This window comes from Cibotium barometz, chromosome 48 (genome assembly GCF_041138505.1).
Source record: "Cibotium barometz isolate CiBa-2024 chromosome 48, ASM4113850v1, whole genome shotgun sequence".
NCBI lineage: Eukaryota > Viridiplantae > Streptophyta > Polypodiopsida > Cyatheales > Cibotiaceae > Cibotium > Cibotium barometz.
In genome coordinates this window covers 38,584,286-38,711,785 of record NC_141093.1, presented here as the reverse complement: position 1 = coordinate 38,711,785, position 127,500 = coordinate 38,584,286, and the positions used below count along the sequence as shown (strand labels likewise).

Below are 127,500 nucleotides of genomic sequence, written 5' to 3'. Positions count from 1 at the left end.
ATCTTCACTGAGATTCTATGATATAATTTCAAGAGATAAAAATGCGTTTATTATACTAGAAAAGACCAACAAAAAGCATCCAAGTAAAAGAAGAAAACTTAGGCAATGAGAAGGCACCACATCAGTTTTTTTATTTAAAAACAATTGGACCTAATAGCTTTCTCTTGCAATAACATGGGGGGGGGGGATAGTTGTTAACCACTCCAGTTCTTACTCCCTTACTTGTTTGATTTAATGCATGCATGTTTGAGATGGAAAGTGTGCATGTAACAGTGTGTTGTACCTCACGCTTGTGCTTGACATTCTTCTTCACTCTTGAGTAGTAAGATTAACAATAGGTTAGGTTCACCTTCTCTTGCTCCATTTAAGCAGTAAGAGCTATCTCTATCCACCCCAATGGTGAAGAGCTTCTCGTTTGTGACAATGAGGAGAAGGCATCAGCTTGGAGCTAGTGCACTGATATTTAGAAGTTGAGTCCCCCACGACATATGACATATCTTTGGCACCATTATCGTTACGCAGGGCTTGGTTCCACTTCCTTATCTATTCTTAGCTATTGGGAATGCTCAAATCTTTCCGATGTTGATTAGTGTGACACCAAAAAAAAACATATGATTTTTCGATTCTTAGTTAATAGGAATGCTCAAATATTTATAGTGTTGATTAGTGTCACACCACAAAAAAACATATGATTTTTCGATTCTTAGTTAATAGGAATGCTCAAATATTTATAGTGTTGATTAGTGTCACACCACAAAAAAACATATGGTCTTTTTAGTGCCATGGTGTGTTTGGAGTGATTTGTTTGTTTTTCATGAGTTTGTGAGTCCATTTCTATTTTCTTGAGTCAAGGAAGAGTTATTCTTGTTTTTCTTGAGTTTTTTTATTGTAAGAATGGTGCAGTAGCTTATAATGAAAAGCTTATTTCGTGTCCCCACGTGCTTTCATAGAAAGAAGTTCAATGCTATGATTTGATAGGTTTTTGCAAGGGACCTTTTTTCAGCGAGCATCTGGCAGGAAGCTTTTGTGTAGGTTTGGTTGTATGTTGTCTTCTTGCATTAGCTTCCTATCATTCCCTGCCTTTTATGAGAGAGAAACATCACAAAGGACCATATCTTGTTGCCTCCATCTAGGCATTCCCTACACGAGTGTGATTTTTTAGGGAGCTTTTCTTGGGTGGCATCTCTCTCTAACTATTGCCACCACCATCTCCGCCCAACCTATCCCACATCCCCCTCTCTGTCCTTCCGCTCTCTCTTTTCCCTCCCTTTCACTCTCCCACCCTCCCTTTCTCACTCTCTCTATCCTTGTCTCTCTTTGCTAACTCTCTATTCTCCCCCCGTCACTCTCTCTATCCTTCTCTTTTCTCACTCTCTGTATCATCCCTATCTCACTCTCTCTATCCTTCTCTTTCCTAACTCTCTCTATCCTTCACTCTCTTTGGTAGCTTTCTCTATCCTCCCCCTCTCTCTCTCTCCTTCATTTCCTTCTCCCTCCCTCCCTTAACTCTCCCACCCTCCTTCTCTCTCCTTCTCCCTCTCTCTCCTTCTCCCACCCTCCCTCTCTCTCCTCTCCCTCCCCCCCAATCTCCCACCCTCCCTCTCTCGTCTCCCACCCTCTTCCCTCTCTCTCTCCTTGTCCCACCACTGCCCAACCCAAAACCCTACCCAATCCACATCACCCTCTCTCTCCTTCTCCCACCCTTTTCCCTCCCCCTCTCTCTCTTGCCTCCCTTTCACTCTCCCACCCTCCTTCTCTCACTGTCTCTATCCTTGTCTCTCTTTGCTACCTCTCTCTATCCTCCCCCCGTCACTCTCTCTTTCCTTCTCTTTTCTCATTCTTTGTATCCTCCCTATCTCACTCTCTCTTTCCTTCTCTTTCCTAACTCTCTCTATCCTTCGCTCTCTTTGGTAACTCTCTCTATCCTACCCCGCCCCTCTCTCTCCTTCTTTTCCCTTTCCATCCCTCCCTTTCACTCTCCCACCCTCCCTCTCTCCTTCTCTCCCACCCTCCCTCTCTCTCCTCTCCATCCCTCCCTCTCTCCTTCTCTCCCACCCTCCCTCTCTCTCCTCTCCATCCCTCCCTTTCTCTCTCCCACCCTCCCTTTCTCTCTCCTTGTCCAACCCTCCCTATGCATAATCTCTTCTTCCCTCTCCCACCCTCCCTATCTCCTTCTCTCCCACCCTCCCTCTCTCTCCTCTCCATCCCTCCCTTTCTCTCTCCTTGTCTAACCCTCCCTATGCATAATCTCTTCTTCCCTCCCTTTGGCCCTTGTCTCTCTTTCACCTCGTTTCTCTCTCTCTCTCCCCCCCCTCATCTTTACATGCATTTTCATAGCATTGCATGTGAGTTTATTTTCTACATTTGTATTTTTGCATTTGCATAACAATGCCTGCTCTTTCACTTCGTTTCTCTCTCTCTCTCTCTCCCCCCTCATCTTTACATGCATTTTCATAGCATTGCATGTGAGTTTATTTTCTACATTTGTATTTTTGCATTTGCATAACAATGCCTGCTCTTTATTATCCAATTGCATGTCAATGCATGTATGTGCCATTACAATACATTGCATGGCAATGCCTGCTCTTTATTATCTTGCATGTCAATGCATGTATGTGCCATTACAATACATTGCATGGCATTGCATCTAGATGTTATTACATGTGCATGTCATTGCATGGTACTCCATGCCCTTTGCATAGTGTTGCATGTCATTGCATGCCTTTGTTATCCAATTGTATGTCAATGCATGTATGTGCCATTACAATACATTGCATGGCATGGCATTGTATTTGGATGTTATTATATGTACATGTCATTGCATGGTACTCCATGTCCTTTGCATAGTGTTGTATGTCATGGCATGCCTTTGCATGTGTTTGTATGTCATTTAAAGCCTTCGCATATGTGACGGCATATCATTGCATATGAGTACAATCAACAAGGTAAATAATGTAAATAATTATGCATACAAGATAATTTCATTCTGGGCAAGAAATCTACTATGCATTGCGTACTAGATATTAAGAAGCAGTGAAGAATGTAAATTTATTAAGGCCAATAATTTTTCAATTATGATTGAAACCATGGCCTAATTAGAGAGGAAGAGGGAGAGAGAGAAAGAGAAAGAGAGTAAGAGGGAGTGAGAGAGAGAAGAACATGATGAAATTACATCCTTAGGGTCAAAAATACCGCTTTCAATTACAAATAAAACCAAGTTCATTCACGTACACCTTCCAAATACAACTCTTCTATCATAACTGTTATTCAAAATATGCAACAAACCGAGAATTTGACATAATTAATTAAAACAACAACAAACCAAAAATTTGCCAAGGTAATTAATACAAAAGACAAGGCGATCTATAGTTGAGACCACTTTATTCCAAAAAAAGATTACATCTGCAACTACGTACTTATAAGGGCTACTGCAATCAAACATTGTTTAAAATTGATAACATAACATAACTACTTGCGGTTCCTACACCTATATACTTTTTTGGGCTACTCTTTTCTCTAGGGGCTCCTCCATCTCTTTGGCAATATTCTCGTAGGGGCTCCTCCATCTCTTAGGCAATATAGCCGTAACTTTGCCAAGTACTAATTGCGCTTCCAATCTTCATGTTCCACACACACAAATCTCCAGAATCAATAGGCTCATCCGCTAGCATCTTCGTCCAAGGATTGCGGGCCTCTGTCATGATTCTGAGATATTCTGTCACATCTCCACACATTTTGTTGCATAAAACCTTGCAAACCCTATCGAGAGTTTCCTTCATAGTAACATGCCCATCTTCAATAATAATATATGTCCATAAATTTATGGTCTTTTTTGTGGTGTAAAAATCAAAAGTTTTAATAAATGAGCTGTTTCCACTTAGAATCTTAGAATTTTGAGTCCAAATTCGGAATCTGCATGCGATTTTATCCTAATATAGGATTTTACAGCATCTAATAGACACCTCATCGAAACTATATGTAAATTTTTAATTATTTTCAATTAAAATACGGTAAACTTAAACCTTAGTAAATGCACAACCGAGTGTCCGATTGCCAAACGGTCAGCACCCCTACGACCAAGGAGACACCCTAGACATTTTTGCCCAAAAAAAATACTCGCACCGCCTAGCGCTCTGACACGCATATCGAGGCGGCCAACGCCCCAAATTAGGGATCCTCGCCCCAAAAAGATACCATATACACTCGGGTGCCCGTACATTGCCCACGCAACGACCAAAGGCCGAGCCCTAGTGTGTATAGTCCACACAGACCGCCACGTGGATGCCCATGCTACCTCTAACGCGGAAGGTATATACGTACCATAGCTTTTGCCCACGCACAGGTACCATTCCTTTCCTTAGGCCCATGCAAACCACAGGTCTGTGTACTTTCACCGTACACCGTCCTTTGCACCCTCGCTTTGCTCTCTCTTTTCCTGCACCCGTACCCGTTGAGACACCCTAGCACCCTACTCTACCCATACCCGACACTTTGTGCAGTACTGTACCCGATAGCCTACTGCACCCCTCCTCCAGCAAGCCATTTTTTGCCCATCTCCAAGTAAGCCCTCTGCATAATATTTTGCAGCAGAATGGCTCCTTCATGAAAGTGCCAAAATATCGCCTTGAGAGACGCACACAATAATGAGTCTAGAGAGGTTTCTCCAGATGCCGCCCCATCTCTCCCCTTGGGAGCACCACAAAGAATTAATAACCACGTTAGCTTGGTCATCGTTTAAAAGGAGATTTTTTTTAAAGGTTAACTTTAAAGAAATTAAGAAAGAAGATGCCACTTTTTTTATACCAAAATTTTTGTGAAATTGTTGTTTTCTCAAGAAAAGTAATGAAATCTATCATATTCTATAGTTTAGTTTGTAAATTGTTATATTGATTGAGTTAAGAAGTACAGGTATATCTTCTCCCCACCTTGACGCTAACCCCTTTAGTGCTTGTGTAGCGGGGCGGTAACGTTAGCGAGGCCTGGAGTTGACCCAAGGTATCTCTCATACCATTGGGAGAATAAGATTTCGCCAATATTATTATGTTGCCTAGTTCTGCAAGCCCATGCTAGTGCTGTGAATAAGCCCTCCTTAGTGTGTAGACATCCCTTTGAGGGGCAAGAGTTGAGGGGCAAGAGGATCAAGTGATGGAGCCTGAGAGGGCGACAGGCCGTGGCTTTGAGTCCTCGCCAACTGCCGATAATGAGGTGTATGGTCCCGTAGGGATTGCCCAGTCTATAGAGATTGGAAGGCCGAGTTCTAGATCATCGATAGAATAAAGTAAAGAGCCTGGATTTGGCTATAAATAATTTTGACCATTGTATCTATTTTTTTAAATCCTTTGTTTGTAAACATTATGTATCATTGATAAAGATTGTTTAAATAAACCACGTATAAGGCCTTTAATTAAGGAACTTGTTTATTTATGTCAATAGTGTGGTAGGATTAATTAGAAAATAAATTAACACGTGAGTTGGGTGGAAAGTGGGAGGATGGAATGCTCTGACGGCGGTGGAAACATCCTATGGACGGGTGGACCCAATTAGTTGGGTAGCTTTCCCCAATAAATTAATTAAAGCTCTACGTTAGATAAATAAATCCCTAGGCAACCCTACTCTAGAGGACTAGGTCAGCGGCTGTGCCTTGCATAGATGAGGAAAAAAGCATTGTTTCTAGAAGTCAAGAATAGAGGTTGCCTGAATTAAAGTCGATCACTCTATGAGTGGTTTGATTTTAAAAATCCTTAAAAAGATCATGCTCCCCCTGCGAGATTAATTTAGGTCATACCTATTAATCGTATCCTTGTATCTTACATGGTCAAGGTGTCGACGAGTAGGAAATTATCCCAAGTTAGACTTAGTAGACTATCTTAAAGATTTCCCCTATTTAGGAAGGGGGGACCTTACAATTGTCTAGATGCCCTGCAGAGCGGGGCTATCATGAGCTTCATGGAGGATTAGCTTCTTTAGAGCTAGATCCTTACGAATACATAGCTTCTTTAGAGCTAGATCCTTACGAATACATAGCTTGTGATTGAAGTAAAGATTCCCATCATGGATGAAGTACCCCTTGATTAGATTTTTCTCTTTCTCTGAAGTTCCCCCTTCTTCTACTAACTTCACCATCCTGTGGTAATCAGGATCATGAGATGAGACTTCTTTGACCTTATCCAGTATGGGATCATTGGGCAATTGAAATTGCACTCAAGAAAGATTTGCGGTTGAGTGCATCCACTATCACATTATCCTTCCCAGGGCAAAATTTGATGTCGAAGTCATATTCTTGTAGGATTTCAATCCATCTTCTCTGTCGCATGTTGAGGTTAGGTTGGGTGAAGATCCACTTCATACTCTTGTGGTCAGGGTACGAGTTGAAATTTGCTCCCCAATAGATAATGTCTCCATAATTTGAGGCAATGAACAATTGCTAAGAGCTCTAAATCATGGGTGGCATAATTTGCTTCAACTTGCAAGAAGTATAAGCCATTGGTCTCCCTTCTTGTCCTAAGACACCACCAAGAGCTAGACTACTGGCATCAGTACCACCTCAAATTCCCAAGTGAAATTAGGAAGTTTTAGGGCTGGCGCTAAGGTAATGATGGCTTTAAGTTGATCAAAGCTGACTTGATGGATTGGCAACCACACTATTTTGCAATCCTTCTTAAGAAGATCTGTCAAGGGTGCAGCTACTAGGGCATAATCTTTGATGAAAATCTTGTACCATCCTATGATTCTCAAAAATCCACGAACTTCACGAACTGATTTAGGGGGTGGCCATTCCAGTATATCCTTGACCTTGGCGGGATCTACCGAGATACCATCTTGGGAGACAATGAATCCAAGATACTTAATCTGATGAGTAAAGAAGGTACATTTCCTCTTCTTGGCATAGAGTTTATGTTTGCAGGGGCAGCAATTGAAGAACTCTACACACAGGCCTCATGCTCTTCCACTGACTTGGAGTACACTAAGATGCCATCAAAGAAGACAAGTACAAATTTATCCAAGTAGTGATGTAATATATCTTACATTAGTCGCAGGAGCATTGGTTAACCCGAATGACATTACAGTAAACTCATGGTGGCTAGAACAGGTATTTAAAGCTATTTTGGGTATATCTGCTTCCTTTGACTTTGATTTGGTAGTAGTATAACCATATCTTAACCTGAATGACATTACAGTAAACTCATAGTGGCCATAACAGGTATTTAAAGCTATTTTGGGTATATCTGCTTCCTTTGACTCTGATCTGGTAGAAACCAAATCTTAAGTCTATTTTTGAGAAAACTTTGGCCCCATGAAGCCTTTCAAGAAGCTCGTCGACGAGGGATAGGATACTTATTCTTGACAGTGACTTGATTTCACCCTCGATAATCTATGTAGAGATGAAGAATACTATCCTTTTTTTGGAAAAGAACGGGTGGTCCCCAAGGAGAGCTGATGGGATGTACAAATCCTTGCTCAATGAATTGGGAAAGTTGCTCCTTAAGCTCAATGGCTTCAAGAAGAGACATTTTATAGGGTGTTTTTGAGATAGGTTGAGCACCAGGGATCACCTCAATTTCATGATCGACTTCTCGAGGAGGCGGTAGCCCTATGAGCTTGTCAGGAAAGATGTCAGAGAATTCTTGGAGCCAAGAGGGTTTTGTCTCTTTACTAGGTTCAGTAGCTTTGTTGAGCTTAACTAGGAAAACTTGTTGTCCCCTACGTGCTCCCTTGAGAAGATGCTTTGCCTTGACTACCCTAGACTTAGGTTTACCTGTCTTTCCTTGAACTGATACTACTTGGCCATGCTCATTTTTAAAAGTGATACTCCCCTGGCAGTGTGAATACTAGCATTATTTGCAATTAACTAGTCCATTCTAAAGATCCCATCATAAATTCCTAATGGTAGGACTCTAAAATGACCATGAGTTTGCTCACTACCCAAATCAAAATCAAGGTTTCCTACAAAATGTTGAGACACTACTTCCTTCCCACTAGCTAGTACAACAACCATTCTTCTAGCTGGTTTTTGACCCAAGTTTAATTTTTGTAAACACCTTGGAGAAAGAAACGAATGGGTACTACCACAATTAATCAAAAGCTGGAATGGCTTACCGTCGGATGGGGTTTGAATAACACCAAATTGTTGATTTGGACCTTAATGTTCTACCGTTGCATGGACGGTGGCACGTTCTTCTTCAGTTATCTCCAAAGTTAGTTCTTCGCTCATCACACAGGCGGTGCCACGTCCACCACCTCTTACACCTTGGTGGATGGGGGTTCCACGGCCTTGATTTAATCTACCACTTTGAGGTAAAGATGATGCTAGCTTGGGACAGTTGGCCCTAAAGTGTCCCGGCTCATTGCATTCGAACAGAGAGGGGCCTCTCTAGAAGAAGTAGCATACGAGCATAGATTAAAAGACTTGGTTTGCCGCCCTCGATTGTAGTAGTAGGGAGCATTTTGTTGGGGCTTCTTGTATGATTGATCTTTAAGGTTTGCTTCAAGGTAAGATCTCTTTTGAGGCTTAGCTTTACTAGACTTTAGCTCTTTCACAAGAGGCTTTGCTTGTATAAGAGCATCTTGCAATGTGCTTGGCCTCGTTGCTTCGATGCGGGAATTTAAGGTTCCATTCAAGCCTTGGCAGAAACGAGCCACTTGTTGGGAAGTTGTCATGGCCGAGGCATACTTTTGGAGAGTGATGAATTTAGAATAGTATTCTTCCAAGGTTAAACTATGCTGTTTGAGACTAAAAAATTCATTCATCTTGATGGATTCATGAGATGGCGGGAGATATCGTTCCTTCACAGTTTGCTTGATATCCTCCCATATTTGGGAGTATTCAGTGATTCCCTTGTCATGGCACCATTGCTTTGACCACCAAGCTTAGCATCCCCGGGCGGTGAGTTGAAATCGTGCAAGCATGGACTGGTTTGCCGCTCCAGTACCGGCAACTGAGAAATAATCATCAATTGCTTCGATCCAAACCTTAGCATCCTTCTCAATCTTTGAACCTTCCCCCTTAAAGGAGGGAGGTTGCATTTGCTTGAGTAGGAGCTTCTTCTCCTGGACATCTGTATATAGTGTAGTGGGGAGTGGAGGCTGATCGTCCTCCTCATGCTTTTAAATTTTAGGATTACAAGACTCATACTTTACATTACACTCATGCTTTTAAAAGTAAAACTTTGAAATCAATTTATTTCTCAAATATTTACAAGAACAAGTTTTATTATTACAAAGGTTTGAGACTAATATGATTAGTCTTATTCATTATAAAAGAAAAATCCTAGTGGGGAGTGGAGGCTGATCGTCCTGCTCATGCTTTTAAATTTTAGGATTACAAGACTCATACTTTACATTACACGCATGCTTTTAAAAGTAAAACTTTGAAATCAATTTATTTCTCAAATATTTACAAGAACAAGTTTTATTATTACAAAGGTTTGAGACTAATATAATTAGTCTTATTCATTATAAAAGAAAAATCCTAGGCTCAACTAGACATGAGACTAGAGCGGTCCACATAGGTGAAATATGGGGGTTCCTCCGTAGTTTCTAAGACACAATGCAAAAAGAAAAAAGGTACTTTGCATGGCTATCCAATAAATTTAGAAAAGTAAATGCATGGATTTTTCCTAAATTTAAAAAACTACATACATGGCTTTTCCCTAAATTTTGAAAAGTAGAGGCATGGCTATCCCCTTTATTTAGAAAAGCAGATGAATGGAATGAACATATTCAAGCCATTGACATATAGCCATATTGATTGTCCTACCAAAACATTAAAAAAACAAAAAGTAAATAATCCTTTTGCTAGAGAATTGAGACAAAGGACATTTTATTATTGTAACATGAAGGATCTTTTCAAAACTATAGTACAATGTCATCAACAGTACTAGGTTCTTTTCACATTGTTCTCCTGGTGTGTGCTGAACATTCTCATTAGGTCCTCCTTTTTTAGAGTGGGTTGATGTAGAAACATTTTATGGTTTGCATCTAACCCAAAGATATGCAAATATATAAAATAAAGGTGCTTGCATGCATAATATGATCGTCTAGCACCTACCCTAATTTGAAAATTGGAACATGTGCATGATGGATTCTTTCCCATAGTTACCCGGTATTTTTCATTGCATACTAGTGTTTCCTCAGTCGTCTCAACTACAAACACTTCCATCTACCCGGCCTTAATGACTAAATGCTCAAAGACCGTAGCTGTGCTTGAAATTGTCAAATCTATTCTCGGCTGGCATATCCGATATGCCACTTCTGTACCTTGCTGAACATTGGCCTACATCATTTGCTTCGTGACATTGTCCCTTTTGCAACACAAACCCACTAGCCTCCAATGCTCGAATCTCTTTCACAGTCAGGTTTGTCCTTTTTTCACTGGCCAAACAACTGGGGCTCTAGCACGTGATTGATAGATGGTGTTACATACTCACCAAGTATGATCCATACTGCTATTAGAAAACCACATGAACTGACGCCTTTGCCTCCCAGACCATTCTCTCATACCATAGAAAGAAGGAGCGGAACACCTGCCCCATAGTTCTTGCCATCTTGGCCACCTAACCATCCTTGGCAAGTTACCTTGCTGTGTGTAGAGATGTCCGACGTAACTGATGCCTTTGCCTCCCAGACCATTCTCTCATACCATAGAAAGAAGGAGCTAGAACACCTTGCCTGTAGTTCTTGATGCTCTTTTTGCACTTGCCATCTTGGCCACCTAACCATCCTTGGCAAGTTACCTTGCTATGTAGAGATGTTTGACGTAACTAACGCATTTGTCTCCCAAACCATTCTCTCATACCATAGAAAGAAGGAGCTAGAACACCTTGCCTGAAGTTCTTGATGCTCTTTTTGCACTTGCCATCTTTCATACCTGGGCTATGCATAAATCTACTCAAATGTAAGATCGCATACTGTATATCTAGCCTCGTGTTGCACACATAAAGAAGGGATCCAACAGCCAAACTAGCATCAAAAGAGTCTCTTGCATCTTGAAGACTAAGTTGAGTACTTGTCTCCATAGGTGTAGCCAACAGGTTTACAGTCTTCAAGATTAAACCTCTTCAATAGCTTCTGTATATATTTAAACTGCAGCATAACGATGCCATCATTGCACTGCATAAACTAAATCCCCAAATAGTAATGCAAGGGTCCCAAATCTGACATCTCAAATGATGACTGTAAATCATACTTAAAGGTTGAAATCTAATCTATATCGGGTCCTGTGAGCAGCATGTTATAAACGTATAGAAACGATGACAAAAAATGTCTCCTTACTCTTCTTCACATAAAGGGTAGTCTTTGTTGGACTATTTTGCAAATATCATTTGCAACCAAGTATGCATGAATCTTCTCATACCATGCTTTAGGAGCCTGCTTAAGGCCATAAAGAGCCTTTTTGAACCTGCATACTTTAGACTCTTCTCCTTTCATAACAAAACTAGGAGGCTGCAAATACATACACCTCCTCATGTGAATTACCATTCAAGAATGCAGTCTTAATGCCCAACTGATGTACATTCCACCCATGATGTGCTACCAAATCAATGACACCTAATGGTAGTCATACGAGATGTGGGTGCAAAGGTCTCATCATAATCAATGCCCTTTTGCTGGGCATACCCCTTTGCAACAAGTCTGGCCTTAGCAATCAATGCTACCATCTGCTTTGCATTTTAACTTGTAAACCCACTTATTACCAATGACCTTCTTACCATGAGGTAGATCTGCAAATACCAGGTGTCATTCTTGAGTATAGAGTTATACTCATCCTGAATAGCATGCATCCAATGATCATCATCTTGTGCTTCCTCAAAGGAAACAAGTTCCTCCTCATTACATAAAGTAGAAATGAGAACATGATCAACATGAGAATAATCTGCATGATGAGAACCTACACGAGTTTTGCTAGGTAAAGGAGGTGTCAACTTGCTATCCCTCAATGTCTGCACAAGCCATTTTGGCATACGCCTAGATTCTTCTATGGCTGCTCTCTCCTCATCCACTACATCCTCCAATAGTTGCCTCATCAAAAGGCTGATTTGTAGACTGATTTTGCACCTGTAAAAAGGCTAAATTTCAACACTTGGTTGAGCATTCAATTGCTTTACATATGGCTGCCCTCCATTAAACAAAGGTAGGAGCGAATCAAACATGTCCAGTTAGCATACATTGTGCTGTTTTTTGCATGAAAGCATGGGCTGAATTGAGTTTTCGACAAAAACAACATCTCTACTTACCAAAATCTACTTTGCGGCGTCGGTGGTAGCGTCGGATGGTAGAGTCTATATCCTTTGCTTTCTGAATTGTATCCCACAAATATGCATTTAACTGTCTTATCATCAAGCTTATTGCATTGTTGCTCAGGCCACAAGAGCATAAGCAAGACAACCAAAAACATGCAAATGAGCCACAAAAGGCTTCCTGCCATGCCAAGCTTCATAAGGAGTTTTAGACTGCAAGGCCTTGGTAGGGCATTTGTTTAGCATATAGTTTGTGCACATAGTTGCTTCTAACCAAAAACCATAAGCTAAATCTTGGAATTTCACCATACATCATGCCATCTCCATGAGAGACCTATTCTTCCTCTCAGCCATACCATTTTGCTAAGGTGTGTATGGCACTGTACATTGATGCCTTATGCCTTTTTCAGCCATATATGCATGAAATTCCTTGGACATATACTTCCCCCCTCAATCTAAATAAAGGGTGCCAACTTTACATTCACATGCATTTTAAGCCATGGATACAAAGTGCCTAAAGCACATAAAAACCTCTGACTTCTGCTTTAATGGATACACCTATGTCTGTGGCTACAATTTGCAGCATTCTCTGTGTTCCCCTGGTTTAAAGGCCTTTTTGCTCTCATCATCTTCTTCTCTCCTTTGAACTTCATTTGATCAACAAACATGGGTGTTCCCATAATAGCGTCACCCATAATAGCATCACCCACCAACCGGGAGGTTGCACCAAGGGAAGGTGTTTTTTTACGTGACATGGTCCTATCCATGAGCACTTGTAAATCGCGGCCACTTCCAATGTACCTGCCCTCCATGAATGCAATTTGTCGAGCACTTTGTAGGATTGCATTTATTAGGTCAGTGATGCATGCATCATATAAGGATATATCTCGTGCTTATATCCCTCTCCAGCAAGCCAGCTCCCATGTTTGGATTCAACCATGTTTGGATTCAACCAAGTTTGTCCATGGCACCATCGCATTTGCCTTCGGGTCCCCACTCTGAACGATAAAGTGTCCCCAGTGCCCTACATAATAGTGCCACCAGCTTAGCCAACTATCAAGCTTGGGAAGGCTGCAATCTGCTGCCTTACCTAGTGGCCCACCAAGCACAGATTTTTCTAAATTGAACCAATGCATCTTCGACAATAGCACATGTTCTCCATTCTTCACACATTTTGATCACACATTTTGATGTGGCTTTCATGATGACGTGAGAAAATATACTTCTCTGTGTGACTTTTGAGGCTGTCTCACCAATGAAAAAGGCACAACCTCTCCCTATCTGGCATTGTCTCTCCATTGTTGAGCACCCATCATATGGCATTCCAACTGGTAATTGCCTCGTCAGCCCCCATAAAACCACAAAAATTAGCTTGGTTGCTTGTGTGCTCAACCATTATAGCATTTAGATTACCCCAAAACATTGCTTGGGCAACCTCGTTCTTCTGCTGAAACTCTGCCCATGCTATTGTCAGTAATTGTTACAAATTGCCCACAAAGAACAACAATTTTAGTGGGTAGACAAGTTAGAGAGCTAATCCGTCTCTCTAGGAAAGGTGATGGATACTTACTGCAGGTCATACACATGTGCAGCCACCATCGTGTGCCATCCATCTATTTGATGAACGTCATCAAAACACACCCATGCATCCTTGAGGTCTCCATTCTTATTAGCGTTTATGAGTTGAACAATATCAAATTCTGAACTAGGCCCTATGGTGGACATTTTAAAAATGTAGCTACGTTCTGACTTGAACTACGCTTGGAGAGGAAATCGGCTCCCATGGAAGAACTCGAAATGGCACTTCCACTTTAATTCTAAGATAGCTTCAAGCCCACTCCCGGCAAGTCGGCGAAGAACTCGAAATGGCACTTCCACTTTAATTCTAAGAAGCCCACTCCCGGCAAGTCGGCTGCCCTTCTAAGATAGCTTCAAGCCCACTCCCGGCAAGTCGGCTGCCCTTCCTACTATTCATTACCATTTTCTTCAACATGAAACACAGTTTTACATCAAATCAAAAGTGAATGTAGCAGGGTCATTTATAATAGCATGGTATGAATCCGTGCTTGTTTAGTCAGAGCAAGCCTCCCATTTCATCTGCCATCTCTACAAGTGCCAGCTCGGACATATATGCTCTCGTTGTAATCTGTCTTCACTCATCAGTGAATGTTTATAATGAGCTCCCTTTCAAACAATCATTTATACTTTTCGGGGGCCTGCATTAGTACAACTTTTTGCACAAGGATCTTGGTGTTGCAGAGGGCTACTCTGCACATGCCCTGTCAAGAACACACACGTCTCGTTCATGCATTGAAAAGTGCCACCACAGACTGACTTTCTCAATACAAAGGACTTGTTTGACATGATCTGTGTTTGAGGCTTTGTCCAAACAATTCCTTTATATTTTTATTCATCCCCATATACTTTACTCCATTCATAAGCTCAAAAATACAATTTCCATTGTATTCTTTAGGAAGGAACTCTAGCTTGCCCTTGTATTCATAGTCTCTCCCCAGGAAAGTGTGTAGCACGTCGTTGGTGGGTGGAAGGACCCTTATGATTTGGAATGCAGACACCAGTTCTGGAAAGGACATATCCATGCCAATATCAATGGCATCTTGGTCAAAGAACTTGCAAGTTGTATGCATCTCTTCATTTTCTACTACACTATTTAGTACCCCATCCATAGCATGGGACCATGGGTTAGCAATAGCACAGACTTGTAATAATAGCATGGTTAGCAATAGCACAGACTTGTAATTATAACATAATTTAAAAAACATACACAGGTGATGTCACACTCCTCGAAGCCTTTGACGTTGCAAAAATTAAATATAGAATAAATTAAACTAACATAAGAGCTGACAACTCTTACAATGCAATGTAGCGTACTCTTAATGAAAGCTAAAAGCAAATGTCAAATTTACTCTTTTTAAATCTATATCACTCATTCTCATTGGGAATATAAAGAAAAAATATATGATATCATTTGTATAATATGCACAAATTCAATGTTCAAGGACTCGTCACTCGTCCTAAATATCAAAGCTAGAAAGGACAACTTATGTTCCCATCCATTTTCAAGGACTCATTAATACACTCTTACCCACTCCTGCAAAATCTTATTAAAATCTAGATGAATATTTAAAAAGCAACCCGTTAATAAAGTCTTTAATATTCTTACTTCTGGGTATCCTAAAATTTTCACAAGAAGGTGGACTCATTTCTACATAAAGCACCTATTATCTTAAACATTGTCATTCCTCCTTCCTTTTATGCATTTCGACTCTTGTTCATGTCATCTTCATCTTCTTCTTCATCGTCAGACCTCAACTCTAATGATGATTGAAGGAGAACAAAAAGAGAGAAGCAACGCCTTGCCAAAGCTCTCTCACCAAGCAACCTCTTGGATGAGACTCCACCAACTTCTTAGAGCCTACACAAGAGGAGAATGAGTTTAAAGATGAAGAGGAGGAGGAGGAAGAACAGCTGCTCACATGGCTGATGATGACCTCACCTCCGGTGATGATCCCAACAACCCTGGCACTCTCAATGACTCCACATCACCATCAAACGACGATGGGGTGGAGGCAGATGCTGAGGAAGATGAAGATCTAGATGACATTGATGATGATGATAATAGTGATTAGGAGTGTGTAATAGCTACTCTACGTGCAACTTCTTTTCTGCTATGTTATCCAAGCAATACAAAGGGGCTTATGTTTCTCAAATTTTTAGTATTTTTACGTGATTTGGAAATATAAATATAAATAAGGTTTAGTGTTCACATATTTTAAAATTTAGTAAGATAATAACATTCATTCATAAATGGATAAAATAAACACAACAGAGTATTCCCTCACTGACACGTCGAGGCCAGCAGCTACTACCAACTGCCAAATTTTTTGGAAAAAGAACATCCCCAAATGCACAAATTTAATATCGGTCACCTCCCCAAATGAATGAAGTCGGTCAGCCACCAAGTGGGTGCCACTTGGTGGTCGACTTCATTCATTTGGGGAGGTGAATTTAATCCGTTGTTCAATCCCCAAATGCACAAATTTAATATCGGTCACCTCCCCAAATGAATGAAGTCAAACAGCCACCAAGTGGCACCCACCGAATTCAATCCGTTGTTCAATCCTATTGAACAACAGATCATCTACATCTCTTCCATCATTTTTCAAAACAATGGATCTCATAGAGTGCAAGGGTATTTCAATCATCTACATTGTGTACATTTAAATGTAAGTATCAAACTCAAAAATTGTCTTCTTTACTGTGCATGCTAGAAGCTCATTTTTTTATTCCTGTTTTTTGGTGGGTTTTCAACGAGTTTAGATCTCTTGATTTTCTGGTGGGTTTTTTCTTCTAGATTTTATGGCCAAGGAAAAGCCCATATTGCTGATCCACAAGCCAATCCACAGGCCAATCTAGATCTCCTCACATGCCGACTACTACAGGTCGGCATCTTTATTTACGCTGAGCGTGAATGAAAGATGTCGACCTTTGTTTCTCCTCAGAGGCCGATTATAGGTTGGCATTTTTCTTTCATGCTGAGCATGAATGAAAGATGCTGACCTTTATTTCTCCTCATAGGCCGACTATAGGCATCTTTCTTTCACGCTCAGCGTGAAAGAAAGATGCCGACCTTTATTTCTCCTCACAGGCTGACTTTGGAAATGCCAGGGGCTACGACCAATGATTTGGGGACGTCAGGAGCTGCGACCAGCGATTTGGGGATGGCAGGGGCTGTGACCCGCGATTTGGGGTAGATATTTTTCTTTCACGCTTAGCATGAAAGAAAGCTGCCTCCTGAATCAACCCCTTCCAATAAGTTTTAGAGGCCTGCCCATTTTTCTTTACGTTTTTCAGAGGTGTATGCTTCCTACACATCAAGACCTTACTGTATCAAAAAAACATAAACTATCCACAGCATTCTTTGGAGCCAAAAATTTATGTTTGCAAACTATCCACCACGGAATTTGAGAGACTTCATTTGCATGGAGTCAGTTGCTTTGCGGAACAGAGACCACTTCCCTATGGGGGACTTTATCGATCAGCTCGCGTTCAGGAATCGGGAATCAGTACAAGTCACCCTAAAAAGCAAAAGTCGCTTTCAAAAACCAGGAACTAGGACAATACACCTATCAAAGCAATTGAGGAGGTAAATAAGTAGACGTGGAAAATTCCTAAACAGGAAAAACGGAATAATAAGTTGACCCTTTAAAATATAAGTCGACTCTTGATTTAAAGTGGGGATGCAATGTGATAACCATGATTCACACAAGATTTTGTATAAATCGCTAGGATTTATAGCTAAACTATCCCATTTTCAACCTTGAAAATTAATAGCCATATATAACGATAATTGGGATTTCCAAATCTTAGCAGAGAAATTTACATAAACCATTGTGGAAGTATACTGTTTGTCGAAAATAAGCCCTGCATTTGGAAGCAATATTGACAACAAATCCTCTAAATATCCACTCCACAATCTCTACTCCCAGTCTTCAAGTGTGTGTGAAATGGAGGGATAATCTCAGCTTCTTCCAGGATGTAAAACACAAAACTGTTGTGCAGGTTGAAAATTGTGGAACCGAAGTAAGGAGAGACCCGGAACATCGGCTCCAGCTAAGAGGGGTCTTTTTGAAGAGCCTGGAAATGTGATTTTAGAAAGAGATGAAGAAGACACCGATCATGCTGAGACTACCTATGTTGTAGCCCATGGAATGGGACCTCTAGAGAAACAAGTGGAGGGAGACATTGACGTTAGCCTTTATGAGGCTAATAGCGGCCATGGGACCACTCATGAGGAGGAGATTGAAGGGGGCAAGAGTTGGAGGATGTTGTGCAGAGGGAGGAGGGTCTTGAAAGGGAAGGCATAGATGAGAGACAAAGCAGCCAAAGAGAAGGCACAAAGGACACTTCCAAACAGGTTAGAAAAACATAGATTTTTGGGAAGATGATGAGAACTAGAAGCCCACAAGGATTCCTTTCAAGGATCAAAGTTAATTTCACCATCGATCCCCCGTTGATACCACTATGCAGGATGGTGCCCACAAAGCAGTAAGAAAGCTCAGCTAGAACACCGAGAGAACAATTTATCGGTCATTCAAGAAGATGGGTGCGTACATGCCTAGTAGAGGATCCTTTATTGTGTCCATGATTGACCCAGAAGGGGAGGAATCACCTATCACACACAGAGACTCATATTCAGTCTTGGACAAATGCTTGGAGGGTAATGAATGACCAGTTTGAGGCACTCCTATGGCACTCCTACATATTGACAATGAATGGGGCCCATTCTTTAGTGGAAAGATGGTGCATATCTTGGATGGCAACAATAGATGGAAGGCCTTTATGGAGTGCATCAAGCAAAGTATTATTCAGTGCTATAATTTCAAAGTTTTGGAATTCTTTTGTAACAATGCTTGGTCTTTTGTGTTTTGGTACATGTTGAAGATCATCCTACGGACATATCTTGGCACTGCTCTATGAAATGTGAGTTTGTCGATTTTAACAAAGGTGATGTCGGGGAGTTGCTATTTTCTATGACAAGATTGAACAAGTAAGAATGTGTGCTTGTCCATGATATTTGTAATTTCTTTTTCTTTGTTCATTGCTTTATACATGCTAACTATTCCATATGAATATTCATGGTCAATGAGTTTGGCTACGTACCAAGCACATTCAGAGATAGGGTGTTTCAATTAAGGCAGCTTGGTGAGTCACACTTAACCACTTTGTTGGTGCAGGAGGTTGATGACAAGGACCATGTATTTATTAAGGAGGAACTCACTTGCAACATTGATATGTGTGGGAAAAAGGGGTGGTACAAAATCCCAATTCAAATCTTGACGCAGCTTGTTTTCAAAGATGAGATGGAGCAGCGCATTGATGTGAGGAGAAAGCAAAGGACATGGATGATGCCGGTCATCGAAAGGCTATAGAACAGGTGGAGGTTTTGCACCGAAACAAGGCACACAAAATGACGCGCCTAGCTGACCCACACAACGGAGAGGCTTACTGGCACGCTTTGCTCTTCCTACCATGGCATGAACCGGCCAAGCATATAGCCACAGAGGAGAAGCTATACCTTATTGGCATGGCATGTGTGAAGGATGCTGCAAAATCATATTTGGTTGGGTTGCTAAACATTGAGCAGTCCAATGTTCGCGCCTTAGAGTATCTCCCAAATTGATAAGAGGAAGATGAGAGATTGGCTTCATGTGTTTGTTTTCTGGCTGCTGCAAATTGTAGAATTCGATCAGGCTTTGCTAGTTGAAATCAAAATGGCTGACCAGGTCTGCCTCCCCTCTAAAAAGGAGTTTAAGGAATATGTAGTGACATGCAAGAGAGTTATTTTCAAGAAGGCATTCAAGACACACCATGGAGGGTTCTGTCACAATCTGCCTATTGACGAGCAACCTACCTTGAAGTCTACTACACACCGTGTGGTCTATTGATGGCTACAACAGCAGTTCATCTCTGGTGGCCTTGAGTCAATGCCTCCCCTAGCAGCGGTTTGGACATCAGCTAATACTCCAACTTACATGTACGAAGATCGGGCCGAGTAAGTTTTGACATTTCTTGTTTTAAGTTGGGACATTTAAGTGTTTGTGTGTGTGCACTTATTATTAGTGACATGCTTTCAGGCATTGTCTGCTAGAGAGGGAACATTGCCCATGGTGGCTAGACCTTGATTGCAATGAGACTCCTGAGCAATAAATTCACTTATACAGGAGACATATGACTTTTAGTGGTGATTTGGCAAGACCGTGAGACCACTGTTGAGGTATGTTTTAAACCTTCACACAAGCAAGTGTTTATTTTTAAAGGTGTTGGTGAGGCTTTTAATGATGTGCCTTTTATTCTGGCAAAACTAGCCTTCCACCTCACATGCATAGACCAGCCACTCAAGTAGTACATTTGTCACACCACCTGTGAACCTGGGTAGAGATATAGTTCAAAAGCCACTCGAGGCAATGAAGCAAGCCCATTCTACACAAAGGGGTGTCAGTAGACTAGCAGCTCCACTACTGGTTGTGATGAAGCCAGGGTAGATATAACACTCAAGAGCTGCTAGTCTACTCGAGGCAATGAAGCAAGCCCATTCTACACAAAGGGGTGTCAGTAGACTAGTAGCTCCACTACTGGTTGTGATGAAGCCAGGGTAGATACAACACTCAAGACCCACCTAGTACCTTTTGGTAAGATCTTAGAGACTGCATTGTTGGTTAATTAACTTTGATTCCTAAATAGACTACATCGTTGGTTGATTGTATGATGCTATTGTGTGCACACAGTGTTGGCATACTGTATAAATGTTATTGACCTTGCTCGTGACATACAGAGCCTTGAGGTGCCATAAAATATGATGGAATATTTTTTGGAAGGATTGAATATCATTTGTACCATGGGGAAGGTAAGGGAAAAGATGGTAGACTACTGTGTGGACATGGTGTTTGTTGATTTTCCTTCAAACACCATGGTGGAGGGCTGCTCTCAAACAAAAGTGCCCAAGGGGAATCGAGTTGATGTGGACTTGCATCATGCAGCAGCATTCAATTTAGCAAACTTTTGCATGTATGATATTGGATTCTTTGTGTGCTTGTACGCAATGAAAGAGGCATATAAGGTTGAGTCTTGTGCTGGGATAGAAGGGATTTGTGTTCTTCCATCAGCAAGTGGTTCAATGCACACCTGCCATTGGATGGAAGAAAGGACAAATGGCAACAAAGGTAATTAATGTGTATAATTCTCCTTTCCTCACTATGAACAAAGAGTAGACCTCAAAAGTTTGGTATATTGATTGGGGTAGGTGACATGTCTCTTCTCAAAACCACATTTCTACGTTCTTTTGCTCCTAAGAGAGACCTTGAGCTTCATTCTGATCAAGTGAGACAAATGGAACTTGGGGATGAGTTTGACGTAGAGCTTTTGACATTGAGCTTGATCTCAATCATGACAAGTGAGTATATTGGTAATCTCATAAAGAATATGAACATTAAACCTTCATAACTAGTAACATGTGTGTTGATTGTTGTGTGTGTAGTGTGCCATCTAAGAATTGGGTTAAAAAAAAGATCATCCATGGAGGGGGGGTTGTAAAAGAGTTCAAAGCTTTGCAAGTACATTGTGTCCCTCTTCACCCGGGAGGACCGGCACACTAGGGCTAGTTGCTACATACATGGATCGACATGTGATCTCAATAGAGAATGATGAAGTAATCTATGAGCACCTTCTACATCCATATACGGCAAAGGTATATATTGTCCTTGATGTATCCTGGTTTTTAGCATTATGGAAAGAAAATTCACTTGTATGGATGTTGTCCTTGCAGATTTGATACCATCATGTGTTGCAGTGCACCAAGTTCCTTTTTTCCTCCTATGATCCATTATGTCCGCATTATATTTATGTCCATTATATTTACATTTGTTGTCCTCATAGAGAGCCTTCTGTGTTAGTACTTCACAACTTGGTTACTCTTTTTTTTTGCCTACCTTCTTTAGGAGTTCAATTGCTTGGAAAGAAGATTGTACTTCCCATTTTCTTGGTCTATTTTGGATAGTCTTTAGGATGCCTTAGTGATTAATTTGGCTTTTTAACTTTTTGAGAGAAAAAGAGCGATGGGAATTCATTTATTGGTTAATTTGTAAAGAAGATTGTTTCTCTAAAGCTTCATTCAAGTTCACATTTAAATATATCATAATTCTCTTCTCATGTATTCCTTTGTGTCATGATTGCATTCTTTTGTGTAAGTTCATAATGGATTCTCTCCCTCCTCCCCCCCCCCCTCTCTCTCTCTCTCTCTCTCTCTCTCTCTCTCTCTCTCTCTCTCTCATTTGCTTGCGATTACCATTAAAAAACTAGCACATGCTCCCTATTTGCTATTGGATATGATAATTCAACTATGAAGAACATACTCAAGGTGGATCAAAGCTTGTACAAAACATCATGAATATGAGAGACAAAAACTAGTATATGCACAAAATTACTTTGAGATTAACACAAGAAGACACTAATTATGATTAGACATGAACCAAACGTACATAATCACTTGATCACGACTTGTATCTTATTTAGAGACTCCTCTACCCTATTTTTAGTTGCATGAGTTGCATGAACCATATGCACCAACCATTTGTAGGCTTTACACACCAACCACTGACCACTAGCCTAACCACCACATATTAAATTGGACTAAGGAGTTGGGATTACATTTATCCAACAATCCCCCCTTAAGACCAACTTCTTACAAGAACATGAACCAAGTCTAACATACCTCCTTGACACAATGAGTAAGAGTCCCCCCTTAACAACAACATAGGGTGGTGTACTCTCCTCTATAACTCGTCAAGTTGGAACAACATAAGTCTTGACTCAACCACATACATGACATAATTCAAGGTGGTGTACTCTCCTCTATAACTTGTCAAGTTGGAATAACATAAGTCTTGACTCAACCACAGACACTAATTATGATTAGACATGAACCAAACTTACATAATCACTTGATCACAACTTGTATCTTATTTAGAGACTCCTCTACCCTATTTTTAGTTGCATGAGTTGCATGAGGGGCACTTTTTCCCTCTCTAGGAGGATTTTTACCCCACAAAAATACATTTAACAGTCTTATCATCTACAAATTTGTTTAGGCACAAGTATATAAGCAAGACAACCAAAAATGCATAAGTAAGCCATAAAGGGCTTTCTACCATTCCAAGCTTCAAAAGGTGTAATTGTATGAAAAGTCTTTGTAGGATGCGTGTTTAAAACATATGTTACACGCATGACTACTACTAGCCAAAAACCATGAGGTAACTCTTGGCTTTTGGCCAAACAACATGCCATCTCCATGAGAGACCTATTTTTGGGTTCAGCTTTACTATTTTGCTAAGGTGTGTAGGGCACAATACATTGTGTTTTATCCCATAATCAGCCATGTATGCATGAAACTCAGACATATACTCCCCCTTGATCAGTACGCAAGGTACCAATCTTACATGTAGAAACATTTTCAACCATAGCAAAACAAAGTGTTTAAAGCACATAAAAACCTATGATTTCTCTTTCAATGGATATACCCAGGTATGTCTAGAATAATCATCAACAGTGAATGTGACAAAATAGAGGTAGACCCTAATAGATGGTGTCCTCATAGGACTGCATACATCATTATGTATAAGCTACAATTTTTTGATAGCTCTAACTGAACCATCTTTGGGAAATAATGCCCATTGTATTTTTCCAAGAATACAGCCCTCACAAACATGTTTGATAAGGGCTCCAAGATGTGCCAGCTCAGAAACCATGTCATCCTTATGTAAACGTAGCAAACTGCCAAATTCCAAGTGACCAAAGCATGCATGCCATAGCTTAGCATCACCCATTCCTTTATGGTAGAAACTATACATACAACATGCTTTTGTCTTTCATTTGCATCTAGCATGTAAAGGCCATGAGACGAAGTACCAGAAGCAACAATTGTATTCCCATCACAGTGATCATGAACAATACATCTGTCATCCATAAACAGAACCACTAAGCCAGCCTTAGTAATGGCAGACATATAATAAGTTCTTCTTGATCCCTAGTACATATATTACATTTGAGAGCATGATTGTTCCACCATTTGTAGAGCAAAGGTAAATCCTTTCCTCGAGTTAGTTTTACAAGCCAAAATCCTTTCCTCGAGTTAGTTTTACAAGCCAAAATCAAAGTCATCGGGCAAGCCTACTACAAACAAGAAAGGTGGCAAGCCAAAGAAAAAGGTAAATCCTTTCCTCGAGTTAGTTTTACAAGACAAAATCAAAGTCATCGGGCAAGCCTACTACAAACAAGAAAGGTGGCAAGCCAAAGAAAAAGGGAAAATGAAACCTAGTCACTACATTAATGAGTGCGGGAATCGGCTGGAGAAGAAGAAAAATAAAGACTCGGGTATGGCTGTAGGTGATGTGTCAACATCTAATGCAAAAGACAAAGAAGTTGCAAACTATGTACATGATAATTATACTTTCATTATGCAATGCAATTTTGACCCTTTACATAAGGATGTATGGATGGCTATTACAGATGTGCATGCCTGGTATTTTGTGATCGTGGTGCTAGTAAGCAAATTACTTGTCATTCATAGTTTATTCTCATCACTTGACTTTGCTCCACAAGGAAACACTATTATAGGTGCAAATAACTCCTCATATCATGTTGATTGCTGGTAGCAAAAGCTTGATCTCCTATAGGTATAACAAATCTATTTTACTTGGATTTCTCTTCTTACAAGAGCACAGGAACCAACTCCTCAAACTTCAAGGCATTTGGATTACCTTTCATTGTGAGTCTAATGGTAGAAGCAAAACTTAGATACGAGTCGAGAAATGCATTTAAGACCGTAGGGCACCAATAAATTGTCAGGAAATATTTCATCAACACTGGCCAAGTACTCCTTAAAATCCTTGATTTTTATAATGAAACTATCCACTGAGTCTCCCTCATTCATATGCTCTGACTCTAATTGCTTGCGTAGATAAGCAACACATGCTTCATTATATACCTAGTACAATGATGCAAGTGCATCCCAAGCATGTTTAACAATCTTGCATAACTGAATGTGAGGAATGATACTCCTCTCGACTAACAAAGCAAGAAACACATGTGCAAGCATGTTTAACAATGTTGCATAACTGAATGTGAGGAATAGGAAGGAAAAGGATCAAGGACAACATGGACAAGAGGAGCCAAAGAGCCCAGAGAGATCAACACCATTGAAGTATTTTGATATAGCATTCAAGTCAACTACTCCAGATGCTGGTGGGTGAAGAGGTGCAAGTTGAACATGGCTGAACAGGTAAGAAGGCAAGTGAGAAGGGTAAGGTGGAGGGTATGGTGAGGAGTTTATCCCTGACTCGAGGAGACATTCTTGCGTCTGTGAGACTGTCAAAACAAAGATATGGTACCTCCACGTATTCCTTTATGTAGATGCCTAGTTAATCCAAAGGTAAGGCAACTCATGGAAGATATTTCTGTTCTAACAAGAGCATTTGAGACTAAGGGATGTCTCCCTTTATCTCTCAGTTGGGTTACCTGATGGGACAACCAATGATGAAATGAGAAATTCATGGGGGATAAGGCTGCTTGTGAATGAAGAGTTTAAAAATGAGCTTTCGAGAAAATCATGCTTATTGGCAATATCTTTCCTAATAAGATGTTGTTTGTGTGAGGGGGGAACCACTGGATTGCCTCTTGGATGGAGGATGGAGAGCATTAGAGAGATTTACATAAATAATAAGGCAAGACACAAGGGTTCATGCACATATTATAGCTCCAAAGGCTAAGGATGAGTTGAGATTGATTACTATTTTACAAAGATTTAATATGTAAGTTTTTTTAATTACTACTTTTTCATTGTGTATATAACCTATTACCTCATTTCTCTTTTTGGTGTTAACTATTTATTATCTATTCAAGGTTGGATGAGAAAGCAATAGTGGTGATAAATCTTAAAGTGTGATGCACACTTGTTCCTCGAGGGTTTATATAAGAAGAGAAGAAGCACATTCAAGTTATTGGACAGAAAAAGATTAGTCAAGGGAAGAGGGTTTGGTATCCCTTCACTCAAGCCATCCTTGGTCGCATGGTTTATGCAGCAAAATGTTTGGACCATTTACCTTTTCTTATTTGCATTTCACCGTACTATGCCTCTAAATTTTGATTGTGTTACCTTTGAACCCTCTTCATTAAAGGGTAAGTGGAAAGTTGATTTTAAACAATGTGTAAGAAGTTTCCAACCAATATGGATAAGGATGAGAGAGCAATCAAAATAAATGGGATAAGAAAGGCTATTACTCAGACATACATGCAAAAGGTACATAGGATGAGTTTGGACTTTCATTATCCCATTTTACTTGTTTGGTTTTATGGCATCCTAAGTTGCCTTGCTTGGTTGACATAGATTTTGTTAATAATAAATCTTGCAAATGGCAAAGAATGGTTTAAATTATGCTCTTTGCCATATGAAGAGCTAGCTTCTACAAATGGCAGAGAATGGTTTAAATTATGGTCTTTGCCATATGAATGGTTTAAATTATGGTCTTTGCCATATGAAGAGCCAGTTGCTAAAACTAATGTTGAGAAGCTTTATCAAGTTTCCATTGTTGCGTGCATCAAGCATGTAGGTTTCTTTTTTATCATTGCTATGGGGGCTGACCAAAACTTGAAGAGACCACTTATGGAATGCCACCTAGTGACCATGCCTAGCAAAGGAGATGTTTATGGACCAGGTTTTCTTAGAGTGCCATAGGTTGTTGACATAGGTTCGGGCTTCAATTGTTGGTGTGGCCCCTCTTTAGCTGCTAGAGCATCCTATACTTGCAGAATTTTTAAAGGATATTGTTGCAAGGCATAGGGGGGATTTATATGAGCCCTTTGTCTCTTTCTTGTATGTGGCTACACTACCTTCAAAGCAGGTTGACCTTGTGAACCTAAGATGATGTGCAAATTTCTACCCTTGTTTGTCATAGTGGTGTTGTGATCTTCAATGTCATAGTGTTGTAACATTAGGTTATTGCGTGGGTGTTGGATAGGCTCCTTGGCCATTTGGTGGAAACTAAAAAAGTAAAGCATTGACAATTCTTACTCCTCCGACATATTTCATGTGTACATGCAAAGTCTTTCATGAGGATAAAAGAGTCCATAAGGGAAGATCAAGTTGACAGAGTGGGAGAGGAAGCATTGTCCATGGTGGCTAGATATGAGAAGTGGGATGTGTTTGGAGGAGGAGGAGACTGTGATGTTTGAGAGGTACACTTATCATGCAAGTTGCCTTCCCAATCATCTTCTTGAATTGTCATGTGTCATTTAACCTTTCTTATATGTCCCATGGATTTTTCATTCAAGCATTCAAGCATTCAAAGGGTGAATGTAAATTAAATTCGGGATCCTATGGGAACATGGATGAGGAGAAACATAAAAAGCTAGAGGTGCAGTAAAGGCAGTTTTAGTGCAGTAACAACAAGGCAATATTGGGGTGCCTAATCCATGGCGGTATGGGAGACCTAAGAACCAAGACTTGGGTGGACACCGTGAGTTATATTATCTAATGTAACCTTATCTTCATAGATTATCTATTGTGATATTGGTATTTCATGTGCTTTTGTGCCCACAGATCCTCCACCAACTCATGATGACTCTAGGATAGTAAGAAAGTCCCATACCATTGAGTTTGTTTAGGTCCCATTGTCTTCTTTGTCAGCTTGGAAGAAACGACCTCTATCTCCTAGGACTTGCATAAATGTATGGGAGTTTGACTACACCAAGTTAGGCAAGGAGATAATCCATGCACACCTTGGGGATGGGTACCAAAACCTACACCTTTTCTTTACACTCCTTAAGCAGTCAGGGAGGCAACGTAACTCACAACTGACTACTTGGAGTGCATACCTTTGCATAGTGGATCTCCTATAGGCGTTCCAAATTGGAATGTTTTGATAGAGGGTCATATCTCCTCTTCCTTGGGCATTGTTGCATCAATGATGGTGGTGGATGATAATGGATGGACATTGGTTATTTGTCCACCACCTGTGCTGGTTGCACGAATGAAATTGGAAGTGGCCTATAGGTAAGTTATTTTCCTTCAATGCTTGATCAATACTTATGGCTTCTATCTTTGATTCTTATGTCATTCAAAATTTGTGATTTGCTTTAGATGGATAGCTCAAAGCATGGACCCTCTTGGCATAGAAGATACACACTAGGATTGTTGTGAAGGTAAGTCTTTACATGTTCGTTTTCAACTCGTTGAGTTGAGCATCTTAAAAACTTGGAATCTAACTCAAAATTTGTGATTTGCTTTAGATGGATAGCTCAAAGCATGGACCCTCTTGGCATAGAAGATACACACTAGGATTGTTGTGAAGGTAAGTCTTTACATGTTCGTTTTCAACTCGTTGAGTTGAGCATCTTAAAAACTTGGAATCTAACTCTTATTTTGTGGAGCAGTCTTATTTTATTCATGTTTTGGCTATTTGGAGGATGGGACAAAGAGCCACTTTTTTCATGCATCCATTCAAGGGTGCGGCCTCCATGATGAGAATCCACTTGGATAACAACATGCTACCACATTACTTGCATAGTGCAAGGGAGGGCATGGTGTGGCTCTCTTGAGAGGAGCCCTTCATTTTTGTTGATGTTCACGGAGATGTTTTGCTCTCCATGTGGCTTCATTCTAGAGTTGGGGGGGCAAGGACAGGGCCAACTCTGAAAGCAACAATTCACTCCAGTCGCTTGTTGCCTAGAAGTAGAGATGGATAGGGAGATATGTATTGGACCCCTAGCGGGTATGGTGGATGCTATTTATACAGGTGAGGGATCTTCTACACAATAGCAGCCGTTTATAGAAATAGTAGCTTTTTTTGAATGAATGGCTTTGATATGGGCATTTAAGTGAGTTTCTATGTTTCATGTTCAAGTGCCTTGCCTTGCTATGCAGAGGAAGAAATCAATGTCAGCCTACCATTGGATTGGTGAGTATAGAAATGGTAGCTTTTTTTGAATGAATGGCATTGATATGGGCATTTAAGTGAGTTTCCATGTTTTGTGTTCAAGTGCCTTGCCTTGCTATGCAAAGACTATGGCTAGATACATGAAGATGAAGAGATTTGCCTTGCTATGGGCATTTAAGTGAGTTTCTATGTTTCATGTTCAAGTGCCTTGCCCGCTATGCAAAGACTATGGCTAGATACATGTTCAAGTGCATAGCCTTGCTATGTAGAGACGATTTGGCTAGATACACGAAGATGAAGCACACCTCAGAAGAAGGAGAACTTAGAAGAGGAAAGGCTGTCTTCTATACTAGTTTTGTTAGTGGATATATTGATCTTTAATAGATGTGAGCTAAATATTTTGGCTTGTTGGTGCTATCTTGGATATGGGCCAGACATTTTGGATTTCATAGTCTTGTTTGTGGATATTGGTGTTATTCTGGATACGGGCCAAGCATTTTGAATTTCATACTCTTATTTGTTAGATTTTGGTACTATCTTGGATATGAGCTAGGTATTGGATGTTAGTTATTTCTTGGGATATGAGGCATGCATTTTGAATTTCACACTCTTGTTACGATTAGCTTCAATTGCCTTTTGGAACTCATCTATGTTGGATTTCATACTTTTAGATATGTGGGTGTTGGCTTTCTTTTTGAATGTTGGTACTATTATGAATATGAGCATGACATTTTGGATTTCATGACTCTTGTTATCAATAGCTTTAAATGTTCTTTACAATTTATTCCATTTGTTCGTGGATGTTAGAACTATACTGGATATGAGCTACACATTTTGTGTTTCATACTCCTTGTTAGCAAATGTCATTTTGAGCTCCCTCCTTTTTGAGGTGACTTTCTAATAGATGCCCTCACATGACCTAGTATCCTTGATGTGTCAATGATATGGCTTCTATGAACTAGTTAAACATAAGCACTCAACATAAGCACATGTACAAGCAAAAGGATGGCAAATGGGTTTCTTCGACGTGTCATTGGCTCTTATTTCTAGCATCCTAATTCATTGAGATAATATATTCGTAAAGACGGTACAAAAATATTTGCTTGGACTTTTTTACTTGTGGATTTTTGCTCGGTAATCATGCATACCCGACCGACATTTTGAAAGGGTGCAAGGAGAAAATTTTGATGATTGTTGATATTTTTCAGTTCTTTTCAAAGAATTTGATATCATTTGTTAAAATGAAATATTCCGAATAATATATTTAGTGGAAATGCCAGAAACATTTTGGTGCCATATTTTAAGGTTTTTTTTTAATACTAGATTTTTTAATTTGTACCAAGCAGTGAAGACTCGATCTGGAGACCTTACCCCACGCACACGCTTCACCAATTCCTCAAGAGTTGCAATGTAATTAGAGAGGTTGTAATTAGAGAGTAAGCATCTCTTCACAACAGCTGCGATGTGATTAGAGCTTGTAATTAGAGAGTAAACATCTCTTCTTCCACAGCTGCAATGGAGGAGGTGGGTGTCTCGCCGGACAACAAGAACGGAAATGTAAGCCCAACAAAGAGGACGCGAAGTTTCGACGAGAAAGCGAGGAGCCTGTGCTGGCAGAAGGCTGATGTGGTGTCCGGGCGGCATCCTGAGCGCTGGCGGAAGGACTCCGCTGGAAACATCGTGTGCCGCAAGTTCACCCGCTGCGATGGCTGCCTTTGCCACGAATACGATCACATCCTTCCCTACTCTAAAGGTCCCCCTACGACACACCATTTTACTACCTGCAGCTGGGAAAACCCTATACAAATGTGTGCATGATATATGAAATTGAAAAACCAAAATTGGGGGTTTTCTGGCTTCACCAAACGGCTTCATGTGTGTGTGTGTGTGTGTGTGTGTGTGTGTGTATACTTTATGCATCAATATGCAAGTATACATACTACTTACACACACACACATGTAAGCATATCTGTACTTGAGTGTGTATGGTACATATATATGTAGGTATACTGACACTCACATGCAAGCATGCGGTTACTTGTGTGTGCATGTGTGTGTGTGTGTGTGGCATGCATCTATGTGTGTTGTGAATGTAAATTTTGGGCTCTTGTTATGTATAGGTGGAGAGTCAGATGCAAAGAATTGTCAAATTCTTCAGTCTCGAGTAAACCGTTACAAGAGCAACAAGGAAGATTTGCGCAAGGAAGAACTTGAACAGTATTCTTGCCATCTCAAGTTCACAGGTTAGTGCATACCTCTCAAAAACATATATGCAGCTCCATTACTATGGTTTTCCAGTTGCAAACAAGGGTGTATTAAAGGTCAGATCTAGTAGGTTTACAAGGAGATTGAGTTTATAGGCCAATCAATGTGAACTGAGGATAGGGTGGAGGTGATTGTATTTAATGATGTAGCTGCATCAACACACTGATTTAACTATATAAAAGGGTTATGTGTTAAACATTTGAAGGGAAAATAGGGGCATCTTTAGGGTCGGGGTGATTTGTTGGGGCTAGAATGCTTCAAGAGTAAAATGAATTTAATTCTACTCATATGATGGACATGCTGCATTTTGTTCCTCGTCTCTACGGGAGGTCCTTGGGATTGAGGTGGGCGAACTAGCTTCTGTGTGAGACATGAAGTGAGAGGTTTGGAGCATGCCGTAAATGTTGGGAGATGATGCATGCAAAATAGATTGTCACCCATATATGAAAGAATAAAGCCCTTCATTATTCCTGGGGAGAAGTTGGGATGCCATCTGGCATGGTAGACTAGATGATTGCAGGGCTCTTTTTAAGGTAGTATTCTTATTTATGAATATGAGGCAAAGATACACATGGACTAATAGTTGGATATAAACCCACTTGTTGCTAGGAAGAGAAGCTTGCATGATTTTTTGTGTAATGGCCAGGAGCAAAGCAAGGAATGCGCCCAACAACGGTATACGGTTATAGCTTAGGCACCTCCAAGTAGAGGTATTGAAGCTGTTTTTGCGAAAAAGCAATTCAATTTTTTTTTTGGTATGAGAAATTCTGTGGGGCTCCTATTGGAGTTATCTTGGTAAAAATTAACCAACGAAGTTAATGAGTGAAGTAACACGAAGGTTGAGCTACTATCTATTGGGGATAATGATTACGAGGGAGAGAGAAATGAATTATTTGTGTGTGTGTGTGTGTGTGTGTGATATCTTGAATATTATCAACCAAGGGTTCCTAGGAAAAGGGTTAACTCAAGATCAGCTAAGGTTGAGGGTTAGGTTTAGATATGGGGATGAAGTGCAAAGGAGAGGTGTGGCACGGACTCATACCTAGGCAAACTTAGTAATGCACTCACGCAACGGATAGGCACGTTAGGCCTCCTGGGGTGTGACTCACGAGTGGTGGGGGTTACAAGGTGCAACATGCGTCGGGTCAAACCCCACAAGGTGCGTTCTTGGCAGCATCGCCTACGGGCAGATAAAAAGTGGATGCCATCATACCTTAGATAGAAATCCCAACTTTCCCAAGCCTCACAACCAGACACAGAAATAGGTCTCTCGAAAACCTCACACTGCAAGTAGTTTTTTTTTTGGTTTCAACTGGCCATAGGTCCAAGATCCTCTTGTAGTTATCATTTTTTGTCACCCATGGGCCCTTTTTATCCGCCCGTAGGCGTTGCCACAGAGGAAGCACCTTGTGCGGTTTTCAACCCAAGAGCTCTTGGTCCTAGACAAGCATCTTTACCACTTGAGCTATCACCTCATTGGCACTTAATAGTTCGGAACAGGATCCCATCATAAACCAAAGTTTAAGTTTGGGAAGACTTCACAAAATCAAAACCAAACCCAAGTTTTGGGTGATTCCAATCTGAAGAAAGAGAAGAAAACCCTCTAGAGTCTTTGGACTTTCCGAGATGGTGTGTGTTTCATTTAGGGCCATACGAAGGCGAGTTGTTCGTAGGTGAAGAAAGCAAGGTAGCTCACGAGACTGAAGTAAAAGGTAACCCTAAAATTATTCCGTTGATACTAGAGTTCTAGATCATAGTGCGTGCATGGTATGTAACTTCAACATGTCGATCTTCGGTCCCAATGATCATATAGAGATGTATGGATCGGTATTGGGGAAGACTGCGCACATCCTTTTTGACCTTGGTAGTACGCACAACTTCGTGAATGCAAAACTTGTGCAAAAGTTGGGAGTGGAGATGCAACCAAGTGATCATGTGTATCGTGCGAACCTGGTGGCTGTAATTCACACGATTAGACATGCGTGCTATTTGGGCACTGTCTTGTAAATATTTAACATTTAAACACTTATGATATGGAAACATGCCAAATGGAAATACTTATGAGATGGAAACATGCCAAGACAAAGACAAAGGCACCGTCTCATAAATATTTAACATTTAAACACTTATGAAATGGAAACATGCCAAGACAATGACATTTTTGAAAATGACAATTGCACAGTGACACCACACTGAGGCTGGACCGGACTGACCCCTTTCCCCCTTCAATACGAAGTATATTATTGCAGTGTTTAATTTTGTACAATGTTCCATGGGCTCTTTAAGCCAGATTTTCCATGAACAAAAGAGATGAAACCAAACAAGATTATTTGTTGAAGAAGGATTCCGTCAGTCTAGAGGCTTTCCAGCAATCCCCATCTCTCGTTGGAGCAAAGCAACCACGAAACTAGTGTTCCAGGTCCACACACGACATTGATGTGTTCGTACTAGTGCCTGAGTTGCATCCTCACGATGGAGAAATGGAAAACTGGCACTAGAGGACACTCCTGCGCACAAATCCAAGTAGCAACAAAGTATGTGGGTGAAGTAGAGTGCGTAGGATGCAACCAATGGGTCACGGGTGCCGCTTGCAAGTACGAACAAGCTTGTAGAAGACCTGGAACAGCTCCAAACAGCAACGCAGCCGAGGGGGTTCTCCAAGAACAGTCGCCTATCAACACAGGCTTCTCAAGAGTTAGCCGTACAACATCACATTGGTGACCTAATGATGTGGTGCCCATACTGGTGGTTTAGCTGGGCAGCAGAACGGACAACAACCAACACATAGTGAGGGGTACCCTTTAGATAAGGATGAGAGAAATGCAAGCGGGTGAGTAGTCCCCTTGTGTGAGCAAAAAATGATGGAGAGCGTGTGTAGGAAAAAATGACAATGAAGTTTGCGGGGAGGGGAGTCGTTGTCTTGCATGGGGCTTTAGGTGCCCACACCTACTCTTTGCCACATGGGTGGTAAACACTCACTTAACGGTTGTCAGCTTGGCCAATCATTTTTGGTGCAAAGGATGGGTGGCAAGATCACTTTGCCATAGACAATCTTAGATGGGGCCTCTCTCCTGGATACATGTACCGTGTTGTTGTAGGCAAACTCTACAAGGGGTAGATACTTTTCCCGCAGGGTCTATTGGTATGTAGCATAGAACTTGAGAAGATCTAACACGGCTGAATTTGCAGCCCCACTTTGGCCATTTGTTTGTGGGTGATAAGTATTCGCTTTGCAGGGTGGTCACAAGTCGTGCTGTTATAGACAGTGAGGCAGAACAGATATGAGAGAGAGAGAGAGAGAGAGAGAGAGAGAGAGAGTTGAGCTATGGTGACTGTAATTCACATACACTAACACACTTAGCCCCTTTTAGGGGCTGTTCACACATGAAGCTCCGAATTCCAACAAACCCCCCTTTGGAATGAAGGTGGAGATGACCCGAGATAGACCTTCAATAGGCATGGCGATTTGGGCCCTAGAGTGTGTCATGTGATGCAACAGAACACAATGACACCAACACTCGTACTCTCAGGACAGGTTTGATATAAGAGCTTGACCACTAATGCGTGTGCCTTCATCAATCTACTCAAAAACACCCCCCCTTGATCTAAACAGGGGTAGAGAATAAAGGGCTTACAATTATTATACACATGATGGAGAACACATAGATGAATAAACACACAAATAGGTACAATCAAGTTTTGGGAGACAACCTGGGCAAAGAACTCTTATTGACACTTAGGGAGAAAGGGTTTAGAAGGCCTAGTCATAATCTTCCTCATTGAGAGAAAGATTACTTATCACCGTAAGATTCAGTTGCTGAAGTTTCTCGCGCATCTTCTGTCACGTGCATGCCCGTGCCATGGCTAATCTTCGGCATGAACAGCATTAATCCCTCATTAAGTTAGTATTTAGCAGGTGGCCAAGTGGCAGGTAGTGGGCAGCAGTGTGGGCAGTGCAGAACATTGAGCGCATCTATTTACAAGGGAATTTATCCACAAATGATGTCCAATACTGGCCGACAGCTCCTGAAGCTGGCTGACCAGCTTCCTAGCATAGTATATAAGCATAAAGTCATTCTTCAGCAAATCAATTCAGATCATTTAAGTCAATCATCAGTTTAGAAGTAGAAAAGTCATGTAGAAGAGGCCAGAGGTCACCCCTCTGGGGGGGCTGACCAAGGGCCTAATCATGCATATCCGGATATTCACTAAACCATGTACATTCATAAGCAACCATTTTGTACCATATAAATACAAGAAAACCCCTGACACCAATCTCTCTCTTCTTCTCTCTCCTCTATCTTAATCATGTTTATTTAGCATCTTGTTCTTAATCAAGCTTAGGGTTGTGGATCAGTACAACAAGGCTTCCGCGCATGCAACATCTTCAAAATCTTCTTCGTCTTCTTGTGCAACAAGATTGGCGTGGTCCTTGGACTACTCCTTGGTCATCTTCTTGAAGCGTTTGTCCTCGGTGTGACCGAGCTTTTTGGAGTAGCACTTCTAGAACCAACTCGAGCTCCAGTGGAATATACTTAGTCATGTCCTTGAGAATAGGGATCTCCTACACTGACACAATTTCATCACCTTCACTAGACGTTTCTTTAAATGATTGATGTGGAACATAGGAACAACAAACCGCCACCCTGTATGTCATCGCAAGAGAGAAGGAGAGCCTGGAAAGCACGTACTCATGCTAGTTATACACATATATGCAAGTCGGCTAGCTGAAAATAACTCCCTTTGCCTTCTTTTGCAAGTCCACTAGTTCATAATACCTACAATGTCCTTCTTAGCAACTCGTGGAGCTCATTCTAGCTATGTGGCCCCAAACTTGTGTTTTGTCCATGGTTCATTAAAAGTCCACCTTTGGTGTGTATTCACTTCTAAATTATTAGTTGTTGTGGGCACCCAACTTCAGCGAGTGTGTACACATACACTTATAAACCTTATAAACCCTATAAATGAGTAAAATCCCATAAAACTTATGTTTTGTGGCCATCTTTCAGGCATAACCATGCCAGTTAAACCTCTTTAAAGGTTCCATATCAAATTCTGACCTCTACAGTTGTCGTCTACTATGTGAAATGTCCATATCTCATAAATACGAGTTTGTACTTGAGCACATCATACCATGTATGTGTGAAACCATAGTCCACAAGTTCCAGATTGCCTGGCAACTCATCATACCTTAAAAAAATTCTCCGTTCACATCCTTTGTAAAATAAGTCCGGGCTCGCCGGACACTGTCCAAATAATAAGGGTGGACCAAATGGTGACATACCCCCCTTCTCATAAGCAATTGTTTTGTAAACTAAGTCCGGGCTCGCCGGACACTGTCCAAATCATAAGGGTGGACCAAATGGTGACATTCCCCCCCTTCTCATAAGCAATTGTTTACAAGTGTAAGATAACGATAGTTCATAGAGAATTTCAGTATTGAATAGCATATCTCATTAGGGCAAATCCATCTAAATCCAAATTCTTGTCAAGCACAGACATAAGAGTCAATTGTGATGTTCCATCATAGAATAAGGACTTCCAGTTCTGAGACTGAGTCTAGGGCAGCATTCACAACTATTGTGGAGTGTGTATGGCTTTGCCATCTATTGGCAGATCTTGGTATTAGACAACCGTCCTCTACCACCATTTTCATTGATAGCCAGAGTGCATTGGCAGTGGCGCGGAATCCGGTTCTTCATTCGCAGACAAAGCACATTGAAGTGCATTATCATTATGTCATGGAGAGGCTCCATGCAAAAGAGATAGCCTTGACTTTCGTGCCTACACAAGGCAATGTGGCAGATGGGTTTACCAAGTCTCTTTCGAGAGAGGAGTTTGAAGCTTTCTGCAAAGCTTTAAACTTATTACCTCTACCAGAGTAGTTTGCTACACCCTGTACACATTCACACCATTCACTGTAGAGGGTTTGTTAGCCTTTGGCCTCTAGGAAGTCCTGGTGTGAACAATCTTACACACGGGCACTTTTTTCCCTATGTGAACACACTCTAGTGTGTTGGGCACTTTAGCCCTAGGACTATTAGTACTTTGTACTCTACACATTATTATTATCATAGAGTACTTCCAGCTATCACATCACATCTCTCTCTCTCTCTCTCTCTCTCTCTCTCTCTCTCTCAGCTTGATATGACTGTGTATGCGTGCGCGCATATAGCATCTCCTCCCCCATCCAACAATTGTAACCAATAGCCGAATGCTTAGCACATTTGTAGGCAAACTCGACCATTGGGATGTACCTCTCCCAATCAGATGGTTGCCTAGAGACATATGCACAAAGCATATCCTCCAGATTCACCCTCTCAGCCTGTCCATCGCATAGAGGATGATCAGAGAATGTCACGTGCATGCGGCACATTTGGTAGCAGTATTAGGCATTCATTTAGGGCATTACCACCTGGTCGGCAATCATTTATAGCAATTTATCCAATCAGCCAGCATCCAAGGGTGCCACGTCAACAACCCGACAACCACATGTGAATGTTTGTGGCCACGTGTCATGATGACACAAGAAACGGTCGTTCCTCATCATGAGAGATGTTTCTCACAAGCGAGAAATGCCAAAGATGAGCCGTTTCCATTTCCTTGAAACGTTTCAGCTCCAGAAACACGTTTCCTATACGTGGCATGCCCGAAACGGCGTTTCAGTCCTGGCACAGTGCTGTTTCCAGCGTCTCTCGTAATTGTTGTTGAAATACCTCCTATATCTAAGGGAAATAGTTTTTATTTGAAAATTGGGTCATTCCATATCGACAAATATTGGATTGCTTCGGACTTTATGTCATCTGAATTTCTTTGATATCTATCTTGATGAATCCTCATGACTTAGATCGAACCCTATGTGGTGCACAGGCGAAATTCAAACATGAAGCATGGCTGGTCATGCTGAAAACCAGCATGGACAGCACATAGAGGGTGGTCCTGCAGGATTGAGTGCTCTCATTCATGGCTATAGATAGGAGTGGCACTCTTGATTGGATGAGCGAGGCTCGTATGACTGGTATCTATCTAGCACTTGTACAGGACATGTGAACCTACAAAGAGATTTATGCCATATGGTAGTCTACAAATGTATATGGATCATATGGGTGGTGCCCATATGGAGTCCAAGAATATACTAGAATGGTTTGTGCATGCGTATGGATCATATGGGTGGTGCTTATATGGAGTTCAATGGCATGGCACGAGAGTTGACAGACTCATGAACAGGGTGGTACCCTAACGAACAACTGTTGGAACTTGGAATGACTGGTGGCATCGTTGTGAGGATTTCTTAGTCTATTAGTGATTTAAGACATGATTAAAATACTTAACACTGAAAAGAACGATGCTTAGAGTGGAAAAGAACGATGCTTAGAGTGGAAAGCCGTGTGTTGTTGCATTGAGACACAAGGCCTTGTTAGAGTTGAAAGCCGTGTGTTGTTGCATTGAGACACAAGGCCTTGTTTTTTTTTTTTTCCGAGGCACAAGGCCTTGTTAAATAGAGCTTGAAGAGGTACAAATGAAGAGGCACATTCCTGATGAAAGCGTGTGACTCTTGAATGAATAGCTATGTCCTTTGGACGTAGAGATGTGTCCTTTAATCAATAGATGTGTCCCTTTGAAGAGACGTGTCCTTTGGTGATGACCCATGTGACAAGGTGTGACCCTTCACTCGTGTCCTTTCAATGACTAAGAGTAATGAAGGGTAATTCAGAGAGATTAAGTCACAATCGTGACATTCCCTTCCACTTAAAAATAAGATCCACGGTTATATAAGTGACTGTTTTTGACGAAAGAACTCTTGAAGTAATTCTGGGTACTGTGGTAGATCATCATCACTTTGCCAAGTTGAATTTGAATCATCCAAATCTTTCCATTGTACCAAGAATTCCTAAGTAATCTTTTGTTGAGTTTCTTTCTATCGTACATCAAGAATCTTCTTTGGAATCAAGATCATATGCTCATCTTCAATGTTTGGAACATAATCGGAAATGTCTAGAATAGGAGAATTTCCTTGTACAAACTTCTTGATCCATGATATGTGAAAAGTCGGATGAATCTTTTCCCATGAAGGTGGTAACTCCAACTTATAACTCAAAGGAGAATTCTTCTTAACAATCCGAAAAGGACCATAGTAACGTGGTCGTGGAAAAACTGATTTCACTGTTTTATACCGATGAGGAGCCACGAACAAAAGAACCATATCACCTTCTTTGAATTCATCATGTCGGCGACGTCGGTTAGTGGCTTGTTGATATTGTTCTTGAACTCGAATCATCTCATCTCGAACTTGAAGAAAAACATCTTGTATTTCTTGAACTAATTGATCCGCTAATGCCACCTTGTGTTGAAGAACAAAGTTCGATGGCACAACTGGTGTATGATCATAAGCGGCTTGAAAAGGACTCATGCCTATTGCTGTGTGATGAGAATTATTGTAAGCAAATTCCATCAGTGGTAGATAATCTTCCCAAGATGCTAGGCGAGATTGAATATAATGTGTGAGCATCTCCTTAAGAATTTGATTAACTCTTTCAATTTGGCCATCTGTCTTCGGATATGCTGGACTGAATAATAAATTTGTGCCAAGTGACTTGAAAAGTGAAGTCATGAAATATCCTGTAAACTTAGGATCTCGATCTGAAATAATGGACTTTGGCAACCCATGTATCTTGAAAGCATACTGAAGAAATAGTGAAGCAATATCCGGAGCTTGAGTTGTCTTCTCGCATGGTATAAAATGTGCCATTTTGGACAATCTGTCAACCACCACCAGTATCTGTGTTTTATCTTTTGAAGAACGAGGTAAAGATGTAATGAAATCCATATTGATACTTTCCCAACGTTCATTTGGTACTAGAAGTGGTTGAAGAAGACCGGCTAGAGCTTGTCTATTGGCTTTCATTTGTTGACAAGAGAAACATGTTGTAACAAACTCTATAACATCTTGCTTCATTTGAGGCCAATAATAAGAAACTGTCAGCAACCGATAAGTCTTGTTGATACCAGGAGGAGCTGCATAAGGAACCTCATGATGTTCCTTCACCAAGAGTTCATGCATACTTGTGTTATGAGGAACACAAATGCGATCCTGATAATATAATAATCCATTGACAAGAGAATAAGCTGCATAAATCTTCAAATCATAAAGGAGTAGACTTAGGAGTCATAATCACTCGAAAGTGTTTGCAAAATCTCAATCATCTGCATAATGATCCACAAAAGTTGTTGGAATGTTGATTTGAATTATAGAAATCACCATTGCTAAGGCCTAAGGCATTGTGCTAAGAGCATCGATAGAAAGACCAGGAACATATTCAATAGTCATGTGGAAGTCTGCCAAATACTCCACCCATCTGCCTTGTCGTGCATTCATAACTGGTTGAGTGAAAATATACTTCAAGGAATGATGATCTGTCTTCACAACAGAATCTGCTCCTAAAAGATAATGTTTCCAAGCTTGATAAGCATGAACAATTGCCAATAATTTCTTATTGTATACTGGATAACATGTTTGAATTGTTGAATGCTTATGACTATCAAAGGCGATGGCACGGCCTTGTTGCATGAGAACTGCGCTAGTTGCAATATCATAAGCATGTGTCATGACTTCAAAAGGAAGATTGGGGTGTACAATTGCCATTACTGGGGTTGTTGTCAAAGCAACCTTTAGCTCATCAAAGGCGTGAGAAGCATCATCTGTCCATCGAAATGCAAGGGCTGACTTTAAAACTTCTGTCAAAGGTGTTGCAATTTCCGAAAACTTAATTTTATCTTCTTAGGATCAACGGAAATGCCATCAGCTTAAATGATGTGTCCAAGGTACTCCATTCAGGTCTTGAAAAATTCACTTTTCTTTGGATTGACAAAAAGTGCATTATCTCGAAACCTAGCAAATGTAACATGTGGAAGCTTCGGGGGAGATTGGTAACTTCAATGCTCAGAAATTAGCACACTTTTCGCGACGGAATTAACGTACAAAACTGAATGAAGATGTGCAAAAAATAGAGAGAGAGAGGGAGAGAGGAGAGGACACAGTATTGGGTCCCAAATACCCTCTATACGGCCTCCACCACTGATGGTGTATTTGCTTTATTAGAATGATGTAAATTTGAAAAGAAAGTACATAAATCTTGACCTTTCTTGGCTGAGAAATCTCAGCCCTTGACCTGCAATCCTCCACCCCTTTGCTTTAGCAACTTCTTGGCTGTCCTAGCCCTGTTTTGCTTGAGCACTTGGTGCATTGTGAGATAACACAAATGAATTGTGGCTCTCCTATTTATACTACTCCAGGATGACGAGTCGGCCAGCTACACTGCAGTTGGCTTGTCTTTAATTCTGCCCACAACTGAATATTCAGTATTAATGCTGAATAAAATACTATAAATGCTGCGCATCTCTTCTTGGCTAGCTGGGTATTAGGCGCATGATTCAATAAAGGGCTGGGCACAGTTTGTAGACTGTTTGGGGACTGGGCAGCCTGTATGGGCTGCCCCATACATGCCCTTACAACCATAACTAGGCTATACAGCCTGTAGGCTTCCCCTAGCCTGCCCTTAGGGCTGTCCTACAGCCCCTCCATGGCTGGTGGGTTCAGCGAGGGCCTTCCTGGCCCTCATGGGGGTGGTTTCACACCATCCCCATGCCCACACTAAGAATTGGGGTAGCCCTATGGGCTGGCCCCTTGTTCTAAAAGCAAACCCTAACTAACTATGCAGTGATCTGGCATCCGGTATCATACCAGATACACAGAAGCACTAACATCATTCCAGAGGGAGACTCACAGTGCGGACTAGCACTGTTTCATGTGCAGGACAGTGCACACCTGACCTTGGACTCCTGTGCAGGACAATGCACACCTGACCTTGGACAACTGAGACGGATCCTTGGCTGACTCGTCCCGGACTGGGCTCACAGGGGACCAGTTTAGCATCCCAGGTCCTGCACCTTCTGTACGGATATGTCTACGTGGCATCCAACTGCGGGATGCACGTGACATCCTCTTCTGCTTAACTTGACGGAAGCTGCATAGCCTCCAAATAATCCGTCAATAACGTCGGATAGTCTTCGAAAAACTCTCTGTGGAGCCATACTGCTTCGTGGGTCCCTCGGTCTTGAAACTTCGTGAGAACTGTCTTAGTCTCGGCCTGAGCCATGCTTGAAACGGTGTAGAAGGATTTGTTCTGGAACCATAACTTCTGCTTCATCAACAATATCTGGTTCCGCTTCGTCTTTGACTTCTGAAGGGATAGGACCTACATATGGCTTTAACCAACTGACGTGAAACACATCGTGCATAGTCCAACTCAGAGGTAGGTTTAACTGCATAGACACCTCATTAATCTTTTTCCTGATGGGAAAAGGTCCGAAGCTCCTGAAAGACAACTTTGGGCATCGCTTGCCCACCTGTTTCAACCTTTGCTTCATAATCCGAAGATAAACCCAATCCCCTTTCGAAAACTTCATATCCCTTCGGTCTTTATTGGCCTGTCGAGTGTAGGCCTCTTGAGCTTTAGCCAACCTGTCTTTAACTGACTCTAAAATCTCCTGGTAAGACTCCGTCACTCTGTTCGCTTCAGGTACTGAAGACGAGGTCCTGGTCAACAACGACTGGAAAGGTCTTCCAATTGTTGCCTCATATAGAGTCCTACCAATAGCTGAAGAAAAAGAATCATTCAAAATAGCTTGAACTAAAGGCAAATATGATTCCCACTTACCTTGGTGATCGTGGACATAACACTTCAGCTGTCATGTGCATCACAGATGCCATGGACATTCTCAGGGCTAGATCCAGAAGAGGCAAACAGATAAAGACCATGAACCAGTAGAAGATGGACATGGAGCAGGACTTGGAGCAAAGCATGGATCAGAGGGCTGTCGGCTGCAGGACAGAGGATGCTGGCTGCTAGAAGAGCTGTCGACTGACGTCAGCAGAGTGTGGGCAGCAGGCGCATCAAGAACATGAAGCAGATCTAGTCGGGCTGCATTAAATGGATTTTTATGAACTTGTAACTGGCCGACCAGCAGTCGGCCAGTTCCCCATGTAGTCCAAGGGCTATAAATAGCCCCCCTTGCTCTATGTTGTAGTCATTCAGCCCACTAGGGGTTTGGATCAGCAGGGTCCTAGTCTAGGGCAGAATTTTGGGTGTTTTACCACCTTTTCAGGAAGGCAGCCAAGGGCTGCAGACATGTACCTTTTTGTACCATAGTATATACTGAATTTCCAGCACTTTTCTCTCTCTCTCTCTCTCTCTCTCTCTCTCTCTCTCTCTCTACCTGCGTTTTTGCATCAGAAGGTTTCCAAGAGTGTTTAGGGCTGAAAGAAGACTACCCAGAGCTTCCGCGTGTTACATTGGTATCAGAGCATCGGGCTCAGCCAGGCTAAACGCTGATTCAGTCCCATATGATGGTGTACAGGTCCAAGGTACAGGAAAGTACACGGATTCGAAGCCCAAGGCAAGAACACAGATCGGGAAGAACTCCCGGGAGGTTTGTTGGTGGTGTTCCACAGTGCCAGATGGGGATGGCAGTTCCGTGAGGCAGATAGGTTCTCAGGTAACGGTCCCAAGGGAGGTTGATCCTCCAAGGGTGATGTGAGAGTGCCAGACTCAGTTCCAGGAATGAAGACCAAGACGGTGTTTCAGAGCCAGGGCAGGAATGGATTGTGGAGGAAGACCAGATGCATAGATCTTCATCAGAGACAGAGTGGTTTGGAGAACAGACCGGATTTTTAGAGAAAAAGGTTTGCCAGGGATGGAAGATGACAGAGGGACTTCGGGATAGGATTGGGATGATGACAGTCATCCAAGAGCAGGTTGGATTCCCGTCATCAAGTTTAGCAGAGGGGGATGTCATGTGCATCACAGATGCCATGGACATTCTGAGGGCTAGATCCAAAAGAGGCAAACAGATAAAGACCATGAACTAGTAGAAGATGGACATAGAGCAGGACTTGGAGCAAAGCATGGATCAGAGGGCTGTCGGCTGCAGGACAGAGGATGCTGGCTGCCAGAAGAGCTGTCGGTTGACGTCAGCAGAGTGTGGGCAGCAGGCGCATCAAGAACATGAAGCAGATCTAGTCGGGCTCCATTAAATGAATTTTTATGAACTTGTAACTGGCCGACCAGCAGTCGGCCAGTTCCCCATGTAGTCCAAGGGCTATAAATAGCCCCCCTTGCTCTATGTTGTAGTCATTCAGCCCACTAGGGGTTTGGATCCGTAGGGTCCTAGTCTAGGGCAGAATTTTGGGTGTTTTACCACCTTTTCAGGAAGGCAGCCAAGGGCTGCAGACATGTACCTTTTTGTACCATAGTATATACTGAATTTCCAGCACTTCTCTCTCTCTCTCTCTCTCTCTCTCTCTCTCTACTCTCTCTCTACCTGCGTTTTTGCATCAGATGGTGCGTTTTTACATCAGAAGGTTTCCAAGAGTGTTTAGGGCTGAAAGAAGACTACCCAGAGCTTCCGCGTGTTACATCAGCACATCAAAGGCCAACTGGTTGTATATCTCTGTTTGGTCGTGCGTCTGTGGGTGGAATGCACTGGAAAAATTCAACTTAGTACCAAAGTTATCAAACAATGCCCTCCAAAAATGGCGTCATGGGCATCATGGAGAAGAGCTGCCTTGAACAACTTCACGACACATAGTTGGCCTTTGTAGAAAAGCCAACCATCGCGTATCAGAAAATGGCATGGTCCTGTGGCATCCAATGCCTGTTCCCAGTGTACCGAATTCCTCAGAATCCGCGTACGTGTGCTTCATGTCTTCCAGTCCTGTATCAACAAGATCGAGTCTAGTGGTCTGAATCGAAGTCACTTGTCCCTTCCTGCTCAAAGCATTGGTCACTAGATCGGCCTTTCCTAGAAGGTACTCAATCATACCACCAAATTGCTGGAATATCTGACTCCAGCAGTGTTGTCGATCACTCCACTGTGCACTTGGCATTGTCTGAATCCAGCGTAATGTCTGATGGTCAGTGCGAACCTCAAACTCACGGCCATAAAGAAAATGTTTCCAATGTTTCAAGAGCTGTATAACTGCCAGGAGTTCACGATCGTAGACTGAGTAATTTTTCTCTGCGGGCAGTAACTTACGAGACATGTAAGCTACTGGATGACCATTCTGTTGTAACACACCTCCAATGGCGATGTTACTCGCATCGGTGATCACCTGAAATGGCTCGTCCCACGAGGCAAGTGCTAAACAAGGCACTTCTGACAAAGCCACCTTGAGGTTCTTGAATGCCTCCAATGCTCGTAGAGTCGTTCGAATCTTTTGCCTTCTTGTCTTCACACCCTTTAGCAGATCGATGAGATCCGCCGAGAGATCAGAAAACTTGTCTATGTGGGTGGAGTATGCCTGGCATATACCCACAAAGGATCTGATGTCATAGGCTGTCTAAGGTATTTTCCAATTGACAATCTCGGCCACTTTAGCCGGATCAAGTCGAATGCCTTCGGCACTAATTATGTATCCCAAGTAATGCACGTGTAACAGTTAAAATTCCGACTAGTTCTCATTGACGTAGAGCTCGTTGCTTTCCAGCAACTTAGGGACTTTCTCCACATCAATGTCATGCTAATCAACCGTAGCTGAAAATACCAGTATGTTGTCCAGAAATATGAACACACTTTCCAATCAAATCCTGAAAAACACGCACCATCATGCAGTTGAAAGTAGCTAGGGCGTTCGTCAAGCCAAATGGCATGACCACAAATTCATAGTGGGCCCGTTCCGTACGGAAGGTTGTCTTGGGAATGTCCCCCTCCACAATCCGCACCTGGTGGTACCCACTCTTTAAATAAGGTTTTGAGAACACTTTTGCTCCATTCAGCCTCTCAAGAATATAATCAATTCGAGGCATTGAGAATCTACTTTTGATAGTCAGCTTATTGAGTGCACGATAATTGACACACAATCGAGCAGACCCATCTTTCTTCTTGACAAATAAGATCGGTGCTGCAAATGGCGACACGCTGGGGCGGATGAAGCCAGATTGCAACAATTCTTGGAGTTGGCGGTCCAACTCTGATGCCATTGCCTTGGAAAGGCGATACGGAAACTTGCTCGGGGGTTCCGAGCCTGGGAGGAGGTCAATCTTGTGATCCTCTGGTCTGGACGGGTGGAGCTGGGGAGGGAGGTTGTCCCGAAGAAAAATCTTCTGGAACTTTTCATGGAGAGCCGAGTACTTCTCGAAAGCACTGGCCACCGTCTGGGCTGTCTGGATGTATATCATTGCACACTGTGCGCCTTTCCTGACTGCTCGCTTAGCTTGCAAGTGGCTTATGAGCGGAAAATGGTCACTGGGGCGTTTGACACATTCCGATCAATCTGGAACGTGTGCTTGTCCCACTTGACATCTGGAAGAAACTTGTGAAACCACTGAATACCCAAAATTATGTCTGCTCCTACAAGAGGGGCAACCATAAAATCACGCACAAATTGTATGCCCTGAATAACTAACTTAGCACCTAGAGCTTCATACTTGACGCTCGTTGTCATGCCCATGCTAAAACCCTCAACCTATTTGTCCACCGAAGTCGGGTCGAAACGGGCACGCCTAGCGGCCTGTTCCGTGACCACATCCTCCGTGCTGCCGCTGTCAAACAAGACAACGACTCTTTGGCCACCTATGTAGCCAAAGGACTTGAGCACTTCGTTGCGCTCATACTCCTGGTCATGGGCGCCCTTCAGCTTATGCTCTCGGCTAATAATTGCTCCAACTGAAGCACCAGGATTTGAAGAACTAGGGGCAGCCACTGGGGTCTGTGTGGGAGCTGAGCTCACCACCACAGAAGCTGTGGAGGCAGCCGCGGCGGGCTTTGGAGGCTTCTTAGGACACTCCCGAGAAGTATGTCCTTTTGTATGACAAAAGAAACATCTACCCTCCTTCTTGTACTGAGAAAGTCCTTAGCACTCAGCTTGCCACCTGTCTTGCTTGCCTCCGCGGCCCAGTAACTGAATGCCCAGCTTAGATGCATTGTTCGAGTTCTTGGAGCCTGAGGCTTCCGGGCTTTGTCTTGGGGAAGACCCCGTCTGGTTCTGGCTTTTGCTCCCCGAGGTAGTAGCCTTGGGAGAAGCCGGTTGGGAAGTCTTGGGCTTGCCACAATTATGCTTCATTTTTGCACTTTGCGCAAGCGAGAGTGCGTCTTCGAAGGTGGCTGGCCTAAACATACGCACCTCCCATTGGATTTGCGTGTCAAGGCCATACAAAAACTGCCCTTTCTTGTCCGAATCAGATAAGCCTAATTGCAAATATAAAGTTGAAATTCTATTGGCAAACTGAAGGACTGGTTGCGCGTTCTGACGCGCTCCCCTGAACTCGTCTTCGAGTCGCTCAAGGTAGTGGGGCGGTAGAAACCGCTGCTTAAGGTCGCGGACAAACTCGTCCCAGACATAAGCTGCCATACCTAATCTGGTGTGGGCATGAGTCCACTGAGTCCACCAAGGAATGGCCTCACCTTCCAAGTACCAACTGGCTAAGATCACTCTGTCAGTATCTGTTTTTCTAACTGCGGCAAAGTAAGCTTTAAACTGATGCAACCATGAATAAAGAGTTGTGGTGTCAAATTTTTTTTTTCGCTCGTTGAAGCCTTCGCCCTCACCCTGCTCGAGCTGCCGCCTGCTCGCACCCCCCCTCCTCACCCTCGTGACCTAGCCTCTCCCCGCCTGCTCGCACCCCCTCTCCTTTTCTCGCCCCTTGCCCGCTTTTTTTGTTTGCGCCCCCCCGCTCCCCCCCCCCTTCCTCCGCGTCCCACCCCCTTGCCTGCCCCCGCCCTCTCCCCCTTGCGCGCTTTCCCCGCCCCCCCCTTTCGTTCCCCGCTGCCCCCCCCCCCCTCCTCCGCTGCCCTCCCCCCCCTCCTCCGCCTCTGCCTTTCGCTCCCCACTCCCCCCCCCCCTGCGCGCTATCCCCGCCCCCCCTTTCATTCCCCGCTGCCCCCCCCCCCTTTTTGTTCCCCCGCCCTCCCCCTTTCTTTTTTTCTTTTCTTTTTTTTCTTTCCTTTTTTTTCTTTCCTTTTTTTCACCCCCCTCTCCCCTCTGTTTTCTCCGCCCATCCCTCTCCTCCCCTCCCCGCTCCGTTTTCTCGTGCAGCTTGGCTCTTGCAGGACCCCCTGTTTATCGCTTCGCCCTCGACTCAGCTTCAGACTCTGATGGAGGCTCCTCCCGTCCCACCTCAGAGGGACTCTTCCGCAGTCCCCTCGCCCGCCCCTGAGGATACCCCCATCAAGCTTTCTCTTTCGCCAGAAGAGGAAGCAAGCCTCGCGGCAGAGGTGGAACGCCTTCAGGCACATTCCACCATCTGCCGTATAGTTGGCACCCGCCCCAGCAGAGGGGAGATCCAGGATCTACTCCAGGCCCGCCTTCTTGTAGATGTGGGCAAGATCCTGGACGTTCAGTTATTGGGCCGCGGACACTACCAGATTGAGTTTGAGACAGCTCAGAGCCTGGCCCAGGTCCTAGGCATGAGTCCCCTTGACATCAGGGGCGCTCGGGCCTTCTTCAGACCTTGGCAGCATGGTTTCGACCTAGCAGCGCCGAGCAGGGAGAGCGCCTATTCCATGTTACAGTTTGCTTCCCAGGACTTTGCCGCGAGTACCTTCCGCTCCTTTCTAGGATCGGATCATTAGTGGGCTCGGTGCTTGAGACTGGCCCCACAGCAGCTTCAGTGGTGGCTAGAGCAGCTGGCTTGCCTTTGGTCAGAGTTTTGGTTTCTGACATCTCGTCCCTTCCAAAGGTCATTCAGTTACCTAGGATAGGGGGGGGATGGATTGATCAGAGAGTGGAGTTTTCGGGGCTCCCGAACCAGTGTTTCATAAGGTCGGCCACCTGGCCAAGGCGTGCCCTCGGAGGAGACCCCGACCTTCACCGCATGACTCTGGGAGTTGGCACATTTCTTTGATACCGGGAGTGCGGATGCCGCCGGGATTCGACATTTGGTGGTTCACATAGTGGCAAACCTAGCACGAGACCCTGGCTATGTATACATACATGAGGTTTCTCTCTCTGAGCAGGAGGCAGTCACTATGGGACACAGCCACTAGCGCCTGGTCCAAGACTCTTGCAGCACACTGGGTGGGCAGATTCGTAGCCGCTTAGATGGGGATTACTCTCCATCCAAGCCGCTTGTGAAGGCCCGCCGTATGGCTGAGACAGCCTCCACCTCAGTAGGTCATCCATGAGGATCATCTCATGGAATGTACAGGGCCTTGGCGGCGCACACTATGTACGTTATCGTGGTTGCTTGAGGCAGGAGCTTCAGAGATGCCTGGTTCGGGGCAGTATTGATATTCTGATGATGCAGGAGCACCATTTGAGTGAGAGCAGGATTCGGAGATATGGGTAGATGGGACACATTTTGGTCTGCAGGCTTTGGCCCCTTGGGTGGGCAGGGAGGGAGTATGTATGGTCATTGCGGATGTATGGCGGCAGGCCATTGTGGATCGCGGGGTCATTGTGCCTGGTAGAGCACAGTATGTTATTCTGAGGATGCACGATGAGCACTTTGGTATGCTCAATGTCTATGCGCCCAACCATGCTAGTGCCAGAGCAGAGTTCTGGACCCTTGTTACAGATGCATTGCCCGAGGCCGCACATTGGTGTGTTGGGGGAGACTTCAACATGCTTGAGGACCCGGCCGATAGGGTGGGAGGCAGTCATGTTACGGTGCACGGCACAGAGCTTGTAGCTTGGGAGCGATTTTGTATGTCATTGCGGATCGCTGATGCATGGCAGCATGAGGCTTTCTCTCGCTCTCATTTCTCGGTCGGATCGCCGGCAGGGAGGGACTAATCTATCACGGATTGATCGCTTCTATGTGGGCGACAGGTTCGGGGAGCCTGGTGGCTCCGTTGGCATTCTCGCTGGCACCTCTTTTTCAGACCATGCGCCAGTTATTTTGACACTGGAGGAGAGGACACGGGAGACCAGCTTGCAGTTGAGGATCCCAAAGAGGATACTTACAGATCCCAGTCTTTCTGAGGACATTGAGAGGATATGGCATGATAGCCAGAGCTCTGACCTGGATGCAGCAGGCTAGTGTGCCCAGGGACTCATCGAGCTCAGCTCTTTCCTGCACGCTACAGCCTTGACACGGCTGGGAGAGACTCGAGAGTGGGAGCGTCGCTTGAGACGTAGCCTTGCTTCGCTTTAGCGTCTTCAGGAGCAGCTGCCTACATGTGAGTGGGTGGCGTCCCAGCTGAGCTAGGCACGCTAGGAGGTTAGAGAGGCAGAGGAGCAGAGACATGAGTTCTACTATCATCGCCAAGCCTCTCAGTGGACGCAGCTTGGTGATAGAGTGACTGGGGAGTTTTTTGAGATCACCGGACCCCGCCATGCTCGAACAGGAGTACGCCAGCTCAGGAGGCAGGACGGATCGTTAGCCACTGAGCCCGGGGAGATTAGAGCCATTGCCACTGAGTTCTATAGAGACCTGCTTTTAGGGGAGCCAGCCACGGAGGCACGTGATGCTTGCAGACAGACTGTGTGGGCCCATGTGCAGAGGAGGGTCACAGTTCGTATGCGCACAGTTTTGGGTGAGCCCCTTTCAGAGGATGAGCTTGTTGAGGCTTTGAGAGTCCTTCCGCGTCATAGTTGCCCTGGGGAGGACGGATTGATGCCTGCCTTCTTTATGCGCTATTGGGACCTTTTGGGGCCAGGCCTCCGCAGGGACTTTCAGTATGTTTTGGACACTGGGGTGTTGTCACAGAGCTTTTCAGAGGGCTTGATCTTTCTTATCCCCAAGGGGGAGGGAGTGTCAGATGATATTCGGCATTGGAGGGCTATTACGATCCTCAATACTGTCTACAAGGTCCTAGCAAAGGCCTTGAGTTTGAGGATCCAACCCTTCCTTGGGGAGTTTATTCATGCTACCCAGACAGGATTCGTCAAGGAGCGCAGTATCCTTAACATTTTCACCTTTTGGGAGGCGACGGCCCGAGCTAGATTTCTCGGTGAGGACCTGGTCGTGATGCTTCTCGATTTTGAGAAGGCATACGATAGAGTCGATTGGGGCTTCCTAGAGGGCACTATGCTTCGCCTGGGTTTTGAGCCAGACTGGATTCGAGGAGTGGCGGCTCTATACTCCACAGCTCGTAGCCAGGTGTTGAGGCAAGAGGACGGGGACCGAGTTTTGAGTTGACCAGATCAGTCCGTCAGGGATAGCCTCTCGCCCCGTTCCTCTTTCTCTTCTTTGCAGAGGCTATGAGCATGTATCTGACAGCAGAGGAGGTTGGTTTGAGAGGACTTCAGCTTCCAGTCCGGGGTGAGGACTTGCTCGATTCTGAGTTTTCTGATGACACAGGATTGTTTCTACATGGCCAGGAGGCCAATCTGCAGAGGGCAGAGCAGTCGCTACAGGTTTTTGGTGTGGCTTCGGGAGCATTGATCAATTGGCGCAAGACAGTGGCTTTTTGGATTAGTAGTGCTCCCGCTCCGTTCATGGAGCCCAGACCCGGGTTTTAGATGGATTTCTCCTGGCACAGCAGTGTGGTATCTGGGATGCGAGATTGGACTTGATTTGTCACCTGAGCAGCAGATTGCCCCGCTTCTTCTGAGCATTCGGAAGAAGCTTTTATATTGGAGTACAGCTCGGCTATCCTTGGCTGGGAGGGTGGTGGTGACAAATCAGGTGCTTTTAGCGACTGTGGTACATCACGTCTTGCTGGATCTTCTCGAGCTCTTGCATCAGCCAGGTACAGAGGCTGATCAGGAACTTTCTTTGGTCTGGGCGGGATGGTCAGCTGGCCCGGGCTAAGGTTGCTTGGGCAGTTATCACTCTTCCGTTGGCCGAGGGGGGCTTGGGCATTATAGATCCAGCTGATCAGAGTAGAGCCTTGTTGGGGAAGCTTATTGTTCGGGGGCTGCTTCCAGGCGCTGAGCCTTGGAAGGAGCTTCTTTTTCAACGGCTGTAGGCTAGAGCTCCCCCAAGAGGGGGCACTTGGGCACCAGAGATACGGTGGATCTTCATAGAGATGAGGAGGACAGGCCACAGTGGAGGATGGGAGGATAGATTTGCCTTGAGCATCCTGCGCGCTTGGGAGCTGCTGAGACCGGGGCTTTCTCAGAGACCTCCCACTTGTGATGAGGAGCGGGCCAGACAGCCGCTCACCTGGAGTCCTGCGATACGCACAGAGCATGGTCATATGCTGGGTTCTCGGCCTCGTCTAGCCTGGGGACCATTGGCGGCAGGCCCAGCACGCAGTTTTGGAGATTGGAAGGCCTTTTGCAGCCTCCCGGAGGAGATCCAGGCAGAGAGGCTGAGTCACTTCAGAGGGGGGCTGATTATGAGGGATGACATTCAGGAGACACTCACTGAGGAGTGGTTCACGCCTTTCGAGCCAGCGGCCCCACGGTGGATGGGAGCCTTTACACAGTTGGAGATCCTGATTGCTGTCAGAGCTTGCACTGAGGATGGTAGATGCCTCTACTATGAGATACAGGATGAGGGCAAACTTCAGAGAGTGGAGGCGGAGTCGCCTTTGGTTGTAGAGTGCATCTTTCAGAGGATACGGGTAGTGGCCGTCGCTTCTCGGAAGTGGCATATTGATCCAGACCTTGCAGATGTGGACTTTGATTGGCACATATGGGCATATGCTGCGCGCCCCTTGGCCCGGCTCCAGTGGGACCCTGGCGAGTACGAGTGGCATGATCCTTATGTGTCCCCCGAGGCCACAGAGATCACCTTTTTCCAGTACACTGTTCGGTTGGGGAGGCATATTTTGACGGCGAGGAGGATGGTCTCTCCAACTGCATCGGAGCATTGGAGGCTACAGGGACTCTCACAGGAGTTCCTGGAGGATTTTTGGACTAGGCTCTGGGCTAGCCGACAGGCACGCAGGATCTCGATTTTCCAGTGGCTGGTTGCCCACAGGGGCTCTGCAGTTGGCACCTGGCTTGTCTACAATGGCCTTGCGTCGGCTTGCGTCGGCTTGCGTCAGATGCGGCCACCCATTGGAGACACAGCGACATTGCCTATGGGACTGTCGACAGGCGCAGCAGATTTGGCTGACGATTTTGTGCATTTTGGCCCCCCTCTCTCCAAAGGGCATGTATACGTGGGGAGCCGCTGCTTGGTCGACTTCGTCAGGGCCTACTCTGGGATACGAGTCGGAGCAAGACAGCCAGGCCATCAGATTCATTCGGGGCCAGCCTCGCCTTGTTCCTTCACCGGATTTCTCATCCGCCGGCTAGAGAGAGGAGAGGGATCTATGATGGGAGCTCCTCAGTAGCCTCACCATATGGTTCACCTGGAGAGCCCGTTGTTTCAGGGCCTTTGAGGGGAGACTGGAGCCACCAGCAGAGACTGTTTGGAGTATCTGGCAGGAGTTGATTCACACCCTGCGAGGACAGTATGACCACATCCGGGGCGACTCGGATCGAGCGATCTTGGGGCGCCAGGCCTTTCACACCACTTGGTGCAGCGGCCCCTTCTATACTCTACACGCGGGTACCCCCTGATGGCACTACAGGCCACCTGTTTGGATTTTCCCCCCTCCTATTGTATGATATAGCCTCTCAGTTATTTGTACTTGTATTTGCACTTTTTTGCACCTAGGGAGAGTCTCCCTAGCTGCCTTGATTGCATCTCTTCTCTGCCTTCTTATGAGCAAGGGAGGGGTTTTGTAGCCTAGTGGGCGTTTTTTTTTATAACTAATGAAAGGATCTTTTCTCGGGGAAAAAAAAAAAAAGAGTTGTGGTGTCGAGTTTACCATTATACTTATTGAAGTTCATTTTCTCGGGAAAATGATTCGAGGGCGTCGCCAGTGTCAATCTGGCGTCCAAAGCTTTGAGGTAACGCTCGTGTTCCACGCGTCGCATGGCTTCGTCTTCTCATTGTCGGATCTCCAATGCACGCATCTGCAACTCAAGCAAAGAGCTCGGCTGTGGTCGTGACCCCTCGAGAGGGTCCTTGTGTTGAGGATCTGGAATCTGGGATACGGAAGGAGAGGGAGGAGGAGATGGAAAACGCGACACTGGAGAATGGGTACACTCTTCTAGAGCCTGAATCTGCGCCTTCTGCTCTTCCAACTTGGTTGTCTGGTCTGCGATTGCTCGCATCATCTGCTGGAACATATCTGTAACACTCAAGCTTGGTGCCCTAGCTGGGCTGCCTGGTGTACTCTGGTCCCAAGGTTCTTGGTCTCTCTTGTCGTCGAAGCTCGCCATAGCAAGAAAACGCACTTTCTTTTCGGAGCGCAATATGACCATCCACTATGTGTGTGGGAGACGTCCAGATGTTGAAAACCAACCATCCTTCGAGGGACAGGAGTCACTCCGAAAAGGGTAGTCCACCTGAAACCGGCCTTCAAAAATCTGATGGGCGGTGGAACAAACATTCGCACACAAAACACTTCATCACCCATGAGAACCTCGAAAAGGAAAACAAACAGGGGAGCTAGAATGCTCGTGCAAATAGTACAAGGACATCGATTGGCCCCAAAACGCAGTGGCGTCCCTTGTGGTATTTCTTTACTTGATCAAATATGACTACAAAGTACAACTTGTTGAATCCTTTACCAATAGGATTCCTTTTAGCTTTTCACCCAAGACTTTCCAAATAAGAACTCTCGTTACTACAGCAAAGCATTCCATAGAGAAGGCACACTTGGACAACACCTCCCTGCTTGAAATGGTCTTCTCCATCATCTCAACCATGGATCTCACGAATCCTTTCCCAGACAGCAATAAGGCTGTACCAAACCATATGTCCTTCCTATAGTCAAAGCTTGCGTGTAACCACAAGAAAACGAGAACCTGTTCACATGAATCCAGAGACATGCTTTCCTCATGAAACCAAAGACTTGTATCTGATAAACCATAGACCTGTATCCATAAACCATAGGCTTGTTTCCTCGATACCAAAGTCCCGTTTCTTCACGAAAGACCAATGTCCTGTTTCCATGACAGATAAATCCTCATATCACGGTTGCCAGAACCAATAGAGAGAAAGATAGAGGATGTGTCAAGCAATCCTTGAATACACATAAGTCCAAGTCAAAGAGCAACACACATCTCTTCCAAGAACATCATCATGTGCATATGTAGCCTGATCCTCTGTATCCTAATCTCGTAAACAAAAACCTGCTTGCGAAGAGAGAGAGAGAGACCCCTTGGCTGTTAGCCCCTCGGTACCTCCTTCAACTCACCTTCTTCCAAAAGAGAGAGAGAGAGAGAGACCCACGCTGACTGCTTCCACACATGCAGCCACCTGGCGTAGAGAGCCTCCCATCTGACACTCGTCTGGCTGCCCAATTGTCTGCAGAGAAACTCTTACCTGACGCCTGCCTGGCTGCCCATTGTTGGTGGCCCATAGATGTAGTCGCTTGGTCGCTTTTTACTTGGTAGTAGCCTATGCTCAACTACCCAATTACCTGCCTGGCTGCCCACGTGCAGCAGCGCCCTGCTGTATAGGCCATGTGCTTCAGCACCTTGTCAGCGCCTAGCAGCAGCAGCTTGCGGCAGTAGCACTCGACGCACGGCGGCGGCAGCAACAACAGCAGCGGCCAACAGTGGCATCAGTACATCAGCAGCAGCATCAGCACGGCAGCAGCAACATTAGCACGGCAGCAGCAACATCAGCGCCGGCGGCGGCGGCTCCTGTACCCGGCGGTACCCAGCTGCGGCGGCTGTACATGGCGGCGGCGGTACTCAGTTGCGGTGGCTATACATGGCAGCAGCAGTGCCGGCTCCTGTACCCGGCGGCGGCGGCGGTACTTGGCAGCAGCAGCAGTGTACGCGGTAGCGGCTCCTGACGGTAGCGGCTGTACATGGTGACAGCGGCGGCTGTAGTAGTACCTGATGGTGGCAACCCTGTACCTGGCGGTGACACCACCACCCCATGCGCAGTAGCGTCCTTGTACAGCAGCGCCACGTAGACCATCGGCCACCCTTGAGGATCCATACAGCGATCTCCCCACACGGCTTCCTCATGTTCGCCACCCTTATAAAGAAAATGATTAGCTTTCTTCTCAAAAACGCCAAAAGCAAAGTTTTTAAGAAAACGCATGCTTTACAATAATACTTTAATCATCGAAGGTTTTAAAAACCTTATAACTTTTAAAGTTCCTTTTTGTCCCCTTTCACACTTGGACTGGCCATCAACATGGGTTTCCTTTTCACATCTAACTGATGCATGTTCACACTTGTCCATCTCGTGCCCGTGCCCACCTTCTTGTTGTCCAGAGGGAAGAACACAGGGTCGTAACATACCCCCCTCTTGAAAAATAGCAAGCGTTCTCGATTGCACTCAATAACACAGTAAGCACTCAATAACACAGTAAGCATCCAAAAGATTCCCATATGACCAAAGCAATGCCCCTTCAGTGCATCTGGGTGATGAAACAATCATCCTGAACAATAAGGTTACACTGTCACGTCGAAGTGACAATCAACTCAATAACACAGTAAGCACTCAATAACAGAGTAAGCATCCAAAAGATTCCCATATGACCAAAGCAATGCCCCTTCAGTGCATCTGGGTGATGAAACAATCATCCTGAACAATAAGGTCACACTGTCACGTCGAAGTGACAATCAACTCTTGCTTTGTTCCTTCAGAACCTGCAGGCAAAAATCTAAAACCAAGTGGAAACACGTAACCTGTGTTAGCCAAAAACAAAACTATGCATCATTCTACATGTGACAAACATATGCATGACACATATATGCATTCGCAAACAATATGCTCCTCAAGATGCTCTACCCACTCCAAAATAATAGTCTCAGGGTTGCTCGCAAGCCTTACACCCATGAATATCCCGCAGGACCCACGATTGATGGTACAACATGAGCATATGAAAGCACTCAATGCATCCAAATAGTACATCCACTAAGTACTTTCCACATATGTCCCTCTTGATGCTTTACACACTCTACACATGGCCATCCCGCAGGAGCCACACTCAGTGATACACCATGAATATGGTAAAGTACCTGATGTATGATACCAACATACATACATCTCATCCTGACACATCTATAGTATTGCCCAATGTATTCTCAAGGGTACCAGGATCCAATGGCACTAGAATACCATAATACCTCAAAAAGTGTATGCATACATGCACAGATAGAGTTCAATCCATATATGTACCAAACCAACTCTAGGACTGCTCGCAAGACTTATGCCCTTCATAGAGTCTGTGAGGATTATGTTGTTAATCCCTCATGTTGTGTACTAATTGCTACTTAAGTACTTAACTTAGAACAAGAACCTTAAGGAGAACACTTGAAAGAAGATTGAATTGACTTGAATTGATTAAACTGAGTACAATAGGTCTCTTATATAGGAGATGAAGAGACACATTTGAAGAGGCATGTCCTTTGACGAAAGGACATGACCTTAGACAAAAGGATACAACTTTAGGCTAAGGGATGTGTCTATTTGATGATGTAGAGGCACAACCATTCATCAAGGGATACAACCATTCGTCGAAGGGATGTGGCTATTCGATGAAGAGGTACATCCTTTGGCGAAGAGTCGCAACCAGTCAAGGGTAGGGGTTCCCTTTGGTTGGTTACTCTTTGCATCTGCAACAGGAATCAGCAATGAAGAGAGAATCTGATACATAAATACGTCACAATTGTGACATTTCCTCCCATTTAAAATAAAACCCATGTGTCAAATGATAGACATCCGTTTTGAAGGCCTTGGACTGTTAGGGTTAGGGTTTGGAGGTGCTGCAAACATAGGCGTGGAGAAGCAGAGAGAGAACACGACTCTGTGTGTGTATTCAGATTATGATGTGAAGTACAATAGCCACATAATAAAGTGACCTAAAAAGATGTGTTCACATGTCCGGCCATAAAATGTGCCGGGTGGACCAAAACACTTATAAACTGCTTATAAGTGAAACTAAGCTAAACTGGGGGAAAAAACCTCCACTAACTGAAGTAAAAAGTGCCCCAGTAATCTACTGATGATCACTAGTACTCCTCTGGGTGCATACACAGCATAAAACCCAACAAACCCCCCTAGAGTGATATGTGATCACTGTACATCATCCACCAAAAGGAAACAAATTCAAAGCAGTGCGGAATGCTTCGAATTTCGGACGTGGTAATGCCTTGGTGAAGATGTCTGCCACATTCTGATCTGTAGGACAGTAGATCAGACTGATATCACCTGCCTGGAGTCTCTCTCGAACAAAATGATAGTGAATCTCAATGTGTTTTGTGCGAGCATGAAACACAAGATTCCGGGCCAAAACAATGGCACTCTGACTATCAGTATAGATAGGTGTAGGCTCCTCCACTGAAATATCCATATCAGTCATGAGACGACGCAGCCAAACACACTCAACAGTAGTAGTGTAGGCTGCTCTGTACTCTGCCTCACAAGACGAAGTGGCCACTGTGGTCTGTTTCTTGCTTAGCCAAGAAATGCATGAAGAGCCAAGAAAGAAACAATTTCCACTATTGGAATGTCTGGTATCAAAATCACGAGCCCAATCTGAATCACTGTAAGCGTATAACTGCATGTCACCCCCCTCAGGATAAAGCAATCCAAGAGACAAGGTACCCTGCAAATATCGGAATACACGCTTCACAGCTTGCCAATGTGACAACCGCGGGCTGTGCATGAATCTGCTCAACTGAGAGACTGCATACTGAATATCTGGCCGTGTAGTACACAAGTAAATAAGGCACCCAACAGCCTGAGCATATGTAGTGGCATCAAAGAAAATACTGTCATCTTGTAGTGACAGTTTCATCCTAGGCTCCATAGGAGTACTAATAGGCTTGCAATCCTGAAATTTAAACTTCTCCAGAAGTTTAGCAACATACCGAGATTGCAACAACCTGCACAAACTTTATGCCCAAATAGTAGTGTACAAGCCCCAAATCAGACATGTCAAATGTCTGTTGCAGTATCTCTTTAAAAGCTGCAATTTTGTTATCATTAGATCCCATGAGCAAGAGATCATCTACATAAAGACTGATGACCAGCAAATCTGTCTCTTCTTTCTTTACGTACAAGGTGGCTTCTGATGGACTGTTCACAAATCCTTGAGTGAGTAGGAAAGCATCTATCTTTGCATACCAAGCTCGTGGAGCTTGTTTCAAACCATACAAGGCCTTTTTCAGCCTGCAGACTTTCCCTTCATGACCATGTTCTGCAAAACCCATGGGCTGATATACATAAACTTCCTCCTCGAGGTCCCCATGTAGGAATGCAGTCTTAATGTCCAACTGGTGAACAACCCAACCATGATGTGCAGCCAATGCAATGACACACCTAAGTGTCGACATACGGGATGTAGGAGCAAATGTCTCCTCATAATCAATGCCCTTCTTCTGTGCATAGCCCTTTGCAACTAGACGGGCTTTGTACCTGTCAATGGATCCATCTGCATGTCTTTTCAACTTATAGACCCACTTAGTACCAATTGCTTTCTTGCCTTTGGGCAGAGCAACCAAATCCCATGTTTCATTCCTTTTAATAGAATCAAGCTCATCCTGCATGGCTTTGTTCCAATGCACATTGTCTCGTGCATCCACAAATGAATCAGGCTCATCATCATCCTGTAAACTGGCTGCCATAACCAGATTCAAATCCATGATGTGTGCATGCTCATTGGTCCGTGTCTCCCTACGAGTACGACCAGCAAGAGGACCCTCTAAATGGTTGTCTTGTAATGTCCTCAAATACCATCTAGGTATGTGTCTGACCTGTGGTGCCTGTTGCCCCATATTTGGTTCAGCTTCTGGCTCAATTTGCTGCTGAATTTCTGCACCACCTTCATCATTTGCTGGCTGTCCTGTACCCTCATGAGTTGGATCACCAACTGTGGAATGAAACTCCATAGGTAGTAGACCTTCAAACACATCATTTTCAGCCTGATTTGCATCATAACCAGCCATGGATATTTCTGATTTTTCATCAAAAATCACATCCTGACTAGTGAATATCTTCCTGGATAGTGGGTCATATAACCGGTAGCCCTTGCTCTCACGGCTATACCCAACAAAAATGCATTTTGTGGCTTTATCATCCAACTTCCTCCTCAACTCTTTGGGTATGTGTGCATATGCAAGACACCCAAAGGTACGAAAATGTGATACAGAAGGCTTGCGGCCATGCCAAGCCTCAAAAGGAGTAATGGAAACCAATGCCTTTGTGGGACATCGATTCAAAATATGACAAGCACACATGACAGCTTCCACCCAAAAGATATGTGGTAGCCTCTTTGCCTTTAGCATACATCTGGCCATCTCCATGAGTGACCGATTCTTCCTTTCTGCAACCCCATTCTGCTGTGGAGTATAAGGAGTAGTATACTGATGTTTTATACCTCTACTCTCAAGAAAGGAATTCAACATGTGTGACATATATTCCCCCCCTCGGTCAGAACGGAGAGTCTTAACCTTGCATCGTGACTCTGTTTCAGCAAGTGCTACAAAGGTCAAAAATGCATCATATACCTGTGGATTCTGTGTCAAAGGATAGACCCAGCATATACGAGAGAAGTCATCAATAAATGTTGCAAAATAGAAGCAACCACCTAGTGACTTCGTCTGCATGGGACCACAAAGATCACTGTGTATAAGCTGCAACTTTGCAGTTGCTCGTGGAGCTTGATCACGTGGGAAGGAAAACCTATGCATTTTTCCCAAAATACATCCTTCACAAATGTGATCTGGAGGCTTCTCCATGAGAGGTAGATCTGTAAACATGTTATGTCGCTGCATAAGCATAAGACTACCAAAATTTACATGCCCCATGCGAGCATGCCATAACTCCGCATCAACCATAGCTGGAGTAAGAGTGAATGCATTATAAGCAGACTGATCCACTGGCTGAAATGCATCCAATTGATAAAGTCCATGACATAATGTACCAGTAAGCATCAAGGTCAAAGCATTAGCTTTGTCTCTGACCATGCATTTATCATCAAAGTGGACTTGCATACCACAATGTGCTAAAGAAGAAATGGACAACAAATTCTTCTTTATCCCTGGTACATATAAGGCATCTGTAAGGCGGAGAATGGAGCCATCAATGGCTGTGAGCTAAATCTCCCCAATGCCACGAACTGGATATGAAGCATTGTTGGCACACTGAACAGTTTTGCCAACAGGGGCAGGGCCTACATGACAAAACAAATCCCTGCGAGATGTGATATGCTTTGAGGCACCACTATCAAAATACCAAGTACATGCATGCTCTGTCATACTAAGTGCCTGTGAAGACCAAGAGGCATCATAGCTGCATGTATAGAAACAGTGATCCCTGTCCTCAACAAAAGAAGCAGTCTCTGGAGGAGCTTTAGAGGCATCATTTACAGACATCCCAGATTCTTTTGCCTTCTCTTTGGCAATCCTCTTTCTACACTCTGTGATGTAGTGACCTGGCTTCTTACAGTAATGACATTTGCCCTTCTTCTTGGGCTGTCCATCACCTTTCTTGGTATCCTGAGATGAACCACCATCACCTGAATTCTGATTTGAACTCTTTGGCTGAGTTTTTCCTTTCCCCTTTTGACCTGTAGTAAATGCTTGTTCAGCACTTGTGTTCATATTCATATTCTTCCTCATTTGCTCTTCTTGTAGCAAGAGAGCAACAAGTTCCTGATACTTAAGGGGTTCAGCAGCATTCCTCATGCTGAGGTTCAAAGAGGTATGAAAAGCCAAGTAAGATCTTGGCAAAGAGTGCAAGATGGTGGACACAAGCTCTGTCTCAGGAATAATCTCATCCACATTGATGAGTTGCTCTCTCAAATCCTGCAGCTAGTTTAAGTGGCTAGACATATCATCTCCTTCATGCATTTTCTGATTTTCTAGCTCTCTTTTCAAAAATGAGATCCGAGCCTCATTATGAGAAGCATACATCTGCTCCAAAGTCACCCATGCATTCTGTGAAGAGCCAGCTGAACGAATATGAGGTATAATAGACCTCTGTACTGACAATGCAATGAGTGACAAGGCTTGTGCATCCTTGGCATCCCATGTCTTCTGAGCATTTGTTCTTTGAACAGGCAATGGCTGCCCTGGAGCCTGTACCTGTTGTCCTCGTCCACGAGCACCCCCTTGGGGAGGAGTCTCTGGAGCCAATGGACCTGGACGTGGTTCATCACCACTAACAAAATCCCAAAGACCTTCTGGCACAAGCACATTTTTCAGCATAAAACTCCACAAGGAGTAGTTCGTGCCGTCCATTTGTCTTCCTTAGACAAATACGTGAATACATCACTCTGCTGTTGATTTGCCATTATGCCGATGCACAATGTTGTACCTGTGTATCAAAAAACCCAATAGCAAGAACCCTGAAAGCAACTGTACTCCACTGAATACAGTTCACCCAAATATGCCTGCACTCTCAATCCTCTGAATGTGCAGTTCAATGCACCAGTGACTGAGTAGAGCAGCAAAAATGGCTTACACAGTGTCAAAATGCCCAAAAATTGCCCAAAGTTACTGCACCCAAAACCTTGCAAAAAACCTGTAGATTTCTTTGCAAGAAAGTCTGTGTGTAGATTTTCACAGAGAAAATAAAAATGCCCAATATTCAAAACTTGTAATGCTTACCATAGTTGTAATGTACTGAGTAGGTTGTGGTAGTTGTAATGCAAAGTACAGTTGACTGTACTGTGCAGTTACAGTCGACTGGTACTGTACGGAAGCAGTACTGAAGCTGGGCGAGCAGGTACAGTACGGAACAGGAGGAGAAAATGCAGTCGAATGCACTGCAGGTATTGTTGACTGGTACAGAACAGGTACGGAGCACCAAATGCTGCTGGTCGCCTGTACTGACAGCTGTACGGCTGTCTACGCAGGTGTGTACAGAAGACTGTACGGAGCAGGGCGACCAGATACACAGCAGGTATACGTCAGTTGCAGTCGAGTGTATGCGGGTACAGTACGGTACTGAAGGCGCGGCGCTGACTTGTACGGAAGCACAGGTGTACGGAAACAATACAATAGCTGCTGTCGGTGCTGACTGGTACGGAAGATTGCAGTGTACGGGCTGTTGCTGGCGAGGCTGTACGGTCAGTGTAGTACGGAAGGCTGCAGTGTACGAGCAGGGCAAGGGCAGGCCAACGATGCTCTGATACCAAATGAAGGCCTTGGACTGTTAGGGTTAGGGTTTGGAGGTGCTGCAAACACAGGCGTGGAGAAGCAGAGAGAGAACAGGACTCTGTGTGTATTCAGATTATGATGTGAAGTACAATAGCCACATAATAAAGTGACCTAAAAAGATGTGTTCACATGTCCGGCCATAAAATGTGCCGGGTGGACCAAAATACTTATAAACTGCTTATAAGTGAAACTAAGCTAAACTGGGGGAAAAAACCTCCACTAACTGAAGTAAAAAGTGCCCCAGTAATCTACTGATGATCACTAGCACTCCTTTGGGTGCATACACAACATAAAACCCAACACGTTTGTCAAAGAACTCCTGAAGAAGGTTAGGGTACTGCTGCATTTCTTCATCTGTTTGCCAAGTGGAATCAGACTCATCCAAGTCCATCCACTTCACAAGAAATTCTGTAGTCAACTTTCTTCTTGTTTCCTTCTGTCGTACGTCAAGTATTACTTCTGGAACAAGGATAATATGGTCATCTTCAATTTCTGGTACATATGAAAATAAGTCTGGAACAGGCGAATCTCCTTGAACATACTGTTTGAGCCAAGAAATGTGAAAAGTCGGATGAATCTTTCCCCGTGAAGGTGGAAGTTCCAACTTGTAACTGACAACTGAATTTTTCTTAAGAATCTTGAAAGGGCCATAGAAGCGAGGTCGCAACTTTGGAAAAACTGACTTCACTGTTTTGTAGCGGTGAGGTGCCACATATAACAAGACCAAATCTCCTCCTTGGAAATCTGCATGTCGACGATGCTTGTTGGCCTGTTTTTGATATTTTTGTTGCACATGGATCAATTTATCTGGAACTTGCACAAGCACATCTTGCATCTCCTGAACCAACTGATCTACCAACGCCACTTTGTGTTGTAAAACAAAGTTTGTAGGCACAAGAGGAGTATGCCCATATGCTGCTTGAAATGGAGTTAACCCAATTGCTGAATGATGGGAATTATTATAAGCAAATTCCACGAGTGGTAAATAATCTTCCCATGATGCCAGACGGAATTGAATGTAATGTCGAATCATTTCTTCCAAAATTTGATTGACTCTTTCACTTTGTCCATCTGTTTGAGGATGATAGGCTGAACTGAACAACAAATTCGTGCCAAGAGATTTGAACAAAGACGTCCAAAAATGTCCAATGAACTTTGGATCTCTGTCAGAGATGATGGTCTTCGGCAAACCATGCAATTTGAAGACATGTTGCACGAACAATGACGCCCTATTTGGGGCTGAAGCAGCTTTCTTGCAAGAAATGAAATGCGCCATTTTGGAAAATCGATCAACCACCACAAGAATCTGAGCATTGCCTTTGGATGAACGAGGCAAAGTGGTGATAAAACCCATACTGATACTTTCCCATCTCTCATTGGGAACTGGCAACGGTTGAAGTAACCCTTGAGGAAGTTGTCGAGAGCTTTCATTATCTGACATGAATGACAAGCTTTGACAAATTTGATAACATCTTGCTGCATCTAAGGCCATAAGTATGTAGCAGACAAAAGCCGATATGTCTTGTTGATACCAGGGTGAGCTGCATAAGGAACTTCATGATGCTCTTGAATAAGAATCTTCCATAATGAAGTATTGTGAGGCACACAAATGCGATCAGAAAAGAACAGCAACTCATCCATGATAATGTAGGCTGCAAACATGTTCATTTCTGCAAGACTGGGATTAGAAGATTTGAGAGCACGGAACGCATCTCCAAAATCTCTATCAGTCAAATACTTATTTTTGAAACAAGCAGGGATTTCCATTTGCACATCTGTGATGGCAAAATTAATGGCTCGAGGCATGCGGCTTAAAGCATCTGCAACCACATTCTGAAGACCAGGAACATACTGAATAATCATGTGAAAATTAGCCAAGAATTCAACCCATCTGCCTTGTTGAGAGTTCATAACAGGCTGAGTGAAAATGTACGTCAGAGATTGATGATCTGTACGAACAACTGAATCTGCTCCAAGAAGATAATGTCTCCAAGTTCGATAAGCATGCACGATTGCCAAAAACTCCTTATCATACACAGGATACCTGCTTTGAATGGCTGAAAACTTCCTGCTGTCAAAAGCAATGACACGATCATTCTGCATCAAAACTCCACCAGAAGCACGATCTGAGGCATCTGTCATTACATCAAAGGGCTGAGTGGGATCTGCAATGGCCAAGACTGGGGTTGTCGTCAAGGCATGCTTGAGATCGTTCAGCTTCCGAAGACCACTGAAGTTTGTCCAACTTTGTCAATTCTGTCAAAGGGGCAGCAATCTCTGAAAATCTATGCACCTTGTTGTGATAAAAGTTAGCAAGTCCCAAGAAAGATCGAACATCTGAAATGGTGAGAGGCAAAGGCCAATCCACAATCGCCTGAATCTTCTTAGGATCTACTGCAATCCCATTAGCAGAAATGATGTGACCAAGATATTCCACATGGTTCTTGAAAAATTCGCTCTTCTTTTTGTTGATGTACAGCACATTGGTGCGTAGTACTTTAAAGACAATCTGTAAATGCTCTTTGTGATCGACCATAGATCGGCTAAAACCAGAATATCATCGAGATAAACGATCACAAACTTGTCCAAGTACGGCCCAAAAATTTCATTCATCAGGGTCATGAAAGTGGCCGGGGCATTGGTTAACCCAAAAGGTATGACCAAGAATTCATAATGGCCATATTTTGTCCGAAAGGCTGTCTTGTATTCATCACCATTACCGATATGAATTTGATGATAGCCGGACTTCAAATCAATCTTGGAAAACACCTTAGCACCAACAAGCAGTTGGTCAAACAACTCATCGATGCGAGGCAAAGGGAATTTGTTCTTGATTGTCAACCTTGTTGAGAGCACGGTAATCAATGCAAAGCCGCATTGATCCATCCTTCTTTTTGACAAGCAAAATCGGGGCTCCGAAGGGACTTTTGCTGGGACGGATGTGACCTTTGTCCAGCAACTCCTGTAATTGCTTTTGTATCTCCTGAGATTCAGAGTAAGAAACACGGTATGGAGCTTGGGTTGGAGGAGGTTGACTTGGGATAAGATCAATCGGGTGATCTACAGGACGACGAGGAGGCAATGTTGTCGGAAGATCATTCGGAAACAAATCCCGAAAAGGCCTGAAGAAGGGTTGCGCCAAGTAAGCAGTTGTTGCTCCAAGTAAGCAGTTGTTGATGATGAGGCTTGAGATTGCTCACTTGTTTCTGCTTCAATCTCCCGTAACATGACCAGGGATGTTGTACAGTCACGTTTGCGGACGAGGCGTTTGACTTGCAGGGCAGAAACAACAGTGATGGGTTTGGCACTGAAAAGGCCATGAAGTTTCAGCTCTCGACCATCATGATATAACTGGATTGAATGAGAATGAAAGCTGATCATCGGATCATATCGATACAGCCAAGATTGTCCCAATATCATGTCATAATGTGACAACGGCATCACTGAAAAATTAAGGTGATCTTGGTAATCTTGAATCTGGAACTGAAGCTATTGCACCTTTTTGTTACAATTAAGGAAGGAACCATTAGCAAGCTCCACTTGAAAAGCATCCACAAAATGTCGAGTCTGTAGGCGAAGCTTGTGAACCAAAGAAGTGCCCACAAAATTAGTGGAACAGCCACTGTCCACCAACACATTGATGGGATGGTCGCCAATGAAACCCAGAAGACTAAGGACCTGCTTGGAAAGATTCACTGGAACAGGGTTGGTACTTTGGCCATTAATCATCAGGGTACTGACAAACTCAGAAACGCGAACAGAACAAGCTATTTGTTTGTTCTTGTCTTTCATAGGAGGCGGGTCATGATCAGCATGGTGGCAACTGTCCACCTGAGAATTGCGCCGAGTGTTGGAGGGTTTAGGACGCTGAGGACATTCATACCACCGGTGATCGCCAGAACATATCGTGCAGAGGCCTGGGCGACTAGGTTGGGTGGTAGTTGATGAAGAGGTTTGCTGAAGAGGTTTCTCGCTTGAAATTACGCCGATCATTGCTGCGACGGTCCTGTCGAGACCGATCTCGGTTTCTGCTGCCAGAGGATTCGGTCTGAGAGGACCCTGCATTTGACGCGGAAGTTTGCTCGAAAAAGCGCGGCCAGAAGAACTGTTGTCCAGAATATGGTCGCCGAGAGTTGGGTTGTCCAGAATTAGGACGCTGGGGTTGGCTAGTCCCATTGGATCGATTCCACTGGTAGGAACGGGCGTCGGAGGAAAAGTTCCTGGGAGGACGCCTGTAATCACTAATGCGCTCGACATACGAGATTGCTTCATCCAGGGTGGTAGGATTGTACTTATGGACTTCGTCTTGGATCGTGGGTTCAAGCCTGTCAATGAAGCTGTGAAGCTGGTCAGAGGGGCTGAGTGTCTCTATCTCCAGAGCCAGTTTTTGAAACTCTGAGATGTACGCGGCCACGGAGCCAGTTTGACTCAGGCGGCGGAGAGAAGACTTGGCATGAAAGTTCGCATTTGCAGGCTCAAAAGCCTTGCGAAGAGCATGCCGGAATTTATCCCACGTTGGAGTAGACTTGCCATCTGAAATCCTGCGTCGCTACCAAAGGAAGGCGGTATCTTTCAAGAGGGTACTGGCCAATGCCACCTTTTTATTTTCGGGCAATTCGGTATTTGAGAAATAAACCTCCATCTTGTAGAGCCAGTGATCGATTAACCGCTTATCGCGGCGGCCATTGTAGGGCTCAGGTAACTTGATATCCATCTTTCGTGTTTGTGCTGTGGTCATTAATTTATACAAAAGTTTGAGTTCAACATTGTCTACCTCGGCAGTCGGATCGGGAGGAGTTAAGGGATCGTCCTGTTGGCCCACCGAGGATGATGATGATGATGTTGGAGAACGCGAAGGACGCGCTCGCTGTGACTTCCTGGATCCCTCGCGCTGATGTTGGTGGCGTTGTTGCATGTCTTCCATTTGTGATCTCATTGATGCCATACCGTTGAAAAAGGCCTTTTGCAAGTCCTCCATCTGTTGTTGAAGAGTGGTCATCTGCAAGGCCTCCATCTGAGGATCGGCGGGTGGCACGTTGTCGTGCGAAGTCGACATCTGGAGAACTTTGAGAGAGTACTGTGGTGAAGCAGGAAAGGTCCACCCGAAATGTAGGATGGAAGAAACAGCTGTTGGCAGTAACCGGATCCTCGTACTCGAAGTCAGGGTCTTCCACTTCCTTAGGATCGTCCTCGGAGGTTACTGCGTCGGCTTCCGCCAAAGAACTGGGCACCAGAGATAATGGAGTATAGTCGCGGTAAAATGTCATAGGAGGGCGCGTGGAGGAGATATTGCGGAGGCCATCCACACTGCACTCTGGAAGAAAGTGTGCCAACTGCGGGTACCGTGATAGAAAATACTCGAAATGAGTAAGATGCAGTGGCTCGCAGGTGAGGAAAATAGTCCAAATCGCCCAAGTGTCAGGTTCGGTTACATGCGGGCTATTGACATGTATGCGGTACACCTGAGAGGTCGGGGATGCTGGGATAGGAGAGGCCGGAAGACTTGGAATCCACCCAGCATCGGCGGGAAGTGGCACTGATTCCAGAGTGAGGGCACGAGGAGGGCTGTGTTCGGGAAGAAGAGCCTCAGGGATCTCGTCGATGTAGCTCAGGTAAGAGATGTGCATGTTGGGTTCCTCCGGAAAGTTGTCCATGAAGCATGCACGTAGAGGGCGAGAGCACACAGAGTATGTGGTGTGGGCAAAGCCAGGAGAACCCACGAACAACCAGGAGGGAGGTCGCCTAATCGCTGGAAGAGGGAGGCGAACAAGAATAAGGCGGCATCTTGACAGCTGGGGGGGGGGGGGCGAATCGCCCAAGGGTGGCGGTTCACACTAGCGCACGCCCTACGCACGCCCGTTGGTTTTTTTTTTTTTGAGAGACCCACATGGCAATAGTATGTAGGAAATTGTTTTTTTCTTTTTTTTTTGGTGTTGTTTTCTGGGTGGTGTAAAGGTGACGGCCTGGAGTACGTCGTCGAGTGAAAACGATGCGCCGCTTCGAAGGGCCCGGACGCGTCGCCGACTGGATGAGAAGTGTGCGCCGCTTTGAAGGGCGCTGGGAGTGACTAAGCAAGGAGAAGAAGGGCGCTCATCGGCAGTGAGGGCTCCGGGCCGACAGCTAGCAGCGAACGAGGCGAAGAGGGAGGGGGGGCTCCATATTCAGCAGCGAAAGGGGCAGTTCCCGCCATGTTGCGAACGCTTAACACCACCGGTCAGCAGGGAGGGACGGTAGTCTAGATATGCAGCAAGGGTTCCCTCTCTGCTATACACACAATGCGTGTGTGTGGGTGTGAGACCTTTTGTTTTTGTTTACATCACGTTGAGCAAGGATTTACGCCAAGTCCACCATCGCTCTGCTTCTTCCATACAACACCGAGAAGAGGGGTGGACGAGGAGAGGGTGAGTGCCGCGGAGCGGGTGAGGGCTTCACAACCCACGGGTAGGGAAAAATTTGCTCTGATAGCACTGTGAGGATTATGTTGTTAATCCCTCATGTTGTGTACTAATTACTACTTAAGTACTTAACTTAGAACAAGAACCTTCAGGAGAACACTTGAAAGAAGATTGAATTGACTTGAATTGATTAAACTGAGTACAATAGGTCTTTTATATAGGAGATGAAGAGACACATTTGAAGAGGCATGTCCTTTGACGAAAGGACATGACCTTAGACGAAAGGATACAACTTTAGGCTAAGGGATGTGTCTATTCGATGTAGAGGCACAACCATTCATCAAGGGATACAACCATTCGTCGAAGGGATGTGGCTATTCGATGAAGAGGTACATCCTTTGGCGAAGAGTCGCAACCAGTCAAGGGTAGGGGTTCCCTTTGGCTGGTTACTCTTTGCATCTGCAACAGGAATTAGCAATGAAGAGAGAATCTGATACATAAATACGTCACAATCGTGATGACAGAGTCTCGAAAAGTTAACTCAGGTTGCTGCAGACTTTGAGCTCAACCAAACCATGCCATTCCAAAGGAGACCAACTCCACAAATAGCATCATCTCAATATCCAATTAACCAATCCTGTGGTCAAGAACAGCCAGAACCATATGACAAAGATCAATGTCCCAATCTTCCTCAGTCATACCTTAGTTTTAAAGGCAAAAACCATCTCTGTTAACCATAGGCATAGACAGAGTTATCCATAGTTGCAGTTATAGTTCAAGGTGCGGCCGACTGTGAACCATATCCAACTTTATCATCTCATGTGACTAGTACACAATATCATAGAAGTCCCATAAGCAGATGTACTGTCAACCTCAGTACCTTCGAGTGAATACAAAGATGTCACCAAGCGACTCCTAGATGAAAAACTGAGCCTGTCTATAACAAGGGAGCGGAGGTACTACCCCCCTCTTGAGCACCAAGCAATGCTCCAGACCCATGCTCTACTGAACCTGAATGAGCCGTAGCAAGAGTCGGCTCCAACTCAAAGGCATCAAGATAAAGCTGCAATACCTGAGGTGAATCTGCTAAGTCACCCTCCTCCATCCACTTCGCATCCATCGGTGAATAGTTCTTTGAACTTCACAAGATAGCGATGGGAAACTTTACCTTGTACCTTTCCTTCCTGGTGTGCCAGTATTTGCGCGGGAATAAGAACCTTGTCAAGTTCCTCCGCTTCCGACTGAGCCTCATCTGATACATCCACAGGTACCCAAAACCTGCTTGCACTCCACCCAAGTGGTAAGCACAGGTCCCTAATGAAGCATAGTAGATCACCATTGCTAAACACAGAAAGAAACTGTCTTCCGAACCCCATGAAGCCTCCATGAAGATACCACTGGTGACAAAGTGTCGAAAGCATAGCTTTTAACCCATGTTTTGTACCATAACACTTCAACTGCTTCTTGTTCCTAGTTGACTACTTCCTGTCCTTGGTGTCTTTTCTCCTGAGCCTCATCTTTAGCTTTTGCTCTTCACCTCATATAGGTAAAGACACATAATTTTGCACTGTCTCCTGTACTTCCTTTCCACTTTTCTCATGTAGAAGCTTTTGATGTGACAACCACGGGCTCGCCTCCTTGAGAAAGTCGACGATATCCTGGCAATGGAACCATGAAACCGGCCTTCAAAAATCTAATGGGCGGTGGAACAAACATTCGCACACAAAACACTTCATCACCCATGAGAACCTCGAAAAGGAAAACAAACAGGGGAGCTAGAATGCTCCTGCAAATAGTACAAGGACACCGATTGGCCCCAAAACGGTGTCCCTTGCGGTATTTCTTTACTTCATCAAATATGATTACAAAGTACAACTTGTCGAATCCTTTACCAATAGGATTCCTTTTAGCTTTTCACCCAGGACTTTCCAAATAAGAACTCTCGTTACTACAGCAAAGCATTCCATAGAGAAGGCACGCCTGTACAGCACCTCCCTACTTGAAATGTTCTTCTCCATCTCAACCATGGATCTCACGAACCCTTTCCCAGACAGCAATAAGGCTGTACCAAACCATATGCCCTTCCTATAGTCACAGCCTGCGTGTAACCTTGAGAAAACGAGAACTTGTTCACATGAATCCAGAGACATGCTTTCCTCATGAAACCAAAGAACTGTATCCATAACCCATAGGCCTGTTTCCTCGACACCAAAGTCCGTTTCTTCACGAAAGACCAATGTCCTGTTTCCATGACAGATAAGAGAAGCACACACTCCAAAAGTGGAGTGGCCCCCTCTCCATTATAATCCTAGGGCCCCCCACTTTAATTATTATTAAAGTTCCCTAGGGGCCACTAAGGCCTAGGGGCAACTTTAATAAAACATTAAAAGTTTAATGTTCTAGTTCCCCCCTTCACACCTAGGGATGTCCACACATCATTAACTCTGTCCGGGCACCCCCCAATGTGAATCATTCAATATTCTGACTCAGCAACCACCATGCCCACACTTGTGCCGTTCCATTTTCACAGGGCCATGACACACAGACACAGACACAGACACAGACACACACTCGTATCAAGCTGAGAGAGAGAGAGAGAGAGACGTGATGTGATAGCTAGAAGTACTCTCTGATAATAATAATGTGTAGAGTACAAAGTACTAATAGTCCTAACGGTAAAGTTCTCAACACACTAGAGTGTGTTGAGAACAAAGTACTAATAGTCCTAACGGTAAAGTTCTCAACACACTAGAGTGTGTTCACATGGGGAAAAACCCCCTGCGAGCACAGGGTAAAAAGTGCCCATGTATAAGACTATATTCACACCAAGACTTCTCGGAGGCCAAAGGCTAACAACAGTCTGTTTATGTTGCTATACATTTAGCAACGTAGATCTAATGTATCGGGACTTGAGGGTATTAGGATTGATGCGGCTAGAGATTTCTTAGCGGATATGCTAGAGATGCTAATCAGTGCACGGGAATATATCAGAAGTGCTTAGGATAGATATAAGTGGCTAGGGTTCATTAGTATTGATAATCCATGGTTATGGGCTATTTATGATTGGATGGTAATTTATAGTGGCTATAGTCACTATATAATTGACTTATGGGTTGTTGAGTTCATAGACTGTTATACTTGATAGTTGGTCAAGTCAAGAATGTTGCCCGAGTGCAACATTAGTATTCCCACAGGCGGAGTTAAGATTCGATTTCATAGCTACACCCCTGGTTGGTGTAGACATGATCTTGTATGTAAGGTGGTTTAGATAGTACGAATCCCATATTGAATGGGATAACGATTACTTGTGGATCACAAAGACACTTCCAAAGGGGTCAGTCGTCCGAGGTGAACCAGATAGTGCTTAGAAGTCTATTGTTCTTGTGTATAGGTTGCTAGTTCAGACATTGAGGTTTTCACTGTTGTTGATGACATTGTTGGGTCTAACGGAGATTTCGTAGGATCATGCACAGATAGTACCACGTATTAGACACAGAGCAAGATGAAGCAAGAAGAACGAGGAGGGACGGAAGCATCTTGAGAATGTTGCATGCGCGGAAGCCTTGCTGTACTGATCCATAGCCCTAAGCTTGATTAAGAACAAGATGCTGATTTAAACATGATTAAGACAGAGGAGAGAGAAGAAGCGAGTGATCATTGGTGTCAGGTTTTCTTGTATTAATATGGTACAAAAAGGTGGCTAATTGACTTTACATGGTTTAGGCCCTTGTTCAGCCCCATAGGGGTGACCTCTGGCCCTACATGACTTTTACTGATGAAATGATGAGAATACTGAATGTACTTGCTGAATTATGAGTGATGCTTATATATATGCTGAGAGGGGCTGGTTGGCCAGCAACAGGTGCTGTTGGCCAGGTCTTGGACATGAATAAAGGCATAAACTGCCATAAAAACTGCACTTTTACTTAATGCTTGCCCACACATAGCTGGCCTTCAACTGGATGTTTCCCCGCTTGTTGCTAGGCCGTATGTAACGCCTGTAATAGGAACACAATCCTAGAAAACTGCGTACATCATGCACGGTCCTCAAAGCTGACCAATTAAGTATTGCTTCTACCTTGGCTGGATCCATACGGACTCCATGACCAGACACAATATGCTCCAAGAAATGTATCTCCTGCAAGAAAAACTCACTCTTCTTGCCATTAATAACCAACCTATGGTTTCTGAGTTCTGCAAACACAATGGCCAAATGCCTTCTATGCTCTTCCTCAGTTCGTGAATGCACAATCATATCATCAAAGAATGTGCCCACAAACTCTCTATGAGGCCTGAAAATCCTGTCCATCATTCTGTTAAATGTGGCAGGCGCATTTGTCAAACCAAAGGGCATAACCAAGAACCATCCTTCTTCTGCACTAAGAGCACAGGTGAGCAAAAGGGTGATGAGCTAGGCTGTATCAACCCTTTATTCAAAAGCTCCTGCACCTGACTCATAATCTCTTCCTGTTGGGCTGCACTAACACGGTACGGCGGTCTATTTGGTGGAGTTACTACCAGGAATCAGATCTATGGCATGATCTTCTAGCCTCTCAGGAGGTAATTCTCTTGGCAATGACTCGGAAAAACAGTCTTGAAACCCACTTAAGAAATCAGTCCTGTCCTTATCTAACATAGACAAATTAGACTTAGACTCATCATCCTGTGTATCCTTTACATAAATCAAGTACGCGGAAAGATGCTTTTTCATTACTGATGAAATCGCCGAAGCGGATACAATAGGAACAGATTCCCCTTTGAGTTTTACATCCAATACATGCTCTTTCCCTCTATGAGTCAGAGTAATTTTCCTATTGTAAGTATCCACCACCGCATGTCCCCTGTGGCACCATGGCATCCCCAACAAAACATCACAGCCATCCAAAGGCATGATGAAGAACTCTTCGTTGTCCACATAACCCTGCAAATGAAGCCGAAGCTTCCCAATGATAGGAGTAACGGGTTCTGCATACCCTGGACAAGCCATATTAGCCTCATGTAACGGCCCCATCTCCTCTGCGCAAATCCCCAATCGGCCAGCCAAATCTGGTGAAATGAAGTTGGCTCTAGCACCTGTGTCAAAGAAGATCAAGGCATTCTGATCTCTCACTTTGCTCCATGCCCTGCACAACTCTGTAGCTTCACCACCTAGCTGCTCCCCCACAAGATCAGGAACTAAGCCTGCAGAAGGCTTTGGTTTCTTTGGCTTGGGCTCTCCTTTATTGTCAGAGTCCTTTTGGGACTTTCTTTTGGGACAATTGAATGACATATGCCCCTCTTCAGTACATTAAAAACACTTTTGAGCATCTCTCAAAGCTTGTCTTTCCTCAGAAGTCCTCTTGGGCATTGGCAACTTCTTATACTTTGTCTCTGAAGACCCTTTAGCATCACGAGAAGCATGCCCAAATTTTTCAGCTTTCTTGCTCAAGTTCTTACTGCCTTTAAACCCAGATGAACCACCTGTGAGTAACGCATTAGCTGTCATAGCATTTTCAATCATTTGTGACAAAACAATACTTCTCTACCTGCTCAGACAATGGCACCGCACGATAAGAAGTCACTGGGAGTAAAGCTTCCCAAAACTTCTTGTTATAATCCTCCAAACTATCACACTTTGAAGCATCCAGCTTGTGCCATGCGGTCATAACCATAGTTGCCAGGCGTTTCAGAAACGGCAGGTATGAAACGGGTTTCATACGTTTTGAAACGTTTCATAAAAGGTAAGAAACGAGTAAAAAAAGGTTTCATACAAAACAGAAAAAACATGTATATTTTTTACTTGAAACATACAAAAGAAAAAAATATTGACAGAACTTTTAAGAGACCACATTGAATTCATTTCAATAAAAACAGAATACATGTAAGATATGATGATATCACAAATCACGTGGGTGATCACTGATGACTAAACAAAAATCAAAAAGCATCACCACGTGGGTGATGATTCATGACTCTAAATCCAAGATCAAAATAAATAACATGTCCAAAGTTCAAACTGTTGGGGTAAAGGCGTTATGCCCACCCTTATAGTGTGTACAAGCCCATAAGTTATAGTACATAGTACACTTAGTACTTTTAATGTACTAAGTGCATTATGTGTACTAGTGCAATATACATGTGTGATAGGGGAGTCACACACTCATGCCTCATGAGTTGACTTATCCCCACAACTCTCTCTCTCTCTCTCTCCCTTGCTTCTCTGTGTATGTCTCCCATGAATGAACTCTAAACCCTAATTCTGCACTCTCCCATCAACTGGTATCAGAGCCTCTGCCCTTTGAATCTCTCTGCTGCATAGCTCTCGTTTCACACAGCCTTTGCCCTTTTGAATCTCTCTGCTGCATAGGCTGCACTGTGGCCAGATAGTGCTGCCCCATCACCCAAGTCAAGGCCATCCAGCCAGTAGCGTGGGCTGCCCATCCACTCAGGCGCAGCCAATCAAGCGAAGAAGCAGCAACATCTGAGCGAACAGCAGCCAAGGCAGACGGGCGTCAATAGCAGCGCTAATCGTGTAGCGCTGCTAGGCGAAGCTAGGCGAAAGCAACAGTGGGCGTCAACATAATTAGGCGAAACGTAAGCGAATACGTGAAGCGCCCGGCGCTGAGCGTTGGCGTAGAAGGCGAACTGGTCCGCGTAAGGTCCGCGTACCTGTGCGAAGGCGACACGCCTACGTGGCTGGAAGCAAGCAACTTCGCGTGTGTTCGCCACCTTGAGGCGTTGCAGCCGACTGAGCGTAAAAGCCAGACGTACGTGTGAAGCACTCTTCAGAACCAATTTGCCACGTGCGTGCATGCGAACTAAAAGGCAGTGGCAAGCTTCACGACAAGAAACCCATCATCGCTTTCATGAGCGAGGAAAATTAGGGTTTTCTGAGCAGTTCTGTGAGCTTTCTTTTCATTCAAGGTGACGATGGCTGATTCAAGCTACAAAACACAGAGGAAATAACTCCAGCTTACCGATGCTCCAGAAGCTGCCCAGCACCGAAGTCGCCGCCACCACTGCCTCTGTCTCAACCTGCAAGTCAAGAAACTCAGAAAAATCAGAATTTCCCCTCAAATTCAGCCCAAATTAGAGGTATTTTCCTTCAATTTCGGGAATTTTTATGTCCATTATTTGCAATTGAGCAGGTACAGGTGCCAAATTGCTCAATTTTGAGCGAAATTGGCAAAATTGGGTGACATTGGTCACAATCAGGATCAATTTGCAAGAAATTGGATGTTGAAATTTGGGGCTTTTGATGTAATTGTGCAATTAAGCACTCATACATGCTGTATGATGTGAAAAATCGCACATTTGGGCAAAATTGCAGCAAATTGCAGTGCAAATCAAGGGGCTCTTGTGCCGATTTGGTTGATTTGCATGCAGGCAATCGCGTTTGATGCTATGGATAATGTGCTGATGCCTTACAAGCACTCAATGTGCCTGTAAATCAAGGGGCTTTCATGTATTGGATGTATATGTGGCCAGGGGGAAGCATCTTGAATACTCTGGATGCCTTCATGTGCGCCAATGTACCATGCATGATCAGAAATTGATCTCAAATCAAGGGGCTTTTCAAGTTCGTATGCTTGTTGAGCTTGGCAAAGCAGCAGGCAAGACATTTATGCCTTGAATCCTCAAAAATCAGCTTGCAGTCAAGGGGCTTTTGCCCAATTTCTGTTTGGGACTGTTTTATGCAGTGTTCGTGACTGTAAAAATCTGATTTTCACTCATTTGGACAGCCAGGAGAGCATTTATTGCTACTGTACCTGCTGGTACAGATTTGGCACAGCTTTGTGCATGTTTTGGCATGGCTGTACACTGTTTTGAGTGACCAAAAGGTTCAATTTCAGCTGCTGTACTTGCCGGGACAGGTTTGGTACATCATTGGTGAGCACTTGGTACTGCTGTACAGTACTTTGGAAGGGCAAAAGAGCACGTTTAAGGTGCTGTCCAAAATCTGCAGCAACCAGATTTTGGTGTTTTCATCACATAAAGTGGGAGAAAAGTTGCATTCTTGCTTCCGCAGTGGGAGATAAAGCTTGGGAGAACATTTGTGAGCACTTTGTGTGCTTTGGGTGCAGTGTTTGCACATCTTTTGGTGCAGTGTTTGCACATTTTGCAGGGAGTCAGGCATTGACAGGTTGCATTTTGCTATGGCAACCACAGGTGAGAGCTCTTCATTGCTTCACATCAAGAAGCTTGAAGGCTCGCATAATTATGATATTTGGCAAACCCAGTGCTACAATGTGTTGCTCCAGAAAAAGCAGCACAAGCCTATCAAAGAAAGGGGTGTGATGCCCGCTTCTCTTACAGCTGAAGAGTGGGAAGATATGGATGAGCTGGCAAGATCTACTATCATGTTGTCTGTGTCAGACTCATTACTTTTCAGCATTCGTGAAGAGAAGACAGCTTGGGGAATGTGGCAGAGATTGCAGGACTTGTATGCCCAACAAAGTGCCTCAAGCAAAGTGTATTGGTTGAAGAAACTCATAGGCCTTCAGATGAAGGAAGGGGCTTCTATGACAGCCCATCTCAATGAGTTTAATGGTATTGTCAGCCAAGTCATCAATCAAAAGTTGGCAATGGACGATGAGTTCAAAGCCACCTTTTTGTTATGCACTTTGCCAGAGAGTTGGGACACATTCAGGACAGCCACTAGCAATTCGAATGCTATGCTGTCATATGCAGATGTTGAGGGTGCTCTTCTTCAAGAAGAGATGAACAGGAAAAACAACTCTGTTGGAAAGTCCAATGCAATGAATGCACGTGGGAGATCCCAGCAAAGGGGAAAAAGCCAAGAAAGGGGAAGGAGCAAGTCTCGCTCCAAAAAGGATTTGGAATGCTATTATTGTGGCAAGAAGGGACACATCAAAAAGCAATGCTATAAATGGAAAAATGATCAAAAGGAAAAGGGAAAAGGCAAAGACAAAGAGAAGGATGAAGCCAAAGACGTAAAGCCAAAGGGCAAAAGTGGAGTCAAGATCGAAGAAATCAATGTGTCACATGCAGGTGGCAGTGAGGATGAGGTCCTCTTTACGTCTTCACTTGATGCCCATTCACTTCTTACAGGTGGTCATGGTATGCACTCATGGATCATTGATTCAGGTGCCTCCTTTCATGTCACAGGTTGCAGAGACTTGTTTGTCAGGTACACTGCTGGCAATGAAGGAGTGGTTTATTTGGGTGATAACCATGCATGCAAGATTCTTGGCAGAGGTGATGTGAGGCTTGTGTTTTCAGATGGCTCACAGCTTATGCTCCATGATGTCAGGCATGTGCCTGAGATCAAGAAGAATCTGCTTTCTACTGGATAGCTTGATGATGCTGATTATGTTACCACATTTGGTAGTGGAAAGTGGAAGATTAGTAAGGGCTCACTGGTTGTTGCCAGAGGCTCTAAGGTGGACACTCTTTATTTCATGCATGCAGGTGTTTGTCACCATGCTAATGTAAATGCAACCGAGCTGCCGGAAATTTCTATGTGGCATAGCCGGTTGGGACACATGAGTGTCAAGGGAATGGAGCAATTGTCTCGTTTGGGTTACTTGCCTTCTCTAAAGTTTTCAAGTTTTCAATTTTGTGAGCATTGTATATATGGTAGGCAACTACAGTGCCCCCACAAGAAAGCTCTTGGACAGAAAGATGCTCAGTTAGAGCTTGTGCATACAGATGTATGTGAGATGCCTCAGCTTTCTTTGGGAGGGGCAAAATATTTTGTGTCTTTCATTGATGATGCCACACGCAAGGTGTGGGTTTATCCTCTTCGTTTGAAGAGTGATACATTCTCAGTGTTTGAGAAGTTTGTTGCTCTTGTTGAGAATCAAACTGGTAAAACACTGAAAGCTTTGCGTTCCGACAATGGTGGAGAGTATATGTCCAAACAGTTTCAGGACTTTTGTGATGCTAAAGGCATCAAGAGGGAGCTCTCTACTCCTTATGATCCTCCACAAAACGGAACAGCAGAGAGGATGAACAGGACCATACAGGAGAAGGTCCGTTCTATGTTGTCACATGCTGCATTACCTCATGGTTTTTGGGCTGAAGCTGTTATGACAGCCGTTCACCTTATAAACAGGTCACCTAACACGAGGCTTGGTGGGAAAGTGCCAGAAGAAGTATGGACAGGGAAGCCTCCGTCATACAAGCACTTGAGAGTGTTTGGTTGCGTTGCGTACGTGCACATACGCAGGGAAATGCGCACCAAACTTGATCCTAAGTCTCACAAATGCATATTCCTAGGATATGGTGACAGAGGTGAAATGGGGTATAGACTTTGGGATCCCATGAATAGAAAGATCATACGCAGCAATGATGTCATTTTTGATGAAACATGCATGTATAAGGAGCCTGCAAGGCAACAGGAGCCTGGCAGAGTCATCTTTGATGATGATGGACATCATGGACAACAACAAAGGGCTGTAAATCAGCCATTACAGCAGCAAAACCAGCCCTTAAATGGTGCTGAAAATGGTCCAAATGGACAGCCAGATATGGCAGAAGATATCCCTATGGATATACCACAGTTAGAGGAGATACCGGGCATGATTTTTCAGCCTTATGGCATGGAACAGGAGCCACCAATGGGTGATATGCAGGCTGGACAGCAACCTGCAAATGATGGTCATTGGGTACGGAGGTCCACAAGACCCTCCAGAGCCCCTGACAGGTTTGTTCCAGGGTTTGACTACTTGATGCTTACTGACTGTGGGGAGCCCTCATGTTATAAAGAGGCTTTACAGAGGGCAGACAAGGCTCTTTGGGAGCGTGCCATGAAGTCAGAGATGGATTCTCTGCATAAAAATGAAACATGGAAGTTGGTGCATTTGCCTGCAGGCAAGAAGGTTTTGCCATGCAAGTGGGTATACAGGCTTAAAGTTGCACCAGATGCAAAGCCAAGATACAAAGCCAGGTTAGTGGCTAAGGGCTTCAAGCAGGAATATGGTGTGGACTTTGAGGAGATCTTCTCTCCAGTGGTCAAAATGACCACACTTAGAGCTGTGTTGGCTTTGGTTGCGCATGATGATCTGGACTTGATCCAGATGGATGTGAAGACTGCTTTTCTTCACGGTGATCTCCATGAGGAGATATATATGCAGCAGCCAGAGGGTTATGCAGTAAGTGGAAAGGAGAAGCTTGTATGCAAGCTGAAAAAGAGTCTTTATGGGCTCAAACAGGCACCAAGAGAATGGTATCATAAATTTGATACATTCATGAAATCACAGAAATTCAAGAGAAGTGACATAGATCACTGCTTGTACACCAAGAAAGCTTTGGATGGCAGTCTCTTGATTCTCATTTTGTATGTTGATGATATGTTGATTGCCGGGAAATCTCGTAAAGAGATGGATGCCTTGAAGCAGAGGCTGCATCAAACCTTTGATATGAAGGATTTGGGTGATGCAAATCACATTTTGGGTATGCGGATACTTCGGGACAGAAATCAGCATGTGTTGTATTTGTCTCAGAAGGAATACATTGGCAAAGTCTTGCAGAGGTTCAATATGGACGGGGGGAAGAAAGCTAGTACTCCTTTGCCTCCATATGTGAAACTCAGTGCTATGGACAGCCCACAGTCGGATAGTGACAGGGCTGATATGGCCAAGATTCCGTATGCTTCAGCTTGTGGCAGTCTCATGTATGCCATGGTTGCTACTAGGCCGGACATTGCATTTGCAGTGGGAGTGGTTTCTAGATACATGGCCAACCCTGGCAAGAAGCATTGGGAAGCAGTGAAAGGTGTCATGAGATACCTGAAGGGCACACAGGATTTGTGCATTTGCTTTGGCAAACAGGATGCATTAGTGCATGGTTACACGGATTCGGATTATGCCGGTCATCCAGATAACCGGAAGTCTACTACCGGTTATGTATTTACATTCACAGGAGGTGCTGTGTCATGGATATCCAGGATGCAGAAGTGCATTGCCTTATCTACTACAGAGGCCGAGTATATTGCAGCCACAGAGGCTTGCAAGGAGGCATTATGGCTATCTCGGTTAGTGGTTGATTTGGGTTATACAGGGGATATTCCATTGTTGCATTGTGACAGTCAGAGTGCCATTCAGTTGGCAAAGAACCCTGTTTTTCATGCAAAGACGAAGCATGTGGATGTGAAGTATCACTTCATCAGAGAGGTGATAGAGAACAAGCAAATTCAGCTTGTTAAGATTCATACGGATGACAACCCGGCTGATCTGTTGACGAAGAGTTTGCCTCCGGAGCGGTTTGCTCATTGCAGACACTTGATGGGCATTGGATGAGGCCATTTTCAGCCTTGATATGGCCTTGTATATTATCATGTACATGCTGATTTTTTCTTTTCCTTTACTTAAGGGCACTTTGCCTTTAAGTGGGAGGTTGTTGGGGTAAAGGCGTTATGCCCACCCTTATAGTGTGTACAAGCCCATAAGTTATAGTACATAGTACACTTAGTACTTTTAATGTACTAAGTGCACTATGTGTACTAGTGCAATATACATGTGTGATAGGGGAGTCACACACTCATGCCTCATGAGTTGACTTATCCCCACAACTCTCTCTCTCTCTCTCTCCCTTGCTTCTCTGTGTATGTCTCCCATGAATGAACTCTAAACCCTAATTCTGCACTCTCCCATCACAAACTAAATAACATGTCCAAATAAAATGATACTGGCAGCTGCTAGCTACTATCTGCATCCTCATCTGCATCCTCATGCTCATCCTCATCTGCATCTTCTGCCTCTGCAGCCTCACTCTCAAGGTCACTGCCGGTAGCCGAGTCCTCAAAGGCCTCATCCTGTAGAGGTGCAGGTGCACCACTAGTACTAGCCTCTCGAGAAGATCGTGTAGTGCGAGCCGGAGCCATGATCTCCTCATAGAGCATAGAATAGATGTCTCTCTCCTCCTGAGGAATGTCGGGAATCTCCTTGCACTTCATGATATCAATCTTGTCTGGATTCACTTGGCGAGGCTCAATGGGATGACCCTTTTGTTCTAGCAATCGGAGATTGCAATGACAAAAGACAAGCCTCTCCAATTGTGCTGAGGACAGTCTATTTCTCTTTTTCGTGTGAAAAAGAGCCCATGTGCTCCAGTTTCTCTCACAAGGCCCTGAACTGCAATCCTGGGAGAGAACTCTCAGTGCAATCCGTCTCTACATTGCACAAAAAAGAATGTTAAGTTAGAGTCAGAAAGACAGTAGCATTTGAATGTAGATTTTGAAAGAATAGGACTCACGAGACAAAGATACAAGATTCAAGAATCAAGAAACCTTACCAAGTTGGGTGTCCCAATACCGTATTTCTCCCACCAAGACACGGGCTCCAACTGTGTCTCCCTGAGCAATGCAGTAGCTCGCCCAAACATATGGCTACCGTTGCGGTAAATGAGAAGCTCATCCTCGAGCTTTCTCATCAGCTGTATATCACCTCCCACTCCCACCAACTTGGTAATGTACTCGATCCATCCTGACTCTAGCTCCTCATTGAGGTATTGCTCCTCATTCCTCCAAAGGGGATGCAAAATGTGAGCAACAGCATGGATTGGCCTATGAAACCAATCCCAACGCCGATTCCAGATCTCCTTAATATCTTGAACTCTGCATGTAACATGTGACACACATAAGAGATCAAGATTTATAAAATAACTCAAAGACTAAAGTTAAAGCCCAAGGGTGAGCACCTGTCACGCGACAAGGTAGTGAAATCATTGAGAGCTTCACCAATTCTGTCCATGAACTCATAAAGCAGCCCAATGGTACTTCCCTCCATGTCTGTGAGCCGAAGGACACTATACATGGGCTGAAGTGCCTTCACAAGTCCCTCTGCATCCTGCCACCAAGTATCTCTCATGACCATACGAGAGAATGCTATAGACTTGGGCTCATCCTTGTCCTCCCATGCTGTCCATTCACGACACACAACAGTGCGTAATAAGCCATGTCGCACTCTCACTAGTCTCTCCACCACAATAAACATATATGCAAACCGAGTTTTGGAGGGCTTTAGAAGCTCAAGATCACTATTGGCCCTGTACATGCTCAAAACCTTTGGCCTCTTTGTGACAAAGTTCACCATGGTAGATGCAGCTGAAAATACATGGCTCACCCAATCAAGCTTTCCCACATCCTCAATCATCAAGTCAAGGCTGTGTGCTGCACAAGGTGTCCACACAATCTTGGGGAACTCCTCCTCTAACATCTTGCCCATGGATACACAATTGGACCCATTGTCCGTGATCACCTGCACAATGTTATTAGGCCCAATTTCATTGATTGCCTGGCGCATGTGGGACATAATGAACTCCCCTGTAACCACTATCCCTGGCACCGATGCATCTATGGCACGAATGAACATTGTGCCTTTGCAGGAGGACACAAGAATGTTGTACACATTTCTCTTCCGCGCATCTGTCCATCCATCACAAAGCAAAGTACAACCATACTTTGCCCAAGTGGCCTTGAGAGGCTCCATCTCCATCTCCACAGCCAGTTGCTGCTTGCGAAGCTCAGTAGTACGCAATGTCTCGTAGGAGGGGCCATCCCACTCACACCCAATGCGGGAGATAGCTCTCATTGCCTTCTTCCATCGAGGAGTCCTGACAATGTGGAAGGATAATCCACATTGAATAAACAACTTCATCAACTCCCTCGTTGCCTCTTTCATGGCAGCCTTTTGCATCCCTGCCTGTACATGTCCTTTCTTGAACACTGGAAGACTAGTTCTTTTGGCTCGAGGTGCCGAGCTAGAACCACCTGCAACACCACCTGCAACCTCACCACTGGTATCTTCCTCTCTGATACTGCGAGTCCTCTTGGAGACACTTTGACGTGCTTCAGGCTCTCCCAGATTGGGGATATCCTCAAGGGGGATACCTAGCTGCATGGCCTTCCAAGCCTTGAGGCTATCATAGATTTCTTGTGGCACATGCTTACATGGCCCAATGCCGAAACCCTTTGTTTGTGAGAAATGTGCCTTCAACCTGGTGACACTGCCATGGTGCTTATCAGCACAAAAGTTGCATTTCCACTTTCCGGAGCCTGAGCCACCATATCTAGACTCGAAGGTGACATTGTTCCAAAGAGAATCACCTGTTCGAGGCATCCTACAAGACGAGGATAAATGCAGATTGTTGGCCCTGCAAGTGCGACACCGTGGAAGATATGCCATAAATATTGATGGAAGAGAAAAAAGTGTGCTGTTTTGTGAGTTGTACAGAGAAAACCAACTTAAAGCAAAACAGGACTTTACCCCTTTGGAAGACCTCCACAAGGCCCAAGGACACCAAGGAGCTGGGGGTCGACAGATGCGATGGAAGGACAAGAAGGATGGCACGCAAATCGACGAACTCGCATGCGGCGGCCACTGGGAAGCGTGATAATATGCGCCGTACGAATCCAGGAAAGAAACGTTTTTTAAGGTTTTTAAAAACTGCATGTTTTATGAAACGCGTTTCATACTGTACGAAACGTTTAGAAACGTTTCGTACGTTTCAAAAGTGTATGAAAGGCGTTTCTATGCAACACTGGTCATAACATCCACCTCAAATGTAGATGTGAGCCGTACGGAAGAGAAAACCTATTTGAATTGGACCCATGTGGTGGGTGCTATGCCCTGCAAAAGAAGAGTAGACCACCATTGCAAAGCATTGCCCTTGAGAAAAGTGGCAGCTTTCCTCACCTTAGAGGACTCTGTGTAATTCCCACCAGAAAAAGCAGCATCAAACTGCTGTAAAAAGGTAAGTGCTTTAAGTTTATCCTTGGCCTCACTGAATGTGTCAAACTTCACTGCAGCTCCCCCTTCCTTGTAATCCTTCGCCTTTCCCATAGGCATTAGATTATCATATGGAAGTGGTTTCGCAAGATTGCTGCCCCCAACATTCATACCCATCATTGGGTCAACATTTCCCATTCCCACACCAGGCATACCATACATTCCAGCCATGTTTCCATACATTCCATTATGCATACCTGGCTGCATACCACCAAACATATTGCCTTGCATCCTAGGTTGCATGCCTCCAAACATATTTCCTTGCATACCGGACTGCATACCACCATACATATTCCCTTGCATGCCAGGCTGAAAATTGGCTTCAAAAGGCCCATACATACCCATGCCTCCCTGAGGATAACCCCCAGTCATGGATTGGAACACCGAGCCACCACCAAAATAACCTGGATGCATATTCTGCTGAGGAATAGGTGGCTGTCCATAGAAGGAACTCTGAGAGTTTGCACCATAAGCATGCTGCATATTCGGAAACTGGCCAAAAGATGGTTCCTGTGGGATGGCACCACTATGACCCTGAGGAAGATTCTTTGAACGAACCTTCTTCTTCTTTTTCTCGGGCTCTGTGCGAGATCTCATAAATTCAGCAAATCTCTCGCTCTGTGTGAGTTGCATAAAAGTATCCATAACACTAGCCAAACGATCTTTGAACCGAGCATCATCATCATCCTCTTTACCATGCACATATTCTGGCTGTGTTACATCCTCATAAGGCTCAACATCTGCAGCCTGTTCTCCTGCAAAAATATCCTCAGATACATCTCTCTCAGGAGAAGTCTCTTGCTCTTCTTCTTCATGATAGAAGTACTCATCCTCTGTATCAGACATGTTTGCTGAATTTTCAGTGATGGCTTTCTTCAAAGCAACCACGAGCTCACCCCCTTCAGAAAGTTGATGATTGGTCCCGGCAACGGAACCTTGAAACCGGCCTCTGATAGAAACCAGAGTGCGGTAGACTAGCAGTCACCCATCCACTTGTAGTCTAGATGTGAAAACAAAACAGATTGGAGCTAGAGTGCCCAAATCTGAAAACAAAGCGACACGTGTTGGCCCCAAAGCTTGGCGCCCCTTGCGGTATTTCTTTATTCAATTATAATAATATGAATGGCTGAGTACAACAAAAATCAGCCAAGAGTTTACACCTGTATGTCCAATCTGACGGCCCACAATATCTCTTAGCACAGAGGATCTATGCACACAGATCTGTGTTCCACAGTTACACACTGTGTCTCCCTCTGATCAGCCAAGACCACTAAGCAGGGCAGCCATGAGCATACATCTGGCATAACTCAAGTGCATGATACATCATCTCAGCTCATACATACATATGCTGTCCAAACTCTGTCTCAATCCTTGTCAATCTGCCATACCCCTCCTCTCACAAGGGGCCAGATAACTCATATCTGCAACAGACATCAAGCAGTAGAAAGAGAGATAGATGAACAGAAATGGAGCTTACCAAATTCAGCTCGTGAAACAGCACTGGAGGAAGCAACGGTACCAATCTGTACTTGCAGGCACTTGTATCCACAACCCTGCTTCACATATGTGCATGTACTTGTCTGTACCCTCCTCCTTGTGTTCACTTCTATGCTGTCTTTGAAAGTACAGATATGAAAAACAGCACTGTACTTGCTTGTACTTGACTGTACTTGCTTGTACTTGACGGTACGGGCTGTTTCTGCAGAAAACCAGAAGTAGTCGCCTGCTGATTTGCTACTGGTCGCCTGTGCCGTCTGCAACAATATTGCCCAGCACCTGTACTTGCTCCAAAACTGGCCGTACAGTGTACCTGCAGGAAGTACAGAGCTGTACTTGCAGTCGTACAGCACTGTACAGCCTGGATTCAGCAGTCGCAGCCGCCTGTCTTTGTCCCACAGCTCTGCGCCTCTCTGTCCACAGTAGTACCTGCAGTCGTACAGCACTGTACGGCTGCTGTACGGCCTGTTACAGCACACAGCTCACAGAAAACAGCAACAACCAGTATATGCAGCAGCCGCCTCCTCCTCCTCAGCTTTTCCACGCTAGAGAACCCACTTTTGCTCCACGACTCCCAAAAAGGGAAGAGAGAGAGAGAGAGAGGAGAGAGAGACACTCCAAAAGTGGAGTGGCCCTCCTCCCCAAAATAATCCCTAGGGCCCCAAACTTTAAAAGTCCCTAGGGGCCACTAAGGCCTAGGGGCAAACTTTAATAAACATTGAAGTTTAATGTTCTAGTTCCCCCCCTTCACACCTAGGGATGTCCACACATCTTAAACTCTGTCCGGGCACCCCCCATGTGAATCATAAAATATTCTGACTCTGCAACCACCATGCCCACACTTGTACAATTCCATTTTCACAGGGCCATGACAATGGGTGTGCACGTGACAAAGAATGTCAGGACTCAGGACATCTGATGACCTTGGTTAGTTTTGTCACCCGCCTGAGTGGACAAAGACCATAGTCTGGTGGATACCAAAGAACCAAAACCTAGTACCCCCCGACATTTAGGATGGGTACCATGTGTTTGCATCGACACTCAGTGCAAAGGACCCTCAAGAAGAAGCTAATGCAAGATCCTATCATAAGATCCCGCATTGTTGAAGGGCTCCGCTGACAACATTGCTGACCTGTCGTCAAGCTAAGCACGAGGGGATGTGCATCCCACACGTGGATGTCGTGGACATGACTGTACAAGATAAGCATAAGCCTTGTGGCTGCACACGACCTTGACATTCTTGTGGTGGCACACTGGCTGGCTATGTATCTTGACAAGGGCTCACAAGGGACCAGGTGACGTGTCCCACACAAGTCAGTCGTGCTTGTCCCGTACACCGATGTGACACTCTTGAATGATGTATTGATGTTCCGGGCACTTATTAGGCTAGTAGCGGGCTGTACAGGCATCTGTCAGAGTCTTAGGTTTAGGTAGAGGAGCTTTTGTGTCAACCCATCATATGCATGGAAACTAGCAACATACATACAGGGTTTATCCTGGCTATTTGGGGCCCTGGGCTGTGGGCTGTCAGCCCATTGGCCAGGCCAAAGGGGCAGGTGGAAAGCCATGCAAGGTGCCCATGCATATGCACCTATCTCAAAAGAGGCTACTTGTGTGAAATGCATTAAACATGTGGATATTTGTCCTCTTTTGCATGTCGGCCAATATATATATATATATTTTCAAGAAAGAGACTTCTATTAAGTATGAAAAAGGCATACAACAATCACAGCTATAAGCCAGAATAGAATAGCATCACCCCAATATGTAAGGTGACTTCAACCACTGAGGAGCATCATGATGCCATGAGAGACCTGTCGGCCAGTATATTTGCCCAGTAGGCCAATACAAACAGCCCCATATGCACTTTAGAAGGGTGCTACCGAGCCTTGTCTAAGCATTTGAGTTCTTTGCCTTAAGTCCTTCCTTGTGCACATGCCGTGGGCAGTCCAAGTAGAGGTAAAATGCAAGGGGAAGGTGCTGAAAACTGAGGCGACCTCTTGTGGAAGGAAAACACAGCCCATAGAGGTCATGTGAAGGATTAATGCAAGCATCAGGAGCTGTCCAGATTGTACAACAGAAGGAAGCCTGTTTGTGCCCTTCTCGGGTGCTCTGGAAAGGTCCAAAGACACAGGTTTTGGTGCTGATTTGCAGCCAACAGTCAGTGCATTACACATTCATCAATTCAAGCAAATACACGTCGACGGTGGGGACCCTTCAGAGGGTTATCTGGGACCCAATACGGTGTACTCTCTCCCATATCTCTCTTTCATTTGTTCATTGCAAATCGTCAAGTTTATGTGCTGAATCTGTGCTCTAATCAAGTTTACGATTCTTCTCCAAGCCTTCCGCATGCTACATGGGGTGTCAGGCTTGAGGTACGGAGGGGGTATGTAATGAAGGTGGCCTGTACGGAGGGTGGCGATTGAAATTCCATCTCTCCACCATAGTAAAATGCCCCCATTAAAATAGTGAAGGCAATCTTGCAAGTGAACCGACCATTATGAACACACATAAATGTCCTTCATTTAACTCTTGTTCAGAAAAGCATTGCTCAGGCAAATGTGGGGGCCCATGGGGGTGCTTCCCAAGTGTCCCCCACTAACCATACCAATGGATACACATGTCCTATGGCATTCCTTCGGGCACAAAAAACAAGACCAATGGTGTTTGGCACACTTTACTTGATAATCTCCCATTTTCTGTACTGGATGATCTCCCATTTAATAGCTTATACATTTTGATCTAGGCATCCATGTAGGCCAATATTCACGGAGCTTTTGTCTATTCACGGAGCTTTTGTCACAGATGGTGACACATTCCACTCTTTACACATGTATGCATGAATGTTGGCATATGTGCTTATGAACATATATGCATGCTGTATGTATGAGTGCATTTGGACGGTATGTGTGTAGATACTTTCTGTGGTAGTAGATGGACAATCTAAAACTCAATATAGTGTGCTGATTGGACCTTAATATTATTGTGACTTGCAGACAAGGAACTAGACATCATTGAGATGGCAGTCTATGGAAATGTTATTCGTCCTGGTCTCCAATGCAAATGCAAAACTATTGGAGAAACTTTAGGCATTGCCCTTTCAAAAGCCAAGGGCCCTGAAATGGCATCATGTGAACTTCCTTACAAGCTTTCCACAGAGATTTGAGGGGTATTGATTGCAGGCCTGTTAGTAACACATTGATTGTTGAGCTTGCTTTTGGTTGTGTGCAGGAAGTTGGAACTTTTTGACACAAGCTACAGCTGAAACCATCCTGATTCGTTTTTGAAAAAATTGGTATTACACGTAGGTCACTTGAGAGGCCTGCAGTACTTAAAAGTGTTAATTATATTTTGGATGGTATCATGTTTAGGGTGTCTACGGGTCACATCCTGACCCCGGACGAAAGGGAACAATAACTGTCCATCCTAAATTAGCCACTAAAGCACATTAGTCATCACTGTAGGTGTTCTTAGGAGAGAAAATTGAGGTATTCTATTTGTTTATAAAATTTAAATATTGTTGTATCTGGTAACTTTGTCTTATGCATGACATCCTAACATGCTCTTCACATACAGCTCCCTTGCCCCCACCAGATGGGCATCGAATGTGCAAGGGTTTGGATGGTGTGTTTCCTCTGCCCATGTGGGACAGTGGATAAGGTCTCCCCATATAATGTGGGTTGAAAATCTTGATTAGAGACTTCAACAAGGCCTTGTGCAAGGCTAGTTAATGATATCGATTGTCTTCTTGATATGTGAATATTCAACACATGAACTGTCATGACTTGAGATAAATAATTGGAGAAAGCAAACTAGTGTGATCTGCTGGGAAAAGCTTCCCGATAGCACACTTTGAGGACATTATGAGGTTCATAGTCAAAAGACAGTGGAGCTCTCATATGGAACATAAGAATGTAGAGCTATTAAAATTGTGTTTTTGATGATTGGTTTTAATTTGTGCGATTCAAACTAGAAAGAAAACTAGTGGGGTCTGCTGGGAAAAGGTTCCCTATGGCATGGTAGAGTCACTTTTGAGGACATTATGAGGTTCATTACTTTTGAGGACATTATGAGGTTCATAGTCAAAAGATAGTGGAGCTCTCATATGGAAGATAATAACGTATAGCTATTAGAATTGTGCTTTTGATTGCTTTTAATTTGTGCAATTCAAACAGGATATGAGTGTTGTTGCTTGAATATTTGAGCAACATCTTTAAGGATTGGAATTCAGCTATTATGGGATCTGGTTTGTTTGATGACAAACGTTAGTATTATGAAGAAAGCTCGAAGAGTTTTGACTTTGTTGTTGTGGGATATTTTTACGAAAACTTCACTGAAAGAGCTCTAAATTGTACATGAAGCAGCCTCGAAGTGAATGAGCCTGTGACATCTAGACGTGCTCTCTAAATTTCCAAGAATTGAAGCCCGAATTCGCTTTTTGATTGATTGGAATTTTGGAACAATCATAGAGCTTATTTATAAGCTGAGCATTTACACAATGGGACACGTTTGTATTCTAGCAATGAACTATTTGAAAGAAATTTGACCTTGCATGTTTGATATTCATGCAAATCATAGCTTTGCTACCAACTCCAAGGCTGTAGTGTTAGTTCATAAGCTTGCATTTAATGTTTTTGATATGAAATTCCTTTGATAGGTGGAAGTACAAAGAAAAGATACTAAATTAACTATGGAGGAGTGAATAGCTTGGTGCAGGTATGCCCTATGAAAAATTTCTTTCGATTGAAAAGACACTACATGCTATCAAGTGGATTTAGGAGAGAGAAGCGGAAGTACACCCTTTGAACCACCTTTCTTGGTTTGTCCTAAAGTCCAAATACCCTCAAGCTTTTGTTGATAAAGGCCTTTGATCATAGTCTTTATCTCGGTAGTTGTCTCTTAGACTTGATCTATGGACCCAGTTCCCATGTAACAAGCTTGAGAATGTGTCAAAACCCTCATTCTCACACACACACACACACACACACACACACAGTCTCTCTCTCTCTCTCTCTCTCACACACACACACACACACACACACACACACACACACAATGCGTGCGTGCTGGGGGACATTTTTCACACAGACACAATGTGTGTGTGTGTGTGTGTGTGCGCGCACGTGCGTGCGTGCTGGGGTACATTTTGGATATGCCACATGTTTGGTGGGCTCTAGGACAAGCCGGTCCCAGGTGGATGAGGCTCGAGTTACAAGGGATGCCATGAAGCTTCCACTAAAACAAATAGAAGCCCTTGAGGTGTAAATTAGACATGTGAGGCACATTTTCAATCATGTGTAGCTGTCGATATATATTCATGCAAATCAAAGCTTGCTACTCCCAAGGCTTTAGTGTTTGTTTAGAAGCTTTCATTTAATGTTTTTGACATGGAGGTGATTCTATGGCCAATACACAAACGTTTTTGAAGTTTAAACTTTACAAGAATGAGATTGCAAAGGTGGCAGACTCTTGAGAGCGGGGGTCTCCACGCCCATGCCCTCTCCCGCGTGTTGCCTCTGCGCCCCCCCATCTGTGCCTCGCCCTGCACTCCACCCTACGCCTGCGCTGCTGGTGCCTTCTCCTCCTCCTCCTCCTCCTCCACGCTCTCCCCTTCTCATCCATCTCTGCATCTAGTCCGTCCGAGCAGGGAGCTCCTCACCACCACGTCCAGTTGGAGCACGCACGGATCTGCCCACCTCCCACATCACGAGCCCCATTAGGTTGCACATGTCTTTATGGTTGGGAACTTCCGCAAGTACTGTTGAGAGGCACCGGCTTGTAAGATTCAATGCCGCTTGGGTGAACAAAGGCATAGACATGATAAACACCTCCGTCGATGCCTTCACCACTGCCTAGCTCAATGTCCTCCCTTTGCTCATGGGTTTGAGGGGGATCTGAAGACAATTCATGTAGAGGGTCCTTTGTCTTAGGTTGGCGCCCTGCTCGAGTGGGTTAGTTGCCCCTTGATCTGGTTGTACCTCCTGGGCCTATCTCCTCTTTTACAACTATCCTTCCAACGACTCTCCCTTGTTGCCGGTTCTCTGAGCTACCCTGCCATGGGTATTCATCTACTTGCCCAACAAGAAATCCAAGCGCCCCCGCCCCACCCCAAAGAGTGTATCTGAAGCTTGTTGTCACGATTTACAGGGTTTTGGTCAGGAGAATAGGTAGCAGTTGTTCTCAAACACCTATTTATGAGCCAGCACTAACAGGCCACCAATATCACTCTCCTGCCTTACCTGAATCATGAAGGGCATGGAGGATAAAATTGTTCTCAAACACCCATTTATGAGCAGCACCAACAGGCCACCAATATCACTCTCCAGCCTTACTCGAATCATGAAGGACACTAGATCTCTCCTTCGGCTTGAATTCAACACCGCAACCACCTTGCCATGGCCGATGTATTCCTCAAGCAAATGCCCCATCTCTCTCGGCATCACGCTATGAGATCCGGACAATGAACCGCTTAATGGGCACTTGTTTGTTGTGAGATGATGCTAGAACATATAAAGCAACCTTACCATGTGCTTAATGTTATATAATCTACCTGAGGATTGGTTCCGAACGAACCACCTAATCGTGATCGTCATGCCAACTCCATGGTATATTGTGAAACATCCACACCATCTACTTCTTGACAGTAATTTCACCCACTAACTTGGGTGACATGAGGATTCGGTCTCACCATTAAGAAGGGGGGTATATCAATCACTCCATAGGTTAATATGGTTTTGCTCACCCGATCTATGGTAAGGTACTTTGCCATCTTACCTGTACGAATGGACACTTGTTTATTGTGAGATGATGCTAGAACATATAAAACAGCCTTACCATGTGCTTAATGTTAAGTAGGGAAAATCTACGGACTTAGTGTACATAGTTGCTTAAGACTAGTAATACAGGGTCTCGGACCATTTTTAAGTTTGCCTAGTGTGCAAACTAGTCACTTGTGTAAAAGTCATTTTTTATTATAAGTAAGGCAAAATCATTCGCTTGCAATAGTTTACTTGTGAGCTCTCCTTCTTCCTGTTCTTGCTTGCATGTATGCTTTTGAATCTTGCGTGCTTGATGGATGCATGCTAGATAGGTTTGATTGTAGGTTTTTTCCTTGAATTAGCTTCCTCTTCTTCCCTTGTCTTTTGTGAGAGAGAACCATTTGAAAATGGATCTCTTGTTGCCTCCATCAAGTTATAGAGAGCTCTCCCTTCACCCCTTTGACAAGGAGCATTCCGGTGTGAGGACGCGACCGGATGAGCTAATGCACCCACATGGGAAGTTTCAGATTACAGCTCTAAGGCAAAACCTAAAGACACATGCCTCGACAAGGCTAATGTAAACATTTGACTTGGAGAGAGAGAGAGAGAGAGAGAGAGAGAGAGAGAGACGTGGAAATGAGAGTTCTAGGGGATCCTTAATTACTCCCCCCCTGCACTAAAGTTCCACGTCTTTGATATTGAGATCCTAGATGGGATCACTTTTATGAGGATGAAATAAGTTACTCTTCTACATGATAGTAAGTTTTTAACAAATTTTTAAAAAGAGATCTTTGATCTGCAACCTTATATTGTTAAAAAATTTTCATGGTTTCTGTATCCATTTTCAGTGGCTTGCCATGTGAATTATATGCATGAACTTGTTTTACGAAAGAAAGCTACACCTAGATTAATCTAGATTAGCCTAGCTTAGTCTATATTGGCTTTGATTAGCTATATATAAAGCCATAAATCACATCCAAAGCTAAATGTGGACATGGTCATCAAGGGAGTTTAATCCCTTGGATCAAATGTGAAGGAATATAGTGTAATGCCTGATGACAAAGCTAATAATGTGTCCTCCAGGGTCAAATATGAAACCAAGGAGTTACCTGATCATAGCCATAGATCTCATACCACTTGAGTCAAAAGGGTAAGTCGTATCACCCCAAGTCACGAGCATGCGGGCAATATCCACCTAGATCAAATATGAAGTGATATTGTCTCATCGTCAAAAGATGCTCACCAAGGAAGCCTGGATTGAATAAAAATCCATGAGATACGCCTCTGAGATCCTGGTCTAGATATCCTTTAAGGTCGAAGACAAATGTGTCATGATGGCGTGTCACGTCAATAAAGCATAAGACTCTCAAGATGATCCCTAGCATGACCAAAAGTGAATGCCTAATAAATTGAATCCACATCAATGCATAAGCATCCCCACCACGAGCATCACAAAAGAATGCCTCATAATCCAAGTCAAGGCGTGGACCAAAAACTAATGTTCACAGGTATGGTATGCCTCCATTAATGGTCCCTCCATAATCACTAGCTCTTTGAAAATGCCTAAATCAAATGTAAAGCTTGCAAAATCCATGTGATCTGTGTGCATACTCATGTCTCACCTATGAGGTCTCACCTCAATGAAGTCATTACTACCCTCATGTGCACTATACCTGACTACTCAAAAACATGAACTATATGCAAACAAGTGCTGCCAGGTACACTATGAAAGCTAGAAGCAATGGTCAAACCATAGATATCCCCACATGTAAACACTCTAGAGAGGAACAACCCAACACATCTAATACAAGAACCTCATGCATAAACTTGTCATGGTCCATCGTATGCTCATGGGTATCCTGTGGAGTATCTTTAACCTCATGTGCAATAGATGAATACTCATGGGTATCCTGCTCTATGATGCTCAATGTGCTCGCGATGCCATCCCTACCCCCTCATCGAGATCATGGCCACATGATCCAAATCTCACACAACATCACATACATCATCATCATGTGCATGTGTATCAATACTATCATGTGTATGTGTATCATCATGTGCATGTTCATTAATATCATCATATGTGTGCGTGCAATACATCATCATGTGTATGTATATGAGATATATCATCATCTGTGTTGATGTGTCGATGTGGTATACATCCTCAGTAATATAATCATGACTACTCAAGAACGTTGGACACTCGAATAAGTAATCATGACTACTTAAGAATGTAGGACACTTGAATAAGTGACCATAGGAATCATCCCAAATGAGAAAAACTAACCCATCTGTCTCTAAGAAGTGTCTCAATGACCAACAACCAAGGGGTTGCTCAATGTGCTAATCTCTCTCGTCCCATAGATGATGAACCTGTGTAGACAGTAAACTCTGCAACTCCATCCTCCATCTACGGCGGCATGAATGGACTATCTCCTCATCATGAGAGGTAGATGATGGAGGATCCAATAGACAAAGTCTAGATGTCGCAAATGTATGCAGAAAGTCGGTAAAGGTGATGTAAAATCTAATTGTGTCAGGTAGTCCATGATGATACTGTGTGTGAAGAATCCCCAATAGAAATCTAGCATCACACATGCGTCCCCAATCATCAAGTGACAAAATGACATCGTCGTGTTGAAGGGAGAAAGGACCATGGCGAGTAGCATAAGGATAGTAATAAGCCATGGTTGTGTGTGACCACCATGCAACGATGCTCAAAGTGTGTGAATAAGGCTAACCAATGTGCTCAATCATCCAACCCCACCACTCACGTGTGAACAACACACCATCATGGGGGTCAACATCTCTCATAAAACACCCGAAATGAGTAAACATCACCACAAAATTTTCTTAATCATCCAACCCCACCACTAACGTGTGAACAAGCCCCAATTGCGAAGATAAACTCTGACACCATACAAAGACTAAGCTAAGTGTAGAGGAAGTGTGAATGCAAAAGAATGGGATTGGGTTAATGTCTATATAACAAAAACCTAATGGGCTGGGCAAGAGGAAATAGAGAGTGGACTGAATGGAGACTTGAGTGGACAAAGTTTGGGGAAACTAAACTTTTGGCAAGGGTGTGAAAGGGGTGAAGTGTAAGAACAAAATAATGAACCCTAAATTTAAGGATATGAAAGGATAGAAGCTGGGAAAAAAGCTTTTTCAAAAGAAAGGAAATTCACTTATTCCTCTTCTCCTTCATTGGGATGCTATGCACCTACGCAAAGCTCCTTCACTACTCTGAAATGTGCGTGGTTGAGCTCAAGCCTTTTGCAAGCCTCTGAAATGCGATTGGCTGAGCTCAAGCCTTTGCCAAGCCTCTCTGTGTACTCAAAGTTCCAACATACTTTTGCATTGCGCTTGGCTATATGATCAAAGTGCTGCACGTGTGTTGGTCGGGTGTTGTACAAGAAGTCTAGAAAGAAACTTTTGACTTCACAACATGATGGATGAATTTAGGCTCAAGACCCTCAAGCAAATATGCCATCCCTTTTGCATACCAAGAATAATCTTCATTCATATACTCCAAGATAAATGGTGGATATTCTCTATATTGTACATGTAGCCATTGCTCCAAATTTCCATTGTCGATGTACTCATAAACAATCATCCTTTTTTGAGATCCCTCTATACAGCACCCAGTTAGGTGGACAAGATTCTTGTGCCTAACATAGCTCTATCATAAACTCCCTTTCTACTTGCCTTTTGTTGTTCAAGAGTTTTTTTAAAATACTGCAATCCAAGTGCCATCAAGCAATTGATTCAGTCGATGATGCCATCTTGCTATCCTAGTGTGGTTGCCCTCTCTATCCGTCTATCACAAGGTCACCATGGGCATTATATATATATATATATATATATATATATATATATATATATATATATATATATATATATCCATTCTTTTGAAAACACATGTGCAATCCATTGATGAGCACAATCTTCTAATTAAAGTATTTTTCCCCAAACTAGCAAGATCTGTGTTGTTCAAGTTCACAAGGCTTGTGTAAAGTTTTGATTCAAGGGTTTAGCATGCACATCTTTTGTTTTTCCTTGTTTGTTGCACCAAGTTTGTAGTTAAATTGATGAGTGCCTATCCAGTTGCATCAACTAAGAGTCTGAAACCTCTGTTTACTGTACCATCTTGTTGTTGATAAGCCTTTCTTTTATGCTTTGCCTTTTCCTCTCCGACTCTTGTATGTAGGAATGGAACCCTAAGCATCAGTTGTGCACTGGTACTTACACCAGAAGGGTTGGGTTTAACTCATAATAGTAGGGTGTTGCAAGTTACACAGAACCTTGATGAATCTTCTTAAATTACACCAAAATCTTGGCCTTTACACACTTGTATTTACAAACTTTACACAATACATGTCAAGATTTTTGTAAACTCAATACTGCACTCTTAATATGTTGTTGGCACTTTATGATCTGTTGTTGCGAATTTCCTTGATTTTATCAATATACATCAAGATTAGTCATGACTAATCACAAGATCATCACTAATAAACTATTGTTAATGACTTTTTTGATCAGTAAGCTATTCACTTATCACAAGATTAGCAATTGTTAGTCATTTTCTTGATGTCAAGAAACTATCTTAATGGCCCTAACTATTGGCATAATCTTGCACTATTGTCACCAGCTATGGCACTCTATTTCTTGCTCTACAATTGAATCTTGCTAGCTGTGCTTTGCCCTTTTAGCTCCGTCTTTCTGTGCATGGCTCAACGCCTCTTTTTAGTTCAAAAATTGCCAACTTTAGTTACAACGTGGATGAACCACAAGCCACCATTTTCACCGTAATAAATATGGAGAGAGCAAGACAAACTAGTTGTTGTCGACTCATGCGTTTTCGATCCCCCTCACACTCGAGTACGGGAGCTCGAGGAGTTGTGCAGTTCCTCAAGTAGATTATTATGCTTATTTAATAGAATAGATAATGATTTATGATTGAATATTGTATGGAATTTTATTGGCAATTAAAAAGTTTTCTTAGCATCCATTGAACCAATTGAGTGATCTCAAACGTAAAGCGGTTTTTAAAACCAATATTAAAATTTCCAATCACATTCTATCCATAAGTATAAATAAAACTTTGAGATGTGTAGCATCTACAACACTTGTACTACTACCTCTGAATAGGTGCCTAACTGTAATGACTGAACAATTCAAGATATTGATAACGCATCACTTACAACACTGTTGTACGATGCAACTACTTCCAAAGGGCTACCTCAATGTAATGATTGACAATAAAATACATACTTATTTGTTTCCATGGTTCATTAGGAATAGGTAAAGACATAAGCAAACCAAATTTCTTCCCTTTATGATTCTTAATATTTTGGCACAAAAACAACACATTTAGAAACAAAATTAGCAATATCTTTACACGTAGCAACTATATACAAAGTAGATGATTCTCCTCTATGACCAACAAAATGTGGTTCTGCAATAATAGATTGCCTAAATGATTTAGTAATGCATAATCTCTTTTGAAAGAAAAGAAAACCGTCATCATAAGAATAATTGGAATGAGATAATGAATCATTATCTTTCATCTTCCTGTATGCATCAGAAAAATAAGAATCATTTTCATATGTTTCCTTAAGGTTATCAAAAGAAATGCCTTCAATAGCAGATATATTATTAATGGTAAGTCTCCTACTCAAAGCATCAACAACAACATTTTCACGTCTGAGTGTATATTAAATAGCTGCCTAAAAACTTTTAATAAAAGATGCCCACTTAATATGTCTATATGATATTAAAGGTTGTGGAAGAAAACGTTTAATACTTTGTTGATCAGTTTTAACAATAAATTCAGAACCCATAAGATAATGTTTTCAAATTTTTAATGCATGCACAATAGCAATCAATTCTTTTTTATATAAAAGTAATCTACTTATAACTTAAGTTCAAATGGTTTCAATTTTCTACTTTCAAAAGCAAAGGTTATCTTGTATTAGCATATCACTAATACCATGTACACTAGCATCAGTTTACTACCACAAAGGATGGTTTAAGAAAATCAGGTAGTGTTAGGTGCATGGGTAAGTGCTTACTGTGAGTGTATTAAAATATTTTTCATGCATGTCAATCCAAAGAAAAACTTTAGTCTTTTCTAATAATTTAGTCAAGTAATGTGCTTTGTAAGCAATTTTTTTCACAAATCTTCTATGATAAGAACATAAACCAAGAAAATATCTCAACTCATGAATGCCATTTGGTCTAGGCCATGATCTCTATCTTTTTAGGATCGACAAGAATTTCTTCTACATACACAATATGTCCAAGGTATTCAATTTCTTTTTGAAATAATTCACTCCTATCTTAGTTAGCATAGAGTTGATTTTCTTTTAAAAGATTGAATATTATCTCGAGACGTTTCTTGTGCTCATCTTCGTCCTTGCGATGTCATCAAAGAAAAAAACTATAAAATTCTAAAGCTTTAAGAATATATGGTTCATAGTATGACTAAATGTAGCTAGAGCATCAGTAAGTCCAAAAGGCATTACTAAAAAACACATAATGCCACCTGTTTGCATGCGAAAAGAGATCTTATAGATATCTTCTTCAACCATTCTAACTTGATAATAGGTTGACTTAAGGTTGATTTTGGAAAATACTTTTCTTCTCTCAACTTATCTCTAAGAGATCATCCACACGTGGGGGATAGGATATCTTTTCTTAACAATATTCTTATTTAAAGCTCGGCAGTCAATGTGCATGCAAAATGTTCCATTCTTCTTTTTGACGAGAAGAACAGGTACTCCGTATGGTGAGTTACTAACCCTAATAAGTTTCCTATCAACTAGATTTCTTTTTGCTCTAGAAACTTTATTCTATAAGGAGCTGTACAAGGTGGAAAACTACCAAGGAGAATGTCTATCCTATGGTCTTTAGGTACTCCAAGAGGTAACTCATTTATAAAAAATTTAAAATTATGAAATGAATGGTTTATGCGAGGTATCATTGGAAATTGGTTTAGCAGTAGAAACCTTATTAACCATGACTAGATAAGTCTTTTTTATTTTTCCTCATGGCTTGCTTAACTCGGGTATGGCTAAGGAGTGCACATTTACTAGATTTTCTAATCCTTTTAAACATACATTCTCACCATTTTGAATTCAAAAGATATGACATGAGAATCATAATCAATGTGAGGGTTATGCTCATGTCTCCATGGCATTCTAAGAATAACATCATATGAATGCAAAGGTGCAACTAGAAAGGTGCGAGGTTGACTATATGGTGCAATGGATAAAACAACATCTTTTACTTCCTTTGTGCAATTATACTATGTTCCTTGAAAAGCAACTTTGATTTTATACTTTGAAGGAATGGCAATAAATTTAAGAGCATGAACAATCTTTTTGGAAATAAAGTCATGGGTATACTACCATTATCATGTAATATATTTACTTCCTCGTCCTTAATTTATCCTTTCATTTTGAATAGTATATGACGTGAAACTTGCTTTGTAATAGGTTTAGACATACCTGGATCATCTGAAAGATCTTTGTTTTCAGAATTACCTTCTTGCTTGTTGGGAGAGAAGAATGTTCTTAAGGTGCGGTTGTTGACTTCTTCTTCTTCTCCGAGCTATTAGATGCAATGTGTCCTTTTTGTCGACATTATAACATGTCACAACTTGAGGCACAAGACCTTATTTCTTCTTTGTGTCATCGTTCTTCTTATTGTTCTTGTTGTTAGCACCTCAATTATTATTGTTGTTTTTGAAACAACACCTTTGGTATCATTGGTGTACCTGTCAAACTTATGAAAAAGAATAAACTTTCTAAATTTGCTAGCATGAGAATCCTGAGGTGGTTTGTTATCCTTTGGTACTCCATTCTTTCGCCCACAATTATAAGCCAAAGAGATTACCGTGGAAAGAGAATGAGGTTGGAACATAGTGATCTCCGCGAGATGTAGGCTTTAATTTGGCAAAATGAATTTGCATTTTTGATCCTTTGTTCTCACTCATTTAATGGATTGGAGTTAAATGAGAACTTGCTAAAATTTATCCACATATTATTTTACAGTCTCAAGTTTGTCAAGTTATTGAAGCATATCCCATTGTTGACGTGCTGCTTTATATTGACATGGCAAAAAAATCTTTTTAATGAGCTTTTGAAATTCTTTCCAAGTTCTTAGTCTTTCACATCCTTGCATTACATTTCACCATAATGATGCACTTGCGACCAAGTGATTTGCAGCACACTTGCCCTTATCTTTCTCAAAAAATTCTTCCTCAGAAAAATAATCAAGTTGACTAATCCATGATAACATCGTTTTTGCATCATTTTTGAAATGTGAAAGCTTTACGACTGATTTTCTTTCCTTTTTGTTTCTCTTGTTCATGGAAAGTTTCTTTGAATGATGGTATGTCTAATGTTAAAGTCAGATTCAACACTTCTAGATCATTTCCTACTATTAGAGATTAGTTCTTCTAATTCTATCCTCTTAGCTTGTTCTTCATTTAATTGAGTTTGAAGAGATAGAAGTTGCTAAAAAATAGAAGGAGGTTGTGGATTTGACAAGATGAGGAATTGAGAGAGAAAAATAAAATTGTAAAGATTTAATAGGTAATGTCCTTGCTCTTCAAATTTGTTGAAGTTGTATATTGTCCCAATTTTGTGGAGCAAGAATCCAAACTTCAAGTATCACAAAGCTCGTAAGTGGTGTAAAATTTTAAGAAGTAATCGTCGTCGAAGAAGCCCGATGTATGAGAATTCTTTGAGTGCCTTGAAAAGTCCTTCATTTAAAACCTTTGAGAGTGCCTTTTTTCTTGTAATCCTTGAATCAATCTTGGAGAAAATCTTTGAAAATTTCCTTGTGAATGCGACCCTTAGTGCTCAATCTTTGAGAAAAAGAAACCCTCTTGATGTTGGTTCTCTCTTGAAGAATTTGAAAAAATAACCTTTGAAGCTTGTAAGGCTTGGCTATTTAAAAGGGGCTTAAATTTTTAATGAGATAAGCCTTTTGGAAAAACTAAGACTTCAATAGAAGTAGAGGGTTAAAAGCTTTATAAAGTGGGCTTTTAAATCTTAAGCTAAAAAGATAAAGTTTTGATAAGAAGCAAAGCTTAAAGCTTGTGGCAAGGGGAAATAATGCGACTCACGCGCACAATACAAAGAGAAAAGTAATTTTAACCAAAGTGGTTAACATAATCAATCTTGTCCTTGTAAATATTTAAATTGAGAAATAAAGTGATTTCAAGGTTTTACTTTTAAATCATAAGCTCAGTGTAAAGTATAAAAATCTCGTGATCCTAAATTTAATCTTGCGATGATGGCCATGATGATCAACCTCCTCTCCCCAATGCGCTTTACACAAATACCTAGGAGAAGAAGCTCCTACTCAAATAGAAAGGTTTAGAAATTGAGAAGGATGCTGAAGTATGGATTGAAGCAATTGATGATTACTTGTTAGATGCTGGTATTGGAGCTGCAAACCAATCTATGCGTGCATGGTTTCGCCTCACTGGGGATGCTAAACTCTGGCATAAGCAATGGTACCGCACGATAAGGAAGCTACCAAGCACTCCCAAACCTGGGATGACATCAAACAAGGTGTGAAGGAGAGGTATCTTCCCCCATCTCATGAGTCTATAAAGATGAATAAGATCTTTAGCCTCAAACAGCTCAGCTTAACTCTGGAGGAGTACTATTCTAAGTTCGTCACTCTCCAAAAATATGCCTTACCCATGAGTACCTCCCAGCAAGTATCTCGCTTCTGCAAATGCTTGAATGAACCTTTGGATTCTTGCCTAGAAGCAATAATATTGAGTACATTGCAAGATGCTCTCATATGAGCCAAACCTCTTGTGAAGGATTTGAAGTCTGGCAAAGCTAGGCCCCAAAACATTTCTCACCCCGAATCAAACCCTAAGGATCAATCTTACAACAAGAACCCCCAGCATAATGCTCCCTACTACAACCGAGGTCGGCAAACCAACTCCTTTGTTCCCTGCTCGTATGTTGCTTCTTGTGTGTTTCCATTTACAATAAGAAGCCGGGACACTTTAAGGCCAACTTCCCTAAGCTAGAAACATCCTTTCCTCAAAGTGGTGGAGCAAATCAAGGCCATGGAACCGCCATCCACTAGGGTGCAAGAGATGGTGGATGTGGAAGAGGTTGCGGAGCACTTGCGTGTGCCTGTGCTTTAAATGAAGAACCAACTTTGGAATGGCTAAAGAGGGTCGAGCCACCATCCATATGGCGGTAGAATATCAAGATCCTAACCAGAGATTTGGTGTTATCCGGACAAGAGGCTAATCCATCGGTTCTTCCAAAACGGAACCCGAAAAAACTTTCCTTGCCCGAAAAAACTTTCCTTGCCCGAAAAGCACAGGCGATTCCTCCAGGATAAATTTTCTCTAACATAGTCAAAAGCCTTAACTAAGTGAACTGATCTGACCAAACCCGTAAGTCCCATAGTCAGATCAGGGAAAAGATTGCACTTGGATCATAGAGACCAACACTTTTTTCCTCATTGTTTGAGAGGCACAGCCGTTGGTTCTTTTCCATAGAACAATTTTTGTCCAGGATTTACTTCATCTATCGTACCATAACAGTATTGAGTCTCAAATTAGGGATCCATCAGTCTATCCTAACCCCATCCAGTCTCCCGTGGGTTAGCCAACTGCCCACAACCACTGTAGTGATAGGATCCAATTAAGAATTTGGTTAGGTTTTGTCCCAAGTACCAAACAAGGGAAAAGAGTTCCCAGGCCCCCTAGTCGAATTTTCATGCAAACTCAAAACTAGTCACACCACTTACACACCCAATATAAAATTACCTTTTCCACAGAACCAACATCTTCTAAAAAAAATCTTTTAATGAAACCATTGTGTCACTGATCATAATCCTCAAAATCTCTAGTTGAATCCTTATTTCCAATCACTCCTTCATCGGTGTACCTATGGCATCATTGGCAACCAGAACACTCACCACTTGTCCACTCAGGGGCCTTTTCGATAGTTCCTAGTTCATAGTAACCGACAATATATTCACATATCAAAAATGGAATCTCCGTTGAAGATCAGCAAGATCAACCAACGGATCCATATAAAAGAGCCATAGACTCATCCATTTTGAGGACTAGCAAGGTCAATCAACCAGATTCTCATGGGACCCTTTAATCTTCTTGAAGAGAATAATCAAAAACTCATAAATTATATCAAATATTAAAACAACTACTTGAATTAAATTAAAAATTAAAGCACATAACAAAGCATAAGCAAGAGAAAGAAAAACATCACTATCAACTCAAGGATGGGTGCAATCTTCCCCCCCTTGTGCGTGGCCTTCCCCCACACAAGAGTATTTTTATTATCTTTCAACCAAAAATAGGCCATAGCCCCCAAAAATATACAAAGTGTACTTTTAGAGAGCACGACACTCTTCCACAACAAAAATAGAGTGTCCCAAAAATTGGGACTAGGGTAAAGCCTTTAAGCTTTAATAAATTCAACATTATAAATGTATTTTTTTCAATGTATCAAAATGGAAAAATCAACTACTAAGGTTACAAGCTACGCTTGTAAAAATAAATATGATGCGCATAAGAAACATTCTCCTGGACATTATTTATCAATCCTCGTAATCTTCATCACCTGAAAATTCCCTCTGAAACTTTCATTCTGACACATAACTTTTCTCTATCCTCAAAATTAGACTACAAGTCTTATTCCAAAAATGAATTAGGTCAAAATAGAAATTCTTATCAACTTAAGATTGAAAAATAATCACTTACATTACTGTCAATAATAACTTGATGAATTTTGGGGATTTGTTCTTGATCTTAATCTTGTAATTGTCTAACTAAATTCAAAAATTATAATCTTTGAATAGGTTTATAATTCTTGAATTTGTGAATCTTACTTGTAAACAATGAAATCTAAAGGGGATCTTGATCTTAAGCTTAATCTTAAACTTGAAATCAGAACTTGAAGAAAAATAGACATCTTGTGTCCTAGTTGATAGCAAGAACTTGATATACTAGTAATGAATCTTGGCTTAGATTAAAAATACTTGAATGGACGAAAATTGAGAGATTAGTCTTTAATTAATCATAATTACAATTCTTGAATAAATCTTGTTCTTAAGGGATTTAAATCTTGTGGTTGAATATATCTTTGACTTAGAGCAATTCTTGGTCTGGAAAGAATCTTGTACTTGGATAGATCTTAAACTAGAACACTTGAAAATTTAGATAAAACTTTACTTGAATTGGTATAAACTTCGTAATTGTGATTGGTATACAACTTAAGCTTGGTTTCTAGTCACTTGAGAGCTATTTCTTTACTTTTCTCATCATCACTAAATTTGATGGTGAAGCAATTGAGAACTTGAATCAAAGACTGGAGAAACTTGCTTGGTTCTTGAATCTTCAAATTGGTCTTAATCTTCTATGAAATGTCTAGCAATCATTTTTACTTGAATTTGGGCAACTAGATCTTGAAGATAACTTTTGCTAATCTTGTCTCGATCTTTCTAGTTAGGTCAAGGCATCTAAAATTCTTTTCAGGAGCTAAAGTTTTCTAACTAGGTCTAGAAGGAAAGAATATTCAGAAAACAGATACAAAAGCAAACAAGAAATTGTATACAATAAATAATTTTTAACACATACCTCCACATTTGGTTAATGTGTCGAGTGCGTTAACCTCTTCGGTGTCAAGCATGTCCTTTGGTGCAATTTGGTTCTTCTTTTTAGTTGGGCAAGATTTAGCATAATGTCCCTTCATCTTACACGTGAAACACTTGACAATAGACAGCTTGGATACGATGTCATTGGTCGGGCTATGCATGTCAGATGCTTCTACAGTTTTAACTTTCTTCTTAATATATTTGTTCATTCTAGACAGATGTCGTTCAATCTTTCTTTGAAAGTTGTCCCGATGCTTTCGTTCTTGATTCAAAAGAATATGGAGAGAATCAAGTTGTTCCTGAATAGTACGACGGTACTGCGGATATTTATCCATTTCCTGACAATTAAAAGGAATAGGAAAAATTTAAAACAAGAGAAAAGATAGGGTTTCTTATCTCATATGGAACGTCGAGCTAGATGTGAGTCCTGCCAGGTTAGCTCAATACACAAATGAATAATTTTTCAAGAAGTAATCCACGTACGGCAGATTAAGAAGAGGATTAGTGAAGAGAAAGGTGGTTTTATGGTTTTGGGAAACCCACTAATGGTTTTCCACCTAGTTTTACCCTTTGGGCAGCAATAGATTGATGGAGATTGATTACCCAATGGTTAAAAACAAGCTTTATTTCATCCATACATAAACAAAAATCCCTAAACGTGTTCTTCTTTAGTTTAAATTCAAGAAAATTACCAAAATCACCTTTGTTTTTGTCTCTTTCACCTCTTTTGATCGCCTTCAAGAAAATTAAATTACACCAAAGCTCTGATACCACTCTCATGGGACTCTTTAATCTTCTTGAAGAGAATAATCAACTCATAAATTATATCAAATATTAAAACAATTACTTGAATTAAATTGAAAATTAAAGCACATAACAAAACATAAGCAAGAGAAAGAAAAACATCACCATCAACTCAAGGCTGGGTGCAATCTTCCCCCCCCCCCCTTGTGCGTGGCCTTCCCCCACACAAGAGTATTTTTATTAGCTTTCAACCAAAAATAGGCCATAGCCCCCAAAAATATACAAAGTGTGCTTTTAGAGAGCACGACACTCTTCCACAACAAAAATAGAGTGTCCCAAAAATTGGGGCTAGGGTAAAGCCTTTAAGCTTTAATAAATTCAACATTATAAATGTATTTTTTCCAATGTATCAACTACTAAGGTTACAAGCTACGCTTGTAAAAATAAATATGATGAGCATAAGAAACATTCTCCTCGACATTATTTATCAATCCTCGTAATCTTCATCACCTGAAAATATAAGCCCAATTAATAATTAAATTAATCCCACAAATATTAAACAAGCACAAACCATCACCAACTCATGACTACCAGACGGCGTAAGTATCCCAGGAATCACCCTGCCATACAAACCTAACTGAAATAATCATAGACGGCCCCAACAAGCATACGTCATATACCGCATGTATTAATATTTATAGTGGTGTCACCCACGATATTAACCTAGCCGGCATGACGCAAGAGTAACCTAGGCATCCCCAAATCACTCAAGAGAGGAAAAATAATATTCTTAAAGAGGACTTAAAATATATTCTCATGACATCCCTCTTGCTTGAGTTTGCAATTGCCCTCAATTGCAAGTTTGCTGGGTTTGAAAAGAACGAAGAATCTCAAGATAAGCTCGGAAAAATTTCTCGGTATCCATTAAATATTAAATGACCATGACTATCATTCGTCAAATAACATGGATCATAACACATATCCATGCCCGAATTCAAAAAACAACTCTTACTCCTTGTTCCAATATCTTCCACGACATACGTGTAGGTATCATCGGCGACCCAGAGCCCGAGCACTGTATGGTCAGCACCCTCTAGGATTCTTCTTCGTAGGTGACCTAGCGCTTCACTCATAGGCCACTTCCTTGGTCCCCCATCCACAGTACCGGAAGCTCACCATTTTAATCGAATCGAGGCTAGTCAAGACCTCGGCCCACCACCTTGCTACGTGAGACATCCTCCATTGACTCTCCGTCAGCCGTTGCAACTTTATCAGATTAGGTCTCCATGACCTCATTCACAAGACGATCAAAATGCTTCTCCAGCATTCTTGACATAAAACAGTCATTTAAAAACAGTTCAAAAATACAGTTTCTATACCAAACTCTTGTCTTTCCACATTGCTCCACATCAAACCACATTAATTAATTCCACAACCATTTCATAAGTATTCCTATTCTCATCCAATCACATCATTTTCATTTCATCACATCTTTCCTCAATTTATCCTCATCAGATCTCATCCACTCACATCTACCCATATCCACATCTCATCACATCACATTTATTCACATCTCATCCATTCAGACCACATCACATTCACTCACATCTCATCCATTCAGACCACATCACATTCACTCACATCACATCTCATTCATTTTACCTCACATCTCAATCATTCACATCTATCTCGATTCACATCCCATCCCATCACATTCATTCATATCCATCACATTCACATCTCATCACATCACATTCATTCACATCTTATCCATTCAGACCACATCACATTCACTCACATCTCATCCATTCAGACCACATCACAATCATTTTACCTCACATCTCAATCATTTACATCTATCCCGATTCACATCCCATCACATCACATTCATTCATATCCATCACATTCACTCACATCTCATCCATTCAGACCACATCACAATCATTTTACCTCACATCTCAATCATTCACATCTATCTCGATTCACATCCCATCACATCACATTCATTCATATCCATCACATTCATTCTCATCACCATTATATCACATCACTTCTATCCACATTCATACACATCTCATCTCATTCATTCACATCCATCCAATCGTTCACATGTACGACTACTCGCATCTATCCATACATTCATATCTATCACTTCACATCCACATATATCCATGTCACATCTCATCTCTTTACATCACATCACATTCTTTCACATACACATCCATATCCATTCTTTCACATACATCCACATCAATTCTTATCACATACACATTCATATCCATTCTTCTCATACACATTCACATCCATTCTTCACATACACATCCTTATCCATTCACATCCATTCCTCACATACACATTCACATCCATTATCATCACATACATTCACTCACATCTCATATCAGTCATTTACATTCTGATTCTCTCACATCTCATATCATTCATTTACATTCTGATTCACATGACATCACATCTCATCCATTCATTCACATTTATCTAATTTACAGCACATCTCATCACATCTATTCACCTCACATCTCATCACCTCTATTCACATCACATCCATCCATCCATTCATTCCCATCTATCTGATTCACATCACATCTCATCACATCTATTTACCTCACATTCTTGTCATCTCTATTCACATCACATCCATCCATCCATTCATTCCCATCTATCTGATTCACATCACATCTCATTACATCTATTTACCTCACATCTCATCATCTCTATTCACATCACATCCATCCATTCATTCATTCTCATCTATATCTGATTCACATCACATCTCACATCTATTCACCTCACATTCTCATCACCTCTATTCACATCACATCTATCCATTCATTCACACCTATCTAATTCACATCACATCTATTTACCTCTCATCTCATCACCTCTATTCACATCACATCCATCCATCCATTCATTCACATCACACCCATCCATCCATCCATTCATTCACATCTATCTAATTCACATCACATCCATCTATCCAATCATCATCTATCTGATTCACATCTTATCTCATCACATCTATTCACCTCATATTCTCATCGCCTCTATTCACATCACATCCATCCATCCATTCTTCTCATCTATCTAATTCCCATCACATCTCATCACATCTATTCACCTCATATTCTCATCACTTCTATTCACATCACATCCATCCATCCATTCACATCTATCTGATTCACATCACATCTCATCTCATATTCTCATCACTTCTATTCACATCACATCTATCCAATCATCTATCTGATTCACATCTTATCTCATCACATCTATTCACCTCATATCTCATCACCTCTATTCAATAGAATTTAAACATAGAATTTAAGAGGATCCTAATTTTTGATATAAATATTCTTTACGCATCTATTTATGCATAATTCAAATTTAAGAAAAATAACACTTTTGAAATAAAAATAAATCCTTTATGCATCTTTCTATGCATAAATTCAATTTTAATGAGAATGACACTTTTGAAATAAAAATAAATCTTATATGCATCTTTCTATGCATAAATTCAATTTTAATGAGAATGACACTTTTGAAATAAAAATAAATCTTATATGCATCTTTCTATGCATAAATTCAATTTTAATGAGAATGACACTTTTGAAATAAAAATAAATCTTTTATGTATCTTTCTATGCATAAATTTAATTTTAATGAGAATAGCTCTTTTGAAATAAAAATAAATCTTTTCGAATGCACAAATGGAAGGAATTACTCTTTTAGAATAACCTAATGATAAACTTTAGTTCCACAAAATTTAAGAAAATTTTTGCCATAACCACCTTTGTATGGCTGACCATTTCTCAATTTTAACATTCAATTTATGACTTGAATTAATCCAATTTAAATTCTAATATCTCTAATCTACTCCATTTTCTAAAAATCAAGAGAGCAAACAATAAAAAGAGTTTAATCAATCATTTAATTAACCTTTCTAGGATTAAGAAGGGCTGAATTGTAAAGAAGAGAAGAGGCTGGCCTTTCCACCATCAAGGCATAGCATCAGATTTTAATTCAAACATTTTCAAAGCATAAAATTTAAGAAAACCATAGATTTAAAATTCACAATAAGTAAGAATTAAGCTTACAATGGAGCTTGTAAGCTTTCCTTTGGCTTGAGGGATTGAGGGTTCTACTCTTGTTTGTAGCAAGAGTGGCCACCAAATTCACTTGGAGAGGATTAGGCCAAAAAACAATTGAATTATCAAGAAATTCAATGTTAAATGGCTCAAGACAGAAGCAGAGTAATAGTGCATAAACACCATTAACCTTTTACAAGGGGGGAGGCTTCTATTTATAGGAAAATGTGAGCCTCTAACCAAGCAAACTGATTCTAGAAATTTTCAGATTAGTTTGGTCACTTTTTTGACCATTTTTAGGTCAGTTTAGCTTACTTTTTAGATCTAGTTGAAACACGAGAGAAGAGGAGAGATCAAAATATCTCATTATTTTTTAGTTTAAAACTTATCCACACATGTGAAATAGCTTCCTCCTTCATGAGGGGAATTCCCCACACTGAGGTGTAAAAAATGTATCATTTCCTCTAAATATCTCTTCTTTTTTAACTAATAAACCTTGTCCTTAGTCAACTCTTCATCTTATGTGAGCATTTACTCATTTTTGGGAGATTTTCTTTTATTCTTCAATTTATCTCCTCCCTATATTTGGATTAATCTTATTGGTCTCCATAGGAACCTTAATTCAAAATTTTTTAAAAATTTGGACCCTCGGCTAAGGTTTTTTTTAACCTATTTTCAAATAATTCCAATTGCATATTGGAAAGTTCTTTTTGAATTTCTATTTCAAGGGAAACCATTTTAGACACTAGGAGGATTTTTATATCCAAAAATATCTCAATTTTGAATTACCTCTCTCTAGATATTTTCTCTCTCTTGGTCAAAACAGGGTAAAACAGGATATTTCTTTTATTTCAGAGAGGGGAATAATTATAAGATCAGAAGGGGAGGTTCTGACACCTGCACACCTCAATAGCTGGAGGGAGGAATCTTACATCTTACCCCACTTAAAAAACGCGGGATATCCTCATCTCGCAAAATTAGAGGACAACTCCTTCCCTTAAGATCCAACTGATTGTGGGGTTCCTTATAGTCTAGTGAACCAACAGAATCCTGGGATAAAGATCCATTATATAGAACTCATTATCAGATAACAATTCACTCAGATCGTATCATTTAAATCCTTATCACAATAATGGTTCATTAGATTGAACTTTCTATTTGAACAGTCCTCAATGGGAATTTTCAATTATACAGATTTTTAATTTAACATCCCTTAACTTGATCCATTGAGTCAAGTGTTAACAGTAGTAATCTATCAGCACAATCCATTAATCTTATAGTGATTTGCTGAAGTCATTAACGTCATTCCAGTTATGAACATCATTACAGGGACTCGTCCCATTCATGAACATCATCACAGGGACTCGTCCCATTCATGAACATCATCACTCACAGGGACTCGTCCCATTCATCCTCATTCCAGTTATGAACATCATCACAGGGACTCGTCCCATTCATCCTCATTATGGTTTTGCTCAACTTATTACATTTCAATCAAAATTCAGGAATCATCATTTTTCAATCAGAATCAAAATCAACTCATCAGTTCTTAACCAGAATTTCAAAATCATATCAACCACATTCGAATTCATCATCTGGATAGCATTTGCTTATAATTTCAAGTATTAGATTTACTCGTATATACTGCCAGTAAAGAGCTACAGTTATACCCTCGGTATATATGGATAGTCATTATGATCCTTGGAATTATAAGGTAAATACCATCATGTCTAGGCCTCAAGCAAGTCAGGGATTCCATGCAATTGCGGTACTTCCATATGAAGACCCAATTACTAATTTATGAATTTTAGTCTGAATAACAATTTGTATGAATTTTATCATGCAATTAAAAACTTTTACTGCTTCTTCATAAATTTTTGACATTTTTGGCTTCTCGGTTGATCCTCATTAGCCAAATCGCTCTGATACCAGCTGTAAGATCCCTATCCCCACTGCACAACAAATTCAGTGGTGCTAGCAATGGAAGTAGCACTTCTTGAGGGCAGGGTCCCACACTCGGGGCCTTGCCCACGGATATCCGAACAAGAGACTAATCCATCGGTTCTTCCAAAACCAAACCCGAAAAAACTTCCCTTGCCCGAAAAGCACAAGCGATTCCTCCAGGATAAATTTTCTCTAACGTAGTCAAAAGCCTTAATTAACTGAACTGATCTGACCGAACCTGTAAGTCCCATAGTCAGATCAGGGAGGAAAAGATTACACTTGGATCATAGAGACCAATGCTTTTTTCCTCATTGAGAGGCACAACTATTGGTTCTTTTCCATAGAAAAAGTTTTTCCATAGAAAAACTTTTGTCCGGGATTTACTTCATCTATCGTACCATAACAGAATAAAGTCTCAAATTAGGGATCCATCAGTCGAGCCTAACCCCATCCAGCCCCGTGGGTTAGCCAACTACCCAACCACTGTAGTGATGGGATCCAATTAAGAATTTGGTTAGGTTTTGTCCTGGGTACCAGGGAAAAGAGTTCCCAAGCCCCCTAGTCGGATATTCATGCAAACTTAAAACTAGTCACACCACTTACACACCCAATATGAAATTACCTTTTTCACAGAATCAGCATCTTCTAAAAACAATCTTTTAATGAAACCATTGTGTCACTGATCATAATCCTCAAAATCTCTGGTTGAATCCTTATTTCCAATCATTCCTTCATCGGTGTACCTATGGCATCATTGGCAACCAGAACACTCACCACCTGTCCACTCAGGGGCCTTTTTGATAGTTCCTAGCTCATAGTAACTGACAATATATTCACATATCAAAAATGGAATCTTTGTTGAAGATCAGTAAGATCAACCAATGGATCCATATAAAAGAGTCATGGACTCATCCATTGAGGACCAGCAAGGTCTATCAACTAGATCCATGTCCGAATTCAAAAAACAACTCTTACTCCTTGTTCCAATATCTTCCACGACGCACATGTGGGTATCATCGGCGACCCAGAGCCCCGAGCACTGTATGGTGAGCACCCTCTAGGATCCTTCGTCGCGCGCTCGCAGGTGACCTAGTGCTTCACTCATAGGCAACTTCCTTGGTCCCTCATCCATTGTACCGAAAGCTCACCATTTTAATCGAACCGAGGCTGGTCAAGACCTCGGCCCACCTTGCTATGCGAGACATTCTCCATTGACTCTCCGTCTCAGCTGTTGTTGCAACTTTATCAGATTAGGTCTCCACAGGACCTCATTCCCAAGACGGTCAAAATGCTTCTCCAGCATTCTTAACATAAAACAGACATTTAAAAACAGTTCAAAAATACAGTTTCTATACCAAACTCTTGTCTTTCCACATTGCTCCACATCAAACCACATTAATTAATTCCACAACCATTTCATAAGTATTCCTATTCTCATCCAATCACATCATTTTCATTTCATCACATCTTTCCTCAATTCATCCTCATCAGATCTCATCCACTCACATCTACCCTTATCCACATCTCATCACATCTCATCCATTCAGACTACATCACATTCACTCACATCTCATCCATTCAGACCACATCACATTCACTCACATCTCATCCATTCAGACCACATCATATTCACTCACATCACATCTCATTCATTTTGCCTCACATCTCAATCATCATTCACATCTATCCCAATTCGCATCCCATCACATCACATTCATTCATATCCATCAAATTCATTCTCATCACCATTATATCACATCACTTCTATCCACATCATATCTCATTCATACACATCTCATCTCATTCATCCACATCCATCCAATCGTTCACATGTACGACTACTTGCATCTATCCATACATTCATATCTATCACTTCACATCCACATATATTCATGTCATATCTCATCTCTTCACATCACATCACATTCTTTCACATACACATCTATATCCATTCTTTCACATACATCCACATCCATTCTTTCACATACTCATTCACATCCATTCTTCTCATACACATTCACATCCATTCTTCACATACACATCCTTATCCATTCTTTCACATACTCATTCACATCCATTCTTCACATACACATTCACATCCATTCCTCACATACACATTCACATCCATTATCATCACATACATTCACTCACATCTCATATCATTCATTTATATTCTAATTCACATCTCATCCATTCATTCACATTTATCTGATTCACATCACATCTATTCACCTCACATCTCATAACCTCTATTCACATCACATCCATCCATCCATTCATTCCCATCTATCTCATCACATCTATTCACCTCACATCTATTCACCTCACATTCTCATCATCTCTATTCACATCACATCCATCCATTCATTCATTCCCATCTATCTGATTCACATCACATCTCATTACATCTATTCACCTCACATCTCATCATCTCTATTCACATCACATCCATCTATTCATTCATTCCTATCTATCTGATTCACATCACATCTCACATCTATTCACCTCACATTCTCATCACCTCTATTCACATCACATCCATCCATCCATTCACATCTATCTAATTCACATCACATCTCATCACATCTATTTACCTCTCATCTCATCACCTCTATTCACATCACACCCATCCATCCATTCATTCACATCTATCTAATTCACATCACATCCATCCATCCAATCATCATCTATCTGATTCACATCTTATCTCATCACATCTATTCACCTCATATTCTCATCACCTCTATTCACCTCTATTCACATCACATCCATCCATCCATTCTTCTCATCTATCTAATTCCCATCACATCTCATCACATCTATTCACCTCATATTCTCATCACTTCTATTCACATCACATCCATCCATCCATTCACATCTATCTGATTCGCATCACATCTCATCTCATATTCTCATCACTTCTATTCACATCACATCTATCCAATCATCTATCTGATTCACATCTTATCTCATCACATCTATTCACCTCACATCTCATCACCTCTATTCACAGAATTTAAACATAGAATTTAAGAGGATCCTAATTTTTGATATAAAGATTCTTTACGCATCTACTTATGCATAATTTAAATTTAAGGAAAATAACACTTTTGAAATAAAATTAAATCCTTTATGCATCTTTCTATGCATAAATTCAATTTTAATGAGAATAACACTTTTGATAAATCTTTCATGCATCTTTCTATGCATAAATTAAATTTTAATGAGAAATTTTGAAATAAAAATAAATCTTTTATGCATCTTTCTATGCATAAATTCAATTTTAATGAGAATGACACTTTTGAAATAAAAATAAATCTTATATGCATCTTTCTATGCATAAATTCAATTTAAATGAGAATGACACTTTTGAAATAAAAATAAATCTTATATGCATCTTTCTATGCGTAAATTCAATTTTAATGAGAATGACACTTTTGAAATAAAAATAAATCTTATATGCATCTTTCTATGCATAAATTTAATTTTAATGAGAATGACACTTTTGAAAAAAAAAATCTTTTATTATGCATCTTTCTATGCATAAATTTAATTTTAATGAGAATAACTCTTTTGAAATAAAAATAAATCTTTTAGAATGCACAAATGGAAGGAATTACTCTTTTAGAATAACCTAATGATAAAATTTAGTTCCACAAAATTTAAGAAAATTTTGCCATAACCTCCTTTGTATGGCTGACCATTTCTTAATTTTAACATTCAATTTATAACTTGAATTAATCCAAATTGAATTCTAATATCTCTAATCTACTCCATTTTCTAAAAATCAAGAGAGTAAACAATGAAAAGAGTTTAATCAATCATTTAATTAAACTTTCTAGGATTAAGAAGGGCTGAATTGTAAAGAAGAGAAGGGGGTGGCCTTCCCATCAAGGAATAGCATCAGATTTTAATTCAAACATTTTCAAAGCATAACAAGGGCTGAATTGTAAAGAAGAGAAGGGGGTGGCCTTTCCATCAAGGCATAGCATCAGATTTTGATTCAAACATTTTCAAAGCATCAAATTTAAGAAAACCATAGATTTCAAATTCACAAGTAAGAATTAAGCTTACATGGAGCTTGTAAGCTTTCCTTTGGCTTGAGGGATTGAGGGTTCTACTCTTGTTTGTAGCAAGAGCGGCCATTAAAGTCACTTGGAAAGGATTAGGCCAAAAAACAATTGAATTATCAAGAAATTCAATGTTAAATGGCTCAAGACACAGAAGCAGAGTAACAGTGCATAAACACCATTAACCTTTTACAAGGGGGGAGGCTTCTATTCATAGGAAAACGTGAGCCTCTAACCAAGCAAACTGATTCTAGAATTTTCGAGATTAGTTTGGTCACTTTTTGATCATTTTTAGGTCAATTTAGCTTACTTTTTGGATCTAGTTGAAACAGGAGAGAGGAGAGATAAAAATATCTCATTATTTGTGAGTTTAAAACTCATCCACACATGCGAAATAGGTGCCTCCTTCATGAGAAAAATTTCCCACACTGAGGTGTCAAAAATGCATCATTTCCTCTAAATATCTCTTCTTTTTTAACTAATAAACTGTGTCCTTAGTCAACTCTTCATCTTATGTGAGCATTTACTCATTTTTGGAAGATTGTCTTTTATTCTTCAATTTATCTCCTCCCTACATTTGGATTAATCTTATTGGTCTTCATAAGAACCTTAATTCAAAATTTTCAGAAAATCTGGACCCTCAGGCTAAATCTGGACCCTCAGGCTAAGGTCCTTTTACCTATTTTCAAATAATTCCAATTGCACATTGGAAAGTTCTTTTTGAATTTCTGTTTCAGGGGAAACCATTTTAGACACTAGGAAGATTTTTATATCCAAAAATATCTCAATTTTGAATTCCCTCTCTCTAGACATTTTCTCTCTCTAGGCCAAAACAGGGTAAAACAGGATATTTCTTTTATTTTAGAGAGGGAAATAATTATAAGATCAGAAGGGGAGGTTCTTACACCTACACACCTCAACAGCTGGAGGGAGGAATCTTATAAAACCACCCTTGCCACTCATCATGGTAAGCCATTCCAGCTTTTGATTGATTGATTGCGGCAATTCCCATTCATTTCTTTCTCCAAGGTGTTTACAAAAATTAAAGCTAGGTCAAGAAACAGCTAGGAAGATGGTTGTAAAGCTAACTAGTGGGAAGGAAGTAGTACCTCACCACTCTGTAGGAAACCTTGATTTTGAACTTGGTAGTAAACAAACTCATGGCCATTTTAGAATCCTACCATTAGGAATTTATGATGGGATTCTTGGGATGAGCTGGTTAATCGCAAACAATGTAGTATTCACACTGTAACCAGGGGAGTATTACTTTTAAAAATAATCACAACCAAGTAGTATTAGTTCAGGGAAAGACAGGTAAACCCAAGTCTAGGGTAGTCAAAGAAAACATCTTCTCAAAGGAGCATGCAAGAGCATGCAAGGGACATCAAGTTTTCCTTGTGAAGCTCAACAAAGCTGATGAACCTAATAAACAATCAGTCTCTTCTTGATTTGACCATGTGACTTCAGGTTCGGTCAGATGAGTTTAACTAGCTAAGACTTTGACTCGTTAGAATAATTCCCCTCTTGGCTCCAAGAATTCTTTGACATCTTTCTTGATGAGCTTATAGGGCTACCACCTCCTCGAGAATTTGATCATGACATCGAGCTTATCCCTGGTGCTCAACCTATCTCAAAAACACCTTATAATATGTCTCTCCTCCTGAAGCTATTGAGCTCAAGAGGAAACTTTCCCAACTCATTGAGTAAGGATTTATACACCCCCGTAGGCTCTCCTTGGGGAGCACCCGTTCTTTTCGAAAAGAAGAAGGATGGCACTCTTTGTCTCTGCATAGATTATCGAGGGCTAAATCAAGTCACTGTCAAGAATAAATATTCTATCCCTCACATTGACGAGCTTATTGTGACAGGCTTCATGGGACCAAGGTTTTCTTAAAAATAGACTTGAGGTCTGGCTACTATCAAATCAGAGTCAAGGAAGTAGATATACCCAAGACAGCTTTCAATTCCTGTTATGGCCACTATGAGTTTACTGTAATGTCATTCAGGTTAACCAATGCTCCTACAAATTTCAACCGCCTAATGCAAGATATATTCTGTCCCTACTTGGGTGACTTTGGTCTTGTCTTTTTTGATGACATTCTAATTTATTCCAAGTTAGTGTGTAAGGGCATGAGGAGCATGTGCGTAGAATGCTACAATTGCTACGTAGACATAAACTCTATGCTAAGAAGATAAAATGTACCTTCTTTACTCATCAGATTGAGTATCTTGGATTCATTATCTCCCAAGATGGTATCTCAGTAGATCTTGCCAAGGTCAAGGATATACTAGATTGGCCACCCCCTAAGCCAGTCTGCAAAGTTTGTGGATTTTTGGGAATCACAGGATAGTACAGGATTTTCAACAAAGATTACTCCCTAGTAGCTGCACCCTTAACCGATCTTCTTAAGAAGGATTGCAAAATAGTGTGGTTGCCAATCCATCAAGCCAGCTTTGAGATCAACTCAAATCCATAATTACCTTAGCACCAGTCCTGAAACTTGCTGATTTCATTAGGGAATTTGAAGTGGTTTACTGATGCCAGTAGTCTAGTACTTGGTGGCATCTTAGCCCAAGAAGAAAGACCCGATGGCTTATACTTCTCACAAGCTGAAGCAATAAGAGGCCAACTATGCCACCCATAATTTAGAACTCTTAGCTATTGTTCATTGCCTCAAGTTATGGAGACATTATCTCTTGGGGCACAAGTTCCAGCTTGTAACTGACCACAAGAGTCTAAAGTGGATCTTCACCTAGCCTAACCTCAATATGAGGCAGAGAAGATGGATTGAAATCCTACAAGAATATGACCTTGACATCAAATTCTACCTTGGGAAGGATAATGCGGTAGCAGATGCACTTAGCCGCAAATCTTTCTTGAGTGCAATTTCTATGCCAAAATATCCCATTCTGGTCAAGGTAAAAAAAGTGTCATTTCACGATCATGATTACCAAAGGATGGTGAATCTAGTAAAAGAAGGAGGAACCTCAAAAAAGGAGAAAAATCTAATCAAGGGTTACTCCACCCATGATGGGTGTCTCTACTTCAATCCTCCTTCAATCACACAGGCTATGTACTCCTAAGGATCCTTCTCTAAAGAAGTTAATCCTCCATGAAGCTCATGATAGCCCCATTGTAGGACACCCAAGCTATGAAAATACCCTATCATTGGGCATGCTTGAAAAATGATGTCCTTTGATACTTGAAGAAATGTCTCTCATGTCAAAGGATCAAAGCTAAAACAGTCAAGATGCTTGGGAAGCTTCAACCCTTGGATATCTCCCAAATGAAGTGGGAATGCATTAGTATGGAATTTTTCACAAGTCTCGGTGGTGAACTTGCTTACCTATAGCTCATCTTATACGCTTGGGTCACACCTGCCGTAGAGGTTTGAAAGGATCTTCAAAGAAGGAGACAAAGTTCTTCTGCGGGTGCGGCCCAAGAGTAGCTCTCTGTCACTTGGGAAATATAAGAAGCTTAGCCCAAGATATTGTGGACCCTATACAGTCATCAAGTTTCTGGGCAGAAGTGGCTATAAGCTATAGCTCCTAGCCCATATTAAGGTCCACAATGTATTTCATGTAAGCTTGTTAAAGCCTTATGTACCAAGTCTCGATCATATTCTTGATGATGAGCAAGTTGTAAACCCAACTTAAGGAGTCCTTGAGTGGTAGCCTAGTAGAATCATAGATTCTAGAGAAAGGCAACTCCATAATCAAACTCTTTATAGAACATCAAAGGATGCAACATGGGAAGATGAAGCTACACTCTTAAGAGATTACCCCAAATTCATGACGAGATGAGGACATCTCAATTTCATTTAGGGGGAAAGGATATAACATGTCCATCTTCAATAATAGATGAATTTATAGTCTTTTCATAGTGTAAAAATCATCAATTTTAATAATTGAGATATTTCCACTTGGAATCTTAAAATTTTGAGTCCAAATTTAGAATCCGTGTATAAATTTACCCTAATATAGGATTTTACCAACACTCAAAACAAACACCAAAATAAGCCTCTACATAAATTTATAGTTAAAGTACAGTAAACTTTCGACCTTAATAAATGCATATTTGGGTGTCCGATTGACAAATAGACTCCACCCCTACGACCAGGGAAACACCCCAGACAATTTCACCGAAAAAAAATTGCATCGGTCGGATGTGCTAGCATGCATATCAAGGCTCGCACCCCAAGAAAGGGATCTTTCCCCAAAAAGACCCGTACTCATACTAGGGTGCCCATACAAATGGGTGCATACAGAAAAATGCCGGCCACCCTAGCGTATGGTCCCCAATAGCCACCACGTGGACACCCATGCGACCACTAGCCTAGTACATGCGTATCCCACCTTTGGCCTACGTACAAACACCACACCACCCCTTTCCCCAGACTCATATAGCCACAAGCTGGTGTACTTTCACCGTACACCATCCTTTGCACCCTGCTTTGCTCTCCCTCTTCCTGCACCTGTACCTATACCAGCCCCTATATAAACCCCCAGTACCCCATGGATGATACCCCGACACCCTGTGCTACCTGTACCCAGTAGCCCGTACCCGACACTATGTGCGGTGACTGCACCCGATAGCCCATGTCGTCTGGAATGCTTTGAGCGGAGGCCGTACTCGATAGCCTATACTCAACAGCCCTCTATAGCCCCTCTCCCAGTAAGCCCTTTTCAGCCCATCTCCAAGTAGGCTCTACATAATTTTTTCAACATCCCACCCTTGCATTGTGGAGAGAGTGTCCTAAACTTCTCTCTTTCCCCTCCCCCCTCCCCCCTTGGGTCCCTGTGTGAATAGACTTAAGGGGAAACTCTCCTTCTCTCCCTCTAAGTCGAAGCTTTTACCCCCAAATTCCACCTTAAGGACACCTCCCCCCCCCATTTGCGGTGACTTAAGTAAGCACACTTTGGCTCTTAGAGGTGGTCCCCACATGAGAGTTTTATGCTCATAAAGTGAGCAAACAAACTCTGAATTGTAATCCGATTGAAGTGTTGAGTTTGTGGCAATGCGAGCTACGAGAAGGTGGATAGAATGGCTCCTCCTCGAAGATGCCAAAATATTGTCTCAAGAAGCATGCATAACGATGCCCTAGAGAGAATTGCCCGAATGCAGCCCCAACTCTCCCCTTGGGAGTCCCACAAGGAACTAATGGCCAGGTTAGCTTATCGTTTAAAAAGAGGTTTTTTGATTGACCTTTAATGTTAGCATTAATAAGAAAGAGGGTGCTACTTTTTTTCCTTGCTTTGAAAATACCAAATTTTTGTGAAATTGTTGCTCTCTCAAAAAGATTATGTGGTTTCTCGTATCCTATGGTTTAGTTAAGTAATTGTGTTGTTATCTTGATTAAGTTAAAGTACAGGTACATCTTCTCCCTGCCTTGATGCTAATCCCGTTCATGTGCTTATGTAGCCGAGCGCGACGATGTTCGTGAGGCCCGAGTTGGCCCAAGGTATCCCTCCTACCATTGGGAAGATGAAACTTGCCGATTTAGGCAAGCATTATGAATGTTTCCTAGTTCTACAACCCAAGCTAGTGCGGTGAATAAGCCCACCCTATTGTCTAGACATCCCTCTGAGAGGAGGAGCGAGAGGATCAAGTGATAGATCCTGAGAGGGCAACAGGCCGGCATGAGTCCTTGCTAGCTACTAATGACAAAGTGTATGGTCCCGTAGGGATTGCCCAGTATATAGAGGTTGGAAGGTCAAATTCTAGATCATCAACAAAACAAAGCAAAGGAATAAGAGAGCCTGGATCTGGCTATGGATGGATTTGAATCTTGTATCTATTTTAAACTAAATACCTTATCTCTTAGTATTGTGTATCATTGTTGTTAAGGGTGAACATTGTGTAAGTTCCCTAATTAAGGAACTTGTTTATATGTGTCGCACAGCGTGGTAAGATTAATTAGAAAACCAAATTGATGCGTGAGTTGGGTGGAAAGTGGGAGGACGGAATGCCCTGATGGTACCATCCTATGGATGGGTGGAAATAAATTAGATTAGTAGGTCCCTAGTAGGCAACCCTACTCTAGAGGATTAGGCTAGCGACTATGTCTCACAAAGATGGAAAAAAAAGCGTTGTTGCTAGGAATCAAGAATAGAGCTTTCCCAAGTTAAGATCAATCACTCTATGGGTGATTTGATTCTAAGAGTCATTTAGAAGACCATTCTCCCCCTGTGGGATAGAACTAGGTCTTACCTATTAGTCATATCCTCGCATCTTTACACGGTTGAGGTGTCGACAAGTAGGAAATTTTTCTTTTATTCGACTTAGTAGACTATCTTAAGGTTTTCCCTTTTTAAGATGGGGGGCCTTACACTGGCATTGTAAACCACCATGACTAAGATCCATGGGAACTTGGATAGATTGGGCTTCTTTGTGGTGTTGGCTAGAGGGCGAGGTCATGCTAGTGGTGGATTGGGCTTCGTTGTAGGGTGAATACATTAGCTACAGGGAGAGGTTGTGTTAGTGTTGAATTGGAGTTGCCAGTAGAGTGTACATGCCTTAAAGCTCTTAGACGTACCTACAAGGGTGGATCATATCATGGGCTAGGCTTATGCCCACCATGGTCCCCCAATCTAGAGATGTACCTAGAGGGGTGCATGTGTTTGTGTATGTTATGAGATGAGAGATGAAAAAAAATGTACTCAACTTGAAGATTTCACCAACTCAATTGCTTTCTTTTTTACTCTCTTTGCTTCTTTCTTTAACATTTTCTCGACATCCCTTTTCATGGGGAGTCAAAATTATTACATTGTTTGAAGTATGTCATCATACTCTGCTCATGGCACAATGGAACTGGGTGGTCTATGTGGTTCAAGGGATTTGATATTATCGAGCACTTGGGATAGAGTGTGGATAAGTGGGTGTTATGGTAAAAGATGAGGCCATTGAAGGTTTTTATTGATTTGAGGAAGGTCTATGCAATGGGTTATACTATGGGCCAACCTTGCACACCCACCATGGTGCCCTCCATCTAGTAATGTACCTGGAGGGTTATCAACGATGATGCTCAATGCAAGTTTATGAAAGAACAGTGCCTATGTGTCTATTACATGTAGAGGCTATGTACAACAAATGGTCATGGCATGAAAGAGCCAAAAAATGTGATGTATTGGTTATCTATCAGTGTGACAAGTTCTATGATTATGCATATACAAGATGTACACATGCCTAAGGAGGCTTGGGACACCTTGGTGAAGATATACAACATAAACACCCAAGCTCAAAATATATAGCTAAAGTAGGAGCTGCATAGTGTGACTAGAGGGAAGTTGAGTATAAATGATTATTCAATGAAGGTTAAAGGGCTTACAGATGTCATTGGTTCTATTGAATCACCAATAGATGATAATGATATGGTATCAGGTGACCTTAAATGGTCATGGCAATGAATAAAACTAGTTTTGGATCTCCATTGGAGTTGGTTGAGAGAACTTTCCTGATTTTCAAGAATTGATTGCTATTCTCATCCATGAGGAGATGAATATTGGGGGAGGTTCATCCTCTTGAAATTCAAATGAGCAAGACTTCTACTTAGATACAAGTAGAGGCAAAGGGAGATCATTATCTAGAGGCCATTTTAGAAATAGAAATCATGGGTAGCAAACAAACAATAAGAATCAAATGTACAAATAGGTGGAGGAGGTCACTCTAGAGGTAGGGGGAGCCAGAGAGGCCAAGGTGGTTGGCAAAAAATCAATGTAAAATTACATAAATTTCTATTATGATGGCAAACTAGGGCATGTAGGAAAGGACTACTATTAAAAGTAGAATGATGTCAAAAGTGGAAAGTTACAACAAGGCAACTATGCTTTATTAAGTAAATAGGGTGGTGATAATAGAAGTGACCAGTTGTTTGTGATGCAATATATGCTCAATTCCACGATAGGAGATGTGTCAAGATTTGGGGATGTTTGGTATGTGGATTCTGTTAAAATATTCACTAGAATACTCATGTATTTAGCCTTAGGGGGGGTAATGGGGCATATGGTCTAGACTTGATCAAAGGTTATTTATATTCACTGGCTCAATAGGATGTTATTTATTAGAGAATAACTACTTTTGCAAGTGGTCAAACTTGATGCCAAAATCAGCCCACCTTGTATCTAGGAAAGCTAGAATCATGAAAGAGAGAATAGTGGACTATGGAGAGATTCAAGGAGGAATCTATGGGAGAGAATCATGGAGAGATTTGTGGATCTAATTAGTAACTAATCTTTATTAGCTTATTGTAATCACTTATGTACTTTCCTATTTAAAGAGGCACACTAATGCAAGAGATACACTCTCATTCTCCATCATTGTCTTGTAATTATGCTAATCTCATATTTTTAAGCTAATCTCATTTTACTTAACACTAATCTCTCATCATTATGCTTAACCATGTTGCTCATTGATAATCTCTCATCATTATGAGCCACCATGAATGCCAACAATTGGTATCAGAGCCTGGTTTGTTTGTTGCTCTCGTCTATTGCTCTCACCTAGTTCTCTGCATTTATTGCTGCGCAACACTTCACGCTAGTTTCTTCATTAATTGTACAATAGCCATGCTAAGCTGTGAGCCATCTTGTCTACATCCAACTAATTCAGCCACTTCATCTACTAGAAGCCATCTGTTTACATCAGCTCCATGCACCACTCCGTCTGTCAACATCAACTTCGCGTGCCACTCCATCTGTCTACATCAGCTTTGCATGCCACTTTTGATCAGTGCACTGCTAGAAGTCGTTTGTTTTTCTACCTTCTCCACCTACCTGCCGCTTGTGCTATTGCACGTATCTGCTTCTCTGCTGCTAACATTTGTTGGTTGATGTCCAATGACCCGCTGCTCTGACAGTCTGACGACTTACTACTGACATCTGATGACTTGCTTTGCTGAAAGTCAACGACCTACTGCTAACTGCTAATGACCTACTGGCTGCTACAGTTGCCTCCTGTTGCCACACTTACTAACTTCCTTGGTCGGATTTACTTTTTTTGGCTAGGTTTACTAAATCAACTGATGGAATCCGAATGCAAAATCAGAATTTTGAATCAGCTTTCGAAGTTAGCTATTTACATCAGCTAGCTGAATCAGCTCTCAGAGAGTTAGCTATCTACATCAATTGGTGGCTAAATTAGCTATTGGAGTCAGACTCTTGGAGTCAGCTATGTGAATGAGCCGTCTGAGATAACTCTCAGACCCAGTTTTTTGAGTCACTTGTATGAATCAACTGTGTCTAGGTCAGCTGTCTGAATCATCTATCATAATTAGATCTTGTTTCACATCTATTCTTATGCATATCTAATTCTGGGAGGGCTCGTTATGCAAACCATTTGGGACTAATCTTTGTATTTATTTTCTTGTAAAGGGACTAGACACTCTCTCTCTAAGGTAAGACCTCCCCTAATGGCCACCAAGATAGCTAAATTTGAAGGAACAAGATTTCATACATGGCCAACTAAGATCAAATTTACATTATTGAGAAAAGGGTTATGGAGCATTGCCAATGGAAAGGAGAGAAAGGCTACTACTACTAGGGAGAGCGAAGCATTAAGGGTTAGTAAGAATGAAAAGGCTATTGCCATCATAGCTTTGGGCTTGAGTGATTAGTTCATCCATCACATAGATGGAAGAAGCACTTCAAATGAAGCTTTGGGAAGAGTTGGAAACATTGTTTAGTGCTCAAGCTAAGAGCTCAAAGATCAATCTTCTAATTTAATTCTTTGAATTTACGTTAAACAAGGGAGAGCCTCTTGCCTCTCACCTAAATCTCATGAGAAGCCTAACCACACAACGTGCATGGATTAACTTAAATATGGAAGAAGATGTATACATTGCATTATTGTTAAAAGCTTTACCCAATGAGGACTATGGCAACATAGTCCTCACCAACTTGCCCTGCCGTCCAGCACTAGTTGACATCATTGCAACTCTTTTGGAAGAGGAAAAGAAGATCAAAACGCAAAAAGCCACCAACACCACTTTGCCTACATTCCAAGATAAAGCCTACTTCAATTGTTCATTCAAGAAAAAAGGTTCTTTCAAAGGACCATACAAAGGACCCACTAACAAGGAGTTTGCAAAGAAATCATGTGATTTCTCTGGAAAACCTAATCATGTTGAGAAAGATTATTTTTATAGGAACAAGGCTCAAAAGGCCTATCTTGCAGAAGGAGATTCAAGTGAGGAAGAGGTCTCATATGAGACCAACCATGTTGAAGATGATTGGGCCTTATAGATGAACAAGGACTAGCCCTACCTCTTGGCTTCTCCCATATTCTAAGCATAAATGTATGTATTGTAAGCATAACTAACCACTCACATGGTCATACCAACATGGTTATATTGTAACTAGCATTGTAAACCTAAAGAGGTCATTATATTGTAACTAGCATTGTAAACCTAAAGAGGTCATTATATTGTAACTAGCATGGTCATACCAACATGGTTATATTGTAACTAGCATTGTAAACCTAAAGAGGTCATTATATTGTAACTAGCA

General features: G+C 42.4%; 2 protein-coding genes across 3 annotated transcripts; one reads left to right on the top strand and one right to left on the bottom strand.

Annotated features, from left to right (window-relative positions):
* Positions 1 to 30,105: 30,105 nt before the first annotated feature.
* Positions 30,106 to 90,237, top strand: LOC147611159 (HNH endonuclease domain-containing protein). Of its 2 annotated transcripts, XM_086785829.1 has the most exons (4): positions 30,106 to 30,497; positions 30,865 to 30,987; positions 89,709 to 89,843; positions 89,944 to 90,237. In XM_086785829.1, coding segments are annotated over exons 1-4 (498 nt in total). In that variant the 5' UTR covers positions 30,106 to 30,259; the 3' UTR covers positions 89,946 to 90,237. The 2 variants fall into 2 exon arrangements, with proteins under 2 accessions (XP_086641955.1, XP_086641953.1); XM_086785827.1 differs by having other exon boundaries at positions 30,107 to 30,497; positions 89,709 to 90,237.
* Positions 76,279 to 84,954, bottom strand: LOC147611160 (uncharacterized). Its single transcript, XM_086785079.1, has 6 exons — positions 84,691 to 84,954; positions 83,123 to 84,577; positions 82,718 to 83,039; positions 82,182 to 82,595; positions 76,438 to 76,495; positions 76,279 to 76,394 (listed from the first exon to the last, which is right to left on the bottom strand). Exons 1-6 carry the CDS (start codon positions 84,792 to 84,794, stop codon positions 76,279 to 76,281), a joined length of 2,469 nt encoding a protein of 822 aa, XP_086641205.1. The 5' UTR covers positions 84,795 to 84,954.
* Positions 90,238 to 127,500: the final 37,263 nt, after the last annotated feature.

Bases quoted from the DNA above. Each gene is read 5' to 3' on its own strand.
- LOC147611159 (XM_086785827.1), top strand. From the start codon at position 30,260: ATGGAGGAGGTGGGTGTCTCGCCGGACAACAAGAACGGAAATGTAAGC. The intron at 30,498-30,864 runs GTCCCCCTACGA...TGTTATGTATAG, and splicing joins CATCCTTCCCTACTCTAAAG to GTGGAGAGTCAGATGCAAAG. The intron at 30,988-89,708 runs GTTAGTGCATAC...TGTGACTTGCAG, and splicing joins TTGCCATCTCAAGTTCACAG to ACAAGGAACTAGACATCATT.
- LOC147611160 (XM_086785079.1), bottom strand. From the start codon at position 84,794: ATGCGAGTTCGTCGATTTGCGTGCCATCCTTCTTGTCCTTCCATCGCA. The intron at 83,040-83,122 runs GTGCTCACCCTT...TGTTACATGCAG, and splicing joins ACTACCTTGTCGCGTGACAG to AGTTCAAGATATTAAGGAGA. The intron at 76,496-82,181 runs GCAGAAGATGCA...CTTGACTTGCAG, and splicing joins TTGAGAGTGAGGCTGCAGAG to GTTGAGACAGAGGCAGTGGT.